General features: G+C 38.8%; 2 protein-coding genes and 2 long non-coding RNA genes across 4 annotated transcripts in view; all 4 read right to left on the bottom strand.

Moving 5' to 3' along the window:
- Positions 1 to 22,132, bottom strand: part of LOC139740323 (uncharacterized) — a 67,257-nt gene extending 45,125 nt beyond the window's left edge. Inside the window, exon 1 of the long non-coding RNA XR_011711555.1 lies at positions 21,555 to 22,132. This is a non-coding gene — a long non-coding RNA (uncharacterized lncRNA). The remainder of the gene's footprint in view (positions 1 to 21,554) is intronic.
- A 22,939-nt stretch (positions 22,133 to 45,071) lies between these two features.
- On the bottom strand, positions 45,072 to 106,610 carry LOC139740308 (endoplasmic reticulum aminopeptidase 1-like). The gene is made up of 17 exons (XM_071650894.1): positions 105,838 to 106,610; positions 81,702 to 81,993; positions 68,846 to 68,966; positions 61,894 to 62,048; positions 60,702 to 60,815; positions 58,995 to 59,129; positions 57,526 to 57,666; positions 56,344 to 56,528; positions 55,070 to 55,152; positions 54,365 to 54,554; positions 52,200 to 52,347; positions 51,664 to 51,737; positions 50,254 to 50,358; positions 49,532 to 49,702; positions 48,270 to 48,410; positions 46,857 to 46,938; positions 45,072 to 45,649 (listed from the first exon to the last, which is right to left on the bottom strand). Exons 1-17 carry the CDS (start codon positions 106,608 to 106,610, stop codon positions 45,485 to 45,487), a joined length of 3,075 nt encoding a protein of 1,024 aa, XP_071506995.1. The 3' UTR covers positions 45,072 to 45,484.
- LOC139740312 (uncharacterized) lies at positions 75,365 to 77,929 on the bottom strand. Its single transcript, XM_071650906.1, has one exon. The coding sequence runs from the start codon at positions 77,927 to 77,929 to the stop codon at positions 75,365 to 75,367; it is 2,565 nt and encodes an 854-aa protein (XP_071507007.1).
- Positions 106,611 to 127,345: 20,735 nt separating the features above from the next.
- On the bottom strand, positions 127,346 to 133,768 carry LOC139740322 (uncharacterized). Its single transcript, XR_011711553.1, has 5 exons — positions 133,730 to 133,768; positions 129,821 to 129,887; positions 128,625 to 128,658; positions 128,120 to 128,181; positions 127,346 to 127,451 (listed from the first exon to the last, which is right to left on the bottom strand). It is a non-coding gene; the product is annotated as an uncharacterized lncRNA (long non-coding RNA).
- Between the last annotated feature and the right edge of the window lie 10,411 nt (positions 133,769 to 144,179).

The following is a 144,179-nucleotide window of genomic DNA, read 5'->3' as shown; positions in this document are numbered from 1 at the left end:
GCTATGTACAAAGATGTAGTACCACAACAACATAATAAGAAAACAAATTGTAGCCAAGCAGAGGGGGGGGAGGGGGGTAGAGGAGAGGGGGGGGGGTTAGGAGGGAGAAGGGGGAGGGAGGAAGAGATCTGACACAATAGATCAACATAAACCAGCAGAGCTTGTATGGGATGAATACTTCCCATAGACTTGTGTGCATTGCGTGCATTCTCTATAGGGCTCACACGGGTAAATAATTCCCCATAGAGACGTGTGATAGAATTCGAATTTCAAAAAATTCTGTAAAATAGCTGGAAGAAATGAGATGTTTCAGCTTCACTAACCTGGATAAGTGAGATATACCCTTTCATCCATCAAATTTCCAGGGTGGGTTCTTCGGCTCAAATTCTGTCCAAGGGTCCGCAAAGCCAGACTACGAGTTCTTGTTCAAAAAATCACCTATTTTCCGTACACGTACCCAATGAAATATAGTCCCCTCAAATTCCATCAGAAAAGCTTTCATCTTCCAACCAAAATGCAGTTTGTAGAGGAATTCATACTTAATATCTACAGCTATTCAGTTTTTTGCCAAACTACACCATTGATTCTTAATTGATTTTTTCTTCATTTATTTTGGTATCTTTGGTACGAATTTGTGAAGGGGTCTGGGACATTCCATTTTATTTACAGGTGTGAGCCCTTGACTGATGAAGCCGTTCAACGTTACTGGTATAACAAGTGAATTTTTGAAATCAAACGAATGTTATATCGTCAGTGTCGGGAAGGGGGGGGGGGGCTTAATTAAGCAGATTCTAAGTCCTGAATCTGGCAAGTCAAGTACTATGAATACACCTACAGGAGTTTGGGAGCTAACGGTTTTGCAATCTAGACGAAGTAGTATGTTTTCTGGATGGAGATCAATATATAGATAGCAATATTAATTTACCGCAAGAAAATGATTTTAAAAAAGAGAGACAGAACAAATAACATCTGAAAGCTCCAACTTTACTCTGTTTCTCCCCCTGCACCAATTGTCAAAGTGACACATCGTCCGTAAATGCTGCTTAATTTCATCTAAGAGGAGACCACACAGCACTTCATCTCACATATTGCTGAAATAACCGAATATGTCAGTCGGGAGAAAGTACGAAGTCATAAACATCCTGGAATATATTGGTCATTGGGGCCCAAATAAACATGAAATTTATCGAAGCTCAGACCTGGAATATTCACAATTGTTCCTCTTTGATGAATCAAATCGAACGGGGGTTGCAAGCGTTTTGTAATGTTATCTCTTGCCAGAAAAGGGAAGTGGATGAACTTTCATTATGTGTGAAACGGCGAGGAGATTTGCACCATGTGAGTTTCCAGCTATCATATTAGGGAATGACGCCTCCCGATTCATCCTGGATTACTTCGTGCTGCTGGGGGACAAACAGGTCAGTCTTTCTCTGAACACGTCTCATCCAGTTTGACGTCTTCTCTCACGAAATACACTCAGGACACGGTGCATTAACTATGTTCTCCATAGAGGTTTTGCAACCTTCATGGTCTAAAACAGGAGTAAAAACAAGATCCAATGTTCGAAGCTTGTGAGAGTGAGAGGACTGTATGTTCTCTTAATGGGATGCAGGCGAATTAAAAGACAGGGAGAGTCGATACAAACATTGCCTCCGTTCTGTTAGATATTATATACAATACAATATCTCAATATGACACTAATGTGTCTACTTTGTTGCGAAAAGTACAACGATTTGAAATGTTCTATATTGAATTGCTAACTTGCATTAGTTTTTATCTACAAGCAAGGCATGCAGATCTGTGGTTCTGGGAAAATGATAGAGAAGAATCTCAAATACTTGTGAGCGTAGGCCTACAGGTTTAGTGGTTTGAATCACAAAATTAATGTAAGGATCTATGCATTCTTTGCAATAGCGGAATTCGCCGTCAGTGTGCAAAGAAAAAAAACAGTACTCAGGCTGAATATAATTCGTCTTGCAAACATTTTACGCACAGAGACGTGAGAGGGTAGAAATGGTTCATCTAAAGGCAATCGGAAGTCCACAATATCAATTTTAGGGGATATAAAAGGAAGAATGGATTCGTTCTCCTCATCATCAAGATCTGCTGATCTGAAATTGTAAATACATCATCTTTAAACAGTTTATCATAGAGATTGCATGTTGTGGAGATTAGGGAGGGTTTGCAAGAGACGGATAACTATTCGTTGTCGAAAAACAGCAATCAACTTTATATCTTCTACTTCTGTGAAAATGGATAGTATTGTGGATTCAATGGGCTTTTTGAAAACTGTAATAGGTCATGCCCCCTTGGTGAAAAAGAAAAATTAGTCTAGATGGTCAATAGATTCATGAAATCACTAGGAAGGCACGGTCAAATGACGACGCCAAACCTGCATGGTATCCGGGACGATATCTGGGAATGGCAGCGGATGAGTTAAACGGGCCGGAGAATGTTGACCCCTGCGAGGAGGAAGGGTCGATCCGGAGTGGTGAACTCTCCCGACAATGCTCGCCTAACGAGCCGAGTGAAGACGAAGAGACACAAAGCGTGGTTTATTCATTTCTCCGTCCTCGGGTACCTGACGGGGAGATCAGTCTACCTGTCGGTCCGCATAGATGAGAAGAGTCAGCGACAAAGTGTCTAGTCCTTCCTCCCCGATGTATGCGATTGCCCGGCGTCTGACACGCATGGACACCTGGAAATGAAGACTCCAATTTTGGCTCTTGCCGCACTGGGGACGAGATGAATGATGGAAGAGATTGTCTCGACATGTTCGTCCGATTAACATGCGACGGGATGCCATGCCGGGATGAGATGCTGTCCCAGCCATGGATGCGGCGAGACCTCACAGCATGTGGCTTTACAAGTATATACTCACCGTATAGCTTTCTCTTGTTTTGAACATCACATACACTCCAGTTGCCATCAGTTTCGACTCCGCTCAATTTGTGAAGATACCAACTACCAATAACAATTACACTCACCTGCCACCCTGATATCATGCACAATATCGTAACTTGATCCTGATCAGACTGGACACTGTTTCTGATGAATCATAATCACTGCTATTGCCAATTGAAGAATGGCGGATGAGGGAAATAATAAAGCTTTCACTTAGATGCCTCACGATCGCCTTACAAATTATCGTCAAAACGGCATCCTCGTTGTCATCTTGACAATTGTTAAAAAATGTCATAAAAGCATCCCAGAGAACGGACACTGTCTCATCTCCTCCCTTTGTACTAACTTTAGATGAACAGTTTTCTTGGAGTCTTATAAACCAAGTCCAATTGCCTATATATACTTCAATGTTGTGCCTTATTCTGTTTTCTATGACCCAGGCAGAGGTGAGGAGCATAATATCTCTCTCTTCCTTCAGTTTCTCGTATTTCGCGGGAAACTTGAACGAGACACGTCCAGAGAGTCGTAACAATTCCACCGCGATAAACGCTCTTCATCTCCCTTGACCAAAGAGGTAGCCATGATCTAGAGGGCTCGACCAATGACACCAGGGTGAACAGACAGGAAGCTGAGCTATGACCCGTGACGACAGTCTCCTCTTCCGCTCTATGTCACTGATGCCTTGATTTGGCGGACAAAATCTTGAAAATGAGTTCGGTTCAATTTTCGCGCCTTCTGTATAGAAAGTTTACCGTAGCTGCCATCGAGCGTGACGTCATTTTGAGTTTTCGTGGTCCAGTGAATATTGAACTCTGTCCTCAACGAAAAGCCTTGGGTTCGAACCTCTTTATGGCACTTGTGCCCATGAGCAGACTCTTTCTTTTTTTCTTCGCAAAGCTGAATGAGTGAAGAGCAGATGCAGTTCATGCTTATATTGACCTGGGTAATGATGATGTGTTAAAACGCAGGTCAACTTCAGGTCAATACATGTCATCAATTATACTACTGTTACTTGCAGTCTGTCACTTGCTTGCTTCATTCTCTCTTCATCAATATTTGAAAACCTAGAAATGCAGTGTTTTGCCCTGATACTGTGTTTTCGCAGAGCTGGTTGTAATAAAAAACAGCTATAGATCACTCTTTCGTCGAGATTAGCAGACAGTAATGGTACAAAGCAATGAGGACGACACGCAAAAAATAAAAGCAAACTAATATTCAAAGCCCCCTGACTCTAACGTGCCCTATTTTTCATTCCGATATAGACACGACAACACGACCTAAATTTCCGACATTACCCTAAATTTTACCCCAGAAACACCCAATCACGGTAATTTTGGTGGATTGATATCACATGCTTTCACCGACAACAAAAATCCAACAATCATAAGATGGGACTCCAGGCAGATTTGATTTCCTTTGATGAGAGACGAGAGGGGCTACCCCTTACCGCCATCCTTTGGATGTACTCTCGACATCAGTCTTGCCTTTAGAATCAAGTTAACAGCATCCTGAAAATGGAGCATCGGCGACACACACTTGTTTGTACAGAGAGCAGCCGAATTCCGGCGTCGAGTAAGAACACTGCGGCACAAATTTCACCTTACTTTATACGAGGGCATTTATTTGGTCCATGTCCCCGAAAATTGTATATATTACGACCAAAATGAAGGAGGGAGCTTTCCAATTGCTCCGATTGCATTCCTTTACACTCTTGTAGTGATATATTTGTCATCTTGTATTTAGTTTCAGCTTATTTTTATTATTCAGTTTATTTTTGTTATATTTCTAAAAAAAAATTATACCTTGTAAAGAGACAATATACATTATATACACAAAAAAAAATATTTAAAAAATCAGTGAAAAGTGTACATTGACCGTCATTATGCTGATATTGCAGATGCGAAACAGCAGAGAGAGAGAGAAAAAAAAGGAGAAGACCTACGAATAGCAAAGGCTGGGAGGAATTGCAGGTTTCCAAGGAAATATGAATTCTTAGAATATTATGTAGGCCAGAAATGATTTCAAACTTACCAAAAACGAATACTCATATATGAAAACAACAACAACAACAACAACAATAGCAATACACACACGCACGCACACACACAAAGTTGTATTTTAGGCATAACTATCTTTCAATATTTTTCATGAAATTTACATTGTATCTCAGAGTTCACAGTTTGTTTATGTGTATTCATAATGTCATAATTCTATTCTTTGGAAATGAAAGAAGCGAAATCAATGAAATGAATGAGGGGGAGGACGATCTGCAGAGATACATACTCCACACTGCATTTGACACAATTGATTAAAAGAGATTGACTGCAAGGTATTTCCGAGGGTTCAGAAATGAAGTCTCTGAAATTGTGGACGTGGGCTACTAGAAGAAGTATTCATTTGTTTTCGTTTTATGAGGGAAATGTAGCTTTCGTGTTTTTCTTTGGAGGTATACGCTCTCGAATTAAGATATCTTTTTTTACCTTACAATAACACAATATCACAACGCTAATTTTCCTTCTGGAAAAGCCAAACCTCGTTTACATTTTTTTTTGGTGGTATATTATAGAAAAAGATACCAAAGAAGAATACTTCTCAAGTTACAACATTATTCTATTTCTGTTCACCAGCCCCCGATTAGCCTACTGATCGCGTCCTGCACCCTCTGTACGTCATTCTGTACCTATGAATATTTCCTAACATTTTCAACACACAGCGCTTCAGACTCCAAAATTGGAAGGGTAATGAAAAGTAAGCCACTGAAGAAATTCAACTAGGTGGAGATCTCTTGCGTGCTTTCGTCATCTTTTTCCTGATTCCCAAACCCGGTGACATGACGCACCCAGCCATCTAACTCTTTCACGATCATCATTGTAAAATGGGATAGACATTGTGCATAAACGTGTATTCTCTTTGTTAATTTTGTAATCATCCTTAAAGGGGAAGGCTAGTAACTGATCAGTGGGAATCAGTGGAAATGCTGGGAGATGATTGTTCCAATCCTAATGGGATTCATTCAAGAGTTCATTGTATATCTGTTGTTGTGTGAAAATGATTTGCTTCAGAACGGTCACATATTCAAGTAATGTGCAGATTAATTCTCCGTCACTGACCAGGGACGCTAACCTGGAAGCATTAAACTGCACATTAGTTGAATATGAGACCATTCTGAAGCAAATCATTTTCACACAACAATAGAATAAATGAACTCTTGAATGAATCCCATAAGGATTGGAACAATCATCTCCCAGCATTTCCACTGATTCCCACTGATCAGTTACTAGCCTTCCCCTTTAACTAAGCGTCCCCTCCATTCTTAAACAGAGAACAACAATTGCTGAGCTCTCCCTCCCACCCCCCCCCCCTCTCTCTCGTTTTGTCAATGGGCGCCTCGAATACGATGCCTATTTTCTGTTTTGCCAAAGCAAGAGCCCCACGCATCAAAAATAGCTTTTCCTCTGAACGCTGAAAGAGCAGTCGAGCAACTGGCGAACACGGGGAAAAAAGCGGCCAGAAAACTTTGTACACAACACAGTCATTGCCGCCGTATTAATCAAGTTAATCTTTGTGAATCGCTTTCCATATCCTTTTGTGCTGCAACGATAGATCGTTTTAGAGCTCAATCACGTGGGAAGATTGTGCTCAAAGGAAGGAAAACATGAGGAGAATGGGGGGAAAGTGCAAGCCACCCTTACAGCACACACGTATGCCTGAGTCGTGCTTCGCCCCGGGTGAAGTTGTTCTCTTAATCAGACAAACAGTGGTGCCTTAGTCGCCGACCATTATGACTGTTCGCGAAACATTATTGCGGAATAATGCGATTACTGATAACACGCTTCATGTCATGTCTATTTCTAGGGCATGGTCACCAACTATACATCGCCAGCACGTTCCCTGTACCGCGCATCGCCGGTTCTTCCTAGCCAGTCTGGTACATACCAGGCCCCGATTACATACATCACATCTCGGCCTGAATGAAAGCTATGCAGGTTGTATTACTTGTAAGTGGCGCCCTTTTAGTACACAGTTACAAAGATGACTGGGGAAAATCAATAGACTTTCATCGTAATCTTCATCATGATACCGTAACATTACCACACAATGACGCCGACAATCTTACACCATAATATGGTTTTATGTTGTAAAACAATCGTTATCCCTATAGCTAGGTTCACACGAAAGTTACAAAGTTCCGTCTTTACCGTTCATACAGACGTCATCTCAGAAAAAGCTTTGTGTGAATGGTTCAATTTTGGATTCGTGTCACAATGGTTGAAGACCTGTTCTCTTTATTACACCTGCTTATGAGCTTACTAATATAGGGAAATGGGTTGGATAAGGCAGGAAGACATGCATCACTGCTTGCCAGTTGTCATGACCTTTATAAAGCTGAACGGATAGAAATCATGATATGCTGCAGGAACTGTTCTGCGTCTGCAATTTGGTATCACTTCCTCCTTCTCCTCTTTTGATTCCTTTTTAACATTTTATTACAAAAACAAAACATTTTATGATAGATTTGTACATGTAGGTCAATGGGAATCTTGTACGGTGATGACGTCATCAGCTCATCTGATTTGCATATAATCATGATTGTGAGAGTTATCACTTTGCCGGGAAAACATTTTAAACTTTGAAAATCCGTAGTGTCTCACTTCAAGTGTGATTCTTATATTTCTTCCATTAATTCAACTCGGTTATTGAGAGTACACGTACATACATTTGTTTTTTTCTTTCTTTGTTTGTTTGTTTGTTTTGTAAAGAATTCTAAGAGCTCAGTTGCATTAGTCGTGCGTGAATCCAGATCATCCCGCGAAACCGTGCACAGCAACTTTGGACATAACAGTAGACGAGATGACGGGACGATATTACACAATTACCAAATCCTGGTGTTTTGTCATTTTTTTATTATTATTTCTGCGTGAATTGTGGCGTGTTCCTTGGAGTCAAAGGCACGTAATAATGATAACAGATAATCGGAAGCTACAAAGGGTACTGATGGTAGCAAAATAAACCCATACATTGGGTGTGGAAAATAAGACTAGGTGGACTTATGATGTCATTTCGGGAGCGGATTTACGAGAGCTTCGGGCATGAAATTGGATTTTCATGTAATTTTTACAAATCATCTTCTGGGAAAATTTGAATTCATCCCATAATCCTGATTACAACTTTGTTGCGAGAAATAGTGTCATTATACTCTCCGCCCGCGGGTCGCAGGCATTAGTCTCTATAATCAGGAATCTAATCCCTCAAATTCTTCGTATATAGCATAGAGGACGTCACGGTATAGTCTGCACTATATGGCTAGGTATGAATGAACAGACTAATGATTACGGGACGTGCTTATTTACACTTGTTCGCCTTTTAACTGTATGAAAGATTCTCATATAGACCACAATACATCATTCAACAATAATCTGTTCTGTTTACTTAATGGGGAACCACACAATGTATAGGACACGAAAAGTAAGCAATACAACGCTCAATATTATTAGTTTTTGTTTTACTTTCTCTCATCTATGGAGTTACATCTTAAAATGAATTCATTTCGGGAGGTGCCTCTGTGGATGAAGCAATTGCATAAAAAAAGAAGCTGCCAAAAAGACTGGACTAGCATTTCAGGTCCTTCAAAAAACTCAAACGATTAGGGAAGAATATTTTTGTGATTCCTATAAACTTAGAACAATATACCAATGCATTTTTATTTAGCTGCAGAATTATAGGCACGCTAACTACAAGTACATTCAATTATTTCATACTACATCTGTACATTCCTCATGAAACTTGCCGTCTTCGTACCATAATATTACTACTGAAAGCTGACTACTCCCTTCATAGAAATGCAGGATCTTCGCCCACTATTTGTCGTTAACATTCAGAAAACCAACACAAGTCTCATGCCCTTTCCGACCCACATTAGCGTCGTCTAACGCACGTCACTCGGTGTGTCGTTTATCGAAGTAAAGGATGGGAGTCAGGTAGCAATGTCTTTTATTTGTAGTTTCGTATCGGTATCAACTGTCCTGTTATTGGTGAAACATCATCCGCAAATACTTGCAGGGCGGCTGAGGGTAAAGCCGAGAGCGCGATCCCGGGGATTTCGTCACAACTTCGATCTCTGAGCGGAATGGCAGACAGAACTCGGACGATAACGAGTCTTGTACGCGTCTAGGGTTGCGCCCATACCAGTGATGATATTTCTCTGATAGGTTTCGGAGCGCGGCACACACACACACACACACACACACACACACACACAATGGCATTCAGAGAGAAATGGAGACAAGACAGTCACAAATATATCACGAGAACGAGAGAAAAGAGCGAAAGCCGCGACACCTGCTCTTGAGTCAAAAAGTCACTTTCATTAGTAATTTCAGATGTACTCTATAACTGCTGGTTATGAGGAAATCTACACTCTCTTCCAGATTATAGGTCGTTGGTTTACGAGCGAGTCAGTGCTTATTTGCTACTCCAGATTGTCCTCATTCACATCTGAGATCTGACCCGGTATGAACAGGTGCTATACTTTCTGGTGACAAGATACGGGTACATTTTTTAATCTAATACGCGACTTGTGGGAGAACATAGTTCGTGAAAAAAAAAAGAAGTATAGACCTAATTGCAGAAATATTCAAAGCAAGGGTCAACAGATTGGCAAAAAAAAAAGCAACAACAACCACTCATCAGTCACATTGCAATTGGGAAAAATAAAGTCAGAATTAAGAAAATCCAAACAATAAGCGTGTAGGCAATTATCTCGGAGTGGCTGTCCCACGGGGCAGTCAGCCGGACAGGAGTAATTGTCCCGGGTAATATTTTTGTCTTAGAGAGGGTGTCCGGGGAGAATGTGCGGAGTAATTATCCGGTGGTTAATTATGGTGGGCAGGTGTCAAGGGGCTAGTTCTTCGGAAACAGACGTCAACGATGAAATTAATCGAAACACCCGGTACTGTTGTGGCGATCTGTTCGACTAATCCATTGTCACCGTGTGTATTATAATAAGTTATGAATCATCTTTGCGCCATCTACGTGTCTGGCCACGCCATTTTTTCACGCCGTTATAATAGAGTTGACATATTTGTTGTGAAATTTATATATTTTTTAACACTCTACTGGTCTACCCAGAAAACCATGACAGGTTATTCGTTCAACTTTTATGGTAGGCAAACATGACGACAGTATTGAGTCTGATTGATGGAAGACTAGACCACGAGTGGGGAAGGTGAGTGACCGCTACTCATGCTAGAAGTCACAAAGCTCAAATTAGTTATTCATGAAAACTTAACACGTGTTCTTCAATTATGCAGGAAATATGACAACATCATGCTATCTACACGGCAGTTTAATCCCCTTCGACGATAAAAGTAAGGGGAAAGGAGCGAAAACTGTCGTTTTCTTGTGGGTATAACGAGTCGATAATTATGGGACAGAATGATTGATAACTGTTTGTAGAGCGCTCCTGGCTTATAGATCCCATCATGGCAGACTCGGTTTCATATCAAACTTCAACATCGGAGAAGAGCAAAGACTGGGTCGTTTGCAAAGCAAGAGATACCCAGTGTAGTCGTTTGTCCATGATTAAAAAAAGAAATTATGATAATGATAAAAAAAAACCCAGCTCAGATCGCAGTCAAAACCTGGTAGATTACATACAGCAAGCCTTGTTTGAGTAACACTCCGTATAATAGTTTCATACTTCAAAACAGATGTCATCTGCTCCACGTTTGTAACATCTGGTATTTTCGTCATGAGTCTAATCAGCCAGCTTTACCGAGTGCATAGTCTTTTAATCATCCTCTTCGTCTAAACGCCGATGAAATCCATAAAAGTCTTCGTTCTCATTTTTGGCTATCCGAGTATGTATTTACTCAATGTATATCTCCAATGCAATAAAGCGAAATGGAATAGCGCGCTAGCGCTGAACGCTAGCGCAATTTATTGATGAATGAACTTGCGAGCGTGCGTGCGGCCTCCCTGCTGCGGCCTGTTAAAATGTCTTACAGGGAGGTGAGACTCACCTCCCTGCTATTATCGATACAGTGCATGGACCCGATCGTTTATTTTGGAAGGAATGAGCATTGAATGTATGCTAGCTCAAACTGACGAAATTCGCTCGCATAATCTATATAGTATGTAGGCCTACTTCATAAATTCCGTGTATGGGATTAATTATTCCATGATCTTCTCTTTACAGAAATTATAGTCATGCTATAGTAGACGAATGCTTTAAAAGCAGAACCAGATAAACAATACTCTTCCTTTGCCAAGAGGTCCCCTTTCTAGTGCATGTGTTGTTGTTTTTTTTCGCGGAAGTGTAAATAATTAATGATTGTGAATAAAATCAAAATGAAATAGAACAATCTGTGTCGGCCAGTCAACAAGTCTCCAAGTTAGTGCTACCCGATACCAAAAATATCATCTAAATGATAGAGCGAAGATCTGCATTTGTCGCTTTTAATGTTCCTCTGCGAGTTTTGGAGGTTCTAAAAAGCGCCAAAAGCTGCAGTAGAATTGGCATGGCAACAAACAGGAGCTGGATCACAAACAGCTACTTAAACCAGGAGCAATGAGTGCATTCGCATCATTGCTGAACTAGTCATCATGATCGAAACATATATAGTGAGATTTGTCCCGCCCTTGGAGCAAGGGGGACAAGGCGATTCCCTAATATGAACTATGTTCAGAACTGTTTACTCTGCATACTATTAGCAACTAATTTCCATACATCTGTTTATACTATTCTATGGCATTTTGGGGATGGTCGTTTTGAAAGGGTTCATGTGCCTCAGGGTTTAAAAGGTCATCATTCTAAATATAAATTATACAATCAATCAATAAATGTCAATGTCATACGCGGAGCACGTTGTTAAACCAGGGAGGTCACCTCCCCGGTCAAACTGTCTGTCAACTTTTGGTCAACTGCTGCATATTTAAAACTTGTTGGAGGAATTCAGCGACAGCTCGATTCGCTCATAGTACAGAATTAGAGTGCATCGTTGCGGAGTTATTGTTTTTGTTTTGTTTTGTTTTTTCCGTAGGTATCGTCTATTACTTTTTGTTATAATTGTGACCTTGATTATTAATTTTTACTTCAATTTGATATTCGTCAGTAGAATTTGTGCGCAATTTCTCATCGATTTTAAACTATCTAGTTCTTAATAGGAAGAGTGAAATCAAGCAAATGAAATGGTACAATTTTCGTAAAAATTGGGCCTAAAATAGGAAAGTTAAGGAAGTTTAAGCAGTTCCACATGTTTTTACGTACCAATGATGTCAATCTCAACCACATGATGGGACTCGGAGGAGCTGATAATGTCTTGACTTCGCAAGTCTCTATATTGACAGAAATATTAAATCTTTACTGAATTCCTCTTTTGACATGGAACAAAAAATTAATACTTGCATCAAAGTTTTGTTGCTGTGTTGCAACAATCTAATTGACAGAAATATTAAATCTTTACTGAATTCCTCTTTTGACATGGAATAAAAAATTAATACTTCCGTCAATGTTTTGTTGTTGTGTTGCAACAATCTATCAGTTTTTAGGGGGAAAGGGCTGTAGTTGTAGAATCATCGTAAACAAAATGATATTGTTTTGACAGTCGATGACGTGATCATCTTAGCTAATATGAATATGTTGTAATGATAAACTAATCAATAAAAACACGGAAAACTTTAAGGTTCCACAAATTTGTTTCAAGTCCGATTTTAATGAAACTTCCTCCATATACTGACTATAGTCACCTGATTATACTCTGGTTATGGAAGTCGACTCGAGGATGGCGTTGACTGGCAAAGTATGTCTTTTTCTGCAGCATCTGCTTCTTCAATCCACAAGTTACCCGAACAGTCGGTGCACATGAACGTGCTGCTTTACATGTTTTGACGGTATCTCCTTTGACCTTTGACCTTCCACATCCTTACACTGACAGCCATCTGTAAATCGGCAACTAATTTGACAGCGCTTTGCACGAAAAACATTAAGGGATCAGAGGCAGATGTACCGAGAATGTATAGGTTCCCCCCCCCCCCCCCCCCATCTCAAAGCTTCGGTAAAATTCATGAGATATAAAGGTCCCTGTCAAATAGAAGTCAACGATTCGTCGCTCATGTGATTCACTTTCAGCCATTCACCTGCCATTTGATGGGCATCTGGCCAGCATGTTGTCATGGTTACGAATCAAATACATGTTTTCCAAAGCGCACTCGAATTCGATAGAAACAGAACACAAGGAAGAATAATAACAGAAAAAAAAAGACAGGTGAAATAAAGAACGGCTGGAGGAGAGAAAGTTCAGCGTAAAAACTATCGACATCGCCTCCCATGCCAAAGAAGATAATTGAAACAAAAAACACTATTTGTAATTCCGAATTTATAATTTGCACGTTTAATATAATAAGAAACATGTAATATTAAGTAATATCATCAAATAACAAGTTAGTTATAATGTCTGTTCTAGCCGGTTGGAGAGTGGCTAGGCGATAACATGATCATCAGTCGTCTTCTGATTGGCTATATGTTTTTTACTAATATCACAACATCGAGAAACAATGTAAAACTTTGAAATACCATTACTTTTTTTTTTGGCTGAATATGTGCGAAGCTTTCACTGTTTTACATATGTGTCTGACTGAATTCTACTTCGTAAAGTTGACTTTACGAACATGGTGAGGAGTTTTCCTTCCCACCCAATCTCTCACAAACTCCCCTCAGCACACTTGAGTGATTTTCATGCTGATGCACGAACCCTCCTTCCGACTCTCACGTGTTTGAGTTCCCCATCGTATCACCAAGGTGTATGATGAGGCCCCCAAACTTCCAGGGATGAGGGAATCGAGGAGGGAATGACACGGGAGAGGTTCGGTGACCTGCGCCATTCGCAGAGATCCGAAATTTTCTAGTTAATAAAAGGCCAGGCACCGAGTTAGAATTGACTGGCTTCGACAGAAGAGGGTCACCTTCGAGAGAGCGTGGAAATCATTAAGTCGAAGAAAGCTAACGCCAAGGGAGACGGCTCTTCCACACCTCTTCAGACTTTCAAACAGAGCCCAAACTGTGAACATGATGATAACTTAATCATCCTCTTTAACTCAGCCCGCGGGATGCATGCACCTTCGTGCTCATATTTACTTGACATCTCTCCTTCATTGTCTCCTTGATTAGTGGCCAAAGATATGTTGATATAAAATACGCCCTTTTAGCTTCCACAGACAAGGAAAATGCTCATGCGCATACAACTTCGAATGGTGGACATTAATTTTGTCGAACCAAAGGGGCCAATATTACCAATTACGACTGTGGCTGCTGTCACTCTCATACGTTTTGCTACATAACACCTGTAACGTAAACCAGAAAGCGAGGCAATATTATTTCACAATGCAATAAAGAGATATCAGGTGTGTCATGGCGACAGCCGTCAGTATCATTTTCGCCCATCTCGACATAACTTCCTTCCTTTCTTTCATCGGATTTGGGGTCTGATTTCACAGTCGTAAATTAAGATATGTTTATTGTCACCCGGTGATACTGGTACGTCCACATCGCATATACCCTGATGTGACCATGGCAGTGGGTATGCCATTACAGCAAGAGAGAGGGGTGGGGAGGGCTTTAGTCAAGTTTGAATGAAGTCTTCTCCCTACATGCATTACTGGTACACGACTGGTAGTATAAAATTTTATAACTTCCTTACACTGAACAAAGAGCGGTGTTCGATTTAACACCATGGGTGTTAAATCTAACACCGGCCAAGTGCCAATAGAGGACCACACCGACAGATGTAGAAAGTAATGTTGTGATGGTGCTGAAAAGTGTTCACCTGGTCCTGGCACTTCGTGGTGTTAATTTGACATTGTATAGCTGGTGATATCTTGACACCGTGCTGGTGTTAATTCAACAATGACACTACATGGTGTTGATTTGATATTGAGTTAATTTCTTTGGTATAACACCCGCCCAGTGTCAATAGGAGACCACACCAACTGCTGTTACTGTGGTGTAAATGTGTTCACAACTTTTTTTTCCAAAAATGAAGTACTTTATCGGAAAGTTCTTGTTCGTCTTGTTGAACTTCAAAATCAACAAGAAGAATAGAAACTAATTACCTATCTAGAAATAAGTTTTATATTTTGAAGTGACACCCGGAGGTGTTAATTGAACACCACAAAATGAGAGCCGGGAATCTAACGCCAGCTCGGTGTTTATTTAACACCGAACTTTTTGCAGTGTATTATCCGAGTAAACGATAGTGAGTCCTCAGTGTCCGCTCTCACTGTCTGCCCGGACCAGGAGTGGTAAAGTCTGGACACGTGATAATGTCAAACTGCGATGTGATTTGGGAACGAAGATCTGCATGCGGGACATAATATTGGCCATGTTTCGTACTGAGTTGTATCACACGGCTATAATCTAATGGTATAGACTAAAGTGAACAAGTAAGGAAAAAAAATGTGTCCTGGAACACGTGCGTGAAAGATACAAACGTATATTTATGGATTATGAATTAGTACTTTACAATTATGTGTCGTTATAGTATCAGAGAACATCTTCAGATAAAAGACGACTGTCAAGATTTTTTCGAAACATTGTTTGCAAACATTTTCAGCATTTTGATGGATTTTTATGTATTCCGAAGGGAAGAATTCATCGAAACTTGGAGATTTCGGTTTTGTATTTTGTTTTGTTTTGTTTTTGTTTCGTTTTGTTTAGTTGTTGGTAGTGGGTTTTTTTTTTTTGTCTTTTGTCTTTTGTGTGTGTGTTTATTTGTCTAGTTTGCTTTTCTGGTAGCTACCCAAAGACAATACTTGGTCTTGAACGCCATGAAATAAAGACAAGTTAGTGTGCGTCACCGGAACAACATCACACATTAATGTCACAAGTGTAGCGCCATCACAGATCGCTGGGAATGAGCCACTAGCGCTGTGCCCAACATGTTGAATTATTTGTGAGCAGACATCAGGGTTGTTCGGCCGGGCTCGGCCGAGACAGACGGTCACAGCCACCCTACAAGAACAAAATAATAGAGCAATGGCCTCAGCTGGCCTCTCTTGCACTGTTTAACCCGCGAGGCAACATGAGGATGATACAAACATGCACTTCACAAAGTAAAAGAGGGAGGGGTGCGAGAAAAGAGAACATCTTTGAGTAAATTTGGTTACAAAGTACCAAATACGCTAATTTCACAGTCTGGCCTCTTGAAACTCTTGTGAAAAGTTTTAGTGTTTTACACCTTTCTGATAATACAATGTGCCTTCCGAACCTTATAACAAAAGCGTTAGACAAACAGTAAGATATGTCATCACGAACAAGGACTTTTACATGACGATAGTCCTATGTTAAAATCATATGGAACGGTTTTAATCAGCTCGTTCATTGATTCAATGAAAGATCTCTGAAAACAGGGAAAACAAAGTTATGACTGATTGAAATATGACACATTTTGTGTGATTAACGGCGCATTTAACTCGGAGCGCCTTATCCGCTACGTTGACAGACAGTGCAGGGACAATAGGAAGCTGCCATTCTTCACTTTTGCCACGGCTCCGGATTTCGAGTGAGGCACCTGGCATAGGCCGGGAGCGGTGAGTCCCCCCCCCCCCCCTTCTTTCTGTCTCTTTCTCTCCCTCCCTCTCTCTCATCCCTGGCGAAAGCTGTAATTGATCGATCACCACAAACAGGGTGTTCAAAAGGGATGTCACTTCTACCCTCACCTCACATGGAACAGCGGTTAAAGTGAGGATATGCTAACATTCGTCCGAATAACACGACAACTGTAAACAACATAAGTACACAATGAATGTAGAAATGCAACAACACTGGCTCTGTTCTCTGCTCGGTTGAAAGAGCTCGCTAGCTTAAGATAGGCAGCTCATTGCATGGGGAAGAGGAGGAAACCCCTGCCCCTGAGTGTGCTCTCATCTTGCTCATCATTTTCATTTTTATTTCATTTTCATCTTATTTCATTTCCAACAAAAGACACTACGACAGTTGCATGTACAATCGAAATCAAAGCAGCTCATTTTTTTTCTTTACAATATAACAAAACATAGTTTAAGGAAATGCATAGACAAACTGCACTCTTAAAACATCCGAATCAGAACTGACCCGGAACTGGGTCCGTTGGGGTCACACACCGTTCCAGGTAAAAAATGACTTGGAATTTGGTCATGAAGACCCCGAATGGGGTCACCCTGACCCAATTCATGACTCTGAATGGGTCATATCTGACCCCATTCCTTGTCATTTCTGACCCGGAACGGTGTGTGACCCCAATGGACCCAGTTCCGGGTCAGTTTTGACTCGGATGTTTTAAGAGTGTGTAACTGAGTCGTATCAAGGAAAAGTTGTCGGAAATGGAGGGAACTGCTTTCCAATTCTCAATCCTTTTATTTCTACCACATAGAGTTTGTCGCAAGTATTTTTTTTATTCATTATGAATTTCCAGCAATAGGGTGGATAGCCCTTTCAGCACGGCTGATTTTCAAAGGGGTCCACTTGACATACATATCAAAATTCACATAAAACAACTACAATAAATACACATTAAAAAGTATGATGCAGACCTTACAATATAAGAGTGCCTATATTTTACAAAGCAGTTATTGTGAAAAAAGAAGTAGAAAACAGCGCTTCTCTATCCCGTCGTGGGCTCTGACCGATTTATTCCTTCACTCTCTCTCGAGGGAGCGCACTAGACAGGTTGTCACATAATAATACAACGTACACGATATTAAATCCAACCAAACTGGTGTTCAGCTTCCTACCGTTTATCAATCCACCCATCATTACCGAAGCTTATAGAGAGGAACGTTGTGGTCGTAGTGTTTCGCTCAGGTGCCTTGGAAGGGGCTCGAACCCTCCCTCCTTCCCGCTAAAGGCGCAGCGCACAACGCGCTACAGACCGAGGTTTCTATAACTTACAGTAGCTAGCTCTACATGAGGTAATGTTAAAAGCTATAAAGTGCAAACACTTGCTTAATGTTTGTGATTGCATGGTCAGAACTCACTTCGTAGTCGTGCTCGAAAAAAAAAAATATCACGATGACCGTACTGGTGAGCGACGAGGATTTGAACCCTCAAGCATGTTAACAATGTCATGTTTGCGGACTAAAGCATTCGGCCATGATCTCAGCGAACATACGTAACCTCGCAAATAGCTAATTCGGTGAAAGTCCATTAGCACGCACATTGTGAATACAATAATATCGAAGTGTCCTCAGCGATATCACAATAACCATGACAGTTTTCCCGCGCGCGCTCTCAGTCACGTCGATACAAACACAAATATGTACGGATCTACACTCGGACACGTAATGAACTTTGCATTGCAGATAGCAGAATACTCTGAACTTGAAGGAGAAGAGAACGGGGTGATACTGAGTTACCAAGAGACGATAGCTTACACTGTGCTATCAGATTTCACTCCATGTCATGTAACGTGAGAGTCGCTTTTTGAAGGAGGGTGACATTGTGTCATTGACAATGTCAATGTAGACAGGTGAACGTAAATTGGTACTCTACACAAATTGGCCTCTCACAAACTTGCAGGTATCTCTTCCATAATTTTATAGAGAGAGAGATTGTGTGAATGCTTTATATCTGTATGTAATTTAACGCCTTCAAGCATTCATAGAGGGGTATAGCGCAATTATGATTATGAACAGGCTGAAGACAAAGAATGCTTCATTTGCCTTTTTTCTACAGCCGCAGAGATAGAGGGCTCGACATTACGGTGAAGCTAATGGACTACACTAGTCACGGATATTCTGTCCATCTATGACTGATTTGCTAACACCGTCCGACGATATCATTGCTGCTTTTGGGTATGTAGGAAATCCCACCCCCTGCTGATGTGTAGCACAGTATACATCATGAAAGATCTAAATTCACACATACACACAATACTAGTAAGTATACACACTTGCGCTCTCCTTTGCTCAAGAGTGATTTCTATTGGGCCTCCTAAACTTACCTTTGACAAGAATAAGGTTTTGATTTGGCGCCCAACTGTTCTTGCTGTGTCCATCTTGCGAGATCACATCAAGAAAAAAAAACCCGACCAATGTCACTGTGTGCATCAAGCCGGTCTGAAGGCACCTGTAACGTGCAGGGTATTTTGAGACCAGATACGCCTATAGCAATGGTTTACAGCAAGGGCGTCTATATCTCACGTCTCGAGTATCAGGGATCGCGAGGAGTAGTGCACCTCCCTGAGTGTTCAGTGGTGAAGTTAAAACAGTTTTCAACCGTAGACGATTAATCTGCAAAGGTTCGTCCGCCCTGTTGATCACTGGTGTATGGGGTATCTCCTACCTCGAAGTTGAGTGGCATTTCGCGATCAATGTTTTTAGGCTGATATACTATAATAGTTATATTTTTTTCTCGCACATCTTCTTCTGTTCAAGACTTCCCACGGGACTTCATCCTCTTTCACAACATCTACGATCATTGACAGAGAGTGGAATGTTTGAGAAGAAAATAATCATCAGGATTACCAACGCTCCTGAGAACATGGCGCCAGATAGCTTTTCGGGTTCATAGTATCACTCAAGCGTCTTCATTTCATGAAGTCGACTGTAAAGGACGGATCAAAAGCCGAAAACGTTTTGAAAAAAAAAAAATTCTTTCAGATTTCAACAGCAGACGGTCTCTGATTTGCAAGCGACCCCACCACTGCCAGCTGCACGAAGTATAATGAATACGAACCATTTGGAGTTCTGCGCATTAACCATGTCCAGGGCGCGGAGAAGCAGAATACAATGTGGTGGTATAGATGAAGATATGAAAGGAACTCTTTAGAAACGAATTGACCTTCAGATTGCCTGGGGCCCCGCGATAGGCCAATACTTTTACCACATGGACGAGAGTCGCTATGGCCATGGCGCGATCTTTGACCCCGGCTACGATCCGCGAGGGGCGTCGAAGACGAATGTTGGTCACGGCGTCATTAAAATTCAATCACCAGTACAACGTGTTGAGTTCTCGACGGAGAGGGCCTCGCTATCAAGATGAGTCGATAGGTCACTATGTCTTGTCTATTATGCGTGTGAGATGGATCCCAATCTTAACCAAGCGACAGATGCTACTGCTGATATGCGACTCCTTTAGGGGCAAAGACCGCTCCCATGGAGATAGAGGGTTGCAATTTCAATGACTGAAGAGTGATTATCTGTGGAACTTGAACGTTCCAACCATGGAGCTTGAAGCTCCATGTTCAAACTGAAATCCTTTACATAGTTCACTTCAGACTAGTATACATCATACCTATTATGTGTTAAGAGAGTAGATATATTTTAAGGGCACCATCCGGAACACATGCAGTTATAATATACGCAGGGGTTAGTAGGATGCGACTATCGACGGAAACCGGGTATAGATAAGATGCATTACTGTCTTGAACCATTGAAACCTTCATCATAATATAATTGGGTTTTTATTCGTTTTCCCGACCAGAATATTTTCAAAGTTGTGCAACTGTCCAGCGTGCATATCACAGCTTCCTCTTGTAAAATTTTTATCCCTAATGAGGGTACATAATCATAGAGCAATGCGACGTCTGCATGTTGAAGAAGACATTCCGTGAGATGAGGTACTCTGTGGCATAGCATTGTGTGGAGACTAAAATGATAGACTTTATAGTGACTACATTCTGAACACTGTCACTGGTAGTCGACGGGCCTGAAGTCGAGAAATTTCTCTCTCATCTGATATTTTGTATGACAGATACAATACACCGTTCAAGAATACATCACCCAACACTGAACTTTTTTCCATCAGATCAGAAACTGATCTGGTGGATCATAAACCGAAAATGATACAAGGACGATGTTTTCGTTTTGGTTTCCCTTTGTTATTAACACCACCCTGGAGCAGCTTGGTGTCGTGATTAGCGAACCTGCTTCTAACGTTGCAGGTGATCAGTGACGGGATTCGCTAAATATCTAACACTTTTTTTTCCTTCCCGGTTGACAATTGCATTGACTCCTTCGTACAATCAGGGAGGTTTCGTCTCACCTCCCTGGTACAATGGAGTAAATACTGCTGTGTAACGTAAAGAAAAAAAAAAAACCCGGCGCATTTTCTAATACCATTACAAGATAGAGGTTATTGGTCATTCGTATTGAACCATTTGAGATCCAAGATTCTGTTTCCTCCAACTAACCAAATATGAATTCATCCATCCAGTGGGAGGTTTTGTTGATCATGACAGGTGAAAGACCTTTGGGTTTTTGTGCTTTCTGGTTGTTGTTTCTTTTTATTCATGCTCGCTTTGACTTTCCCCATTTTAGGAAATCTCGCTGGCTTACGCTCTTAACGTGCTATAATCCTGAACGTGTTTGTATGCACGTGCATAATACACATGAACATTTTAAAGGCGTTCATAATTTGTAAAGCAAGATTCGTCTCATCAAGACTTCGTATTACCCAGCATGGCAGGAGTACTGGTTTCCTATTTTAATTATCTTTTTTTTTTAAAACAAAACTTTCGTACAAATTAGTAAAAGTGCAGTAAAAAGCTACGAAATGTTGAAATTTCACAAAGTTTCAACAAATTCGTGAGCGAATTAATAGTGGTAGCTAGCCATATTATGCGAATTTGATCAATAATTATTTCAAACTACAAGTATTAGTAAGAGAGCTTCCTCACCTTTTCACAGGGTGTCCAGTACTGGCGCCAGAACTATAGTCATCAATGGAAGCATTGCCATGGCGACGTAATTGAAGAGACAATAACCGTTGTCATTCTCCGTGACCTTCGATCCTCCGGTGACTCATGTCAACCTTTCAGTTCCGGAAACCTGGAGGTATGCAGTGGGTCGACCTGGCGATGATGATGATGATGATGGTGGTGGTGGTGGTGGTATGGTGGATGGCCACGCATTTCAACTTCAAATCTTTCCCTCACAGCTAAGAGTAATAACGCAATTCTCTTTTTTTATCGGCTGGGCAGACAGCGTGCTGAGCGGGATAACTTGTCGTCTGCCGCTTTGAACAGTCACAATTTTGTTTCGAGATTTCAAGGTAAATTAACGACACTGATAGTTGTGCGAATCACTCGCATCAGAGCTTCTCTGCCTTCGAATCGAATCGGAGGATGCCTGTTTTCATTTCGTTTTTCGCAACGCCATTAAAGCTACGAGACGAAAAATCGCAAACGTAAATATCAATTTCGGTCGACAGCACACGATCGCCCCCGTCAGCAGAAGAGAAAGATGTGGCGGCGGTTTGATGCCCGCCGCAAACCAATATTCTAATGGAGGAGACAAACACGCGCTTCCTTATTATACCAACATCAGCGAGCCGTGGATACGCGCGGGAAGGTTCAAAAACACTCGTAAACATTGCGTCGCTAGGTGAGCGGTGGCATGGCAGTTGATGTGAATGATTGGTTCACTTCCCCTCTAATCAACAGCGGACATTAGCAGCTCAGAGTTTTTCTCTAATTTCCGGATGTGTATGATAAATGTCTTTTCAAACAGAATGTCCAATATGAAGGCGCCGCTGTGGGATAATGTCGACAAAAGCGTGTATTACTCATTTTGACAATGTCCCACTCTTGTGTAGACGAAAATCATTTTTTAATTCGTAGGCCCTACCGAATGTTCTGATTTGCTTTGCTATGTTGTGTTTTTGCTGGAAAATTAATGTGATAAACAGTTGCTACTATCTTAGAAGCGTTTTATCCAAGATTCTGTTATGCAAATCTTGTGTGACATCCTAAACATTAAATAAAAGGTAGAAACAACAACGACAACAACAACAATAATAATAATAATTATAATAATAATAGTGATAACAACAACAACAAACACATATACGCTATCACATTCCAACATAGCATCACTAAAGTCCCTGATTTTTTTTTCTTTTAAATCTTTTCGAGGATATGACCTCGCTTGGCAGTTACGTCCATACAGTGCATGCATTGCGCTTGGCAACGTAATGCATAAACATAACATGATAATGGAAACAACATTATTGCACAATACATAACCGCAAGACGAAATAACATAAAAGAGACACACATGAAATGGACTGAGATATCAGTTATGTCTAATAACCTTCTTACATTCATTTGGTACACTAGTTTGGTCTGCCTACTCCTCCGCCCCCCCCCCCAAAAAAAAGTAAAAATAGAATAAAATAAAAAGAGAGAAAGAGAGAGAAAATGTGATCAAATGTTAATCCCCTCAATAATATCATTGTCAGGAAATGAAAAATACACATCATGTGCACACACACGCACACACACATAATGTACACCAATGCAACGCGCAAGTTCGAAACCACGTGACAGTTCGATGCTCCTCCCACACACGGGTAGAAGTGTGTGTTTGATAACCGCACCAGAATCGTTAGTGTCGACCAATATTTTGTGTGTGTTACCCTGTCGCCTAGGCACATAACACGCAATTACGTTCATGCATTGAGTGATTACTTCTGCTGTCAAAATGGAAAAAAAGAAGAATCGCATTCAGAATTTCTTCAATCTTTATTATAACGTGATACTCCATTGATGGATCTTACCCTCGCATCAGCTGGCAAATTTTTGATTTGGATTCTTTTTTTGTTTTTGTTTTACCACGATCTGTTGGTTTACAACCGTCCAAAACCTGTACTCATAGAAATGCCTCGTTTTTTTTTTTGTGTGTGTGTGTGTGTTTTTTTTTGTGTGTGTGTGTGTTTTTTTTTTTTGTATCATAATGACGTCCATAGAGCGGCGGCACAGCATTAACAAAGTGCGGTCAATCGAATGTGAAATGACAATTTTTTGCCTGGGTAATTAAGATAAGTGTAAATGTAAATGACCGGGACACGATCGGATAGAGTCTCACAAAAAAAAAGAAAAAAAAAGAAAGAAAGAACGATGCCCGGAACATTTATCTATCATTTGCGTACACTCTTGCTATACCTTTACAAATACATGAAGAAAAATAAATCTAAATGTAGGCCTATGCTTATGACTTTATGTAGTAAAACGTAATTATTTCTTACAAAATGCTAAAATTATACATGATTTGTTAAATGTGATGCCTTGGATAGCCTCTAATGCTTTACCCTTTTATTGGATGGAAATAAACTATGACTGAATTGAAATATCAACCGATAATTTTCATCGCAAATGCATTGCAATAGCAATAGATATTGGTTTGATTTGGTTTTATGTCTAGGCCTATATTTCTTGTTTCTTAAGTAGGGCCTACAGTAACAAATTGATACAATGTACGCAAAAAAGTAGCATTATGCAAATCAATATTGCAATTGTCAATATTCAGAAATAACATTGTCCCTGATATCTTATAGCATAATAGGAAAATATCGATATTGTATACTATACGTAAACAAATGAGAAACCAACACAGGAAACGGCGTTATCGTAAGGAGAGCTTGACTTGGATTGGGGCCCCATTGAGGTTACATTACTCTATGTCGTAACATACTAGTAAGCACTGTTTTACTATTCATGTAGGCTTATTCCTGAGGGAAGAGCGATAATTCGTGGAATGATGCAATGTCATCCTTACCTGTGTGTGCACTGTGCAGATAAGTTTTTAGCTGTCTACTGTAGATGAAGTCGCTTTTATACCATTAGACTTCATATGAGATGATGTGTGCATGTGAGTGACAATGCGATCCAGTGTGAATTCTGAATATGCGCGCTTTTTGCGCAGTTTACCCACTTTGACTTGTGGTGTGATATGCAAACATTTTCCCTTTATATTCATTGATAAGAAATGAAATGGTGGCGGCTCGCAATGGACTCGCATATAACGGCCGGCGGCGTGTTTTTTTTAGACGGCACAGATTGGGGAAACTAAAAATCTATCGGGGACCCTATCCCTAAACCTAACCCTAATCCTAATCCTAACCCTAACCATCAAACCCTAACCCTAACCCTAACCCTAACCCTAACCCTAACCCCAACCCTAACCCTAACCCTAACCATAACCATGGCATAACCAAAAACCCTAACCCAACGTTTTTCCCATAGGTTTAACACGCGCCATGCCCCAATCTCTGCCGTCTTAAAAAAAAAACGCCGGCCCGGCCCGGCCGGCGGTGGACTCGCGCGCACACAGCAATTGGATGGGAGCGAGCTCGCAGGTCGCGCGCTGTGTGTGCGCGTGTGCTGAAATTAAGAGCTGCCTTTGCAAAAGGCTAGAATAGAATGACGAGCTTCTGTCAAATTAGACAACATTGCTATCATAGGTTATGGGGAGTGACCAAAATGTATAGAAAAAAAAAGCCTTATCTAAGAATATTAATGTTAACTGCCTTGGTACATAATTTCAATATCAAATAGGTCTACTTTCTTAGATATGCCTGAAAAGAAAAACGGAGAAGTACACTGAGTTACTATTGTCTTGATCGGGTATGCTATACGCAAGAAGTCGGGTACCTTATGTCTGATTGATTTCCGCGCTGGAACAGTTTTGGGGTTCACAAGGTGATAGTCTGTCAAACGACGAGTTAAATATAATTGTTAAATCTTCTTTCACAGGCATTAGATTGCTCTCACAGATGTCATGTGTCGACCTATATAATGAATATCAGACATTATTTTCTTCTTATTACGTTATACTTATTACCCACTATAAAGGGATAAACATAAAAACAAAGCACAGGAGACCAGAGGAGAGAGGGATATATATATATATATATATATATATATATATATATATATATTTCCCGTGTTAATTTAACACAAAGTTATCAAAAAATTATCTAATTATTTTTTGATAACTTTGTGTTAAATTAACACGGGAAATCTTTCCATTTTTTTTCAAGTTATGCTATAATATGGATTATTTCATAATACAAATACAGGAATCATTTTGATATGGTAGGACAGTTAAACGCTGATACATTTTTTCTTTTTTTAAACGAGGTCATAAAAGGTCGTCACGACTTTCATAATGTTGGTTCACTTCAGGGTGCTTACAGGGAAAGACATGAAAGCAAGGTGTGAAAGAAGCTCCTTTAAGAAAGAATCAGCAAGATATTCTGCTTTGATAAAGATTGTTTCAACGAATGGTCACAGTCCCAATGGTAGCAATAGTGGTATCTATTTGTGTTCAAAATTTGTCATAACTGATGACCCATGTTCCGACTCGGCTCGCGTCGGCCTTGTCGGCAATAAAGATTTTGGCTGGATCGTACCGGAGGCTAATTCCCAGCAGATAAAGACGACGGGGCTGACAAGAAGACCACTATCCGCCAGCCATGATGGATTGGATAGACCGCCATTGCGAATAACACGACTCTCATCTGCCGACACGCCTCGACACGCATCACGTGACACGGCTATCGTGGATTACCGCTCGGCCAATCGGAGGCGCGCAAATTCATCCTCACGCAGAGTCGCTTGATTAGCTTTTATATGACGAGAACCTAATCAGTTAATTCACTCTGCTGGCTTTTTCCACGGTATGTTTGATATCGTGGTATTTCCCCCCATCTCTCCGTCATTCGATGTCATAATATGCCCACTCAGTCAGTCGTGGAGAAATTCGAAAATTACAGGGACTATTCAAGCGATGACATTATGTCGTATGATACTTGATTAAGAAAAGATGGCGTCGATTTGTGACCATTGGAGATGTTTTGTTTAGCGTGTGCAGTCGTTTCGTGATTCAAATGACATGGCGGCGGCACAAACGAAAAACCCTTTGGGGCCCCCTGTGTAAGGCCTCCGAATAAAACGAGTTAGTTTTCTGAATTCAGTGTTTCACCCTATTGCCCAGCGGTATTCAATAACTATATAGGACCTGCTCAACATATTACAGGTGCATCATAATGAAAAGGTTTTGACTCTGTTAGTCAGCGGTTATTGACAATGGTACTGTGATTAGCATCATTATTGGACATCGAACGCAGTGTCATGCGTCAAGAATGAGAGATTTTCTGTACAGACGGATTCTCCACTATGATACAGGGATCAATTATCTATCCATTCAGACACCTTTTAAGCATCTCATCATAATCTTCATACAGTCAATCATTCTACTGAAGGCCAAAAGCGTTGTAGAAATCAGGCCAGTTGTCCCTTCTTCCGTTCTCAATATAATATGTTCACCTTAGAGGGCGTTTGATCAATCATTAACCTCGTTACATCTTGTGTATATTGTGAGCATGGGTGTGTGTATTTAGGGGTGTCTATTTATTTGTGTACGCACTTCTACTGGTGTGCGCTCACACAATGAATGATGAATGAACCAGTGAGAGTAAATCAGCAGATCAGAGAACGTTCAGCCTAAATCTTTGTTCACATTGACAAGGCAGTGACCATTTCAATATTATTAAATCATCCAAAATAGTGTGGTCCTCTGAGTATACCTCATAACAGTTATAGCGCTCGTGTTGTGGAAGCATATTACGCTGTACTCCCAATGTGCTTTTCCAAACACACACACACACACACACACACACACACACACACACGCACGCACACACGCACACACGCACACACAAACAAACACACAAACAAACACAAACACATACACTCTCACAAATTCAAAGCAATGCAATCTGATAGACATTTTCTAAGTTCCTCACTTGGGAGGTACAAAAGAACTGAATGTGAATGGTATGCTGAACAGATTCTCATGAACACTCTCCCATAGAAGAAAATTGAAGAAAAAAAAAGAGATTAGAGCTATATCTGACTATCAAGAACACAGTCACAGGAACAAGGCAGTAGGTCGTTGGCATGGTTGGCAACCTTAGCTCCTCCTTAGGTGCAGTAACTCATATGAATACAAGGATATTTCTGTCTCTGTCCAGTATCACTCACACTGTCACTAACTTCTCTGTAGCTGTTTCCCTTTAAACATCTTTCTATAATTAATCCAATATAGGTATTAATTTGAACAAACAATTTCCCCAAGCGTCGTTATCTCTTGCTTCACAGCCATTGGCATGTTCAGTCATGGCTTGTGTTGTTATGGTCATTTGTCATTTTAAGGCATTAACGATTCAAGGCTCACGGCCTAATTAGCCTAATGACATTGTGTTCCATGAGTACACTCTGTAACGGATGTATAACAATGATCACACCCGCTCATGTATGATGAAAATTAGATGTTAAAGGGGTTCTCAAACCTTTTGTCAAACAACGGTTCGTTGGCTTGAGTTTAGTTAATTACATTATGAAAGGAAGGAAAGTACAGCTAGTTAAACAGAGAGTGACCAAAATAACAGAATATTGTCTATGTGCATCGAAAGTTGAAAAGACTTGCTATGTATGTTTATATCACCATAATTCAAAATTCCGTGTGAAACGTCATTGTGACACCATTGATCTTTCCAATGCTACTCGTGCCTAACAATATTCCTTTACTTACTTTGTTTGACGGACAACCTTTTATCATTATAGTTGCATTAGCCTGTATAGTTGCATGGTAATGTTCCATTCACTCTTATGCCTCCCTCTGTCCCTTCATGTTTCGAGTTTTTAAACAGTTTATGACGTACATAATTATATTTATATATATGTATATGAAATTATGTATGTATGTACTGCTAATATATATAATACGTGTGTGTGTGTGTGTGTGTGTGTGTGTGTGTGTGTGGGCATGTGCATGTGTGTTATGTCGTGCTGAGCATTTGATAAAGCTGCTCATAGTTGATAGTGAAATGGCGGTGGTTTTAGTCCGTCGAATCCCAGCGAGGTCACTTTTCTGGCCCACCGCCAGCTCGCCATGTTTCAATCTTCAGTAGATCAAAGTGACCGTGACAGTGACAGATACTGCGTCCGCCTGGATTTGTCAAATGTACACGTACCATAATTGCGGTAATGACCATGCCATGTGTTGTTGGTGTATACACTGTCAATGAGGCTTGACCTCTCTATGATTGCTTCTTTGTTAACTCAGCGGTGAAAAATTGTTGTGATTTGTATAACAGTACATGTGGGTTTCAGGACGTAAGGCTCTCTGGCAGTCAGTCGACCCTCTTGACCGCAACGTGATTTTCATGAATCTTATTCTAATGCCATATGACTTCTAGCCGATAGGAGATAATCATCATTACAACATGTTTTTATCATCATCATCATCACTTTCAATGGTATTAATCATCTTCACTATAAACTCCACATTCACTCTTTTTATCTCCATTTGGTTGTCCATGTATTCGTCGTTAAGAACATATATCTCCCTGACAGGTCTACCAACACCTCCCAATGGAACGTTGTGTAAAAGATCCAAAGTAGGGCATCTTCAATCTCAAATTCAGCCCAAGCTATATCGAGGCAATGTCTTTTATTCATGAAGGAGGGTTTAACGAAACACATTTCGTCATATTCGGCATGGCCGCTATATATACCCAGTATCACTGCGTATCATTCGCAGCCATCAGCGACGGATGTACTTTGAATCAGATAAGGCCGTCGCTGTTTCTGGCTATTTTTGTTCGACATTGTTTGAACTCACTTTTACGCGGGAAGTGATACGGATATAAATATCAAAAATATCAATACAGATCACGTGTTATCCGATTCACTCTCTTGTCTCCTAACCTTATGGCTTTAATACAATTAGAGGTGAAAATATGAGTGTGAAGCGAAAGCCATCCGGTCGTTTTAAATGTATTTCGGACACATAATGGACATTAGGTCGGTCAAGCACTCATAAAATATATACAACAAAAAGTGACCGGGGTTGGTATTAAGTATTATACCTGTAGATGTAAACCGCCTTTATTATCCATGTTTTTATTCTGTGTGTTGTAAACGACCCACTATACGCTCATTTCTGCAACTCCCAAACGCCACACCACTAACACCAAATGGAAATATGCAACTCTCGCGAGCCTGTTTTTTCGTTACCATGGTGAGCAACAGCCCAACCTGACGTCACAGAGGTCCATTTGCGACGAGAATTATGGTAGCGCTTGGTGTGTGTGAAGGCTTGTTGGTGTATACATATTTCATTTTTGTCTGAAATACATTAATATCTCTTTTTTTTATCTGGGCATCATTTTTATTTGTTGTTTCTTTCTCCTCCGTATCCCCACTGTGCATTCCATATCAAGATTTCATCTAATGTAAGCACTAAGCTGGATGGGATGTCTCGGGCGAGACGGGGATATCCATAAAATATGCACATACTGTTTGTCGCAGATTTCAGATCGGAACCATAAAAAAGTGTAATGGCAAACACCGTATTATGCACCTGGAGCTTTACAATATCCATGGGATAAGAAGAAGAGGAAAAATTATATGTATATATACAGTGGGTATAAAAAAAGGTAATCCAACTTTGGAGGGCTACTATTTTATAATTGTCAGCTATGGAGAGCACAATATTACTTGTGACGTAAGAGGAACTCTTCCTCTTTCCATTGATACCTAATTATGTTGACAAATGTCATGCATGAGTGAGCACGTGAAATTTAAAGACAACAATGACAAATTGCACTTTTTCCAAGTTTGCGTGTTATTGTGAAGGAGCAATGCATGTATCAATGCATGGATGAGATCTGTCATTGAAAGTGGCCAAATCATCAGGACAGCCTGCATGACTGCAGATTCGTGTTTAGGGTTTCTTCTAACGTTTTATGGTTCATAATCATCAGCATGGCCATGTTGTCGATAACTTGGTCCTTCCCATTAAGGTAAAACCATTATCCATTTTACTCCCTTCGTATTCAAGACATGGTTGTCACTGGGAGCTATGTGTCGAATATGAACAGAGAAAAATGGATTTGGGAGCGACCAAGTTATCGGACAAAAGGCCATGTTAAGGGTTATGGACCATAAAATGTTAGGAGAAAGCTAAAGACATACTTTAAACACAAACCTGCATTCGTACACGCTGGCCTATTTGACTACAGATCTCATCCATGCAGTGAGACATGCATTGTTCCTTCACAAGAACGTGCAAACTTGGAAAAGTGCAATTTGTCATTGTTGTCTTTACAGTTCATGTGCTCAGTCATGCATGAAGATTGTCAACATAATTAGGTATCAATGGAAAGAGGAAGAGTTCCCCTTTCCTCACAACCAACACTGTGCTCTCCATAGCTGATAATTATGAAATGGTAGCCCTCCAAAATTATATATATATATATATACATATATATATATATATATATATATATATATATATATATGTATATATACATGTATAGATTATATATATATATATATATATATATGTATATATATATATATATATATATATATATATATATATATATATATATGTGTGTGTGTGTGTGTGTTTGTGTGTGTGTGTGTGAGTGTGTGCATGTGTATGTAATACGTGTGTATACGCATGTATATATTGCTTGGTACAATTATAGTCATGATGTATTTTATCGTTTATTATTTCATTTCCACATACCAACTGAAAAGAATTAAATCGGAGAAGCCCACCATAACACTGATTTCAGAACTAGTAAACAACTAGCCCACGCTTAACAGGCTGGCTACGGAAGCTGGTACCAAAGTAGATTGGTAGACATGATGATGGAATATAAAAGCTAGAGCAGGGTGCAGAGTTATTAGCTCAATCAACAAGGTCTTGCCTGACACGAAGCGCCTTCGCAACTTCCATGACAATTATAGAACACTCCATTAGAATTGAGGTACTTTGACATTATTTTATGACTAGAGAGATAATTTTTACTCGGTTTTGAACCAACTCTACCATCTGAATAATAATGATAATAAAATTCAGATCTAGCATGATCGCATCACATTTTTAAGGAGATAACAATCGTCTGTGATGCCGATACATCTCGCTTACCAGTGACGGTAAACTGCAAGCGACTGCAGCTTCAAAGATTGTGCATGCACAATTAGCTAGTAAGTGATAGATTTTGTGTTCCACCACGACCATAGAGGGTGCTATTCAGTAACGGCAAACCGGGGCGCTGTGTGTATGTGTGTGCGTGTGTGTGTGTGTGCGTCGGTTGTATGTGACTGAGTATGTGTATGTATGTATGTATGTATGTGTATGTACCAAAATACAGTGAAATGTACTCTGTGCGTGTGTGAAGACTGCATAATGCATCATGCTTGCTTACGTGTGGATTTCTATAGAAGTGCGACTCTGGTTGGAAAATGTGCCTGTAATACACCCCCCCCCCCAAAAAAAAACAAAACAAAACAAAACAAAACAAAACAAAACAAAACAAAACAAAACAAAAAAACACCAAAAAAACAACAACAACAAACAAACAAACACAAACAAACAACAACAACAATACACAAAAAACCACAAACGGACAAACACAAACAAACGAACGAACAAACAAACAAATAAAGCAAAGCAAAAGTGCAAAACACACAACACAAAGGAGATTCCCATGAACCTATCTCCTGTGTCATACAGCACCAGATTTGACGAAACCTAGTGGCAACAAAGATATCTTATAATATGAACCAACATGAGACAACATATCTAGGTGAAAGTCAAAATAAAAAAGGGCAAGATTCAAGGTACTAGTATCTTAATTGGTAATGAACATATTGATGCTGTTTTCCTGAGCCAAATCAGGCGGAAATGATTTAATATGCATGCATTGGTTTGGTCATTGAGAGATGCTTGTCGTTACTATGGCAAACAACAGAGAAAACACGTCACTAGAGTTCTTTCGATTGTCCCTTGACTCGCATGGACCTCGGACAAACTGGGGCAGGTTTTTATCTCACGGCGGTATCAGTTACGACCAAGTGCACTACCACATTTTGTTTGTTGAAAGGGTAGACAAAGGACTTCTGGCCCCTCTCATCAAACCCTGATAAATAATCAAAATAGACAAGTAAGGTTGGAGAATCATTAAAAAAACCCTCACACAATGTTTTGCGACAATGTAGCTTCGAACACTGATGATGGGTTTACCGTGATTGAATATCAACAATATAGGGAGGATATTGACAACATAAGTGATAGTAAAAATTAAACTATAATGCGAGCGATTACACAGGTGGACTATTAACAACAACAAACTACGTTCCCCAGAAATAGAGAACAAAAAAACAACCAAGCAAGCAAGCAAGCAAACAAACAAGCAAACAAAAACTAACAAACTAACAGACGCTATAATAGGCGTTTTTGAAAACATTATACCGGCACAATCGGGGAAAAGAAAAAGTGTGCAATTTCAATAACAAATCAAGACAGCCTTGTACTTTAGATTAACCTGGTAAAGTGCATTTGACTTCACATCTCTCATGTGGTTAGACAAAGAGAAGACACTCTTATCTCTTCTGTGTTATTTTCATGGTTTCTGGTTTTCTGGTTTTAAGTGCAACTGCATATTCAATATATGACATTAGGAACTAGGCAGTATCCGTTTAGAACGACAAAAGTGCACTTGCCACGGCAGAAGTAAACGTATTCTACTGTAAGATAATACCGAACCATTGCGCTTGATTCACTGCGTCAAGTCGTCCCATTTACCTGGCGTGGATGAAAAGGCGGGTTAGTGATGTTACAGAAATCCTAACAATTAACCACTTCAGCAAAAATAAAGGAGAACGCACTCAAGAAAATTGATCAATTTACTATTACTGATAAAGATAAATTCACTGAGCGATGACAAAAATCTTATAGAGAAATGGGGGAAAATTTTCAGTTGAAAGTCATGGACAATGATAATGATATCATCCTAGGAGGATTACACACAAAAAGTCTATACTCCGCTCAATGTCTGCATTTTCCGCTATGCTACGTGAAAGGAATGTCATAGAAATCCCATTTCCCGGAATGAGATATGCCTTCCATGATTACAGTTATATATCTGGAACATTACGGTTTCATGGATCACGAAATACAAATGAAGTTGAATTAGAAGAATATACAGTATTGGATTCTCCCATCAACAAAATCGATAAAGATGGCCTCCCTTGAGACTTCACTCTGACGTGATCAAAATTGGTTATTTTGAATTGACCGTATAGGGCTCTACATTAGATAATTTACCTCATCCAAAAGTTCATAAGTTTCTTATCATTCACCGTTCGCTCAAATTTACCCCTATCTGTTGCTTTTATGTAGCTGCATTCCCTCCGGGGCGAAGTCACCTTTCCCGCCGAAAGAGCTTATTGTGACGTTCCCCAAAGATCAAAATTTGATTGAATATTATTGCTTTCTTCCTGACCAGCGAGACCGGGTGGATGACGGCATGTTGCGGAGGGGGCACCCGGGCAGGGCATCCTCTCCGCTTAGCTCTGAATTTCTTTGTTTACAGGCGTATCGATGAAGTTCTTCCCATATTTCCTGCTTCCATTATGTAATGAAATACCTATAGCCCTCTCACGGCGTTTATTATTCGCGTCATGGCACCAGCAGTCATGGGAAGAGAATGCGAGAGCGCTGCCAGAGATTTTTTTTTTTCATCGGCTTTGCGACAAAAATACATCCGCCTCATGTTTAGGCTGATTTCCCCAGCGACGGTTTGCCTAGAAGAATTAGTTGGTGGCCCTTGATAGTCAGGTAAGAGATGAACGAGAGAGAAGAGAGATATAGAGATAGAAAGACAGCTAGAGAGAGAAAGAGAAGGAGAGAGAGAGAGAGAGAGGAAGGGAGAGAGGGGGAGTTGCAGAGGCGCCATTTGGAGAAGATGTAAAAGCCTTTGATGACAATAATACGGCGTCCCTAGAAATTGTTTTGGATTATTTGTGAAGCCTCGTGCTTCGATTCCCTGAAGACTACTAAAAGAGAATATATCACCATTCTGGTGTAGACAAAGTGATTTGCTTGACTTGGTCCAAAAACCTCCCAGCAATTGTTATTTTCAAAACATATTCCATGAATGATGAATTACACAATGCTTAAAAAAGTTATGACATTATTTTTCAGGATGCATTTCTTTTTTTAAATGAACGTTAAAGTTTTGTTTTCTGCCTTAATATTGACGTTGTTTTTCTTTAACATATGCTCTCTCGCCTTGTATTTATCATTATTCTGTCAAACAATACATGCGAATCAACCAAGACGATATTTCCCATATTCCGTTTTCATATGTTTTTCAAGAACGCCAAAACGCGAGACAAAGTTCACAAAACTATTACATCAGGAACAGGGCATGTAAATAAGTGACTCAAGCAAATCATGTCATGATTTAATGCCAAAGACGGGTGCTCTCATTCACGTATTTTATGCCCCTTTCAGTCGTCTCTTTCATCGTTTTGTACACGTAGCATACATCATATTCTGCTTTATGTTGCGAGGAATCCAAGTAGAGCGTCATGAAAAAAAAAAAGACACCAAAGAGTTAGATCCTGTTACAGTTCACCATCGAGGAACATTACCCTTCAAACTCACAAGAATTATCCTTCTAGCAGCACAAAGGAAGAGAATCTGCAATTCTGATTTGACTTTGAACAGTCCCGTAAAACCTAATCCATCTAAAAACCTTTGCTCCCTTTCTTATAGGAAACTCTCGGAATCAATTCGTGAATAATGGTTTCCTTGAGGGCTGTCATACCCGGTCACAGTCCAATAGACCCATCGGTATGATATCTGCTAACATTCTCCCAAATGAGATACACGTTACAGGTGTAGGTCCACATGGTCCACTGTGATGGTCATTGCCTGTTGCTCCTTGTGAAGACAAACATTTTGTCCGGGAATCACAGAACAAATTGTGATGCGCCCTTGGGATTATAATCTTTTTGGGAATGACTTGGTGAGAATGTCTCATCTTCACGTACATCCACAATAATTCTGATAGTAATTGCTTTGAAAAGTGACATGACAGTCGTACTGACAGAACTAACCAGTGTTTGTTTAGGCTTATATCTATCGTGTGTCATGTGCAGGACATTACTACAAGTGTACTTGCTAAATGTCACTTTATTCATTTTTATATGTTCATTTTTATTGTCATTTTTGACGTTAAAGGAGACCTCCGGATGATTTTCCAATTTTTGCATTTGAATAACTATAAATTAGTTATACTGAGGATAGAGTTTCAGAATTTGTGATAATTGGGATGAAGAATACGAATATTTTCAAAACTTCGAACAAATTGCAATGAACAAGGATGATGACATGGCAGAGTCACCATGAGAATGCATGAGTTGGGGCTCAAGGAAGCAGAACAAAAGAAGAAGGCACGCATAGATTATATACACAGGTGAACTTGCAAGCAAGCGGTATTGTAATGGAATTACACTGCTACATTTCTGAAATATGTGAACCTCCTATGTCATCATCCTTGTTCAGTGTAATTTGTTTAAGGTTTTTCAAAGTAATTTTTCTCTGCTCAATAACCACAATAAATTCCACAAATCTATGGATGGAGTTGTTAATTTATGTACTACATGATGTGAAATTATAAAAATCGTCTGGAATATCACTTTAAGCTAGTTCAGAAGTGTGCTATGACTGAGAATAGTATTATTCCTTATGTAACAGTGTGACTTACGGGGGATATTCAAAAACACACATGCACAATGCACCCAAACCACAAAATAGGCCATCACCCTTTAAATACCGTATGCCCCCTACCCACCCCCAAAAAGTAGTAATAAATAAATAGATAAATAAATAAATAAAATAAATAAATAAATAAATGAATAATACAACGATACACATTACAAGTGCAGGCTCACATGCCCGCAACGATAACTTTAAAAATAGTAAATCAATCCCAATACAATTTCAGGGTACGAAACTATAACCTATTAAGCACTGTACTGGGGAGTCATTACGTAAGCTAACTTATCTCCTATAAAATCAATCAAACCAGCAAAAATCTGTTCCCCGACACCCGCATTTTACTTATATCCCCATCCAATTTGCTTCAGTGGTCAAAGAGAAATTACGATCTTTGTAGAGCAAGTCAGGAATCCCTTCTCTCCAAGTTCTGTCCATTGTGTTCACATATTGATATGCAGTTCGAAGAGCATCCAAGTGCTAAACTTGGAAGAAACAAACTCATGACATGTTTCATAATGATCCACATTTCTCTGTGACCACCTATGTAAATTGAATGGATTTTTCTGCAAAATATAGGTTAAGATATTATATTTTCAGATCCTGAAGTAAAATTCATATTGAAAGTTATTAATGCGGAAATCCAATGATATTCTTTGACATTTTGTATAACCTTTTATTACATTACTAAATCATGCAAAACTAATCTGTGCTACAACGTATACTATACTATACTATACTATGCTATACCATACTATACTATACTACACTATGCTATACTATACTAAGCTATACTATGCTTTACTATATTATACTATACTATACTACATTACGCAAGACTATACTATACTACACTAGTATAGACTATACTATTATATGCTTATACTTCATTTTTACATTTCTTATACTAAACGATTGGTTGAAAGAGCTTCATGTGATTATAACTATTTGCGAATGTTGGCATGTTCGACACTCCCGTGATATATTATCTGGGAAATGACCTTGCTCAGTACTTTTTATGGCGACATTTTCCAGATACAAACGTGTAGTACACTATTTGTGCGAAAATATGTCACAAAGCACTTGTGACATCACACAAAACAGTTGTGACATCGCCCGCTGCTTCGTACGGTCACCTGTAAAATGTCATAAAGCAATTGTGACATCACAACGCAATTGTGACATCGCGCGCCGCTTCGTATGGTCACTTTGTGAAATGTCACAAAACAATTGTGACATCGCGCTTTGCTTCGTCTTATACGTGCACGGTGGGATTCCTCCACAGCATCGCATCCATCACACGACTTCTCGCTTCATTTTCCCTTTCTTTTGTTTACATTTTTGATCCCAAATATAAAACAAATACCGCTTACTCTCTCTGCTCTGCCATGGACGTCACTCCCCGTTGACGATCGCTGATGCAGTAAGCCTCCTCCAGCTCCCTCTGTCATCGCACGAGTGCAGCAATAAGTATATTTCATGGATGCTCTTTCGCCAGTTATCCCAGCCATTGTGGACAGGAAAGTGAGACGTTAAAAAAACAAAAACCAAAACCAAATACACTCTGCCTAATTTCGAGTTTCTGGTTAAAATAAGGGGTCTCACCATTGGTGCCTGGGCCAATGATACTAATTCGGAATCACCTCTGTTCAACGTTTTAACCACAAACTCTCATGGCAAAGTATATTGTATACTGAACTATATAGTGCTGCTTCATGGACTAATACTATAATGTACCAGTGTCATCCAGATCATCGTCATCATTAACATTGTCATTATCTTTATGTTCATCAGTATCAGCAGACGCAATGGCATCACTATCACTGCCATTATTCTCTCAATAAGAGCAAACGCCATCATAGGGCGCCTTATCAGGTGTTGCATGATGGGAAATTGGCGACACAAATCTTCTACACAAATTTACCAGTTCTTGTTCACTTGTTCACTTGCTGTTGTTGTTGTTGTGGTAATAAGAGTAGCTCTTTAACATCATATTCCCGGTTCTGTTGACTCGTAGATATCCATCGTCCGACGTAGAAATGAAGAAAACAGGATGAAATTAATTCTTGAAGAAATGAATGAATACGGAGTATTCGAGTTTCTATTCATCCGTCGAGATGGTCATCTTAGTTACCTGCACTACATGTTAGTGGAAACGACACACTGTCAAGAGAGCTGAATTCATGAATGTCTATGAGTTCAGAGACATAATATTGGAGGGCATAATCTGTACCTTCAATCGCATTATCTTTGTTTTATTTAATGTTTTCAAATAAAGACTTTTAGCACACCGTGTTGACAAAATATTCAAGAATCCGAGGAGTTCGTTACACCGATGACGGTACCGAAAGCGCCGACTTCCATCACCATCTCGCATCTAATATGCTGCGATGCCTAGGTAACTGAAGAAGGTGCTACGTTCAGACTAATTAGTCTTCTTGTCTCATTGATAGGTTTAAATAACGAGGAACGCGGTGACCTGACGGATATTTATGGGACCCTACGGGACCATAGTCGTGATATACAATCCTGACATGGAAATGGACTATCAATCATGTATGGCGCTTTAAAATCCATCGGTTACCTCCATTGCCATCGTCAGTAATAGCTCAATCTCTCCCTCTCTCTCTCTCCATCCATCCATCCATCTAATTATCTATCCATCTATCTCTCACCTACTTATCAAATTTATCAATTTTTGTCAATCTATATTCACTCATCAATCTACAAAATACTTTCCCCCTCGCATTATTGAAAAAAAAAATGCTACTTGTATAATCCTTGCATTTGATACCAGTTTTTCGCTGTGTCGTCTTATCTTTCTGGCCACGATAATGCAAAAGTTTGGTAAATCATGTTCATCGAGGGATTGTACCCTTCATGACATCGTAATAAAAACTGTGAGAAGTGTCCAAATCACACAATACTCCATCATACAAAGAAATATTTTGTTACAACATAAAATCACTTTATTCATTTTCTCGATTGTGACAAATGCAAATTTTCATATTCAACGCTTCACTTCAAATAAGAAAATGTTCTTTTCCATGCAATTTATAGGCACAATGCCAGTAATTTGCAGGATGAAAAATAAAGACATTAAATTAGAAGTTGCATCAAAATATAAATTGGTATGTATAAAAGGATCAGAGTGCTTAATCTGCCTACATCATATTACTTTCAAACCATAAAATAATATCAAGTATAGAACAGTATTTTGTTCATTGGAACATATCAAGTGCTTTGCATTCATATATACATTACTCTACCACATAGTCAAACTACAATAGACTACAACTAGCATCTATAAATCAATATTTTGCGCCATTAAATGACTGCAAAAGATATAGCAAAACAAAACAAATTAGAATGGCAAGATAATGGATTGCGTTGCCTTCCCTATTTAAACAGAACAAAAATTAGAGTCTTTCCAAATGCTCTTTTCAGTTGCTTTCCCTCAGTTCAATCATCACCTATGCACGTAATGTGTTAGCAAAGTTGACTCCTTACACCAAAACTGATCTATGATATATGGAGCATCAAGGCAGAATATAGAATAGAGTGAGATGTATTTTTGTCAAATGCATTCGGTATTGCAAAACATAACTCCATGACGGGACTAATCATGATTATCTCTTATTCTCTCTTCTTATGAAGGATGTGGGTTTGTTGTTTTGCTGACTCTAATTTGACCAGAAACCATCTTTTTCCCGGGTCCACAAGGAGCTGCCCAAACTTCAACATAACTTTTAGTATAGCTATTAAATTTGTAATGATAGTAGTGACCAGCAAAGGGAGCTAAGCTTATGTTTGTGCAGAACAGTATAGTCAGCAGCCCATGTGAATGAAGGTATCACTGAGCTCTTGATTAAGCCAGACTCCTGATAGGGCTGAATAACTGCCAGTGACTAAACACCTTGAATTGCTCATGCACTATAGCCAGAGAGGTTCTGTACTAAAGCTCAGTATGCATGAAATGGGGGACTCTGCATGCTGCACACTACACTTCCAGATTTCATGATCGTTATCTTCGATGATAATCATAATGTGAACATGACTAATAATTGGTAGCATTTTTGCATATTATGGAGAAAGTGACTGTGTGAACATGGCCTCTGTTTTAATCACTTTCTTACAGCACATGTTTTTAGGTTAACTGAGACTAATATGTACATTTGATATTGTCTTACATGACACAAACTACCAATCTGGCATACTGTGTTTATCATTAAAGGTCTGAAATTCTGGAGTAAGCTGTTATTGCTCAGTATTGTACAAGTAAGCGATAAACTTGTTTCTGTAGGGTAGATACAGTGCTCTCCAGTTGTATAACGAACATGGTTGTAACAAATTCCGGTTACAGCAAAGTAAAAATTCAGGCCGAACTTTATCCTCTCTATGTATTTCTATTCTTTATTTGTTCAGTTATAACGAAATTTCGATGTCACGAAAAAAAACTGCCGGCCCCGAGGACTTTATTATGGGAGTCTACTGTAATCTCATTGGCTTGTTCTATTCCAACCAGGACTATGATTCAGTTGTCAAATTTTCAGAATTTCTCCCAGATGAGGCAATGAATTCTCTCCTACCTATTGCTCTTTGCATCAATAAATTTCTTTAATCCAATCTTCATCTGATTCATCTCCCTGTGTTGGACAACTCGCAGTACTCATAAGTCACTTATTTTCCACTCCTTGCTCCTACAAGCATCAGAAACCGTCACTCGCTACATGAGACACCAGGATTGCACAAAGCGGTATATCACTCCTCGTAAAATAACACCGTTTAACCAGCACGACAGAATGAACAAAAATAAACATAGAAAAATATTATATACATGATGAATTCCAAGTCTCTGGGTGTGCAAAGATTACCACACTTTGATGACGGCTGCACTACAAATGTTAATCTAGTGAATACCTAATGCCACGATATTACCTGTATGCAGTATGTCAAATATGGCACAGTGAATCTTTATGTTCGAAATTTGGGATATCAAAAATGCCACAAACTTAAGCACACCCTTTCTTGGCAAGCATAGCTCCCACTCACTCAGCCAAAACAAAATGATATCTTTATGCCTTTTCAGCCTAAATATGGTTTCATTTTGCAATACAAATGCCCTTTGAGTGTATTAAATATCTACATGCCTCAGATACAAACAGCTTATGTAACATTTGCAAGCAGACAAGTACAGTTCCAAAACACTACATACCTTCAAAGTAGGTATACCTGCTACATTTTACAAGCCTTCAAAGCCATAGTGCAAACGAAACGCACACACTCTTGTCATCCACAGTTTTGCGGATTATAAATCTGTTTGTGCTACATGACCAGGGCCCCGTTTTATCAAAAGATATAATCGATTGTAAATTTCCTTACCACACAGGCTGCCATAGACTTATGATAGAAATCAACTATACAATCAATTATAACTCTTCATAAAACAGGACCTAGCTATTACTGTACAAGCAACAAATATCATTGTTCATAAAATGTAAATCAAAATGTAAAGAAATACACTTACACCTCCTCATATCCTACTGTCCCAGGCCAAACCTGTCTGAAATGTCTGTGTACAATGCTCTCCATATTGCTTCCAGCTCACATTAAATTCTCCTCCACATCTCACTCCTGCTTTTTAAGATTGCAGACAAAAAAAATATTTTGATGAATTTCTTCGCCATGATCAATCATTTCCTATTTGATCGACTCATATTTCTCTTCTGGAGATATAAAATGTCTCAACATGACCTTTGACTCCTGACCTTAATATCATATCCATGAAGAGGTCAATCACAGTCCATACATACATATACTTTGATTTGAATTCTATCATATGAATAGTTAGATTTGCAAATCGACATGTTGAAATATCAGACGAGAAGCCTGAACTTTGACCTTTATATTTCACATGGTATATTCACAATTATTACCCATATCAGACATCTGAGCTGTGGTTCTGCATAATCTTACTCCCCTCGTTTTACGTGCCAGCAGGGAAAAGAGGGGTATATTTCCTTATCCCTCTCTTTTACAAAGGTATATAGGATTTAAGAGGGGAATACAGCATCCGGGCACTTGCTGTTGCTAAAGCGTTTTGCGACAGGAGTCCTATATATGTTTTTACATAAGAATAGAGGACGATCGCTGCAGCTGCCTTCTGTGTGTAAGCGCCTGTGTGACTGTGTGCACTGGCTGTAACGCTTGCTTCAGCTGTGCATTTGTGCATGCACAGTATGGATGCAATATAGAGGTGGAGAGCTGGACAGGACATTTGTTACTGGGAAGTTGGAAAAAGTTTACATTGTGATAATTTCCACTACCGCTCAAGATGCCTGAAATGGGTGATCATAATGATATGGACGGGCTACTTTTGGGGCTACAACATTAATTGCCCTCACTAGAATTGTATTGCCCTTAACTTCGACTCGGGCAGTACATTCTATATCACGTAATAAATGTTGTATTCCCCCTCAAGGCCAGTCCATATCATATTGATATTACCAGTGAATAGTCTTCTTCCGAGCACATCTATGTGTAAATTCTTACTACAGTTAATAAAATGTTTCTTGAATTAAACCGTGCCCTGCCAATGCAATTTGACCTATAAGCCCTAATGATTTTTGATCAATTGTCTTCAACACAATATTCATACGTCTTTAGAAAAAATAAAATAAACTGGGATACCTGTACAAGAACTAATCAGGCACGGGCATGATATACATGATATGTACAGATAAACTTACATCATGGAGAGAAAAGTCACAGATACATAATGCACCCAACACCACCATCTAGTACAGGCATGAATGAAATTAATTACTGGAAAAATATGATACGATGACTCATACAAACACAACATCACAATTTAATGTACCAAGTATTTACAGCACTCTCTAGCTTCATATATGTGTTCTTATTTTACACAAAAACTCTTGTGTACCAACGGTTGGGATGAAAAGTGGAAGTTAAGCATTACTTTGAGATATATAAACATTTCGATTTTGACTCGACGGCATACGTAAGTCTGTTTGAATCATCAATAGATTTCTGAATAACAGAATTTCATGCGAGTCAGCTGCGTGCTGTGATAACTCCAAAATATGTGAAAGTCAATTTACTGTTTAGTGGAAGGTTGCAATATTAGTTAGATTTTGATCAAGTGGTATTTTCATTCACAAATATAAAAGAAATTCAGAGTACTGGAAATACTTTGATGTTATTTTGGAGAAATTAATCACAAGAAATGTGAAAACTCTGAGACAAAATATGATCTTGGAAAAAATGTAGCTAGAGAACCTACTTTTCTTTACTGCAAGTAAAAAACAAAACAAAAACAAAAGAGTCTATGCTTGTCAGAAAACCTGTAACTATATCAGTTTGACAAGAGGAGACACATATTCATAGCTGACACAAACTTTAGTCAGTTCTACTCATAGCTATGATTTTACATGACAATCATATTCAAGGTTACATTTACTTCTCATATACATCATTCTTCTTCACATATAACCAGCTAAAAACATGAGAACATGAAATTGGAGGAATGTCAGCCTTTATGAACTTTCTCTGCAAGCACACACTAATTCTTACAAAAAATCCAGTCCTCTTAGTTTTGTTTTCTTTCTTTTTTTGGTCAGCCAGGCCATCAATTGTATAGCAGGCTGTGAAGGTGAAATGTTTGACATACTTTGAAAATTTGCTATACAAACCTGCCTGATGGACAGACTTCTCCTGCTACATCACAATCCATGAAAGAACAGAGGACATTTATCAAAAGGAAAAAGATATTGACCTCCAAGTTAGCATTCATAATTTTCTTAACTAGATAATGTTCAGCTGACATTCAGCCCATATTTATGCCAAGGTTGGCTAACTGGCCACAAGATGATACATATCACAGGATTATGACCATTTCACAAGTTTTCATACAGTAAAAGGAATGTACTGCTTACTGACACTTGGCAGAAACCTAAAATTATCAAGAGTCACTAATGCCGTTCACCCATATGTGAATTACCAGGATACAAATCTGGAGATTTGAATCGCGATCGCAATCTTGAGATTTTTGCATGTGTGGACAGAAAAATCCCACAAATTAGCGCGATCAGCATCGCAATGCCAATCCCAAGAAATCTTGCACTTATTCTAAATCAGCATGCTAATTTAGCCCACGGTGACTGTGTGTACGCTGGACCATATTATCTTGAGATTTTATATCCCATCATTCAAAGCGCACATCACAGCAGTGTGTGCACCACACCACTGTGAGGCACAAAAACAACAGATTTATCGTTTAGCGGTCTATTTCTGTACATGTGAACGCTTGCAAGAAATCTTGAGATTAAGAGCGCAATCGCCATCCCGCTATCTTATATGTGTGAATGCGGCTATTGTTTTCACAACTTCCACGAACTGTATTACTCGCTCCCCACATTTCCAGTGTCACAGTGCCAGCAACATTTAATCTCTGTTTTTTCTCAAAGTCTATATAAAAAGAGAGAGAAAAAAAGAAGAATGGACTATGACAGGAATGTTTTGAAGGGAATACAAAGCATCTGCTCTCTGTCGGTCGTTGAAGGTCACGACTCAGAAATACTAGTAATTATTTACATGTCTACATTAAAAAGTTGTGTTCTTTTTAGCCATTTCTGAACTATTTTAACCCATTTTATTGAAGGTAAGAGTTTAAAAAAAAAAAAGAAGAAAAAAGATGATTACTAAAAGGTATAAGCTGTGAAGTGACTCTGACACTGCGTTCCTGGTAATTCTCAGCTCAATGAGTTAAAGTGCCATCTGAAGGAGGTATTTAATGACTACATCAACGCACTCCTCTCCCAGTCATACACCTGTACAAAGCTTTTCAGTCATGGTGGAGCAAAAGGCCACATCTACGAGCCTGAACCTTTTCCAATGCTTCTGTTAACCTACTTTGCATTCTCAATACAGTTCTAGTAATCACCATCCCCTAGTTCTCCAACATGACAGGATCTTGCTTTCTCTGGCTCTAAACGAAGTCACTCCCTTCTGACCTATGATTTCTGCTAAACACCGGCTGACCACCACACAACTGGATGTCATCCACCTTTTGATAACGGAATGTCATGATACGGCAATATCCTGCAGGTTTATAAAGCAACTGGAGGGAAATGTGATTGGTAACCATAGCAACAAATCACTACGAGGAGGAGGAGGCTGCTGTGGCTGCCTTGAGCAACTGGGTAACCTTCTCCTCATTGGTCTCCAACCAGGCGATCCTCATCTGGATGTCCTGCAGAGCTTGTCTCAGGGCCCGTGTCCCTTGCTTGGCATCGTCCTTGTGCTGGTCAAAGAACTGCTTCACCTAGTCATGGTATGAACAGCAAACGAATGGTGACAATGTAATTACTTCTGATTGCTCTGGTACTCATACTTGCGAATGAACTATACAAGGGGTTTATATACATGGCATGCTAGGGTATTTCTTGAGCTTCAGCGACTAAAAGCATGATATATTTCGAGCAATATGTGATGACAAAAAGGAAGCCAATAGTAGTATCAAAATGTCTTGTCAAACTTTATGCAGTTTGTTGAGGCTCTAAAAAATGATGTTCGCCAAAGATCTTAGGGAGGTGATTTGGGCACATGTATTGCTTTATTACCTTTATACTCATACTACAAATTCAATGTTTTAAAAGTGATACAAAACAGAGTCCTTTCAATAAGGGTGTTGGCTTCTTTGCTTGTCCCAATAATACTTCAACAGTAATACTGTTTTTTTAAAACACTGTATTGAATTTACCCATAATGGTACATGCTGATCCCCAAAATCATCAAATATTCAAATAAAATTACACACTTGCAGCCTCTAACAGCTACTAACAATGCTACCGCAAACATGGTGAGGTAAGGGGAGAATTAAGAACATAAATACAGTGCACTCCCGTGATAACGAACATGGTTATAACGAAATTCCAGTTACAACGAAGTAACGTTCTGGCTGCAACATTCTCGGCGCTATATTTTTTATTGTTTATTTGTTCGGTAATAACGAAATTTCAATATATGAGGAAAGAAAAGTGCTGGTCCCGAGAACTTTGTAATCATGGGAGTGACAGTCCACTGTATATTTTTCATTTGTTTACATACAGGAATCAAGCAGTGACTTGATTAACATCTAGATTTCCTTTCATTTCATTTCGTTTATTTCCACATCCTGATAAAAAGCATTTACAAAGAAAACAAGAACTATACATAGAACATTGGAACAATACAGGAAAACTACAACTTATATAACAATTTGACAAGAGACCAACACAACATAAAAACAGTTATTTCAGTTTGTGGTGGGGGGAACAACATAGATCTTCCAGTAATCTTGGTCACGGCATGCTATTCATGGAAGTGCTCAAGGATGACTTCTTTGAGCTCTTTTGCCAATTGGAGGAATGTTGTGGTTGTTTTGTTTTGGCCTTGTTTTTGGTGTGGGAGGGTGGATTTCCTAAAGTTACCATATTTGGTAAGAAGCCTTCACTTATTAGGAAATGAGCAGGGTGAGAACAGTGACTCACAATCTGGTATTCAAACTGAGATGAGATCCAACTCGTAGTCCCTGTGATGAGGTTTGTCATGACGAAAGGCTGATCACCAATCCTGGGCGGCGAGGACAAACATAGACAAGAAACATTAAACCATCAAGTCCAAAAAGTCATATTTCTGTAGTTTGGTGCCAAATTGTTGATCATGATTTTTGACAACTGTGAGCGGTTCATATAAAAGAGGAAATAAATTCTTTCATTTCATTTCATTTCATTTCAAGAAAGAATATCAGTATATCATGCAAGTCCTTTGCTGTTAATATTATACTTGTTGCTGTTGCAGAATTTTCACAAAGCTTCTTAACTGCTAGACTTATAAATAATATAAATAATGTTTCTTTTTTATATTGTGCAGATCTCGTAAATTTGACTGGTACCATCTAATCTTTCTTTGATATCAGATATGCAGTGAAATTCAGAGTTGCCAATTTAATAAGATGATGATTTCTGCAGTAAAATTCCCCCCAGCGCTTGATGGGTCAATAGTGATGACTGCAACTCATACTATGCAGGGAAAAAAATAAAAAATTGAATGATACATCATTAGCCACTCTGAAGTATAATGTTGGGATTTCAGGTATATGCTGATACACATTTCACATGCAAACTGATATGGCACTGCTGATGGTACCTTCCAGTACAACTACATTTCTTTGAACCCTGTGCCTCCATGAACCAGGTGGTGCTGCCTTTGCTGGATGAGAAGACTACTACAGTTCATGATGTCGCATATGGAAAGTATTACAAAGAATATATAAAGAAAAATCAACGCATTTTCACTTTTCTAGCACAATGACCACAGAGCGCTTGACTGGCCTCTCTCAGAAAGCAGAGAGAATAATATTACCCTTACCATTTGTCAGTAAACATACCAAGTTGAGGAAGTGTGTACTTTTCATTTTAAAACAAATGAAATTTTGTGGAATTTTAGTTTTATTTTCTTTATATTGTTTCTATATATGACATCATGCACCAAAGTAGACTTTTCATCCAGTAATGGCAGCACCAAAACTTTAGAAATTCAAAACTTCTGAACTGATTGTCCATTTTTCCTCAAACTTTCACTGATGTGTTCTACTAAAATAGCGATCCACATGTATTCTTGGGCTCCACCACCCCTTCAACAGCAAAAGGTGGAAGAGTGCAATTTCATCCTACTTTCCCAGGGTAGCATTACAAGTGGAAGACTGGTACAGTGCATTCCCATTATAACGAACATGGTTATAACGAAATTCCGCTTACAACGAGGGAAAATTATAGGCCACAACATCATCCATTCTTTCACGGTCTAATTGGTTTGGTTATAACAAAATTTCGATATAACGAAAGAAAACTGCCGGTCCCGAGGACTTTGTTATAACGGGAGTCCACTGTACTGGCACCTACTTTTCCTTGATGATCTCCCAGTTCTCCACCACAAAGCTGAAGGCCATGTACGAGCCGGCCCTATTGCGTGCCACACTGCCGATGACCATGTCCGAATCCTGCTGCCGAATCTTGTCGCTGTCCAGAGCCCAGTGGAGGTACCTGGATGATGCAAGTTGATGAGAAGAATATGAGGCATCTTAAGACATCTCGTACGACATCTTCATACTCTACCTGGTGGAGAGCAGTGGGCAATGCCTTGGAGCTTTGACAGCATCAATGCCACATGAAACATGATTTGACAATCCCTATGAAAACTTCAACAAAGAGCCCTGCAATTTAGAACATTCCTAGGGTTTCATTCATGGCATGCAAAATCATTCAGTCATGTAAATACAAATACATTTTTCCAGCAAATATTATAATCGATGGCGACTTTTTCAAATTTTTTCACGATGCACATGGGCAAAATTGTTGATTCTATTTTGGAGACACATCCATTATACAGTTATGTAAATCAAATTTAAGTTACGAATTTTACCCCGAGGCCTTGATCCATGTCAAGCTGCTGCTTATGATTGCGGTCTCCTGCTTTTCTGTAATTGTAATAGCTAAAAATGCTCAATTTTAAAATCAATTCATTCAAATCCCCCCTTTATTTCTTTTTTCTGAAATTCGTTTAGTGTAACGACATGACATATTCTGAATGAATAATCAATCATTATTTACATAATTTACAACTGTTAATTCCACGATTCCCTTCAGAACATTTTTTGTGAGGGATATTACGCTATACGTCTCATACATCGAATACTGTCATGTTCATAGTGTATGTATATATGTACTTTGAATTAATTTGTAAGACAGTATGTTGGCTTATACGTCGTGTAATGTTAATTTCTAAATATATGTATTCTTTTGTTATGTGTGATTTGGAAAAGGCAGAAATAAAACCAAACCAAACCAAACCAAACCAAAAGAACTTGTCTTTAATTTCTTGTCTGAAACTTGGTGAGAAAGCTCTTAAGAAACCTAACAGAACATGCTGTTAAACACAAATTTGATCATTTCCACTCAAATTTACCTGACGATATGTTTGTAGGTCACTGCAGAGATCCTACAAAGAGTGGAATGATCTAAACTACACTGAAACATCAAGAGAAGAGGACTAAGACTTGAAGGCCAGTGAGCACAGCCAAAATGAGACGGTCACTGGTCAGCTGCTCTCTGCAGCCAAGTATGGACCAAGAGCAATATCGGTCATCAAAGGTGGAATCACTGACCTGTTGAGGAGCACTTGGTCATTTGTGCAGGCCAGGTCGTAAAGGAGAGAGGCCTTTTCTGTGGGAGCGTCGGTGGTCAGGTACTTGTTCCAGGCAAAATTCCACTCATCTTCGTGGCCATATTGGAGACCTCCGCATCGCACGGTGCTCCGGAGGTTGACCCCAACATCCCTGTGTGGAGGACATGGGGGAGCAGAGCCAATTTGCAGCTTACACTTGTATTGTGGACGGACTGACTACCCCTGCCTTGCATGCAATGAAACATATGTCTAAAAATGTTCTGAGCTTTATTTTAGTATTTTTAAACTCTTCTAGTTGCTGCATGACAAAGATGGCATTTTCATTTTCTTTGTGTAGACAGTGAAACAAGTTGTTTTTTTTCACAGAAAATAAGGGAAGAGGGACTAATGCAAATACCTCAATTCACTTTAGCAAATATATCAAATATTAAATTGGTTCCATGACAGATATAAGGGGCACATCGGGGCAATTACCCCCCAAGGGCAATTACCCCCTGGCTAAATGCTGGTTAGTGATAAGGTTAGAGTAAAGATTAGGGTTAGGGTTAGGTTTAGGTTTAGGGTATAGAGTTTGGGTTAGGGTTAGGATTAGGTTAGGATTAGGTTCAGGATTAGGATTAGGGTTAGGGTCAAGGGAAGGGTTCGGGGTAATTGCCCAGGGGGTAACTGCCCTAATCCCACAAAGGGTTATGAGAGACTCACAACTTGCCGGTTGACATCCAGTCCTTGTATTTACCACTGGCCCACTCCAGCGTATCCTGATGCCCCAGTTCACTGAGGTATCTTAGAAGTCTTAGACGGAGCAATCTGGGTCAGTCCAAAAGTGGAAAGAAAGTCAGGAGTATGTGAAACTGAAAAAAACTAACAAACAAACAAACAACCATATACCGGTATTAAACATCATTTATGCAAGACATATAGAGGTTTGTGACTGTATTGTAGTTTCCTATTATGATACCATACATGTATGTATAACATGACAATCCAATCAATACATCCAAACCACCGGAAAGCATTTCAAGAGGGCAGTGTTACTGTATTTACATAGCATCAATATCATGTTTCATCTTATCTGGTAATTCTTAACATAGATCTGTATACTGTAAACATGGAAATTTTCTTGCATTTTGCGCAACCAGAAACTAGTGCGAAAATAAAAGCACGCGAATATTTTTTGCTTGCCATATGTTCCAGTAGTTGATGTCTTGATTACGCAGAATAAAAAAATGCAAAACTGCCAAGCGTGAAAAATTAGTTGAGCGAAAATATCCACTCTTACAGTACCACGTGATAATCGATGGATACTATGAACACATGATGCACAATCTCTTTATAGATGCAATATGGGAACTGAATCAGTTTTCATTGGTTTCATTGCTTCTTCACAATGACACTCCCAAAGTCACTGGCTACATTACCTTTTTATTTTGTTTTTGTTTTTGTCAATGCATTTCACATGCACCACCCCCCACTCCCACATGACCACACCCTAACTGGCTGCAAGGCATCATATCCCTTAATATCCACTTCTTGTATGTTCAATGTGGCGGTGAAGATGATTGTTTGCGTCTCCACACTTAAAACTACGCTTGCTTGAGCCGGAGGTGAAAACTCCCAGCCACACGACTGCAATTCCTCCAACAGACACCTTTTCTTGGCCATCTTCCAAGTCATCAATTCAAAGATCACACGCTCATGATGGGCAGACTAATTATAATACCAATGCAAAAAACAATGTACAATTGAAGAGTTTGTTCGCAAAAACCGATAAGTCCATATTTGCCAAATGGAGATATTTGCGATTAAAGGTCAAGAAAAATATAGAGAATAATAAGAAAATTTTTGCTTCTTTGACCATAACTTCAAAAATGTAACTTTATATGTAGTGAACAATATATCATTTAAAAGGTATCATTTTGAACTTTATGACAGAGACCGTACTTCAAAATCTTCAAAAATGGACTTATCGGTTTTTGCGAACAAAGTCTTCAATTGGCACAATATCTCTCCCATCAAAAGCAGAGAAACAAATTTTCACAGCCTCTTGACCACATTGCATAAGTCTAATTTTCTTTTTTGTTTTAAAGAGAGTCAAGCAACACTGCTCTGTACCTGTTCAGATGTGATCCTGTATCCTCCCGACCTAGCCTCTGAATAATTCCATCGAAGAGCTGGATGACATAGTCCTAGGAGAGATAACACCAGGAAAAAAAAAAATCACAGAGTATCAAAGAAATTCCATCCTCCAGCTTTTTCAGTGTTACAAGCTCAACTACCTCTTCTCCAACCACTGAATTTACAAATGTTTTGAATGCGGAACTATTCTGTTTCAATACAGTATAAATTATTACTTTTTTAAAAAAAATTTCAAATATACTCTATATGTTTGAATGTCAAAATCTTTCCTGCCTGCTTGACTGAATCTAAACTTCAAGGCAAAACTACAGTATTTTAACTTAGAAGCCACCTTTCTCACCATGTGTGCTGGAGGCTTTTGATAATAAAATGGGACAACTTAGATACCACTGGAATGTGTAGAATCTTGACAATTCAAAAGTAACAAAATCAGATGCTAGGGGCGATGGGTCACATTGTGTGGGACGACACATTGAAGATGAGGATAAGAAGCTATTTAATCGTGTACGCACCTTGAAGTAAGAATAACCCTCTCTTCCGTACAGCACATCTCCGATCATACCGAGGTTACCCAGGGCTGTGACGAGGGGAACATACTCCACCTCATGTTCCATATACCCCATCAAGTCCAGTGGTACAGAGTAGTCAACATACCCTGCCCTTCAGGGGGAATAAACCAGGCAATCATCAGTCTACACGTAATGCACATTGTATTACAATAAACAGGCTTTAGTCTGATTTGTCTTTTTTTTCTCTGTCACTAAACTAGAAATTCCTGGACTTAAAGCCCTTCTGCTGAGACAATCTTATACGAACATGGCATGGCTTTGCAAATCTGAGCATCTCAATTTCACAGAGTATACCTTGTAAAATGAAATAATCTGATTTCTAACACACGCAGTTTTAGCTGTCACTGCAAAGATAATGACTCACAGAATAATAAAGTCCGAACTCTCCTATCAGGACATGTCGGGCCCTGTGCTCATCGCGATAAGGGATTTGGCAGGATACATCTCATTTCATTTTTCATTTATTTCCATCATTCCACAAGGATAAAAAACACATGACATACAAATCAAAACAACGTTAACACAAGGTATTGTTACATTCATATGCTATACAAATCAGCACAAAGTACACAACTGTAATGATGAAAAATGGAATGCACATGAGAAAGCCTTTAAATGGCTTGTAAGACTGTGCATACAATGTACCTAATAATGTATAGAAACAGATATGAACTGAGAGAACAAACAAGCAAACAATACAGAAACAAACAAACAAACAAATTGACATGGTCAAGATACATAAGGATATCACCCAAAATCTAAAACTGATACTTTCACATGGACTTCAGTATAAACTCAGAAGCACAGGAGACTCAATGTTTAATATTTGCAGCTGTGTACCCAGTGGTAATGAATCGATTTTGTGTTAACATGTCACATCCTTGTCAGCTGGTCTGCATTCACAATTTTCTGATAATTTGCTCAATGAATGGTCACATGTACCGTGCCCTGATTTAATGAAAAGCTTTCTGGCCATGTTCTTGCTGTGATTTGAGGGTAGTGAATGTCTGAATGCATGTTATTTAGATGAAATTGGATGTGAATGTATCTTAATTATGTTGGGAAAGATAAGTAATTCATGTGAGTTTGTGCAGGAATTTTGTCTGAGTTTGGAATCCCCCTTTTCCCCATAATTTTTACATTGAAAAACAAAAAAATCGACGAGGAGATCGCCTCCGCATAATAGAGAGATCGGGATAAAGGTAGGTTGTATAGAAGAGGTTGTATAGAAGAGGTGTAGTGATATTATTGCTGTGTAGATGGATATTTCTATTAGAAAAATACTACAATATCAATGATAATCTCACACTGACTGCAAGAAACATCCAGCCTCTCCCTGTTGTTGTTTGCAATTCTTGTGAAATCATAATTAAGTTAAAAAGAAAGGTGTCATATATATATCCTACTCTTTTTAACAGCTCAAATATAAAGTGTGTCTGAGCTGTGAATATTGTTGGGACATTATTAGGACAGGGACTTATGGAGGGGTGTGGCTTAGAGTAGAGGAGGGGATGACATTTGGTAAGGGATGGGAGGAAATGGTGTAGGAACTTTGGGTTTTAGACGGTGAGGGGCAGATGTGGCTAACTGATGGGGAGAAGGATCAGTTTAAGGACAGAGAAGGGGACTAAAGCTATGACCAGGGAAAGGGTGAGGGATCTGGGATGAAATTTAACAAAAGAAATGAAAAGAAAAAAAATAAAAGGGGTGCCCCCCTTTAATTTTTGAAGAAATCGTCATTGCCAGGTGATTGTAGTGGCAGCAGAAATTGCCTTTTATTGTTTGTTTGTTTTTTCATTTTTGTCAGCCGATGAATCCCAGAAGTGGCACCAGAAATATTTTTGGTGCCCCCTCTTTTTGGAATTCCTGGATCTGCCCCTGAACATGTCTGAGTCAGAGATGAGGAATAGAGATGATTCCCAGGGTGCAGGGCAAGGATGAGGGAAGGCCTGTGACATGCAATGATGATGGAGATTTTGGAGGGTCTAGTTTAGGAAGGAGGAGGAGTGGAGGAGGAGGAGGAGCATGGGAGGGATGAGGAGAGATTGTATGCCCACGAGGAGGCATGGTTAAGGTGTGTGTTAGTGGGGGGGGGGGGATGTACACACCACGCCAAATGGAATGCATCATCGATGAGACTGGCCCGGTCGGCCGGTTTGGGGATATCCTCACGATGTTCCAGCAGCACACTGATGAGAGTCCTCCATGAAGCATCATCGTAATTGACACGGTACATGCCCGACTGTTCCGAGTTGGCCTTGAACCACTTCTCATCACCAATGTTTAAGACAGTCGAAGCTGCATTGAACAGAAATAAAGAGGACAATGGTGACATCTCTAATCAATTCAAATGTAATGATAATATTTTCCTTAACCTCTCCATAACCAGGGCTCAACATTAGTGGTGGTCCCTTGGCAAGGGGCCACTAAATATTTGTGTCGGGCCACCAAATCTATCTTATGGTGACCCGATTGGGCAACTAAGGTTTCAAATGGATTGTTACTTTGCTCTCATTTTGGGCCGCTACATATCTTTTTCAGGTCACCAAAATTTCACATTTAAAGATTTCAGTGGCCCAAAAGTGTCACCAGACAAAAAGTTAGTGTCGAGCCCTGCCGAGACTGACATAACTTGATCAGCTTTTCATCTTGCAACAAAGTTTTTGGAGACAAGTCATTACAGTTATTGTAACTTCACTCTGTTTGTGATTGTATTTTCATACAGTGATCAAGAAAATACTTTACAGTGGCTAGGTCCATCATATTCATCATTCATGGCATTAAACATAATCTTAGCTTTAATTGAATCATACCCTGGTCTGTATGGAGAATCTCTGTCCGTACATTGGAGACATTGGAAGCTGTGAAGTAGGTTAAAGGAACAATCCACTTATATCTGAAAGAGAAAATGCAAGTGATGTCATGAGGAACAGACAGGATAATAATTTAGCAGCATACGCTACAGGTAGAAGCGGAATGTGTTCGTGTTCAAATCCAGCTCATTTTTTTAAACCTCAACTTGGTTCTCTTGATGTTTCAGTAAGCATATTCTTACCATTTTCAAGAGAAAAGGGTAAGAACATGCTTACCTTAATGTTGGGAGTTGTTAGGTCCTTTTCAGGGCCACATGCATACCCAAGAAAAAATATATGGTGCACCGTTAAGCCTTTTACTACTAACTGTTCTACCGCTACGGAAACCTTCCCAGATTTTATTGGTTCTCTTGGTTTCTGGATAACGCTGGTTAGAAGACATGAAGATGGTGGAAATGATGGATATCAACTCAAAAGTAGATATTTTACTGGTATTCTTCTGGAGTGAGGATCACTTACTTAGAGGAGAATAATATTGCATTGTGCTTATTTCCATACATTGCATCCAACAATGAGTACCGAGACACGGCTATACTGAATCTACACATATAAATCTTTATTTCTTCAGTAACTGATACCTCGGGTAATTGAAACACACTCCACTGGGGTTTTTAGGTTAGTCCCTTATTCTCATTACAATTACAGGAAAGGTGTCAACTAAAATGGCAAATATCCTACCCACCTATGGACATTAGAACTATATTACTATCATCATCATCATCATCACTCCTTGTTCTGTATTCAATCAGGTCTGGAGTTAAAGCAACACTGACTAGAAAAGCACTCGAAGAGCACAGACCTTCTTCAACCAGCTCATTTCCACCCACACACGCATGCAGAAAATCGACCAAATTCCCGATATAAAGCCTTTTGTATATGTCATCAGCTTCCATCTACATCTCGCCTGAGCAGCACACATGCTTAGAACCTCAAACCTCAAATACACGCAGCTTGAACTCTTCCACTAAGTTCATTGACCCTGTCTGCAATACGATTAAAAAAATCCCTCAAAAATTTCTCGGATCACTACCAAAAGTCAATCATCTGTTCCTCGTGTCATTATCAACTTTTCCTGCAAGTTTCATTCAAATGCATTCTCAACTTTTTGAGTTATTTTGCAAACAGACAAACCAACACAAATGAAAACATAAACTCCAGCCTTGACAGAGGTAAAAATGCACCCACTATGCATGGAGTCACAGGTGGGAGCTCACCCATAGGTTGAATTAAACTCCGGAGACGGCTCGCCTCTGGGGTAGATCAGAAACCGCTGCTGGGTGACGGTGACCTTTGACCCCCTATGTGTCATGTTGATGATGGGGAAGCCCATCTGGAGTGTCCACGTGTCCATCATTTCTGCCACATCCACGCCTTTGCCGCTCTGCGCCCTGCTCGCCACCTAGCATGGAAGAGGAGGGGAATTCATGATCCACATTGAATGGAAATCACTGTCTGTGGCATGATGGCAATAACCAGTAGAGAATTGTGACATAGAGGGCAGCATTCAGTTTTGACAATGAATTTGACTATGTTTGGTGGACCACCCTACTTTGTTAGAAAAAATTCACAATTGAGTGTGTTTGGTGGATCGTTGTAATTTGTTGAAATAGTCAGGATTTTGTTTTTTGACATTGTTTAGTGTCTTTTGCTCACTTGTGCAAGTGCTACTATTTGGTGAAAATAAAGTTGGGAGATATTTCTGGTTTGGAGTGGTAGCTACCATGTGCAAATAAATGAATGTCATGAAAAAGGAAAACAATGATATCTGATGTCAGAATAAAGGGTCACACATAAAAGTACTAACATAACATTACTCATAAATATTTGCTGGAAAAGAAATTTGAAATAATAAGTTTGAATTATTCTCCTCAAACCCCTATCCAACCTCTAACACCCACCCACTCCCATCCAACACAAACACATTTAGAGCTTCTGAAAAAAAAGGCAACTATTCAATAGAATATTTCTCATTATAACATTCAATTATACCTAGGGATATTTTGGGTCTCTGAAAATTTATCACATCATTGTATACTTCATATAAACACAGTTTATGAGAGAGACTATGCCTGAACAGTGCGTGAAATTGTCATGTTTCCTTAAAACACATCTAAAACCTGTCCACATCGAAATGTTGTGATGGTGCACCTCACATCCATTTCCGATACATATTTCCGTAGGAAGAAAAAAAAAGTGTCATCAATATCTTGTTAGACTCTAGCAGATGGATCTACCATGAGAGGAAAGTGATTTCCTTCAAACTCTTTACTACCTGGCATGTCCCAATTTCATTCTCATTTTGCCACTAATTTAGAACGGAATCCATCTCTCAGAAAGGCACCCCGCTCTCTTCGACCAACGTCAATTTAAAAAAAAGCTGACAAAAGTGCAGTCACCTCTGAGATGGAGGCCCAGAGGTCCGCGGTCTTGGCGTTGCTGAACTTGTATTTCTTGAGGTAGGCCTGGATGCCCTGCATCATGATGTCCTGGGATCCTTTCATCAGGAAGCTCTGCAGCATCTTCAGAATGGTGGCTCCCTGAACTCCAGACGAGGCAACGTGTCAAAAACTTGGTCAGAGACACAAATTGGTCTGTCAGTGTCTACTATGTCATTTCTCCTGTGCTTCTAATCCTTGTCTGTGCTGTATTGTGTGTTATGCAAGACTGTAGAGGGTTTTGTACACACTGTCATCTACTACTACTGTGAAAGTGGACATTTTTGCCTGAGTAATTTCTTATTTTATATATATATTTTTTTTGGTGCTCTGCCCGATAAGATGAATTTCAAGTTTTTAATCCCGCAGAATCAAAACAGTAAATACTGTTAGAAATAGCAAGCAGGAATATGCAAGTACTTTTATTTTTGTGCTCATTTCTGGTCGCACAAAATGTATGAAAATTTCTACATCACACAAATTTCCACTTTTAGAGTATATTATCTATCACTGGTGATGTCATGCATCCCATGTAGCATGCCGTTCGTTTACAACTAGAAGTCATCTATATCCACTCAGAAGTATGCCACATGCCGTTAAATTGCTGTATATTACCAGGGAGGTGGGATATGACGACACAATCCCTCTTGCAGCCTTTCTATCACCAGAGAATCATATAACCATAAATGTCTTACAGACATGACCATTTTGGCTGCAAATTGACTCTGGTGATCAATTGAAAATCAGGACCTGTCTGGAAGTCTGCTACACGGTGACTGGCATAACTAAGTAGAGGCACCTATCCATGTAGAGATATTGTTTAGTTGCTATTCTTGTAACATTCAATGTTATGCATCTATATCATGACTGTATCATTGGGAATTCAACTCTTTTCTCTCCAAACAACAACAACAACAACAACAACAACAAAATAGCTTCCCCAATGATGAAGACAAATTACTCTTTATTTGGTTTATTACTATGAAATTATGTGATTTTTTTTTTTAACGTTCTTGTTTCTAAACAAGTACATTGTACAACATACAAAGATCAATGCATTATATAATGAATTGCCCCTTCAAGTCAGCAGCTGAAACTAATTTAGAAACTGAAATATATGTTGCAGGTGAAAGTACTGTACCCTATCAGGCACATCTCTCCATCTATCTTCAATCTGTTTCAAATATTAAACTGCTAGTTTTCTCTCTTAACTTCATAAACTCAAGTAACTGGCAGAATGAATAAAAGTCTACTTACTGAAACATTTTCAAACAACAAACAAACAAACAAACAAACAAAAAACAAAAACAAAATAAGAAGAAAGAAGGGGGGGGGGGACTACCAACAGATGACTGATGAAAAAGAAGTTTACATTGACTCCACCAATGACAAGAGAGTCATGAGACCGGTATGTGTATTCCTTGACTCACCTTACTGTAAGAAATGGCATCAAAGATTTCACTGATCTCATCTGGGTTGTTCACAGGGACTGAGATGGGGTGTGAGTTGGCAAGCTGGTCCTCTCCCATTGCTGCGTGGGTGGAATCCAGTATAAACATGTCCATCTATACATAAGGAGGATAAAGATTAAGAACACAACTGATTCATCAGACAATATCTGGGTGCATGAGTTACGAACGACAATGGAAATATTAATATTTATGATACTGTATAAGTTCTTATTTTCGTGAGGGTTTTATTTTCACAAATTTTGCGATACACTGTTGGACTGCGAATTTTATCAACACGCGAAAATGTTGCCATACTGACTGCACCATTACCTATTATAGAATGGGTAGCGAGAATCCTGCGATCTAATTGGTCGAGAGCTATGTGTTTATTTATACTGGCCGCACGCTGAGTCACAGTGGTAAACATGTTATCGCGCACTTGTAGCAAGAGTACGCGCACTTGTAACAAAGGTTCTTGCATAAAGCAAGCATTCGCGCACTCAGTATGAGACGCCTATTGGCTAAAACAACCATGCATCAGTTTTTACTGATGCATGGTTCTGAAGAGAAACCATGCGTCCAGTAAAAACTGATGCATGATTTTCGGGCTCTCATCTATGGCAAGCCAAAAGGAAATGCATCCAGTAAATTTGTCATCGGGTAACACGATAGAAAAATGGGTTTTTGGCAAGAAAATCACCCATTCTATAAAACAGATGACGCACATGTCTTTTCGTGCGTCAGTCGGAATATAGTGTGCATGCGGTAACTATGGAATTTAGCCTAAACCCACTCGGCTTCGCCTCGTGTGTTAAGCATTCCATAGTTACCTTATGCACACAATTCCGACTGACGCTCTCAGACCTGTGCGTCATTTGTATACTGTCACAGCACATCCCATCCCAGTTTAGTTCCGAAAGAGCTGCTTCTGGGATCATCTTGTTAAAGTTTCAAGTCCCTTTACATATTATTACAACGAGGAAAGAAATCATGAATGTTAACCAATCAAGAATGGGATATTGTCAATGATATTATCAAGGGAGTCTTCATAAGCTTTGCAGTTAGGTTGGGAGGAGTAGCTTTTTAAAATTTGGCAAAGCAATAGATATAAAGCAAGGACACTACAAAGAGCTTAACAGATAGAGATTTTGCTTATTAAAAGGTGGGATCCACCTTTTATTAGGATTGCTTCCTTTAACTGTTTTGGATATTACAGCCATTTCAAAACTGATTTTCGTCAACTAAACTTTGAATTCCTTTTAGAATTGTATGCTCTTTAATATGTCATAAGTGGTTTCTAATTATCTTGCAAAACGTTAAAGCTGAATCCCCATCACAACCACAACTATACCATCCTTTTATAAGAAAGCGTAGTCTCTATCTCTATTCTCCATTTAGCACCTAACACCTCTGGGTAATTAGAATAATGCAATTAGTGCTCACACTAACTATCATGAGACAATTAGGAGGTTAATCAGCATAAGGCAATTATCCTGTTTGAACTGAAGATTTGTCAATGGGAAAAGAGTCTGTGCAATGATATCAATACAAATGCCAGTTACACACTCATCTTCAAGATTGCTAGTCAGCAACAGCCACAAGCTGCCTTATCTTACTCTGCAAAAAGTTGTCCACTTAAGTTGTCGTAAAAGAAGATGACCACATAAAGAAGATGAAAGCTCTCACCATATGCCATTCTGGCTGAAAATGATTAGCCCCGATGTACTCGACAAATGTTGCAAAGCCTTCATTTAGCCATAGATCATTCCACCACTCCATGGTGACCAGATTACCAAACCACTGCAGTCAGAGAAAGAAAATAATGAGAACAAAACTAATCATAATGACAGTCACATCGAGAACATGGACAAATGATTGACATTATTGCTTTCAAAACTCAACCCAACTTCCAAAATAGCCACAATAGAACATAAATTACAGAAGAATAAGTCTCCAATGCCTTATCTTATTTTGCAAAGTTTTTTCTTGTCAACACACAAACTGTAGACTATTCAAATTCATGAAATTCTTCTATCGAGATGTCACGTACGCTCATGATTTCTTTTATCATGGTTACTACCAAAAGAAAAAAACACTGATCAATTCATTGCTTATTTATGTCAATGTGGGGCAATTTGTCAATCAGTTGCAAACTGTAGAGCAAAGGTTAATCAGCAATCATGTATGGGATGAATACAACACATCTCTAGCTTTATGTCAATGATTATAGTAACCAAAGCCATGACTTCATAAACACAGTGTAACATTTATTAGTTATTTGATACCAGACAGCTAGTACGTTTGTGTGATTTTGTTTTCCGTGGTTCCTCATTTTGATCACACAAGAAAATGCATGACTAGTTTGTCTTATACAATTCACTGACAAGACTGTCTAGTCATACAATACAGCGGTCCAGAAGTAATGTCATAAACCCACAATTTGACTCTAAATACTGATAGACACAGACAGAAATGGAGGAGAACAGAGGAGCTACAGCTTAAGCATAAGTTTGATAGCTTACTACCAGTGCATATAAACTAAAACTACTGGGCACTTTTTATCAAACAAGAGTGTCAAAATCATCAAAGTGTTTGCTAGAAGAGTAGATACGCATATGAACATGGGGGATGGGGGAGGGAGGGAGGGGGAGGACAGAAATAGACAACAGAGAGGGAGGGAAGAAAGAGAGATAGATAGGGAAAAACGGAGAAGGGAAGGGGCAGAGAGGGAGGCCTGAGGGGAAGAGAGAGACAGAAAGGGAAGGAAGAGAAAGATATAGAGAGAGATAGATATATATGTAGAGAGAGGAAGGTGGGGGTCAGTGTATATATACACCTGCCAGCATTATTCAACACATCTCATCCGAGGAATAAATACCTGGTGAGCAAGTTCGTGGGTGATGGTGACAACGATCCAGGATTCTCGTCCCGCCGACGTCACGTTGGGTTTGTAGAGCACGGAGGCTTCTCGGTAAGTTATGAGTCCCCAGTTTTCCATGGCTCCAGCCGAGAAGTCTGGGATTGCTATCATGTCTTGAGCATGAGATAAAAAATACATGAAGAAAATTTGTATTTAAGAACACATCATAACTCATGACCAGAATTATACCACTTTACAAATATCGGTGTCATTATCAATCAGTACTATCATTATTACCATCATCATTGTCATCATGATAAAACTTCGCATTATATTCATTAGTATATCTTTTCATTAAATGCATGTCCTTGAATTCTTGTGTCCTCCATATTTGGCAATATATTACCGTACACACCCACTGAACATTTGACAATAAAACTTCATAATAAATGAATTTGAATGCTTCTTGATCACACACAGATAAATGTTGCCTGTGTTTTCTCAAGTAATTTACTTACACTGAACATGTAATTATAAGTTTTGACTGAAATTTGATTTGCCATCAGCTTCTATCAAGAAATTTTAAAGACATATCTGTCAAAGCATTAAAAAGAAATGCCAAAATAAAAACAACAACCTCTTTTGTTCCTTTTACTTTTGGTCATTTCACTTCAGTGAAGGTTGTTTTGTTGATAGGTCCATTACACCAAAGTGCACATGAAGATCATCTACACTCTCTTTCATATATGATGGAAAATTACTAGTAAATTGTAACTGAAACTTTTATATCAGATACATGTTATTTCTCAGCAGGCATTTTGGCATTGTTGTCCCTACACATCATGCCATTGGAAAATGAATATTTATTGCAACAGTTGCACGATTCCCTGCTAGGAATCCCTTCAGCCTTCAATCTCTTAACTTGTTACAAGGATAGTGACATGACGTAAATGATTGACCATTTCTCTTACAACAGGAATAGTGACCATCTCACTTAATTGAAACACTACTAGGGCGAACCCCCAGTCGACTGATGATTTGCAATGCTGTCGGTTCAGGAGAGAAGATGCCAGGTCGCTAAAATTGAATTACGTAACACTCTCATTTAAATTTTCTTCCCACTGCTTTCTCTTTACTAGGATAAATGATTGACCGTTCTCTTAGGACATGTTTTTGTTGTCAGCAAAAGTGACCATCTTACTATACTTCGATGAAACACTACTACCGTGAATCCCGCCGACTGATGAATTACAATGCTACCGGATCAAGGAGCTAAGATGCCTGGTTGCTGAAATTAGATTACGTAACACTCTCACTTGAATTAGCTGGATATTCACTTGTCAGGTCATTGACATTGTACACAGTAGTGGTTATCTACTGGCTGTGTACAAAGTGAGTGCAGAGTGTATCTCTATACATAAAGTCGGCACAATGTCATTCAAAGGTGATAAAATATTCATTGGAGAGACCACAGCAAGAAACAATGGGAAGTAGTCGCTGTAAAAACTTTCATTACCACTAGTTTTATTGGCAAGAACAATTAAACAAAAATTTTTTTCTTAATGTGATGTCACTATCAAAGTGGTGCACACAAAAAGGTGACAAGTGACTATGATGAAATATGTTTCATGTAAAATTTGTACACACACACACATACACAGACACACAACATTTACAATGCAAATACCGGTATGGTAGAAAGTACCTTGATTTTGACACAATTAACAGTATTCAATAAAATGTCTCATCGAAAGTATCCTGAACAAAATACTAGCTTCCTCAGAATCAGAATAGCATTATCTACCATAAATGTAAAAGCTAAATGTTAAGACATCTTTCTCTATACTCTGTTCAGGTGCATCATATCATGAGGTATTGGACTATTGCCTGTGAAGATGCTCTACATACCTACATTCTCAATGCCCGTATTATTTTTTCAACCCGTGTTGAATGTTACAGGTACACCTACTTTGAGAGGGACTCCTATTTTGATATGGTTACCACTACAAATAGAAAGAAATGTGTGATCCTTCAAATGTATCGCATTCACCATTTACTAAATTGCCCCAAGCCTGCTGGAAATGTCCCCTCTCTAAAAGGCTGTTTGAACAAACATCTCAAAGTCTGCATCTCACAGTTTTCCAGCACCTCTTCCCCCCACTTACCTCCTCCCACATTTACTGCCTCCCTCCCTTCCACCCCACCCCCATTCCCACCCCCACCCCACCCCCTATTTTGTCATCTAAGCTTCTCTACCCTTTCAAGCCTTTCAAGCATTCTTTCAGCAGGTAGTGGCCCTACTACTTTCCTGGAAAACTCTTGCCAACCGGTATATTTGAGGGAGCCTGAGAGCTATCCACATCACACTCCTTCTAACTGATCGTGTTGGATGCATGCTAATGAAGATTGCTCTTAATCTCTAGGTGTCCAAACAACACTGGCCCACACAAAATTGATCATGTTCTGGGCACTTTTCTGAGTCTGTGGGGTTTTTTTGGAGTAGAAGTTGCACAGCTCAGCATAAGAAATTTCACATTGGAACATATCAGATGTAATAGCAATTACCCTTGAATGTGATGCCTTATCTCAGATTCTTCCTAGTCTGGTTACACTGTCATTTTAACTTGAATTGGACACTAAACAAACTGACAGGGTAACACGATACTCTTGATTGGTATGTAAATAACATACTAGATTTTGCAACAACACCACTTTCTCATTCCATTCCTGGTTGATAGCATTAGAGCATCAACAAACACTATTTAGACAAGCAGAATACCACAAAAGTGAAAATTTTCCATACTTTGCATGACCAGAAACTATTGCAAAAATAAAAGCACAGATATACATTGTACTTTGTGCTGGTTATATGTACCACTATAATGTCTTGATTCCTTGGAATAAATTCACACAAATTAATTTTATTTGGCAGAGCATGAAAAAATTACTCAAGCAAATATTTTCACTTCTACAGTATCATATATGGAAAATTGTAGCAAATCTTTCATTAAGTTTGTGAAGCTGATTACTTAATCATCTATTACACATGGAATGCCATCAATGGTATGTGTTTGCAATGACTTTTAATAAACCAAGCATATAAACAATCTTAACAGACTTGTAATCCTTTATTCTTTTAGGATTTAGCCATGTTTGAATAAAATGGTTGAAGTGTACACTAGTCATCCCCTTTTACTGCCTACCAGGCATATAAAATATGACCATTTTTTGAAATCAGATGACGCTATTACACTACCACATGAATTTCCAGCATGTCCCTCTAACTTCTTTTCTGCTCCTTTAAACTGTGATGCTGGTGATGAGAATAAATGGAAACATAATCAAATAAGTGCATCAAAGTGGCTTAAAATATTATCACGCAGCCTCCTCAACTGCCTTGCCACTCAAATTGCCTACCCCTTGAAGTGCTCATGCACTTAGCTGTAACTTGCAAAAGATACATCAACATTGGCATAATGTGGGGTATACTTCCCCCTTTCTCCTTCTGTTATTGAGTGCAGAAAACTGCAAAAAGAAAAAAAAAAGTGTTCTCTTGGCAAAGATATCAGGTGTTGAACTCCACCTTTGTTTTCATGAAATAGCATGCTGTGTATGGACATGTACTGGACTATTTCACAACTTACTCCTCCACATCTTCGATGCTACATTCACATCTTACTCTGATAATACACAAAACACACACACAACACCTTTCTCGTTCACACCACTCTTCCTTTCCACACACAGCATTACTGGCTTACCGCAGTCATGCTGTGCTACAATGGGCAAAATGGTTTACATGTACAGTTGAACCTCTCGTATCCGGACAAGTCGGGACCGGGGCTCATCCGGATAAGGAATTTGGCCGGATACGGGAGACTCAATGCTTTATACATGTACATATACATACACATGTACTGATGTAGCCCATTGTAGTACCACATGTAGTAATGTGTATACTGCAACCTTTTCATTGTTACATTTGGGGATGTTTGGGGATGTTAAAATGTCTGAGGGTAAGCAATTTGGAAGGAAATTTGATGTAACGTATGTTAATCATGTTGGAAGTAATATGTAATTCATGTGTGTTTGTGTAGGAGTTCTCAAGGAGTTGGGAATCCCCCTTTCCTCCCGTAATTATAAAAAAAAAAAAAAATCACGGCGAGATTGCGTCCGTGTAATAGAGAGATCCGGATAAAGGGAGGCCGGATAATAGAGGTTCAACTGTATATGAGAAAAAAAAAAGTCAGGATGAATAGGAAACAGGCGATATTCTATCTGACCTTCAGGATTCATACCAAGATGAAATTAACTTAATGATCATCCATACCTGAAACGACAGAGGTGTTGTCATGCATACTGACCAAATAATTAATTGCTTTATTCTTTCTCACATAGGGCATCTTCAAGCAACCTACTTAATTCATGATGGCACGGGGTAATGATTGTCCTACGGTCAAATCCTGGTCCCAACTGGCATTCACCTAAATGCCATAGGTTCATCACTTACAAGTAAGAGGTATCAATCTTAAACTATGCTTTAAGATACGAGTCTCGGAATTGGTTGCATTATGGCAGAGCGAAAAGCAATTGAGAGCCGGCGCAAGGAGAGAAAGGATTGCAATGTGTCTCGTCTTACACAAACATGGTCTTTCAAGCAAAGCATTCCGGCCGGGCTCAAAAAGGGATTGTCTGCGGCGATGTTATGACAGCGTGGGTAATGTGGACACACTCGCTCGCAATGTAATGACTGCCCAACGGGGGGCCCTCGGGGTTGACTTCTTGATCAGTGCTCTCAGGCAGCCAAGCAGTAGCTTTGAAATCAAATCTAGGAGTCACTTTGATGTGGTATACTAGTTTGCAAAAATGGATACATTCACTCGGCGTACATGAAAACAAAGTACTGTGAAATATTGCTTTAAAAAAATGGACTTCGTTATATCTACATTTGGTGATGACTCACTGTCAAAAACATACTAGCTAAACCTGGATTATTGGAGAGTGTGTCCTCCATCCTGCATCTCCTCACATGCTTCATGTCAAAATGTGATGTTCAGTTTTGAGACATGCCAGACATTTTCACAACATTTTCTAGAAGGAAAGGTATTTCCCTTACCTTCAAAGAACTACCCCCACCCCCATCACATACCCTCTTGCATTAAAACAAAGGAAAAAATGGGAGCAGTGTAAGAGAAAGGATCCTCAAGTAGAATTCTGGGTCTTCGGCGTAATCGGAGATGATCAGCAGACGGGAGGGGATGAGTAATAACGTCATGCATTATTCGCAGTATAAATCAAGTCCAAGGCACGACCGGCACACATACTCCGACACCTAATCTCGCAACAGCGATGGGAGACAAATGGATGGGGCAGGCATCGCTTTCACTTAAAACGAGTATACTCGGGTTAGATTCACTTTAATCCAATAACAGCTGCAGGAACAGAAATTTGGGCACTCAAACAGAAATGCAGCTGCAATTGCACGGGTCATGAAATATGCAATGGCCAAGTTCGCCAGCAAAATAATACAGATTCAAGCCAAATGCGCATTCTCGCAGGAAATATTGGACATGAAAATCAAGTCAACGAAACTTGAGCTGACAGTTTGGGGTTACACTCTGCTTCGCGAGCAACAATCAGGACCTCGCACACGGCTAGCAGTGACTGCCACACTGACACTAGACAAAGGAATCGGTTTCTAGCATTGCTTACATCCGTTGCGAGAGGAGGGACCCTAATCATTTTTTGACACAAGATTCTCTCACACCCAATACATCACTGCAGGATGACTTTAGAAACTCTTCATTAATTAAGAAGAAGAAATACTGTCACTGTTGCAGTATGCTGTCTGTCTAGTCTTAAAGGGCTTATTTGATAACAGACAGTCAACTTGTCTGAAACATTCAGCCTCCAGACCTGTTTGTTTCTTCCTTCTTTGAGAACTCAGTCAAGAGAACACATCAATGACAGACTTTAGAGGGATGGTATAGTTTTGGTGGAGACCAAACTTCAGGTTTCTAACAATTTTGGGTGAGATAATGAAAAGCCTCTTTTGAAATATGAGAGAGCATGTAATTCCAAGAGGAATTCAATGTTTATTTGATGAAAATTGGTTTTGATGTGGCTGAGATATCCAAAACGAAGCAATCCTAAAAAAACGGTGGGACCTAACTTTTGTTAGGATCGTTTTGTTTTACTTTGGATTTGGATATCTCAGCCATTTCAAAACCGATTTTCATCGAATGGACTTTGAATTCCTCTTAGAATTGTATGCTCTTTAACATTTCATAAAGTAGTTTCACAGCATCTTGCAAAAAATTAAAGGCTGAATCCTCATCTCAACCAATACTATACCACCCCTTTAATCCAATCATTTCACCAATTCAAAACCAACCTCAAAACAATACAACACGGTGCTGGTGATATCTGAAACAAATCTACAGCCTTAAAAAAAAATAAAGTCGAAGGGAGAATGTTGCCACAGAAAAAAAAAAAGAATAAATAAATACAAAAAATAATAATGAAATAATCTCCCTATCAATTTGGCAACTTTAAATACTGCATCTGCATTCTACTGGAGAAAATTTAGATAAAATTGGTAAAGTTCATTACATCTGCACAAATTAGGAAAAGAACCCACAAAAATATGACAAAAAATATGATTAATCCAATCTTCTACAATATGTTGCCAATTTAGGAATTAGTTATACCTTTAGCAATTTAGAGGAAATGAAAATCCTGAAATAGAAATGAATAATAATACATGTCCACCACTGGGCTCAAATGGTAAATTATCTTTATTGCACCTTATGAAAATACTCCCAATACATACAAATCAAAATCAAAAGATAGAGTGTAAATCACAAAATATGGCTTCTTGGACTGTATGGGTGAAATGATGACGAAACTGTGTAGTTCTTATTTTCTGGACTCCATGTATCTTTGAGATAGTAAAGCTGGCAGGCAATACCTTGTTTTGGGAGAGGGTAGTCGATGTCAAAGAGGGTCTCGTAGAATGGAATGGTTTTGTTGACAACTTCCAGGGCCAACTGAGCTTGGCTAATTTGTTCCGCTGGAGCATAAACAGCGACCTGCAATCCAAAAGAGAAAACAAAATACATAGAGTTTGTGAGGATGGGAAATGGTTCCTTTAACATTAACTGTCTGCATATCTTAACACACAAATAAGCATTACATACCGTCCTAATGTAAAAAATACATTTTGTAGCAATTCATTAATAAAACAAGCAAACAGGAAAGACACAAAAATAAGCAAACAAAGATATTCTGTAAAACTCACAGATACCAGGACTCTTCCAAGCAGGAAAAAAGGAGCTAGATTTCTGAATCATTAAGCCTCAGCAAAGTGCACACATCAGTCTCCTTGCATTCTTAAAGGAGACCTCCGGATGATTTTCAAATTTTTACATTTGAGCAACTATAAATTAGTTATACTGAGGACAGAGTTTCAGAATTAGCGATAATTGGGATGAAGAATAAGAATATTTTCAAAATTTAGAACAAATTGCAATGAACAAGGATGATAACATGGCAGAGTCACCATAAGAATGCATGAGTTGGGGCTCAAGGAAGAAGAACAAAAGAAGACATGCATAGATTATACACAGGTGAACTCGCAAGCAAGCTGTATTGTAACGGAATTACACTGCTACATTTCTGAAATATATGTGAACCTCCTATGTCATCATTCTTGTTCAGTGTAACTTGTTTAAGATTTTTTCAAAGTATTGTTTCTCTGCTCAAGAACCACAACAGATTCCACAAATCTATACACGGAGTTGTCGATTTATGTACTACATGATGAGAAATTATGAAAATCGCCTGGAATGTCCCTTTAATAACAATGCTGATCATTTATGGTAGAACACAGTAGATGATATCCCTTTGAGGTATTGTGATCTGGAAACCACACACTTTTGTTTGAAAATAGGTGCGCGGTCAGACGAGCAACAGATCAAGAAGTTTAAGATCGCGAATTCTTCATGTTCTTTTGTCATGTGGCAACACTGGCAGCTGAACTTCTCAATCTTTGGATCAAGAAGTTTGGGTCATTAGTGCGCGTGCGCCCAAGAAAGAGGAAAGAGCGTGCTGTCTGATGGCTCGTGATTGTGATGTAACAATGCACACCTGAATATGACAATGGCCTCGCGCTTCGGAAACACCGCCCACAAACAGGTGGTGGACTGGTCGCCTAAAAAAGATCGCAAAATTCAGTTGCCAGTGGTGACACTTGCAAGAGATCGAGAAGTTTGGAGGGGTAGGGGAAATATCCCTAGTTAGAGTGGGAAGTTTTGCGGGGAGTTTGCGGTCACACTGGCAAAACTTTGAGATCTTAAAGATTGCAATCTTAAACATCTCGATCTTTTGCCAGTCTGACCGTGAATAATGTGTACCCTCTGCCAATAACATCTGATACTTGAACGCTTTGCCATATCTATAATATGAGGATATGTGATGTCAGCAACACAGTTAGTGATCCTTGGTAAGAAAACAGAAAAATCAAACAGATTCAGCCTAGGATAATGGTAAGCACAAAAATACTATTAACAATGCACTGGTAATGATTCTTTTAACTTCCTTGAATGATGCATCCCCAATTTGCTCAGCATAAGACATTTTCCTTTCTCATCTCAAGGGCTACATTAAAATTATTAATCTAATATCGTGATGTATTCAACACTAAAATTTTGTTCCAAGATCAACCAGCCAAATTCTATTTCAAGCCAAGGCACAACTTTCTAAATTCAGCTCTCGGATACCAGCACCTTCTTCCATCTAAATCATATTCAAGAAGACATGGTATATCAAGTAGGCAAGGAAAGTTTTTGAAAAGATTATCGCTTACAAGACCGTCTTCACAAACAGTTTGTGCAAAATACTCTATTCCTGAAAATCAAGTTATCAAAGTATGATGCCACTCATATCCATATTTGATCTGGACAACACTACATGGTCTTCAGAAATTTTTTGTCACTCTGTTTCATTGAATGGTATCAAATTGGAAGTCAGAACGTTTTTCATAATTTCATATCATATAGTGTACATAAATCGACAGCTCCATGTATAGACTTATGGAATTTATCATGGTCCTTGAGCAGATAAACGAATACTCTGAAAAAACTAAAACAAATTACACTGAACAAGGATGATGACGTAGGAGGCTCCCATATTCCAGTAATGTAGCAATGTAATTCCCATTACCATACCACTTGCTGAACTAGTTCACCTAGAATTTATGCGTGCTTTCTTCTTTTGTTCAGCTTCCTTGAGCATCCAATCATGCATTGTTACATGAAGCTGCTATGTCATCATCCTTGTTTATTGTGATTTTTTATGATTTTATGAAAACATTCTTACTCCTCATCGCAATCACTACAATCATTCTGAAACTCTGTACCAAGTATAACCAATATATAGATGTTCAAATGCTTAAGTCTGAAAATCATCTGGAGGTCTCCTTTAAAGGAGAAGTCCGGGCGATTTTGAAAAAAAATTAATCAAAATCTACATAAATAAAGGACCATAATGACTAAGTTTCATTGAAAAAGACCCTCCCAACTCGCCACAATCGATTTTTTAGCATCACTAATTTTGAATCGTAACCGTTCGATTTCTGTACGCCGGCGAGAAAGATCACGTGACAGCGTGACGTATCATCCTCACATTGCTTTTTGCTTGGAGCGTCAGCTGGCTCGGGGGAGCCCTGCTTGAGCAACGGTGATACGGGCCAAGCAAGCGGTAGTAGCGTACCGCTCAACAGTCTCTGACCACACAGCGGATGCACGCGGCATGATCTATTGCTTCATTAAAAAAATGCCGATGTGTCAAGTGTTAGGGTGTTGTCAATACTTCAACTTTACTAGTAAGTCTTCAAATTGAAGAAATATTTCGATTTTAAATTGATATTTATCCACGATACTACCTTTACATGATCCTGAATGCTACAACACGCAGCCCGATTACGCTGTGTGTATTGGGCTGCTGGTCGTAGTTACCGGCGCGGCGCGGCGGCGGTACCAAGCTGGCGCTGGCGTTTCTTCCGCGGTTCAAGTTACATGTATACTGTCGTATTTTATCACCGTCAGACACACTTTTCAACAGTCTCGGACAACAAAAGAGGCAATAATTCTGACATTGACAGACTGATTTCAGATTGTTCACACTCAGAAGTCGAAAAAACGATCGCGGATTGTGATAGCACTTGGCAGCAGCAGACGTAAATGTATGCCTGCACAGCCCGACAACAGCTAATGCATTGTAAGTGATGGGGTGGACACTAATAAGTACGGCAGTATTATAATACATACATATTTCAATTTAAACGAAAATGTTATAGCATTGCAATTATTTTACATTAATCTTTGAAGATTTTATATAGATATATAACGAAGATTATTTGAATAAAGGAATACAGCGTTTGGCAACAGCACTCCTAAATCGGTGTACGGTCTCCTGCAGTAGCGCCGACAAGGCACACCTATGCAGGCATGCAGATACTGCCCGCAGTCAGCAGTGCAATGGGAGATCGATGCGTAGCTGGGCTTCGCTCGCGGTGCTCTCAGCTGAGGAAACTGCGCCCGATACGTCACGCGCGATGCATCCTGGGACAGATAGTACGAAGGGCAGCTCGCGACGGATTCGAACATGAAGAATTACCTTATTTTTAAAAAAATCATAGTAAATGTATCTGACGGTCTTTTCTCGTCAGGAAAAGGGTAATAGGTTCATTAAATATTGTTCTTTACACATGAAACGGCTGATAATCGTCCGGACTTCCCCTTTAATATAACTTGAGACCAGTGATGCACTTTAGAGAAGGTATTACTGACACCTAGCACTGCCTAGCAGCTAGGTGTAAGCAAAGAACTACCACTTTGAGATATCTACCCAACTACACCACATAGAATCTCACCTAGTCTACACACAATCAGACCAAAACACTGTTTTGCAATCCACTGATAAAAACTACCAGCTGACAAACTCACAAGATAGTCACGAAATTTAGTACCACTGGTTCTAAACTGATGAAATTTGAACGGTTACTGTTGACTGTACATTTATTATAATGTACGTCATTGGGTTTCAATTTGAATCAATCTCTGAATAGACTGGAACATCAAAGTTCAAGGTAAATGAGACCAGTATTATCACAACAATAACACTCGAATTGTCCTGAGGTCTTCTACAACTATGTTCTATGGGAGCCTCAAATTAGATGCCTCAGCTATGCTACTGTGTTGTCATCTGTTTTTCAAACAAAAAATGTATTAAGGGGAATAAAATACAAATCTTCTATGAATTTGTGGACAGAAATCAAAGTCCTCTATCTGACAAAGGAATTTCAACACATTTTCTTTCTTTTTTTCTTTTCTTTTTTACATAAGACCTGAATGACTTATGTTTCATGACACACGAGTTAAGCCCTCATTACATCCATTAAATTAATTCCTGGATCATACATAAATGCCACATTATATGACCTTTCAACTTACAAATGGTTGTAACTTCCTGAATTCTTCTCACATTTTCCTAAACAATCAGTGCAGCTTTAAATGCAACACAGGGGTAGATTCTCCCCGAGTCTTGACATTCCGTTTCTCAATACCTATGGCTGTATTCTGTGACTAGTGTTTTCTAGATCACATGTCACATATGACTCCACATAAACCACATAGTATCAATACATGGGCCTCATTAAAAACAGAGCTTTGAGTGCCCTTTCTCCATCTTCTGCCGTAAATGAAGCCCATATCTGCCCCTTAAGTGCATTCCTCATGCATGAATTCACTGGTAAAAGGGTCCATTATTTGAACTGCATCCTAAACTCTACGCTGCACACACGTAAAAGCAGAGGTTTCCTGTACCTTAAAAGATGAAAAACAAAGTGAGTGGTTATTTTAACACTACACATGAAACAAAATAAGGGGAAATCAATCTTGTGAGGCTAGTCAAAGCATAATTTTGCCTAGCGCTTTCTTTTTCAAAGTTATAACCTGCATCGATCTGCAGATTTTGGTTAGTATATATATGAATTTCTAATAATCATACATGCTCTGGCCTGTCCAAGAAATAAACACTAACCTACCAAGAATGGATATGCGTGCAAGGTCTTCATTCATGACTGTATCCACAGACTACATGTACATGTACAGCATTGCCTTGGAGTCGGAGGCCACGCCGCCAACAGAGGAAACTCACAGCACTTAAATGCATGTATGTAATTGAACCTGCAGGCGCCGCAGAATGGCCTGTAGAAGGTACAGGTGGTGGCCATAATTTAACCCTTTAATAACCAACTAGCAGCCAAAAACCCTATGATCTACTCTACCACACTGAGGTACATTCACAACGGAAAAGGTATCCTCCTACTAGACAGTCTGCAGACTATAGATATTCCACAAGGCAGGTGATATGACCTCTGTGGACTGTTGGGGGCTTGCACCTGTCTTGTAATGCAATTTACATTAACCTCCTATGACTGCCTTCCTCTACAGGTGCATCGAGTATAACTGTTAACTTCTTTTGACTGCCATTTGATGTTGTTGTTTAGAAGTGTTGCTCGAGGAGGGAATAGACTGGATATAAATGGCACAACCCATCAGTGAGTGCACACTTAAGTTTTCTAGAGCAAGATGATGGTATCCATCATCTCTTACTGGGCAAGAATTTAAAGGCACATAGATCCGGTGGTTGCAGGGGCGCTGTTGGATGATACTGCCGATCACCGTTAGCAATGATACGAAGATTGCTGAAATTGAGCTGTCATGAGTAAAGCGCGTAGGTGTTGCTAGGTAACGTTGCCTTCATTGTCTTCTGCGCATCACGCAATCTGTAGTGATGCCAGGGTGCATGCTTCTTAGTATGATGTCACAGAAGAAGTTTGCTAAAGCTGTCATCATCAGCTGAATCGTGAGCCGAACTGTGATCGGACTACAGACTACAGTTGATCGGAATTTTTCGGCTCGTGGAAATGGGAGTCGATAGCATAGGTCTCTGTAGGAAACTTGCGCCGTGCGTCCACGTACGCATTCGACCAAACCACCGGGTCTATGTGCCTTTAAGAAATCATCTCATGTCAACTTAACTTCAATGCATTGTGGCATGACCACAATTACAGGTAATATTAATATACAGAGATGCCAACTTTTGGAAATCAGAATTAGGGAGGATTTGCAACTGACACCAAATAATGTGCGCGAAGCGCACATCTCGAGCGCGGAGCGCTCGACCCTTGCGGCGGGGTCCAGGGCCCGCCTTAGGGCCCTGGAAGCTCTGGGGTTCTAGACGCTCTCTAGTGCTCTCTGAGCCCTATTTTGGAGCATTTAACATGTTAAAAATTCCCATTTTTTTAAACAAAAAAAAGGGGAAAATTGTGCACTTTTCAATGTTACATGTATGTTAATATTAGTAAGTTAGGGGACAATCAAAGATTAACAAAAAGCAAAAAAGCAGCAATATTTTTCTTACCTTACTGGCTGGTACTACTGCTGCTTGCTTTTTCCATGGCAGCTTTGCTGAGTGATAGCTGTGTGGCTTTTTTAGCCCTTCGGATAATGTCTTTGCTGTATTCTCTCTGGTAGCAAGGGGTGCTATGAGCTAGTTTTTCAATTAAGAGTGCTTCCAGGGTTTTGACGCTCAAATTGGGACGAAATTCAGTATGATTCTTCCGTACAAGACTGAATGCCCGCTCACATGATGCGTTCGAATGAGGAATGACCAAGATTCCCTTCATCACTTTGCTCAAATTAGGATACTTCTTGGCACCAGTGCAGGGATCTGTGAGCTGTGAAATCCGATGCCACTGCTCATCCACTCTCACTATCTCAGTAGCAATTGTAGGTATGGAGGCGTCTGCCTGGTAGTGAGCAAATTCACTCTCAAGACTGTCTACAATGTCACTATCACCGTCACTGAACAGACAGGGGAATTTCTTGATGAAAAACTCCACACAGTCAAACCCCACTTCTTGGTGTAGCTTAACATCCAGCACCTGAGCATGCTTGGCTAATTCATCATCTAGCGGCCAGGTTTTGAAGATGTAATTGCAGGCTTTCACATAATATGAGCGAACTGCACTGAAGAAACCTTGGATGTCTGACTCACTCAGAGTGAAGGTGGATTTCTTGAGCCTCCTTTGTTCCCTTATATACAGTTTGGCATCGTTCCCAATCATGAGGTCCTCATCATTCTTCTGATGATTTCTGTCAGAGAAGGGTACATTTACCAGAGCAACCGATGACACTGATGATGGTTTCAAAAACCGTACGAAGATATCTTTCAGAAGACCATTCAGTTCTCTGTGCAGGAGATGAATACAGGGTTCGTCTCTTTGGAGCAGAAGATTCCCCTTCTCAAAAAGCTTGTTAGCATATCGAAGGAAGAAACAATAGAGTTTTGTTTGTGGAGACAAGAACATCCTGTTGACACGTTTTTCTCTAGATTCCTGCACAGTGTTTGAGGAAGATGCGTTTTTAGTTGTAGAACTCGTAGTACACTTAGCCGCAGGGCGATCACACTTGCGTTTACTGCCAGCAGAAGAGGTCAGACTCGTAGTACCAGATTCAATTTTACGTTTGAGGAGAGAGCTTGAGGTAGGTGCAGCCAAGGAAGAAGGCCTCTGATTCGAAGGTTTTGCTGAGCCTGAGCTTCTATCAAGTGATTTGGCAAAAGCAGAACTTAACTTGGGTCCTTCTTTGCCTGTAGATGGGACTACAGTCTTTCTCGACTCTGAAGGGATCTGCTTTGTAGATGAACGTGATGAAGGGCCGGTGATGCTACCTGCTCTAAGCATTGGTTTTGGTGCTGTCCCTGCTGTCTTCTTCGCAGCAGATACTGCAGTGGTAGTGGTGAATGCTGCTCCACTAGTGCTTGATCCTGCAGTGCCAGTACTGGCAGTAGATACAGTGCCGTCCTTCTTGCTCGTTGTTAGAGTCTTGGCTACAGTTGGTTGCATTTTTCTTCGTACTTCCTCTTTGAAGAAGAGGCGAAGTGGCTCCCACTGTTCAATCAGCCTGTCTATGCACTGGCCAAGGGACAGCCACCTTGTTGCGACATGCTTTAGAATCTTGTGTGTCGGGGCATCACAGAGCTCTTGCAGTGCTTTCACTCCTTTGACGCGTTTACTACTTTTGTCCAAGTAGTAGTAAATATCGATGAGAAAGTCATCTAATTCAATGGGTAAGGCCTGAGCCGCCTTCTTGGCCGTATTGTGCATCATATGGCAAGGGCATCCCATGATATAGCACTCTGGATTTTGTTTGTGGATATAAGCAGCGACTCCTTTGTGCTTGCCCACCATGACAGAGGCATTATCAGCACAAAAGGAAACACAATTTCCCCACGGAATTTTCCTGTCACTGAACTCATGATCAAGCAGTTTGAAAATGTTTTCTCCAGTGGAATCTTGTTTGCACGCAGGCAAACTTAGCAAACCTTGCTTCACAATCCCAGCACTGTTGTCATAGTACGAAATCAGGACAGGATATAGCTGGGCCTCACCACTGTCATTGCTACCGTCTGTAGCTAGGCTAAATGGAGCTAGTCTAGCAATATCTGCAATAGATGAAGCAGTAACATTTGACAACTCACCAATTATTGCTGAAGTTTTTGTTCTTGCACATCCATACTTTGAAGCAACTTTTGAATCTGGAAACATCTTTTGAAATAGAGGTCCAGCATGATCCGAGACTGATATGGGCAAGTTATGTTCCACAATAAATCCACTAAAGAGAAGTTCCGCTCGGGTAACATCCTCTTCCTCGCTTGTCCCTTGTTTGGTGAAATAATTCAGAAGTGTACCGGTACTCGTGCTCGAAGATCTCTCCTTCGCAATGTCCGTGTGCCGTTTGCTTCCAACGTGCTTCCGAATATCATCGCGACCTCCGTGCTCAACTGAAATATCAACGCTGCACACTGTACAATACGCATGATGAATTCCTCTTTCAGACTTTCGAATACACGGGTATTGGAGACTGTATTCGGTCTTGTACTTCTGAGACCATTTCTTGGTCTTCGCATGCTTCTTTTCCGCCATTTCGTAACCAACATCGAAGGCTTGAAGCATCGGTAACTTCGAAGTCGATGTTCCACAGCTGCGGCGCGACTCGTAGAACTCTAGCGGCTGTTATACACGGCACGGTGGTCGCGACCGCCGGGCTGGTACGGGGCCCAGCTGCATGCAGTGAGCGTATCGCATGCATATACACTGTGCATACATGGGATGCCGCATGCACTGTACTGTACACATAAAGCATGCACTAAATATCAGTGAATGATCGCATAAGCGAGATCCAGACCCAATGTTTCGCTGCTCCTCATTTGAATTTGCAATTTTTTACGTACAATTTGGTAGCAGCGAACATTATGGAGTTACCACATGCTATACGTAGCAGACGATGTTTTTCATTCAATTCTCATACTAGTACATTCTGATTAGTGAACAGTGCAAAAATATCGAAATTTCGGGAGGATAAGGATAGTGATCGTAAGGGCGGGAGTTTGGGTGAATTTTCGGGAGCCTCCCGATGAAATCGGGAGGGTTGGCATCTCTGAATATATAGTGGTCCTTCTGGCTGTAAATTTCTTTCTGCAGACAATATGCATGCTCTACCAGTTTCATCGTACATCTACCTGGTTATACCTGCATTATGATGCCTTTGCCCTTCACTGTATATAAGATCCCACATGTTACTTTACCAGCTTTCCATTGACAATCTTACCACTCTTCCTTCCTTTTTTTTTTTTTTTCAATTTGCCTGTTTCTGCGTGTGGCTTTTTATCATGGGGAGGCAGTGTGGGTCATAGACGAGATGGCCTTTTTTAACATCCAGACAGCCTCCTCGCACATATCAAACTCTTGTTAATCTCCAAGTAATACACTGTCATGCTTCATGCTAACATACATGTATACTGTATTATGTCCCTTGTTGAAATGCTAAACATTACATTTCTATTTCTCACAGAGTTTCATTTACCCTGGTATTAGTTACATAAATTTGTACACACAGAGATGGTGATAGATAGACAGGGAGAAATTTAGAAAGAAAGAGAGAGAGAGAGAAGGAGAGCTGACATCCATATGTGGAAATGCTATTTGGCGAAGTACAATTCACGAGCTCTGTTTACCATGGCAACCATCCTCGCTCTTCCAGGCTTTTCCAGCTTTCGGGATTGATGAGGGCATTGCTGTGACATTAAGCCTCAAATTCAACAGCGGAGGGACTCTGTCTTCCCCAGACACGGCAGCTCCCCTTCCCTCGCTTGGCAGCTGAAAGTTCTTTTTTTGTCGCGTTCGTTATAAAATGCACTTCTAATCAGAAACGCTGGTGGCATTTACAATAGCACGTATGATGGGAGTCCATTGAGAGTGGATAAAAGGTGGGCAATGCCGATCTTAACACACAGCAATTACTGGCTGCAGGAAACAGAACTACTTTGAAATTGTACTCTGTGTACCCTGCAGATATGAATGAGTCACTGGCATGAGTTTGCATGGAAGCATAAAGAATCCTTGGAGAGGAGAAAAAAAAAAGTCTCGACATATAATTGATATTTCAATCTGAGAGGGGAAAATTTTCAGCAAACGTGGCTCATCTTACCCACAACATGGGCAGCGCCTATCTGGTACATATCATGTCTTAAATGTGGTACATTGCAGCCCTCAATTCTCTACACTATACAGGTTTTGAAAAAATTTACTGTGCAATACCATTTGCATCATATTATCAGACTGCTGAATGTGACAGCTTTGATGAGATATAAAATATGTTCTATGACTACTATCTGTACTATATGTATGCCTTTTGGCCCATGAATTATCAGTTTTCTTTCTTTCTAGGAACTAAAGCAAATTTTACATACAATACATGATAAAAGCTTGCATGTGAAGTCTTGTCTGACAAATGGGTTTGCAATTTAAGTTAAAATAAGCCAATATCTGTTCCAACCATGTTTCTTTTTCCTACAACCTTCTCATCCACATCTATATTATGAATGGCAGCAACTGCCACTAATATGCCAGTCATGCCCTATAGGATATGTAAGTAATACATTTCTACACACCTGCTCAATGGTCAGCTTTTATGGTTTTTAATAAAATTTCAACAATTTTTAATGCCAAGGCTCCAAAATGAGCTTTGTACAATGAATGTACGGGTAGATTTCAGGTATGTTTCACTCAAGACTGACATTACCTTGTCTGTTTCATGGGGGGAAAAAAATGGCATCACATCCTTTAATGCATTGCACATTTTTCTGATGTGTGGTGCCATAGAGACGAAATCAATCTACAGTCTCCAGAGTGAATCTCAGATTTCACTGAGTATCCACATGCAACCGTTATCAATATTTGTGGAGATAATGCATGTCTGTGTGGAGAGGGCTTCTCCTGGGTATCACACTTTATATTCTGCATACATTTCTTTGTCTTCTCCTGCTGGCTGCATATCATTGGGGAGCCACGGATGGAGAGAAAAAAGTGCTACAGTCTTTCATTTTTTGAAGAAAAAAAATGGTAGAAAAAAAAAGACTAGTATTGTGAAATCAATGAAGTTAATCTAACCGACTGATGATGAATCAGAAACTCACTAAACCATTGCAGTGTACAACGGTAATGAAATACCAAATGTTTAGTAACTGTCCATCTGTGAAAAGTCTGGATATGACCAAGGAGGTATGAATTCTCTCATACCTCCTTGATATGACAATCTTTGAATCCTGTTTTCATAGCAACATACACTGTTTGTAAAATTCATAAATGTTACTATCTAGACAGTACAACACATAATAAATTCGTTCGATATTCTACACCTGTGACCTTTCATGGATTTAATTTCTTATTGAATTGACAACATATTAAATTGGTTCGTTCGTTTGGTTGAATCTTTGATACCAAGAGCAAAACAGAAGACCACATCCCAAACTTGTCTAACCTTTTATATGTGCCCAGACATTAACTCAACTTCCCAAACATTTTCATCAGCATTTAGCATTAAAGGGACATTCCAGACGATTTTCATAATTTCACATCATGTAGTACATAAATTGACAACTCCATGTATTGGTTTGTGGGAATTCATTGTGGTTCTAGAGCAGAGAAACAATACTTTGAAAAATCTTAACAAATTACACTGAACAAGGATGATGACATAGGAGGTTCACATATTTCAGAAATGTAGCAGTGTAATTTTATTACAATACTGCTTGCTTGTGAGTTCACCTGTGGTATAATCTATGCATGCCTTCTTCTTTTGTTCTGCTTCCTTGAGCCCCAACTCATGCATTCTTATGGTGACTCTGCCATGTCATCATCCTTGTTCATTGCAATATGTTTTAAATTTTGAAAATATTCTTATTCTTCATTCCAATTATCACAAATTCTGAAACTCTGTCCTCAGTATAACTAATTCATAGTTGTTCAAATGTAAAAATCTGAAAATCATGCGGAGGTCTCCTTTAATACATCCAAACTTAACCTAGTTGTAAAGTTAGCAAGCCCATTCAGATGTAGTACTGTGTCTCAGTCCAACAGGAAAGTCATGGTAATGCGAGGGATTAGGGGACAAGGTAATCTGAGCTACTCATTTGATAGCACCCAGTTTCCAGACAAACATTGAATGTGCCAATCAGCAATGGAGAGCACCCCAGTACGTATGCCAAAAAGTAAACTAAGCAGTTACTATTTGAAAACACAAACAAACCTGACAAACACAGCAAAATTAAGATATCAACCGTGATGATAAACTGTAAACAAACCACTGGCACTGATTATCATCTACACATGTCTCTTTGGTCCCATGTATTCCTACCTGTGTACCACTGCTGGTGACATCACTGATGTTCTGAAAGTCACAAACGACAAACGCCACAAGATAGGTGCTCATCGGAACGGTGGGCTGGTAGATGTCATGGACCAAGTTTTGGTCTCCTCCTCCTTCGTGATGGGGGACTCCCCTTTCTGAAGCCGGTGTGTTGAAAAGTGTTAAGTACTGTGGGTTCCGTATCATCGTCATTGAGAAATTGGCCTTCAGAGCCGGTTCGTCGAAACACGGGAACGCTTTGCGGGCTGCCGTGGCCTCAAACTGAGTGGTCGCGATGTTTCTGTGTAAACAATGCAAATAAGGAAAATTTCATTAGTTCACAGCCAAACTGAAAACTGAGTTTAAGTTCAAAAGGATACCAGCAATAAGTCATAGATTGGATTGCACTAACACAACGCACAGTGTATATTATTTGTGAATGAACACAGATGCAATGTAATACCCAAGTTGTTTAAATCTTATGGTAATAAATTTTTTCACTAAAAAACAAAAACAACAACAAAAACAAAATGTCAGTCAACCTCTTAGCAATTTTCAAATGAAGTGGATTATGATAGCTTTAAATCCAAACAGATTTAAATATTAAACTCCAAATTTCATCATTCATTTCTCTCTTCATTCTTATAATGACCAATAAGAATTTGGTAGAGTGTCTTCCATCCCAATGCTACATACTGGAAAAGGTTTCAGTTGCAGGACTAATAAACCCATCAACTGCAAAAATTCTGATGTGAAATAATCATGAATTAATGTAGAATAGTACGTCAGGTTAAAAATTCTTCCTACATCATAGAATATCGTAATACCTTTTAGAAGGCTGACCTATAAATTGTCCTTGTAAGGTATGGCAGAATCTGTGTGTCAAACACGTACTGTCAAGCATATCCACTCGCACATGTTCACATGGTAAATGGAATGTACAGAAATACAATAGGTAGTGAAAGGGCAAGTAAAGGGAAATTCCAAGCTGGGTAAAAGTTTGTCTGGAAAGAAAAAGTAAAATCGTACAAGCATAATAGCATTTTTTTGGGGGGTCAAAATTGGGTAAAAATGAGGAAAGTTTGAAATTGAAAAGTTTTGCTAACTTCTGCAAAACAGTTCTTTCACAAATTATATGAATATTTATACGCACATGATGAGCTGATGATGTAAATCATCTTAAATTTTTCAGGGATTGTGTAAAAAAAATTGAAAATTATTCAATTTTCTGCAAACAATTAAGAGTAAAACATAATGTTACTCTTGGCTGAATAACTTCAAAATAACGATCAGGCAGATATATATCAGGATTTGATTGATACTGAGGCATAGTCGCATTTGAACCTCACAAAATAAAAAAATGGAAATTTCAATGTTTTTTTAACAAACTATATATGGCAAGTTGTGAGGTAATGACATCATCAGCTCTGACACTCATTTGCATATTCATATGGACTGTTCAAGAGGCGTTTTGTGAAAATTAGCAAAACTTAACAATTTTACAATTTCCTTAATTTTCATCCGATTTTGGTCAAATTTTCACTTTTTTTTATTTGACTAACATTAAAATGGTTTAGAATTCCCCTTTAAATGTCAGTGTGTCTGCTCATAGTCTCATCAGCAGTCAGTCAGTTGTTCATGGTGAGCATACTGCGCAAGAAATTCACATGTATTTGTATGCCTTCCCAGCCACATCATTTTATGTAAGCATGCCCCCAAGCCTAACCCTTTTTGAATGCATGCATTGAATAACCATTTGGGTCATGAAATCGATTTGAGAACCAATTACGTGATACATGTGACCCAGATGTGGATGCCTAATTGAGAATTAATCTGCAGGCCACTAGCCTCATCAAATCACTCCAGTATCCAAAAGGCATACCTTGCAAGTAAACATAAAATCTACATTTAATACTGCAGAATGTAAGCTTTGCCATATGCCATATCCTGCATACACATTTTTACTTGCAAGCCAAATCTATTCAGCATTCATGAATGTGGTTATAAGATTGGCAATTACAGTCAAATAATCAGGTTGGAGATGCCAATCAGATGACAAATAAAGCAAAGAATCTGATGACTATTTTCCAATTATCTTCAGGCTAATGTTCACACCTCTTGCTTTCTTAGAGACAGAAATTTGTAATGAGACCTACACACCATTCGTTCTGCACAATTCCCGTTATAGCTGTACATTACGGAATACTCATACACTGTATGTAAAATGGCACAGGAAGCAGTATCATCGAATCCCATCTCTCTCTCTCAGTTCTCTTAATAAACAATTTATCTTGAATGATTAATGCCTGCTGGGAGACCGTCTGAAAATCATCTGCTCTGGTTTGTAATTCAAGCAGGCACAAAGAGGATCTTCTCAACAAAAAGATGTTGTTTGTTTGATCTGTCTGAGAGGCTGTCTAGTCGTTTTTATCTTTTTCAATCCCTTCCTTCATATCCACTGCAAAAATAAATAAGTTAAGGAACAGAAGAAAAAACACACACTTACAAGTCAAGGGTGTATTGTATGTGAGTAATGCAGGACTGCACACATTCATTATCACAATCAGGAGGTTTTGAAAGCTTTTGTTAAATGTACATTGCAATAGGTGGTATTAACCCGTTTCACACTGAATTCTGAAATGCTCATAGACTTTAATACAATGGCCACCAGGTTCCCGTACGGAACAGGTTAATTCAGGAAATGAAGGAGGCAGTCACATTATTTGCCAGGACGTAAAAAGATAATTAACTTTTGGGAAGCTTCTTGCAATATCAAGGGAGACTTGGCAAGCCTGGTTAGGTTGCAGTAGAAGGTAAATGGGTCATAGAGCTCTAGCTCTTCAAACCCGAGTAATCTGAGTTTTCACACCCTATTTGCAAGGTGCAGAGGGAACAGAGAGATGAATACACTGTACTGTATACGCCATATATTTCGCGAGTCTAAATTTTCGCGATCGTGGAGTCCTGTACTGAATGGAGAAATGTACCATCATACATCATATTCACATTGGGATCAGAGTCAATATTTTCGCGTGTCTTTAATTTCGCTAATAGCACCTAACTCGCGAAATTCGCGAAAATAAAAACCTCGTGACATATTCGGCATATACAGTACATTTCTTGTGAATGAATTTTCAATTACCACTTAATGAATTATTCCCAGATTTCAATGCTCATGCCAATAATTTTTAATACTATAATCAGCACAATTAAGTTTTTTTCTGGTGATAATGTAATTACAAGTACTGTATATGCTGAATATTTTGTGAGGTTTTTATTTTTGTGAACTTCGCGAGTTGATTACTAGTTGCAAATCTGAAAATACGCAAAAATATTAACTCAGATCATGACATGAATATGACATGACGCATGCATTTCTTTGTTCACATTTGACTTCACATTGGCAAATTTAACCACTCACAAAATTGTTGGAAAGTCTTGATTCACACAAAATTAGATTTGCTGAACATACATGATGTATTTACAGGTATATTGCCTATTCAACAACTGATGTTGTCAGAGTTTTAACTACCAAGTCACTGAAATGGCATCTCTGAATTTTATTTTGTAGAAAGACATATTGAATTGGTTAGGTTTATTTGATTAACACGATATCTGAAAAAAATATCCTCCAAATTACAGATCTGAGAGGAATATTTATTTTCATCATCTTCAAAACTGTGTTGCCAATTAAAGGATTAGTTATAAACATAGTGATTTTGAGGGTTTTGATATTTCCACAATTACATAAACAGTGGTATATGATAACTGTTACACATTGTATAGGACCCATATGAAAGAAAAAATTTCATTCTAATTTATGAGACACTAATGCTAAAAATGAAAAAAAAAATCTTGAAATAGACAACAGCATCAAACTATGGAAATATGATTTCTAGGAATGAATGGGTTGATGAAATAATAATATACATAATATATGCCATAAATTTTGCAAAGGCTTTTATTTTCACAAATTTAGCACGTCGGGTGCTATTTGCAATGTTAAATATTAAATCTGCTCCCTACATGAATGCAATGTGCACATATACACTTTTTTGTTCATTTCTGTACTCAATGATCACAAATTTCACTCCTCACAAAATTGTCAGGTGGTTCCGATTCGCGAAAAATTAGGCTCACTAAATAATGGCATATTTATATGCGAAGTCTAGGGAACGAGATCACATTGCATTACACCCAGATGCATCTTATTCCTTCATAGGTGACTGGCGTATTTCAAAGAAATAAACAAAAATATACACATACATGTGCAAATGTGTGTCTGTCAAAAGTATTCGCAATACCATAGCAGCAAACAATATGAAGACAGAATCCAGACACAATAGACGAGTTGAAATTAGCATGGAGCCGGTATGCACCTGAGGTGTTTTGCTGAAGCAAGATATCCTCATCAGCACAAAAACATTTCATGGAAAATTTCAGGGTTTGGAAAATTAGGGAAAGTACCTCGACAGCAAATTATAGCAGTGGCATCTCATCAAAATTCACTCATATATTCCATCACCCATGTCTCCCCTTACCCTGTGGAATAATATCTCTTACACAACCATGGTACAGTCCGCCCACAAAAAAAAAAAAAAAAAAAATTAGCTATCTGAAGTCCAGGCAAGACATCAAAAACAAATCCTGTTTCTTCACACCACCATTCTTCACAAAAGCATTATATTTCTCTATTTATAGCCCGTTCGGGTGAAATGATGAAATAATATCAGAACATAACGTAGGGTGGCCTAAGATGGGACCAACTCGACTATAACGGCATACAGATGAAGCAAGAGGCTATGCACTCAGTGACACACCTGTTCAAAATATACCCCTACAATAACATTTTTGAATTTGACATCATAAACTTAATATATTTTTACTCATGCTCAGTTACCAGGCAACAGAACAAAGATGCACCTGTGTGTAATTTGTCACAATCTTTGTCTTCCTTCATTACTGAAAAGAAGTATTGACGACTGCCTACCTCATCAATTTATTTGAGTAACGGGAGTAACTTTGTAAACATACACTTGAATATAAATGTATGGTCTGCAGTTTCAATGTATATGTATATAAAGTAAGGGCACTATTAACCATTTGCAGATGAAACAAAAAACCCAGTTTAGTGCTTCAAAATCGTTCTGAGTTTAAGTTTTTCTGATTTCAGGATAGAAACAACCAATGTAAACATTTGAATCAGTATAATCAATGTTGAGTATTGTTAATGTGAACAATAGTTATAATAAAAATGCTTACAGACTAAACCATATCTACAGTTGCATTTTATTGAGAAAAACGGTAGTATCTCTTTATATTTCAGGCTTCATTGCAAATTTTTTATATTGCATGATGTTTTGTGATACAACTGACCTACACATATGCATCAAATGTGATAACTCACAATTTTTGAAATCACTCCCAATGGTAAACTATACATTAAACATGATTTACACTACTGATCTGATTGGAAGAGTTTCCACTATGCTCACCGATGAAATTACTGTCACATACTCCTTAAAGGACAAGTTCACCTTCATAAACATAAGGATTGAGAGAATGCAACAATATTAGTAGAACACATCAGTGAAAGTTTGAGGAAAATTGGACAATCGATGCAAAAGTTATGAATTTTTAAAATTTTTGTGTTGGAACCGCTGGATGAGGAGACTACTACAGCTTGTGAGTCATATGCGTACAACAGTATAAAGAAAATGTAAAAGAAAATTTAACATATTTTCACTTTTTTCGCATAATAAAAGAGCTCTTGACTTGCCTCTTTCTAAAGGCAGGGGGAATAGTATTGCCCATAACATTTGTCGGTAACGAGTCAGGGGAATGTGTACTTTTTTCAAAAGATGGAATTTTGTGAAATTCTCTTTATATTTTCCTTATATTGTTGTACGCAAGTTATTCATACACTGCAGTAGTCTTCTCATCCAGCGGTTGCTGCACAAAAATTTTAAAAATTCATAACTTTTGAACGGATTGTCTGATTTTCCTCAAACTTTCAATGATGTGTTCTACTAATATTGCTACATTCTCTCAATCCTTATGTTTATAAAGGTGAACTTGTCCTTTAAGTATTACTATGCATACCGAGAGCCAAATCTCCTATCATAAGGGAGAATGAATAAATGTACTTAACTCAATACTCTACAACCTCATCATCTAGTACCATCACATTATAAACCATGAGAACGAACTGTGATGACTGTAAAGGGTCTGATCATTTTCTTGAGACGGGCTGTACTGCCTACAATGTGTGAGCGTGTATGATGCCTAATGAGGTAGTCTATTGGAATTGCTCTGACTGTGGATGCATTAAAATTCAATTTTAAAGAGGTTGGGAATGGTGGCCCCCTTCTGGCCCCCCTAGGTCATCCTATCGGGACAGCTCATGACTCTGCCACAGTGACCCCCACACCCATCACAAGAGCATTGGAATAGGCAGGAGAAAAACAAGGTGAGGATGTTGATGTTGTCGTTACGGCAGGCGAGAGGTGGCTGAAAAACTCACAAAACCCTTTTAGTACTTTGCGACACTCCTCTATTCCACAGAATACTCCTGAATTATAAAAGCACGATCTACTCCGTTAGAAAGAAATGGAGTTTTATGAACAAATGTCATGCCAAAATGCAGCCAACACAACTTTTGTTTCTACATGCACATACAATGGATACAAAGATTTCCAGCTTTAAAAATCTGAGTAGTATGGTCCTACGTCTGGTATTGTGTGAAAATGAAGCTACACGAAATACCTACCTGCTGAAAATCATGAAGACTTGGTTTGTTCGTCGTTTTTTTTTTTTTTTTCCTGGAGAAGTAATCTGACAATAACAAGGAATTTTTGTTTACGAGGACCAACATCCAGTACATTTTGGCATAAAATGAGGTATACGGTATCAATTCAGGCTGCATACAGTTAAAGGCATACAGACCCGGTGGTTTAGTTGAATGAGTGCGCGGAAAGAAGGCGCAAGCTTCCTACAGACACCTACGCAAGGACTCGTCTTTTGCGCTTGCGCTTAGACCCATTTCCACGAGTCCGCTGAACTGGGTCTATGCAATTTAAATCATCACATGGTGGTATTGAATATTCATGAAATTCTGAAGTGATTATAGGGTCATTCCTAGGATATTGCTGTATAATGTAACATCACTCCATCACATCACATCACATCTGATACGGAAGTAGAGGACTGGTCCTGTAGTATTCCGGTCTCATCATCTTCAACTTTGTTGCTTTATGTGCGTTGAGGAGCAGAGGCTTTGAATTTTTCCCCCCTCCAATGTCTGTCTAATAAATCTTTGAAATTATTAATCGAGGAAGCTTCAACAACATTAGCAGGCAATCTGTTCCAGTCGGCAACTACTCTCTGGCTGAAAAATGTACTTCTCAGTTCTAATCTTGAACGTTTGGTGAAGAGCTTGTATCTATGACCTCTTGTTGATGAGTGGATGGCTGGTTCGAAAAACATGTCACCAGAAATCCCCAACTTTCCATTGAGCAATTTATAAACAGTAATCATGTCGCCTCTTCGTCTCCTGTAGTATAATGAGTGTAGGTTGAGTTTTTCCAGGCGTTGTTCATATGACAAACATTTGAGTTCAGGAATCATACGAGTGGCTCTTCTCTGCACTCTTTCAACTTTGTCAGAGTCCATTTTATATCTCAAGTGCCATAAAATGTTGCCATACTCCAAATGAGGTCGAACCAAAGATACGAACAAAATAGGAAGTATTTCCGTTGTCCTTTGTGAGAATGTCCTGTGTATAATCCCAAGTGTTTGATTTGCCTTTTGGACAGCTGCTGAGACATGTTGATGGAAATTTAATTCTTCATCTATTATAACGCCAAGGTCCTTTTCCTGCTTGGTTGCTTCCAACTCTACACTATTCATTCTGTAGTTTTCCCTTGGGTTATTTTTTCCAATATGAAGAATCTTGCATTTACTAACGTTGAAATCAAGTTGCCATCTTTTACTCCATTCATCAGCATGAGTTAGGTCAGTTTGAAGTGATTCCTGTTTTGAGGCTGTACTGACATCACCGATGATTTTGGTGTCGTCGGCAAACATAAATACTGAGTTATTCATTATATTTGGCAAATCATTTATAAAAATAACAAAAAGGACCGGTCCGAGTACACTTCCTTGCGGAATTCCACTGCTAACTTGACTCCAGTCTGAACTTTCACCATTTATCACGACTCTTTGTTCCCTTCCAGTTGTGAATGCTTTGATCCATGAATACAGTTTTCCATCAATGCCATAAGATATCAATTTTTTCAAAAGCCTCTCATGAGGAACAGAGTCGAAGGCTTTACAAAAGTCTAAATATACTATATCAATAGGAAACCCAGTATCAAGTTTCTGAGTTATTTCCTCCATTGCACAAAGGAGCTGAGTCATACAGGACCGTTTTGGAGTGAATCCATGTTGACAGTCTGAAAGCAAGTTATACTTCAAAAGATGCTGCATGACCGCATCTCGGACTAGACTCTCCATCACCTTTCCAACAACAGAAGTTAAACTTATTGGCCGATAATTCTCAACACATTTTTTACTTCCCTTTTTATGTATAGGAGTTATGTTGCCTAGTTTCCAGTCTCTGGGAAGAAAGCCTTCGTCCAGCGACTTGTGGAAGACAATTTGTAATGGAACAGAAATAGACCGTGCCGTCTCCTTTAACAATCTTGGATGCATTTCATCTGGGCCTGGAGATTTACTTGCGTTCAAATTTAACAGTTTCTTCTCCACCCTTTCTTCTGTGATAATCAAACTATCTAAAATAGGTCCAGCATGCTGCCAGTCAATGTCAGGCATATTAGTCAAATCTTCTTTCACAAATACACTTGTGAAAAAATTGTTCAATAATTTTGCCTTTTCACTATCACTGCTATGACAGTTTCCTTCTTTACTGACTAAATCACTAATTCCAGATCTTTTCTTTATTTTTCTATTTGCATATTTCCAGAATTTCTTTGGATTTGTAGCCACCTCTTTTGCTAATGATTGTTCATACTCTCTGCACTCCACTACAGAACAGTGGAGTGCAGTTGAATATCAGTGCAATTGAAACATGTATTGTTCATATACTACATCCATTTCTTCAGAGGTCAAATAAATAGATTTTTTTTTTTTGGGGGGGGGAATGAAAGAGTAGCTAATGTCAAGGTAATTTACTCTCCCTATCACCACAATTGATATTAAGTGTAAAATGCAAAGGATCATGACACAACAATCTTTTAAGATTTCTCTTTTTACTCTGTACAATTCACTGTCCTCTAAAACCTTTTCAGGAACAAAGCACTTCCACAACAGCTATGAATACTTTTTTTCCAAATTTGTATGATATCATATATCTTTTGTGCCATTACTAAGTACTTCTTTCTACCCTGATCAACGATAACTACATAAAAGAAAGATTCCATATTCCCGGGAAGTTGCTCTATACTGTTCTTTTGGCTTCACTAAAATCTAAGCAGGTTTTTGCTAAAAATAGCGGACAATCAATCTTTTGCAAAGTGGCACGGGAATAGAATTAAACAACGGACAATAGAGCAATATCATTAACAGTCTACAGAGGATAAAAACTGGCATGGTAAGTAATGCCATCATGAGGCACATGCTTCAGATCTTCTTTGTATTTCCCTCCAGTGCCACATTGAAAGGCTTCACTCATTTATCTCAGCAATTAAACTGATATTCATTTGCAGGTTTTGCATTACTCTGTGGCTTTAGTGCATGCCAAGCGATGAATTTCACAACATCCAAATACAGAACTCAGGATGCTGTCTGTTTATTTCTTTCATTCTATTCACCTTTTTTTTTTTTTTGGAAGGGGGGGAGTGGGTGGAGGGGGAGGATGAGATGTGACATTTTAAAGCATCCTCAGTTATATGAATAGGAGGAAACGGGTTGTGTCGCCTCTCCTTACAAAACTAAATAAGGAACGAAATCAATACGATGCCACATGTTTATATGAAACACAGAAGTTCGACATGATTTGGTAGATTTACAGATTGAGCAATGAATAACTCACACCAAAGCAAAGAAATTCCTTAGTTACCATTAAAGGAGTGACAAATAAAGAAACTGCATTATTAAGTGTAATACAATTTTTATGTTATTGTGATGGAAAAAAAAAAAAAACGAAAAAGAACTGACAATTTTCAAACCCGATCTCAAACTCGGAAGCAAGATCCAATCTGTTAGAGGGCAATGCACTGTCACCTAATGCTACAATGGCTGACGATACGAAATTCCACAAGATTGGTAACAGAGCACCAAGGGGGTGATCTGCCCTACAGCCAGCGGAGTGCCATATCCAAAAACACATTTCATGAATATTTAATTCCCTGGCAGGGTAGACTTGAATGATCTGACGATTCAGAGGGTGATGAGTCACCCCAGTGGAAAGTGGATTGTGAAATCCAAGAAACATTATGGCTCAATCTTATGACACATCAAATATGTGGACATTCTCGACAAGGTCTCTTGGTATATTCCCTGTGGCTATATGAATAGTTATAATATGTTAATGCGAAGAAGAGTGTAAAGAAGACCTAGGGACAGATTTTGAGGGAGAATATTTGATGATAATGTTCACAGTATTCAAAATATGATACAATTAACTTGTCAGCAGCTGCTTTAAATTCAAGTTGTCTTACTGGAGAATTACAAAGACTGCAATTAATCATGCTGTAGTATCAATACATTGTGAATGAGTACAAATGGGCTATTGTACAAATATATCAGATGATATGAAAAATAACATATTTGACATTTATGAAAAGATAGTAAAAAAATACTACAGAAGTCCAAAATGTGTAAAAGCAAGAGAAAAAAAGTCATATTTGAACTAAATGTACCAATGTTTCATCAAATAGTAAAAGACCCCGAACTTAAGAAACAAACAGAAAATTGCCTTGAGCGTTGTCACATTTTCTACTCCTATACAGATAAACAGAGTATTTGAATTTGTATTTCTTTTTCTTCTATTTCTCCAAAACTGTCAACAGATCCCACTCTCAGCTCTAAAAGCAGTCACTTCTGATTCCACTCGCATCAGCTTTGAGTATATAACTTCTTGCACTTTTCCAGGGACACTGAAAATGCATCCATAAAACATACAGTCATGATGATGGAAATGTAAAAGTATGATGAAGATTTGATAAACCTATGCTTCTGATTATTCTGCACATATTTTTACATTTATCTCATCAGACCCGTCTAGTTTTGCCCTCCCTAACATTTCATAAAGCTCTCTGATGCAGTTCTGAAAATAAAAGGTGCCTTTGTTTCTCCTTTTCAAAGTAAAACAAAAACAAAAAACCCTACAGCTATACAACCTTTGAAAGTCAAATGCCCGAACTTATATTAACTCTGCCTTGTTTTACACAGCATGTAATCTCTCCACCCTAATGCCGTCTGGCACTGAGATAGAAAGCAATATGGCTACAATAACTTTAGCTGCAATAGAACTTTGCCGAACACAGGGTGTGGATTGCCATCATCCTGACTAGAAATGTCATGTTTATTGCAAAGAAAAAAAAAATCACATAAAGATATTGCCATGAGCTTGCCTATCACTGACTGTTAACAAAGGAAAAGAGAGACCCCAAAACCAAAATCAAATATTTTGTTCCGGTATGCCTGCAATCAAAGTCAACAAACTGATCAAGAGACCCTGTGGATTAAAGGCTCACCCTAGTATAACTAATATCCCTTGCAAAGCACTGGCATGGACGGTGAGTTTTACACAGCTCCATCAGTTCTGAATTTAGATGATATTTTTTGAAATCAGAATAAACCTTTTTCATTATTGCCCAACCCCTTGGCACTCCTGAAATCCACATCGGCTCAAAAAAGGGGAGATGTCCGAAGATCAAATTCTAACCAAGTTTGGTTGAAATCTACCATTCAAGAAGATCAAATTCTAACCAAGTTTGGTTGAAATCTACCATTCCATTTTCAAGACTGTGAATTTTTTATTTTTTTTTTATTTTTAAAATCAGAATAAACCTTCTTCATGATTGCCTAACCCCTTGGCACTCCTGAAGTCCACATCGACTCACTTTAAAGGGGAGATGTCCAAAGATCAAATTCTAACCAAGTTTGGTTGAAATCTACCATTCCATTTTCAAGACTGTGAAAACATAGAAAAGTCAAAGACTCAAAACAGATAACATGCAATGCTATCAAAATTAATTCTGCTCTGGTGAGTGAAAAAGACCTACATCATAGTTTCTTTGGCAAACGTTTGAAACAAAAATTCCACCCTGATAATATGTTGCTTTGTATGAAAACAGGGAAAAAAAATCAGGGAAGTAGATCATTGGGAATTTAGGAAAAGAACAGACACAAACACAAAGTTATGAACTGTTAGTGTTCAGAAAGTATAGACAAATTGGCAACTCTGTGTAATGTCTGTGTTTAGCAGCTCTTCATTTGTTTTGAACACACAATTTCACTAATACAATAATTTCTTTAAAATATTTGGACACAGACAGAATTCATCCACAGAGAATGACATTAAAAATGGTATTTTGTACCAAGAAAGGTCTGAAGAAAATTTCTCTTGGGATAAAAATAAAACCAGCTGACTTTTTATAAACAGTCCAAATGGAGAATTGTCTTACTCTCTAAACTATATCAGTTCAAAACTTTTTTTGTGTGCATCTGATTTATTTCTGAAGTTTTCACTGATTTCCCAACTCTGTTTTTGTTTTCATATAAAGCAACATCAGGCATGTATGGAATTTTCCCTTAAAAGGTTAAAATTCTCATTTAATGAGAATTTAATGAGACAAAAGACAATTCACATACCCACTGCCACAAACCTTCATGAAATTATCTCGGGAGTGGAACGATATATACCTTTGGCCATGGGGAAACTATTGGAAATCATTGGTTATAGACCAACCAGGGTACCAGCACAGTTCATATCTACTGAAGAAAAGACTGTAGGAATTATGTGCACTGTACTTGGCATGGAAGCAAAGATGCAATATTCTCTGAGGACATGCATAAACCTCCCCTAAACCTTGGTGATCACCCGATGCTTGATGTAAGGTATCAATATATCAAGCAAGCACAGCATCATGCCATCTTGGAAATCCATCACCTACACACTTTCAAATCAGTTGATACAGGTAATTAACACTCTTGACTCGTACAGGGAGCACATACATGGTAGCATGTGAACATGAAATGGATAGTACAGGCGCCACCACTTTAGCCAGGACAACGCAGGAGCGAGACCCTTGTCCTGATTACAACTGTAATGATTACAAGAGATCAGAAATTTAATGGGCTCTATACATGGGTTTTCACATCACACAGTAATTCACACACACGAGTATATGATTAAAAAGATAATACAGAAAAATTACTATAACTTTATTGTGAAGTAAGAGCAGCATATGGTTTAGGCTGGGCTCAGCATACCATGTGGACTCTGTGATGCATTGTCTAAAAAGAAATCTTACATTACAGTTGAATATGCCTGAATTCCAGTAGATTCCACGACTTCAGAAAGGTTGTTCTAATACCCAGGGTTGCATTACATTTCTTGAATTTCCTCCTCCAGTAAGATAACCTTAATATTAAGTTTCTTTGTCAAAAAATTCGAAGGAAAATGTATCCTGTTTAAATGTATTGTCCTATTACTCAGTAAAACTTAATGTACCTTCGGCATGCTACGGTGTAAAGATAATCGATCTTAGTCCATTTTAACAATGTCGACTGTAACAGCAAATGCACCACACACGGCCATAAAAAGTGTGTATAAGAACATACTGCAATCTGCAGTCTACGTGTTTCTCGTATTTCTGCTGTCACAAACTGTTGCCCTATCAAGGGTCAGCGGAACAAAGTGTCATGATACAGAATGAATGAACAAATAAAATGTATGTCCATTATGTGGATGCTGTAAATTAAAGGCATTAATAAGCATGACAGATACAGGTCTGAATACATGATAACAACACTATAGTCTTATCTACCAAGGGAAGATTCTTTAGTATTTTCACTGCTCTTCCAGAGTGTCCTGTCATATATCTCTCCTCCAACAAAGCCACATACCCATTTAAAAATAAAATAAAATAAGAATAGAAATGACTAACCCCATATCTATATTTTGATGTTGAAGCAACCTCTGTATACAGTGCTCTCATTGCGGGTGTGTACCACACTTTTATAAGTTCATCACATTTTGCCATTTTAAACTGTAATGTGTGCATGAAACCATCCTACAAATTTTCATCTATCTATCTATCTATCTATCTATCTATCTATCTATCTGTCTGTCTGTCTGTCTGTCTATTTATCAGATACAGTTCAACAATGCTTTTCATCGATATGACAGGTGCAATGTCCCATTCTGATAGATTTTTCTACCAACTATGATGAACTTCTCAACTTTTTCTTGAATCATTGCAACAAGAAACACTAAAAGATATACTTTTTTTAATGAAACAGAATAAAGTTCAAGTTCAAATCTGGACATTTGGCCCAAGAATATCCCGTATAATTTGGCAGGAAATCCAAAAAAGGGACAGATAACAGTCAAAGATGTTGAGCGATATTATGTTCCACTATCACTGTTCTCCTGTTATTTTAATCATAATTACATTTATCGACATACAAGAGAAATATGCCCATTAACAATTTGACCTTTTCAAGTGCAGTAATCACCGTCACACATGGAATGCTCTGTTGTGAAAAGTTATGGTGAAATTTGTCTCTACAAGACATGGTGTTTACATGACACAGCCTCGAGTAGGGATCTAGATTGCACTTGGTGATCAAGAGGCGACCCTGCTGTCGCATTCAGTGGTGATGAATTGTAATCACGGCATGAAGACGCTTCGCCGAAACAGACAATGACAGTCAATTTGAGAAGCCAATTGAAGGCACATTTAAAGGTCAGTTCAGCTCTTAGTGCCAATGACCATCTGCGGTACACAAACTGAGATATTGGCTCATGGCACACGACTAAAGGAGCAATTTACCTCTTGCTCATATCAAAAGTAATGAGAACTGAACTTCAATTAATTACCAATTTGAGGAGCGGTACAGTGATGATAGGACATTTTCATTATATCTATTAATCATTAGAAATCCTTCTCTGGGTGACGCTGAATTTCATTAACCGACTCCTCTTTTGACTGTTTCGCTATAATATCGATAATAATACATTCCACTGTAACTAAGGTTAAAGTGAAAACTAAGTTTCGGTAAGTGCTTGAGAACCCGTCTAGCACCATTTCATTTTTGCTTGCAATATATCGAAAGAGTCCACTAAGAAACTTACCTGGCTGACGCGGTTTGCCGGAATGATGAGTCGGTTTGGAGTATTTTGAGAAAAATAATAATAGTAGGAAAACCGACTTTTATTCCAGAAGGCTCCAGACTAACTCGGTCTCGGGAAAAATTCGACCCTACTTCAGACAATTCACACGCAGTAAGTGATCGCCACATTCTACTGGCCACTGCATAATACCAAATGAGGCCTAACTGAATGGACAGGAAAGTGCGTGCTAACGTAATCCTGTACAAAACAAAACAAAAATGACAGCGCGCGGTCCTCAGTTGCTGAGACGCGCGGTCTTTGGAGCTTTTGTTGTTGTTTATCAAGCGCCTTTGATTGTTTTAGAGGTGCTTGATAGGCACACTAATTTTGCATGCGCGCAAAAGAGGTTTTTGATGCGCGTGTTGTAACAACTCGGACCATTACTGCGAGTAGCCAGAACACGAAGCGCTAGTTTATACAGGCCGCTCCCATTGGACAACACTGTACAATCAGAGGGACAACCATTACAACTCATCCCCCGCCGTCAAAGCGAAGCCGAGTTATCCCCGAGTCCGAGTTTAGCCTGACCCCGTTCGGGTAAGTTCTGAGACTGAACCTTTTTGGTTAATATTTCGTATTTTCGTCGTTACCCATCGAATATCTTGTAATAACATCGTTATCCTGCACATTTCCTAAGCATACGTTCACATTTGGGAGCGAAATTTGACAACTTTTGCAGGCGTACCAGAACTTTGTTTGGGCTTTAAATACTAGCCATGCTTTATTATGTTTTACAATTGTCATCATAGAAGAATCATCAGGAATTATCTTGAGGTGTTTTATCTTTAAATGAAATACAGTAATTTTTCACAGTAATCAACATCCTATGCTAACTTCTATACTGGTTTCGTAGCAAATTCAAATTTCAAGCATGCCTTTCTGACAATGATTCTTCTTAACCTAAAAGCTTGCCTGAGGTTTGTCTACCACAGCAACAACTAATGTATGCAAACTGCATTCCAAGTATTGGAAAGTGTTTTTGAGGTACAGGTTAAGGGTCGCAGTGTAAAAGCGTCACACATACTGTCCTGAAAGATGACAATACGAATGTGCAAGATCAATTTTTTTTTTTGGCTTGCAAAAGATTTTGCCGCCGCTCACCAAGTTTCTGCCGGAGCCTGAAAAACTCAACATGAGGTCACACCATAGAGCCAGTACATTTAGCTCCATGGCCATACATTGGCTAAAGTGCCATCACAAATGACCCATTGTTTGAATAATCAGAGATGAATTTGAACATTTCCTTTATCATTTGTCTATCTTTGCTCAATTTCGGGGCAGAGTAACACCTGCACAATAGAATGGCTCATTTTAAGTATACATCAAGAGCGAAGTAATGTCCATAAATTTGAATATACCATATATGTTTCTCATAGTGAGCTGGCATATTCCAAGGTCTGTGGCTTGGTTCTGTTTCACCATGGACCTGTTTCTGTCAAAAGCGTCACAAAAACATTTTGGACATACTTTCCTGCTTTGATCCAGTGTTGTCCACCGACAGCCAGCCTGGATAAAAACAAGATGGCGCTTTGAGAAATCTAAAAACTACGTGCGCAGAAGATAGTAATAACTCACTTAAATCAAGAAAAATGCATGTGCAGTTGTAGTGTATATTGCGAAATCATTGCTAAAGCAATTTTATTTGCGAAATGCAAGTACTTTACAAGAAAAAGTAAATAATTAAGCAGATTGACTGTGAATTGTAATCTATTTTTCCCCATTTGTCACACATTGTTTCAGAGTAAACATGGGCAGTGACAGTAGACGACATGCTTGTCTTGCCATTCAGGGATGTTACATGCATGGCCGCAAGTGGCCGCTTCACTAATTACCAATTTTGTGATGCAAAATTTGTCCTTGTTTCAGGTTTGGTGCTCCCCATCATTGGTGTTTATTCAAAGGCAGTTGAGTCTGAAAAGGCACCTCAGCCAAATAGGACCGAAATGAGGGAAACCGGGTTCTTTTGTCAATGATGATGCACGATTACACAATCGTCATTGTCCAAACGTCTGAATGTACTCATTAAGATGCACATAATCAGGTGGCGGTGGTGAACATTGGATCAAAGAAAGACCTCCGTTCATGGTCCATATGTGTAGTAGGTACATGGTTTCACAAATAAATCAGTTGATGAAGCTGCATGCAATCAAAGCTCGACATTGTGAGTACATGTACTTCCTCCTCCCTCTCTTCAATCAAAGCCACAGAAACCATGTCTGAAGTTTGGTATTTGATGTAATTCACGGTTACACGCACAGACATCTGGTTTATTCAAATCCGCACAACTGAAGCAGAAAACAATTTCCACTTCTTGCAGGTGATGGCTGACGGTGGCAGGGGGCGCCGTTACTTTGCCGCAATATCTCGAAAACTAATCAATGCTGGATGTTCAGTGCAAAGAGGAAATGAGATATCCTAAAAAACAACTGCATGTATAGTTGTCTTTGTTGTTGCTATTTTTACTTCAAAGAGGCAGCAAGGACAATTGATAGTCAACAAAATTCAAGATTCTTTCTCATATTACGTTACTTGCTTACATGCAAACAAGTTCCAAGGAAGGTATACAAGTAATAAAAATCCTGGCATATATATGTCAAGGAAAAATATTCTGAAAGAAAAAAAAACGACATGCCTTGCATATTGATAGAAAGCTACAGTGTATACAGATTATATCAAATACGAGAGAGTGTCATCAGTAACACTTCCAAGGTCATTGTTACACTTTCTGTGAAGTAAATGTGTACATATGTATGAATAATGCCACACTTGAATTGTCAACAAACTGTGGAAGTCACTGACAGCTTCTTGTAACATCAGAAGGAGGTCCCCAGGTAAGAAATAGCACAGCGTACACTCATTCCGAGACGAAAACCATGCAGACAGCAAAACAGCAGTAATTGCTCGACGATGCCTGTTGCAGGATATTGGGTGACATTTTCAAGTGACTGTCAGGGACATTGATGTTGCAACAATTTGCTAATGTTCTACACGACAAATACAGTGTATAGATATGAACTTCAGTATGTGTCCATGAGACAGCAAAATATATCCTAATGAGATAGGCCTTCAGTGTTACCTGATGCAAAAGGAACTGAATTCAAAAGATTTACATGTCTTTGTTGCAATGAAAGTGTTAATAAGGCTGTCATGGCCGTCTGGGTCTTCGTTAGTGGCTATTCACACTTGTAACATTTACCCCGGCATACTTTTGTGTTTCATTAGCAGAGTAGCTTTATGCTCTCGAATGATTGACAGTTGCATATTTGTTTCCGTTATCATTCCATCAGACAGAAGCAGGGCATGTTACAGGCATAAAATCCGGCTTTGTAACTGGATATGGCAGTCCTTTTCTAAACCTTGTTTAAGATAGCTAACACTTACACAGAAGTCTCCACTTCACAGAGAAGTCTACATGGCGAAAGGACCATTCACACCTATGGTGAAAAATTGCAACAGCATACAAATTGTGACATGAAGTTGAAAAGCAACCAGGTGCCTGTACCAACAGTGATTAAAAACATTGCCATATCAAAGAAAAGAATTTTTTTTTTTTCAAAAAATCATTATTTTTTCAAGCACTATTTTCTAACTTGTATTTCCATAAAGACAGGGAGAGAGAGAGGGGTTCTAAGAATTACAATTTCTATGGACAAAGTCTATTTAGGATTCTTCATCTACTATACAGGCCAATTCTCAGTAATACTGGGAAATACCACTGCATTAAAAATTGATAAATATTTGAGCTTTCCATTCAAACTGGAACAAAGGAGAGAAGAAGTAAAGTTAGACATTTTGTGAATTTTTGTCTGTGCAGTGTCCATGAGAAATCAACTTGGCAGTAAACTGCACATCTAGTTGCAGGAATGCAAAATTAGAACAATGACAAATACACTAGTCATTCATTTCACTGTTCAAATTACTGGTGAACACTTGGACAGAAAATGAAACAAGTTCCTCTTTCTGTAAATGGACTCTATGCAGCACCAACTGCATTAAATCAACTACATGATTCATTAATAAAACACTTTTTGGTATCAGTTTAAAGAATGAGCATTTATAATTACAAAAACAAAAAAAGGCATAAATGATGCACTTGACTTGTTACAGTATGTTCTATTTGTGTTTTATTTTTGTGTTTCTAAAGTCTGTTATTAAGTTTGTATCATCACTTCACAGTCAGTCTCCCTTTTTCATCCAAACCTAACTCAGAAAAAACTAGAAATGTCGCTAAGGTGACTGCTATGCCTCCGCCATAATGCATGATTCTCCTAATAGGTCTATAGTACATGTGGACAATGCATAATTACATTTTCACAATATTGGCAAAATATTGAAATTTCATGTTTGTCACAAATGTGTTGAATGTTCACCTTCCTTTACCTAGGTTTAATTAGATGAATAGGAGAGCATGTATTTGGGGATTCAAGGACTTTAACTTGACTTTGACCCATTCATAAGTGTATGAATACTGTAATTTTCAAGGTATGGAGAAAAAGTGTAATTTCTGTATTGAAAAGTACACTGTTACCATTTTCTTTTGGCCTTTGACCCTAAAATTCATAGGATAATCACTGTCAGGCAGAACATGCATAAATATGTAGTAAGTTTCAAGATAACTTGAGCCACTTCTGAGATATGGAAGAAAAAGTTAGTTCAGCACTTTCCCTTGATCTTTGACCTTTTGACCTTTGAGGCAAACCCCTGCCCCCCCCCCCCAAAAAAAAAAAAAAAAGAGAAAAAGAAACTTTCCAGATAATCTAGGTTATACATGCATACACCAAGTGTAAAAAAAAAAAAAAAAATTGCTGGCATTACATAAATATGAGGGAAATAGTAACAATTTGAAGTGTTGCACTTGACCTTTGACCCCTGACCTTTGACCCTATGAACCCTAGATTCTCTAGATAATAACTGCCAGTCAGTACATGTTTATATACTATGTTCCATGAAGATACCTTGAACAATTTCCAAGGTACGGAGAAAAAAAGCGAAGTTTTGATATTTGAACTTGACCTTCTGACCTTTGACCTTTGACCTCATGACCCAAAACTTTCACCAGAGAATCTTAATTGGGTAATACATGTATACACTAAGTTTCAAGAAAATATCTTCAGGCATTGCATAGATATGGAGGAAATAGTGAAATTTTACGTATTTGACCTTGACCTTTTGACCTTTGACCTTGACCATGTGCACCCAAAAGTTGATAGGCACAACTTCACCCCCTAATACACATACATGCCAAGTTTCATTAGGATACCTTAAAAGGTTTTGATAGTTACCCTGTCCACAAAATTTATTACGGACGGACGGAAGGACGGACGGAAGGACGGACGGACGGACGGACGGAAGGACGGACGGACGGACGGACGGACAACCCGAAAACATAATGCCTCCGGCACCACTTCGTGGCGGAGGCATAAAAAGGGGAAAAAAAAAGGAAAAAAGATGGAGGGTTCTTTGTTTTGCCTTCAGGGCCCCAAATAAAGCACCCTAAAAACAGCACACTCTATGCATTATGTGCATCTTGTTTTTCACACTGCAAATAACAGCACAGTGCAGTGCACTATCAGCACTGACACATTTGCAATTTGAAGATATTGTATCTAAGAGAGCAAATGTTTACTTTCAGGCAAATACACTGCCACAAAACAATTCTACAATGTTTGCTGTTTATCTGTAAAAACAGATGTATCCAGAGAGCTTTCAACACTGTTACAAGAACACAAAAAGATACTTAATGTGCGTGCATGTGTACCATTACAATATTGGGAAAAATACAAATCTTGCCCTTTTGGAAGATAACGGTCTATATGGAAGTGATACCAAAATTACATGTACATAAAGTATTGAAAACTTTAAGGCAGATGGTTTTTGAAATTTGATTCAAATGCTAATGTAGTCATCTGATTTGCCAGATATCAAGGGACCTATAACAGAAATTCACTCAAATTACCTCGCAATTAGGACTAAAAATAACAAGTCACAATGATACTATGAAAAACATATTCCCACACCTAGAAAAAAAAAAAATCCTCACTTTTGTGGCAAGGCAACATTAAACGGGGAAAAATGAGAACTTAATTCATCAGCAGCACGAATAAGAGATGACATAGCTTTTGTTGCTGATCGCAATTTACACATAATTTTGACAATCATAGATGCTTGGGACACAGGGCTACTACTTCCTTTAAAGGACAAGTTCACCTTCATAAACATAAGGATTGAGAAAATGCAACAATATTAGTAGAATACATCAGTGAAAGTTTGAGGAAAATTGGACAATCGATGCAAAAGTTATGAATTTTTGGAATTTTTGTGTTGGAACCGCTGGATGAGGAGACTACTACAGCTTGTGAGTCATATGCGTACAACAGTATAAAGAAAATGTATAAGAAAATTCAACATATTTTCACTTTTTTCGCATAATAAAAGAGCACTTGACTTGCCTCTTTCTAAAGGCAGGGGGAATGATATTACCCATAACACTTGTCGGTAACGAGTCAGGGGAATGTGTACATTTTTCAAAAGATGGAATTTTGTGAAATTTTCTTTATATTTTCCTTATATTGTTGTACGCATGTGACATCTAAGTTATTCATACACTGCAGTATAGTCTTCTCATCCAGCGGGTACTGCACAAAAACTTCAAAAATTCATAACTTTTGAACGGATTGTCTGATTTTCCTCAAACTTTCAATGATGTGTTCTACTAATATTGCTACATTTTCTCAATCCTTATGTTTATGAAGGTGAACTTGTCCTTTAAAGTTCAGCAGATGCTCAGAGCTGCTGTGAAGCTGCTCATGCATGCCCCAAGGCACAGACTGCAGCAACAAGTAACAGCATGTTTCCTTGAATTTCCTCCACTTCTTCTCTTCTCCATCTCTTTTCATTATGTAAGGAGTGATGTACAATGCCTCTGGCATCACTGAAGGCATTCGGGCATAAATAGCATCACCGATATCTATCACACACAGAGACACAAACACAGAGACATATGGACAGATGGACACACCAACAGACACAGTAACAAAGATAAAAGGAAATATGAACATAATTATGCAGACACAGAAACATACAGAGATAGCCAACAGACACACAGATGCACAGACACATAAACAGACACACAATACACACACAGACATACATACCTACATATACAGTACTCACCCCTTAATCAGGACGAGTCGGGAGACAAGTTATTCTCCCATTTAAGCGATGATCCCGCTTAAGCGGTGACTGATATTGGCCTGTGCATACAACACAACATGAAGCCCAGTATGTGGGCATTACACTAAACCATGCACAGTCGTCAAACCCGCTGATAACCACAGCAACAAGTACACTTGTGCTACGACACACAAACACAAAATGGCGGTAAGAAAAGACACAGCAGTCTCATAATTTTGGCAAATGCTTCATCGGAACAAACCTTCATTCACTTGACCTTCAAACTAACCCTTTTTTACGTTGTTGTAACATGTTAACAACATGCACATTTTTAAAGATGACACTGATTGCGACCATCGTACGAACACATTTTCTCATATCTATGCCCCCTTGTCACACACAAGCACACACACTGCATGCATACTATGCATGAACAGGGAGAGTGTGGGCCCCACGCGGGGAAGGTGACTCTCTGCATCGCACTGAAGGGGTACAGTGTACAATTGTAAGTGCATGAGTAGAAGCTGACGCTCAATAAGATGACCGTCTATGCACTACATCTCACTGCCTAATGGCAAATGTTTAGATTACAGTCGGCATTTAATCTATTGGGAACTGGTAAGAAAATAATCTTTCTGGCAAGGAAATGGAATCCCTACAATTATTTCTAAGGATTTACTTACCATTTATTAGACATTAATGGTGAAAAATGGGAGAGTTTTAACCAGATTTGACCCAATAAAGGGGTTCATGGTTCTGGTAAAGCTGTGGAAATAACAGGTGAAAAATTTGTCACATGAAGTTTTGTTGCACTTAAGCGGGTTCCCACTAAAGCGGTTCCCGATTAACAGGTGAGTACTGTACAACAAATTCGGCTCAGGGATACAGTTGAATCTATGATTTACCAAAACATCAGAGAATTAAACTATGCAAAACATATTAGCATGAAGTGAAATTCATAGCAATGCACAAAATTATGTTTGTAGGTGATCAATTTATGACCGCAGCTTATCGTAAACATCCTGCAAGAGCTCCCTAGATGGTTTGGTTTCAGTTCCATTTCCTGTGTGTACGTGCATACATGGAAATAAGCACTTCCCTGTCCGTCTTGCCATTATCATCTATACAAGACCTAGTTGATAATAAATGATATAAAGTGGGTTGAAAGTACTGTAAAGCAAGATATTTTCGCGACATGAAATTTTTGCAAATTGGAGCTGACTGCCTTTAAACGCGGCATGAAATTTTCATGAATTGCCACTGGCATTCAATGCATATTGTGTAAACAAGAACTATCGAGTGCATTTTGATTACGCAAATCAATGCACAGTTCACTCAATTCCATATAACAAAGTTCAAATAAAAAATTACACATGCAAAAACACAAAGTAAGCTTAGAACTTTTAAAGAATCCTTCAAATATTTGATGTGCTTATCACTGATAGAGTCTTTCACGCAAAATGAACTAAGCATTGTCTGTGATTAGTTCAACTCTATGCTGTGATGAACCTGTCTTCATGGTTAGAAAAATGTCGGAGAAATACCATGTTTTACATGGTCAATGGGTAGGGTTACTTTAAGTGCTGTAAATGTGAGAAGTGTAATTACCGTGTAACTCCGTCCACCTTGTAGGAGCTGCGGTAGAAGCCATCTAGGCCACTCTCAAGCCCGTAGGAGAACTCCAGTGTCAATTTGCAGGAAGTCTGGGCAGGCAGTGGACGGGCAAAGTGCACCGATATCTGGTCATTCTGGGTGTAAAACAACAGCTTGGTCACCTTAATTGTAGAAGTCTCCTGGCCAGCAAGCTCGACCTCCTCTGGCTTTTGGACGGTCATTCCTTTGGCATGGAGGACAATGAACTCCACTGCCTCCTCCGTCCGGAAATTGATCTCCACCCGACCCGAAACGTTAAAGGTTGTCAGGTTTGGATGCAGAAAGATGTTGTAGGAGCTGGGCGTGGCCGTCTCGGGGAGACGGATGTTGCTCCATGGAAACGGTTCTCCATTTGTGGCCGTCGCCTCTGTGGGGGTGACTGGAGCTACTGTGGATGCCTTGGTTGTTGGTGTCTGTGTGGTGGTGATGACTGGAGTGGTTGCTCTTGGAGTCTGTTTTGTCTCCTCACCTTCTCCTCCATGCTTCTCCAGTTCATAGATTGTCAACACTGAAATAAGCAGTAGCACTAATAGCATGACAACCAGAACCACAATTACTTTGTTCTTTGTGCAATATGTGTTTGGGAGTCGCACCCGCGACTTAGTCCTCGCCCGCGAGGGTTCGATCTGAACCTCCACCTCCTCCCGTGGCTGGAAGCTGTCCGGCTGGGAGTCCAGGTCGAAGGTGTCGCTGGCATCATCACTCTGCAGCTGTCTGTATGATGTCATGGTGAAAGGCCACCCTGAGGGGGATCTACATAAACCATGAAGAGAATATGCAAGAATCAAGCTGTGTATATAAAGAAAGAGTGAAAGTGTAGAAGACGATGCACCCTACACTGTTTGTCCAGACAATGCAATCAAAGTTGATATGCCCAGCTGTTCTAATAAATAATGAGTACTTTCTGCTTACATTGTGATCATTCTTGTCTCCAAAAAGTCCACTGTACATACAAACTTGAAATTCAAATTTCATGCATACTTTTGATAATAAAGGTTGACAAGCAACAACTTGCAATCCTGCCTGATTGTCCATGGGCCAAGACTCGAAAAATGTGTTATTGGTACCACCTGAGGTGGCAAAACCTTTTTGGTGTCATTTTGTTTGTTGGGCATAGATATGCTTATCAAGCTATGATAGCATTTCCAAATGAGTAGCTTAGTCATAATAAATGAATTTTTAACCAATTTGGTCTCGTTTTTATATCCCTGTACTTCTGAATCGAAACTAACCGCTATACAAAGAAGAGCACTGTCTTCTGTATGTCCACAGGTGTTCTGTTGTAAACGCGGTGCGCTTAGTCTTAATTCAAGGCAGCGAAGGGAATATCCAAAGGGTTATGACGTCCACAGCTGTCACGCGGTGCGCTTAGTCTTTATCTAGAACAATGCACCGTTATCGTATCTAACGTTCCTAATAGAAGGGATTATCTATACTGTTTTTATACTACCCTCTCAACAAATACCTCAGTTTTAAACAAAAATCACTCTGTTCATTTACAATATTATTCATTATCATGTATTGTAGTGTACAGGTACATTGTTTTTGCATTATCTTTCATTGTTGGATAGAAATAAAGCGACATACGTAAAGTAAAGTACGTAAGTAAAGTAAAGTGTTTCAGTGCCCTGAAATGCATTTTCAACAGAGAAGGTAAATTTGCAGCTCACTCCTTCAGTACATCAGAAGGGGAAAACATTAAGATTTCATAAATTTGAATATCGGATAGGAGTATTAGCAAAGAGGCCTATTTCATGCCCTTTCGGGATGGGTTATTTGACACACTTGAGGGCTAAACACATATTTCCTGAGCATCAAGGCCCTTGAATCTTGGCTAACATTTCACATAAACTGACAAGAAATAAGTTAATACTGTTTTCCATAGATGAAACCTATTACCTTCATCTCATGTAATGAAAGGTCACACTTTAGGGTGCTACAAACCACCTCCCCTCCTGGCACAAGGTGCCCACGACTTGAGTCAGGCAATAAAGTGAATGGGCATTTGCCTGAGCACTAGAAGCATGGCGCTCTTCCACAAATGCCCATTTGCAGAAGTATGAGGAACATATTTTTGTAATGGACGACATACTGTAGAAGTATGATTTTTTTTCTTCTTTTTTTTTGGGGGGGGGGGTGGGGCAAATCCGAGCTGACAGCCTTTTTCATAGCATAAAACTCTCATGAATTGCCACTGGCATTCAATGCTTTGTGTAGACACAAATTTTGCATGCATTTTACTTTTGCGAATTTTGGCTGCTCAGAAAATTCACGAAAGTTTCTTGAACATGAAAAATTATTATTTTTTTGTCTGCAAAAGTGATGAGTACTTTTGGAGGAGTTCTCACTGTCACATGACAAAATTTTGGAATTATCATAAAACAAGTGACAAGAAATGTGATGTTTTGACAGCCATTGTAGGCCCCCCCCCCCTTTTTTGATAGATATCATTCACCAAATTTAGCTAAAAATATCACTGATCTGATGTTTAAATGTTAGATTCTACTCACAGAACATACAATGTGCATGTACAGGCCTGTTATTGCAGATTTCAGTGAGTCATCACCCTTGATGATTCCATTTGGCCAAACATACTGTATTAAGAGATTATGAGTAGTCTATGGAACAAGCCTCAAATTGGCAACTTTTCAACTCATTTTACAGAAAATGCTGTTAAAATAACATACATGTATCTGTTTATAGCAAACAAAGGAATATCATACATAGTGGCACATCGTAATACTCCAAAACAAATCAGCATGTAACTTGAAAAATAAAACTGCCACATATCGTTAGAGTGCATTCGAAGCACGCACTACGCAAGTAATTTATGCACATCATGTTCTTTTCTTGGTTCAGGTCTTCAATAGGTGAAGAGAAAGTACATTAAAACAAGTTCATTCTCTTAATCACCATCAGCTCTAGACTTTTCACGCCACTTACAGCTGCAGATCTTTGATGCTGCTCACACACTTTATGATGCTCTTTGAAATGGCATAACCACTTTCACTCACAAAAGGGAGAAACTACACTGGAGAGCCAGACGATTTAAAGGTCTACTGTAAGTTTACTGCTATTAAAGGGATCGTATAGTTTTGGTTGAGACCTAATTTCAGGTTTTTAACATTTTTTTGGTGAGATAATGAGAAAGCTCTTATGAAGTATGAAAGAGTATGTACTTCTAAGAAGGATTCAATGTTTATTTGATGAAAATTGGTTTTGAAATGGCTGAGATAATCCAAAACAGAGCAAACCTGATAAAAGTTGGGACCCACCATTTATTAAAATCGCTTTGTTTACCTTTAAGAATGGTATGCTCTGTATTATTTCATAAGTGGTCTCTTGATGTCTCACACACACAAAAAAAAGTTAAAAGGCCAATCCTCATCCCTACCAGTACTATACCATCCCTTTAATCTATACTGTATAATTACTGTAATTCTTTAGGTTTTATCTAAATGTGTCCTTTCAGCATCAGTTCTTTTACAGTCTGGCATCATGCTACAACCTTACTCCCCCAAATCCAAGGAATTACCGTACCTATGTAGTTTCTCCTGAAATCCTATGGCAGATGGCACTCCAGCCATAGACCTTCCTTAACCCATAGAGGACGAACTGATTTTGCTACAACACGCATTTCCCATAGACACCTGCCTGAGTATACTCGGGGACTTGTCCTCAACGGGTTAAAGGGACTGTACAGTACTGGTTGAGGTGGGGATTCATGTTTTGAACATTTGTAAGTGAGATAATGAGAAACCTCTAATGAAATATGAAAGAGCATGTGATTTTAAGAAGGATTTAACGTTTATTTGATGAAAATTGGTATTAAAATGGCTGAGATATCCCCCAAAAGTGATAATAATAAAAGGCAACAGGCCACGCCTTTTATCAGGATCTCTTTGTTTCACCTTGTTTTTGGATATCTCAGCCATTTCGAAACTGATTTTCATCAAATAATTTTTTGATACCCCTTAGAATTGCATGCTCTTTGACATCTCATAGAGTGGTTTCTGAATATCACGCAAAACGTTAAAAGCTATTAAATCCTCACCTCAACCAGAACTGTACACACCCTTTTAGACATATTACAATACATGGGCCCAAAGCAGCATAGCAGGTACCATTGTACAAGAGCACTGTATGCATCAATGCCATGCAAACCCCATGACCTATCTCTGATTGGCAGTACTCCAACATGTCTGACAAAGCACCAACTATTCCAACACGTTCTACACAGTATTCACATGAATGCATGTTTCTTCCTGATATTCACAAAAAAAAAAAAAAAACTAGTTGCTCAAGCCAAGCCGAACGTCGAGTAAAATGTACCAGTACTTTAAAGTTCTCCAGTGTAAAATGTTTTGCAACATACATATGGCATGCATAGTTACCGGTATTATAGTTTTCAGTATAAACTGGTAGATCAGGCACTACATAGGTGTGTTGCCCTTGTCAGAGGATTTGAATAAAAGACAGTATGACCAGCAACCAACAGCAAGTCTGTTACACAGTCTTTGTGACAGAAATTTCTAATGACTATATGTAATAGAGCATTCCAATCCTGCATGGCCATTGTTTACCACACCTCCCATACACACCAATTGACCCCTGTGCAAAATTAAAATTTTGTACAGAGGGTTGAAAACAGAGCAAAATCTGAAACCAAACTTAAAAATAAATCTTGAATTTAATGAAACTGATTTATGCTATCATTTTTCAATTACCTCTAACAAAATTGTACACTATTCAGCTATTGCTCATATCAATGTCAGTGTTATCTGATATATAGTTTTTGAACTACAGTTTGTATTAAGGATCAAAAAGTGGGAAATGTTTTTTTGTAACATCTAGCATATTGACAGGTACAGTACACTTTTTGATCTCTTGACACTTTGATTCATGATAGACAATTGCATATATCTTTTTGAAACCCACAGACATTAATATTTTGAGCGAATCATGAGTCAACTTGAATAATTGACATCACCCACAGACGCATTCTTTTTGAGGTGCAAACAATCTATATTCACAGACACTGCACAGGAAAGCATTAACCAGTACACTGATATTAATGCAACATACAAATCTATATAACTGGCTACTCTTACATGTGAACAGAATTGTTGTGACAATATCTAACAGATCTACAGCAGGTACAGAACAACACACTTCAATCTGAAGAAATGTTTTCATCATCTTTCTTGCCAAGTAGTCTTAAACTGAACAATGATTATGCCAAGATTACCTCAACAGCCGCTTCTTAGAACTCATGCTGGTTTCACCACATTCAGCATAAGCCGCATCCAGACCAGCTATCAATAATATCGTGACCCCGACGCTGCACGCAATAGTTTCATCTACAAGCACTGTACTCCTCCTATATATATGCAAGTACCATGCGCATGTAATCTGGACAGAATTATGTGTACACTGAAATGGCAAAAACTGATTCTAATTCTGGACTAATAATTGATTTCATACTTTTTTGCTTGCCATTGTTGCCAATTTGTACTACAAGCAAGCAGCTGTCGCTTAACATATCATACAGTAGCAGCTGTCTTTCTCACAGGTTTGTTGGGTTTTTTCCCCCCGTATAGTTTCATAATATCTCCTGTACGTGGTACACTATTGTATGTTTGTAGCACTGCTCCATTACCTTTAACAAGCTGTAGTATTAAATCACAGTGTTCATATGCATGTGTATGAATTTCTATTCATAATAATAAAATCAGAAATGTTTATAGTGTGACATTTATAAGGACTTATTTGTATGCGACCTCTCTCTGTTCCTGAGACCATCACCATGAGAATTCAATGAAACCTTCAATTGTATATAGGAATTATATACATACTGTAAAACCATAAATTTTTGCATGCATTATAATTTCATGAATTTTATGAAAGCCAAGATTGCAAAATTAAATTGCATGCAAAAGTTCTTGACTACACTAAAATGTATTGGATGCCAGTCGTAATTCACCAAAATTTCATGCTGCGAAAAATTTGTGAAAATTTCATGCTGTGATTATACTTGCTTTACAGTGCAACCTTATTACCCATGTGACAAAATTCTGGGACCTAGACCCCGTTTACAGTTCGGGGCTGGGCCGAGCCGCGGCCGAGCCGCAGCCGAGCCCTACCTCAATTGCGAGGCCGAGCCCCGCAATTTTGTCCGTTTACACTGGTGGGCTCGGCCGCGCTTTTGATTCAAACCTTTCAATATTTTGTCGTAGTGGTGCTCTGCTTGTAAACAAACGCAATTTGGTATAGCCTGGATTTCAGACCCTTTGCCAACTGGATTCCGTGGCGACTTTGTCGCCGTTCGGGCAAAGGCCTTTGCCGAAGGAAAAATTCTTTGCAGGACAAAACTAACTTAAACTATACTAGTTTTCGACGTTGAGGGGGTTAATATCGTGAATAGCGAAATAGTATGGGCAGAGGGTCTGGAAGCCAGACTAAAATTGGCCGCGCATTTGGCCCAGTTTGCGTTTACACCAAGAAGAGGCCAGGCTCGGCCGCGGCTCGGCCGAGACCACCTCCAGAGCGTGGCCAAATGCGCGGCCAATTTTGGCCTCGCATTTGGCCTTTTGCGCGTTTACACTGAAATGAAGGAGGGCTCGGCCGCGGCCAAGCCTCACACTGTAAACAGGGTCCTATATTCTTATCACGCAAGAAAGTTTTCCTACAAGAGACTTATATATCAAATGAGCAATAGAAGTGAATCAGAATAAATTCTCTTAAGGTGTAATTGAGAATTGACAGAACAATCGTATATGAGGTATATCTGTAGTTAAGTAGACTTAATACTAACGAAAATTTGAAGCTATTTTAAACTGAAATATCTATGCCATTAAGTAAATTTAATGTAAATTTGATATTTTTTTCCTCACATGTATGATGATTAAACAAACCTTGATTTAAACCCTTGGCCCTGAATGGTCTAGATACCAAATACTTGTTTTTTGCCAACAAAGAGCACAACTGAATACAATTCAACAGCATACAATGTGAAGCCAGCCATACTAGGTCATACATTGTACTCAGGCCTTGCAAATTCAAAGACAAACAACAGGCATTCCAATGCTGCACTAAGTACTACAGTGTATTTGACATGCCTGCGGATGGTCTCTGTTGGCAAAGCTGCTAAATCAATTCAAGAAGATTGAAATGTGAACAAAATGATCTGAAGATATCATATTAGGGTTTGTTCTACTTACCTAAAAAGAGTGAATTGTCACCAAATTCAAGCATTTAGCATTTTGTGCGAGGGAGTAGAAAGTTGATTTGACTTGGCACGTTCCACTTCCACAGCATACCCTACAAATATGCCACTGGGGCCCAACTCAGCATGAGCGATGGCTTTGCAAATTGATGAGTATGTCCTTCTTGAAATGCAGGCCAGCACTATTTATCATCAAATAATTGATGGATTGATCAGACATATTTAAGGTGGGACAACCTTTAAGACGGTATATTGTGTGTCACTTCATGAAATGTGTGCCTTGTTGTAATAAAAAACCACATCCTGATACTGGCAAACGATCATGACCCAGTTAAAAAATAACAATAACAAGAAGAAAAGAAAAAAATGTTAGTTTCTCTTTCAGTATCGATATTGTCTGTCTGCTTTCACAGCATCTAGAGTTTCTACTAAAAAAAAGATTTGAACTGGTTTTGCAAAACTGCCCCCTCGTTAGTGAATGGTGAGTAGTCAAGTCAATAAACACCCATACAAAAGTCAGAAGTGGCATTGAGCACTAAGAAGCCACTTTGCAAGGGAGGATTTCATACCCTGTACATGTGTCGATATAAATAGATATGCGTTTTTGTAAAAATATTGATTTTCAGCTGTTATTGCTACATTTATTTTTAAATGGTTGCATATTCCAATTCCCATAAAATTTTGACCTGACATGTTTAACAACCACCCCCCCCCCCCCAATGCAATTTCATGATTGTCAACAAAGGCTAAAATATACAATTTTGTATTTAAGACTGTTTCGACCTTTCAGGGTTTGTTGCTTTATAGATGAAACAAAATCTACACACTGTCTTTGCCCATATGAGTAATTTTATTATTTCTTTGCCCATATGAGTAATTTCATTCTGTCTTTTTCTTTTTTGCTAAACATTTATAATAACTCGTAGTTATACCTTGCTTGCTCATCACATAATGAATAAAATACTTCACATCTGTCATAAATACCTTTGGATCATAAACTTATAAATTATCTATCAAAATTTCACTGTACCACTGCTTTGATTGCTTATCATCCGAATTATACTTAAGCATCTATGGTCAAAATATTTGACTATCAAGGTAAAAAGGACCGCATTAGGTTAGAAATCACTGTTTATCAGGCCCGGCAATACGGTGCATTTAACTCTGTGATAAGAGGTGAAAGCTTTTCAATTCATAACGGTCATTGAAGCACTGTGCAAAGCGAAGGACAAAAAATCGCGAAAGTTCACCTCCTCGTATCTCCCTTATTTTACCACCAAATCTCTTAAAACTTCACATATAATATATCTAGTATCTGGACATATCATCCCCATATGAATTTGGGGCAAAAATGCTAATAATGTATCTTTTGAAATATTTGTATGTTTCTGTTTGAGTCAATCATGGGAAATAGTTAGGATTATTTCCCAACACAAGTCTGCAACAGCGTGAATATGCATTTGATTGACATTGATATTGCTAGTCTGTAAATGGCGCATACCCCATACTCACTATCTGTGAAGTTTCATGTTTGCGCAATTAGTAGTTACATTGTAGGTCAAAATCAGAGCAAATAGACAACAAAGTTCATGAGAAAATACTGGACATGAACAACTAGATCATTCTTCTGCACATGTGTTATCTACTGGTCAGTATATGCCTAGCCAATCAGCGGTGTTAGGTTCAGCGACATGGTTCGGTCTCACTGTTCGGTTGACAGGGCAGACAGCACAAATCCTGCAATGTGCTTCAACAGTTGGATGCAGCACGGAAACCAATGCATCGGACTGCATAACGCTTACGCTATAGATTTTATGATGGGCCACAAATGACGGTGGTCTTCATTTTTCCCCGACATAACCGTGCGACAAATATTACAAAAAAGATATTTGGAACAGGGTATGGAAATACTGTACTACCAAAAGCCATATCCTGAAGTTTCATTCTTTGGCAATAAAAAATAGGTGAGAAATAATGCTTTTTCAAAGACCAAATATTCTTTTTCGGAAGTAGAGTTTCACTGCTATTTTCACAGGTTTGTCCTCAATAAAACCCAAAATAAGTAACATAGCAAGTTAGAGAATAGTTTCTCCTTCAATTTGCTGTACATGGATTTGACCATTTGATGGCTTCTACGGCAAGATATTGTGAATGTCCTGCAACATTTCCCCAGCGGTTTTGCATGAACACTTTGTTTACTTTATAAATGCAAATTAGGCAGCAGGGGAAAGCTTTTGGCGAGTTAATTGCACCATATCGCCGAGCCTGTTATAGCACAAAGCGATTTGGTATACAATGTATATGATTCTCTTGCCACACTGAAATTCAGGGATTATTTTAATCCATGTCAAGTAATTGAATAGCAAATGATACACACTGTACTAAATACATACATGTACAAGTTTAACTAAACAGAGGACTCGTACTTTCCATGATTTTCTGGCACCTACTACCAAAGTTTAAATTTGAGCTGAAAAATTCACTATGTTTCACACTTCTGAGCAGAGTAGACCTGTCTACAATGACTGCTCACAAGAAACAGGAAATGTGGTCTATAGAGACAGGTGGTTGTAGTAGACATGTTTGATGTCATTACGATTGCGATAGACATTTTCAATGTTCCACATGATTACATCTAGATGCCACAATGTGTGCATCTATTCAATATATTCACTTGAATTCCCTAATCAACCCATCCCATCAAAAATTCACTGATTGCCTAAATAGCAGTAAACAAGTTTCAGCAGCACTTGTTTGATGCAAGAGTCAACAATGCTACCAAACTAGTCACTCTAGTAAACTGGTCGCTCCTGCCACCATGAGCTGCTGAGCAGTCATTGTGCACATTTCATCCAGCGATTATTAAAACCAAATCTGTGGTCGCTAGTCACTTTCTAAAGGCATGTGGTTGCTACGCAAAGATTCTCCACAATTTCTCCACAATTTCTTTGCAGGGGACAATTTTTTTTTTTCCAGACAGCTGCTACGATAACATGTGCAGGTGGACGTTACAGACAAATGGTTGCTAGAGTGCTACAGCAGGTTTGACTGACTATTGTACCGATGATATCCAGTGAAATAGGAATCTCAATATGGCAGATGTACTTGGGTGTTATGTTTATTCAAACAATCCAGCAGAAGTTGAATTTCATCCACAATGGCACTATACAGAGTACCATAAAACACGATTATCTTTTTTTTTTCATTAGCTTTTTTAACACCTTTTTCCATAAAAATGCAACACAAGTTTAGTCTTATAAAATACCGGAGGTACATTGTACATTATATGACAACACTTTTGATTCTGCTTACCGCTAACGATGGGCCTACGATGGCTAATACACTCTCAGCTTAGAGGTCACATCAACAAATACAGTAATATCATTTAGAATATAAGATTTCCACTATCACAGTGACATAATTGATTAAAATGTTATGACAATGATTTGAATGTCAGTGAATCACACTACTATACCAGAGACTCCAACCCAAAGCACCTTCTGATCCGGAGATTCTCCCGCCTGAAACCCCTAGCAAACGGGAGACTCCAAGTTGATGTGTGCGAATGGCGAAGTTCCTATAGGGTTCTAGATGCTCTCTGGTACTATCTAAGGCTTATTTTGTCAACATACAATAGCAATACCGTAAGTAAGAAATCCTTTCCAACGGGAGACACAGAGCCAGTGCGGGAGAAATTAAATCTCAAGCGGGAGAACGGGAGATTTTGCAAAAATGGGTTTTCGGCGGGAGATCTCCCGTCGAAAACGGGAGAGTTGGAGTCTCTGCTATACCTCTGTGACTGTGAGTCCTTGCCACATGGACGATGCTAATTGATACTACTTGGCACCAAGCTCTTCTAGTAACTTCTAAAGCAACATATGGGGACTTTTACCCCCAATTTGTATGAGAGATAGCCTTGATGTATATTAAAACAACATCTTGTAGAACTATGTGGGGGGGGGGGGTGAAAATATTCAATAATGACATCTTACACCGATCCAAGGACTAGGATTAGTACAGTACTCTCCGCTTAATCGGGTACTCCGCTTTTATTGATTTAGAAGCTGAAAGGCAGTTTCCAATTTGTTAATTTGCTGGATAATTGGATTGGCATTCTGGATTTAAAAACAGACCATAGGAATTTTCCACATTAACCTGATTTATTTCCATAGTTTATGGCAGAAAGCCTGTAATTTTTTTGTAAACATAAATTATGAAGAAACTATGAGGTGCTGAAAGTCATTACAGAGCTTAGGTTGACATCTTAACGTGTTAAATGTGCAATGTATGACCAATATCACTGGTACAAGTACATGCATTTACATGTCATGTACGAACCCTTGCATTAGCACCACACACTACCAGTATACAATTATACTATCAACACACACACACAGTGATGCACTAATCAGTACCGGTATACAATTGTCTTTGTAGAGCTAGCTCTCAAGAAAAACTAATAAATTATAAACTCCACTGAGATTCTAACTTGTCTTCAGGCCGTTGATTGAAAACTAACCTTTAAAGTCATCATGAAACACATGGACACAGCAGAATTTGTTCCAGCATTTGGCTGCAATGCATAACATACCGGGGCGGTATATGAATAGCTTCAAGTGACACACGTTTAGGACTAATGAATAGAAGATTGCGTACGTGTATTGATGAGGACTTGGAACTGCATGCAGACTGTTTGCAAAATTATGCTTCAGACGATAACTTTTATATAGGCTGTTGTGGGAAAAGATGAGCTGTGGCTGTATTATAAAAGCGACATGTGTACCATGCTGTGCTGTGTGTGTCTGATGCAGAGCGGTGTGTGATTGGTATCTATGGACGATCTGTGTTACTTTGAATGAATTCAAATCAATAAAAATAAAATGCTTTTGGGTTAAACAGGTACTCCGCTTTATCGGGTATGAAATGCTCTGCCAGACAATACCCGATCAAGTGGTGATTACTGTAACGTTACTACAGTAGGAAGTAAATGACTACGGTACGGCTATGCATAATTTATTTTAATATACCAAGTATATCCATTCATTCAATTTTACAGAAATTATCAGGATTTGATGTCATTAAACATCAGATCATGTTCAGACAATGTATATTTTGATCCGAGTCTGAGATAAACATTCATACAACGTTACAATGAAATCCTTGCTAGCAGATCACAGGATCGGCATACCTCTCCTCTACGCAGATGATGATGATTGTGTAGCCAAGGCAAGGGTAAGGCCAAGGCAAGGCCAAGGCCAAGGGGGTAATCCGCAAACATTGTGTGAACGAGAGATCAACCCACCATGCACCATCGACCCAACCCTTTATACGGGAGCCCAAGCAAGCCTGCGCCGAATCTTCCGGGGGCTCTGCATGGCCAAGGATGGTCAGTCGCGTTAGATGATCACGGGAAAATAACCACCACTTGTGCTGGCAAGAAGAGCGCGGCTCAAAACTTGCACTCTTAAAATTCATAAAAATTATCTGAAAAGTACGTACCAAATGTACAAAATGTAAGTAACTGTGCTTACCTGATGTAATTAACGATGAACGCTGAAACAACAATCGCAACAGCTACGACCGGTCACAGCTCCTGCGTATGTAAAACATAACCACCCACGCGACGTCGACGCGAGAGCGCAACCTGTCTGTCGTATGTATTTAGGGAGCATTTTTGTGCGTGTGTGTCAGCTCACCCAGCTCAGACTTCCGCCCCCTTTTGTGCGAGAAGTGCGCATCATGTGGTGAAAGTTGTCAGGCAGTGGGGTGGTGATGACTGAAACATAACCCAGGCTCTTTTGTAAACATTTTCCTGTGTGAATGTGCTACAATTATTTACAAACAAGAGATCATTCCCGTGATTACAGTTTGATAGCATGATTCATACCCTAAAACACAGGGGTATGCAAAAACATAAATAATACCCATATTAATGTTACGCCCTGTGAGTTTATAGCATCTTTCATTCAGCCTGAATATGTATTAATGAACAATTCATTTGGCAATTGTTTTCATTTGTTTTATACATATTAAGAAGTTCATTGAGGTAGGAGTTTTCTTCAACTTGTCGGCCCTCTGTACAAATGAAATTTGTAAGATCGCGACTGCTGATCTATTTTTTAACAAACTTGACGGGAAAAAAAAGGAACCAACATTTTTTCCTTTAAAAAAAAAATGTAGATCAGCACTTGCAATCTTACTAATTTCATTGTACAGAGGAAGACAAATTGAAGAAAACTCATACCACCCCTCTGCTTAATAATCTTACTTTCAATCTTACTAATTTCATTGTACAGAGGAAGACAAATTGAAGAAAACTCATACCACCCCTCTGCTTAATAATCTCTTGCTTTCAAGAAGTTCATTACTTTGATAACTGTATGAGAGCATCATTTTGAGATAGCCTTGGAAATTAAACTGCTGGCCACAGGAGCCCATCAATATAACAGGTATGTTATACATTAATTATGACTTGCCTGCACCAGGATATAATCCAGTCAATTAGAAGATCAACTTAACTCGAGATGAAATGCCTGCAATTACTTTCTACCAAAAGTACCCAGATGCATTTTAGACAAATTCAGTGCAGTATCAATACAATATTGAAAGTGAACTAATTCATTTAGAAAAAAAAGAAACACGAACGGAGAATGATAATCCTTGCGAGAAAAAAAAAAATCTTTGGAGATCCCCAAAAGTTATCTATTATTCTTGTTATGTCGGGCAAGTTATCCTCTTCTATACACCCTGGTAGGGCGCTGAACTATGTATACTTCGTAGTTGTTTTTTACTGCTCTTCTATTCTTAATTCAATGTAACTTTTATTCGACAATAGCAACACTGTATCATGTCTATGTGTGCATGAAATGTGAATACATCACTGTAATTTATAATCATGTACACCTGTATGTATTTACTGTGAGTTTGATCTGGCAAGCCTGGTATTCGGAAGGTTTCTATCACCCTCTTTTTCCTGCTCTTTCTGTCTCTCCTATTATCCCCCTAACCCACGAGCATCATGTTGGACCCCCTTCTTTTATTGCATTAATGTCTTGTATCATCGGTTGCCAATGGGTCAAGCTTATAGCTTATTATTGGCGACCGTTCTGTATAGTAATTCATAACACATGTATTGTAATTTTGTCTAATATGTATTTGTAATCAAAATTGTTGAAAACTAGCTATAATGAGTTTCATATTTGTATATCATTATGTTTATGTTGAAAAAAGAAAAAAATGATGCCATACGGAGAATGAATAAATCAAATCAAATAAAATTAAAAGTTTTACAGTGCATTTCAAGTAGCCTTACCATATTCATGGAAAATGGATGATTTTCATGAAATCTTTATTTCTTCTCACCACACAGAAACAGAAACACACACCACACGCATACACAGACACATGCACACACATCATAGCTATAGCACCACACAGTAAATCAGAAGAAAAAAATTACGTAAACATCAGGGAAAATCATATTTAGTACGTAACATCTTGTATTTTTTGCCAAGATGGCTCAGAAAACCGAACACCAAATAAGTCTTTAAAAAAGAGTAACACTACTCGTCTACATGTTCTTTTTCTTTACAAATTACCCTTTTATAGAAGCCTAATAGTGTCAGTCTTTTACTTTGTTTGAAGATAACTTCACAATTATTCCTTGATGAACATTTTTTTCATAGCAAGTTTAGCATCATCTATTCTAATTGCCTCATGGCAAAATATCAAATTTCCGAGCACCATGTCCCTTTACGAGAACTAAAATGAAAGCTCACGAGATGTATCGGAATTGTAAATGGCGTGATGAGTCATAATATTTCATACCCCGAGGATGTGCGACTACTAATGGCTACCATCTCCATGTATTTCATCGAGTATCTTTTGCATAAAATATCACTTCCTTCGGTCCTCTTATTGCAATTACAAAACCGAGTTTGTGTGAAGGATGTAAAGATCAGAATCTTGTTGCCATGAGCACGTGGCTAAAATATTTGATGTCCAACTACAGTGCATTGATATTGTCTTTTCCAGGCATTAATGTTTCTAGTTAGAAAAACCAGGGCCCCATTTCATAAAAGATGTTAGGATGGCAACTCTTGCTGGAATGGCAACTTCCAATAGCAACAGCCAATCAGGAAGCCGGATTCTTGTCGTTATTACGACAATTGCCATTCCAGCAAGAGTTGCTATCATATCAACTTGTTTTATAAAATGGGGCCCTGCATGACCGCACATGCTACCAGTCTCCTGATAATTGTGTGAAAATAGAGCTCTGAAAAATTTGCAGTCAATATAAAAATGCAAGAAGAAAAAAAAAGAAAAAAATATTTGAGTAACCAGATTTACAATATTCTAATTTGTTCAACAGACAGCAATGCCATTATACACCATTTCAGAAATATTTTGGTATCACTAAACTCATGTATTATCTTCAAATAAAACAGATGAAACACAAACATACACAATTATGTAAACACAATCATTCATCTTCAAACACAGCAGCACATATGTATTAGTCCAGCGAGTAAACTTACAGACACTGAACAATGAAATACACGGACACATCTATGCTTGTTTCTTGAGGACGACTGGATTATGTCATATGTACAACACTACACATAGGCACCTACAAGTTTGACAAGTCATCTTTCTATAGTACCATGCCTTGAACACAATCCAACTGGAAAGGGGCAATACTTATATCCTGGTTATTGAAGACTGCTTCAACAGAGAAATAACAAGTTGTACAATTTGGTACCTTCAGAACAACTTCAATAGCAAATTTATTACAGCTGCTGTCCACTACTGCCGGTATTTTTTTGTTCTGTATGTTCGTAAACTGGGGTCAGCTCATGAAAAAGTCAACAAAATCAAGACATGAAATCTTGACATACCAAAACAAATGAGGAGCAAGCTTCACAATTATCAGTAGTACATAAGCAGCTAATCACATGACTTAATGAGCATCTACATCAATTAAATGAAACACTGCTTGAAAAGGTTTCCCATATTACCAGTCTCCCTTACTTGACAATGCAAGGCCATTTCACTCCTTTGTCTTACAAAATGTGCAGGAAAACGTGGTTACATCAGCATACGGCATCTTGGTACATGATCTCTCCCAAGCTACCCACACAATGCCATGATGGATTTAGTGACAGTTTATGGCCATATTGTCCTTGATATGTCTTGGTTGCTCAAATACCAATTGATCACAGGGGAAGTTTTATGTCTCTTTTCAGCTGGGTAAGAATAAATCCTGCAGTATAAGCCTGTGTGTGTGTGTGTGTGTGTGGGTGTGTGTGTGTGTGTTTTATCAATGAATCAAAACACAATACAATCATCACAGGCAGATACAAACTGATAGGTATGATCAGTGGGAAAAAAGAAAAAGGAAAAGGCAGAATAGATGTAACTTTGGTGCTATATACATGATTATTTCTTGAACTCTTCTTTTTCAATATTCTTTGCAATAAAAGGAATAAATAAAATTCTATTGCCAATGGAAATATTTCCTGGGTCAACAATCAATCATTTCTTAACAGACATTCAGAATTTCACACTTTCTGTGGAAATAAATAAAAAAGAGCTGAAAATGCTCAAGTCATAAAAGCTCCAACATTTCTGTACAGTGCACTCCCATTACAACGAACACGGTTATAACGAAGTAAAACTTTTGGTCCCAAATTGCCATTAAAGTCTATGGTACAAAAACCTTATTATCGTCTGAAGATAACCGAACTTTCGAAATAACTAACCTTTCTCATTTTTTTTTTTGTTGGATCAACAAATCTTCTTCGGAATAAAGAACCTTATTTCATTTCCGGATTAAAAAACCTTCGGAACAACGAACATTCTGAATAGTGAACCTTTCTCATTTTATGATTTACAAACCTTTGGACAGACGAACCTCATTTCATTTTCCGATCAACGAACCTTCAGAAAACGAACAATATATTTATATCTAAATTATGAACTTTTGGAATAATGAATCTTCGGAAGAGCATAGCTTCAAATGAAGAAACCTTCGGAATCCCGGGAATGGCGAAACTTCAGAATAAGAAGCTTTCAGAGTAACGGACTTTAGTAAGAAACGAACCTTTGGCATAGCGAACTGTAACCGAATCCTAAACCGTCATTTTCTATACATGTGGGACAATACAAACAACTTTATGCTCTCTTTTAAATGTAATATTCAAACGAAATTAAAAAGGTACCATCCAATTTCAGATAGCTTTCCAGTGTATGATGAGTATTCAACAAACAGAATATGATATATGCGTGGTTTCCTTGTTTTCGTTATTGTATTTGGAAAGAAAACTGCCGGTCCCGAGCATTTCGTTTTAACAGGAGTGCACTGTACAAAGGAAGTGCACACAAAGCTAAAAAATAAGCTGTAAGGACAAAACCAAAAAGAAGGGGGGGGGGGGAGCTGAAATAAGCTTTAATCAACTCTCACACCCCTGTATAAACTATGTGTCACAATGACATACACTGCATTTCTCTCACAACTTTGCCAAAATCAGTATTGGTCTTGCTCTTTCCATCCTACACCGTCAAATTGTGCACATCACCACACCCAGTTTGGGGCGGAGGACAACTGCTTATATGGTTAATGCATTTCTTTTTCTCATAACAGATGAACATTTATTATGAATTTATCACAGTATACCAAACAGGATAATCATGATACATACTGGACACCTTTGAGTCCAGCTACTTCTGCACTGTGCTTCCCATCAGGACCAGAATGTTTTACATATATTGGTGCGACACTGCAACTTACATTTCAATGGTCTCTGTTCAAATATATATATATATATATATATATCTATATATACAAACATGATATTGAAATACATGTACTTCAATATCTACAATAAATTTGTTCATTCAGTTCAATTAATCTAAATTCACTATGGTAAGGCTTTGTCTTGCAGAAATTTTTGGAAAAAATGTTTTAGATAACAATGCTGGTAAGTATGGCCTTCATTTCCTTTGCCTACTGGAAATGGATGTTTAGCAAATAGTCCAAATATAACAAGAAATTATGAAGTCAGGTGGTGAGAAAAGGACAATTTTAGCCCTTGTGGTGTCATACATTTGCCTGTAGAGAATTTTGAACTTTCTCTAACTGGCCAAATTTCATCAGAAGATGACAGCAGGCAGGGCTACAATCTCTGGCCAAAGAGACATGTGTTGTTGGGCAAGATATTTTGCTCATGGTCCAGAGAGTTATGCCTCTTCAGATGTATTCATTCACATTTTACAGTTGCATTTGCTAGACAGATGGCACACAAGGATATTTTCTTCAATGCCTTGTCTTCATATTCATTCATAGTTTGAGGGAATATTTTCCTTTATTGTAACTCCATATGGATATCACTCTTGCTGATCAAGAAATATGCATTTTTGCAATTATGTGCACAATTGCTCTCTAGTGCAACCAAGATCATCACGCTGAAATTAATGGAAAAGGATGGACTTACTTGATATTTAACATTCATAACACATGATGTACAAAGAAAATTAAACAGAACGTACCCCTCCCTCAAATTTGCATGTCATGACCACCTGTGCATGGCACTAACTAAATTTTCTTGGCAGAATTTTCTGCCCCAATTCCTTCTCTTTAAACTTAGTTGTTTTCCAGTTGGTTCCATCGGTGGGGAATTGAGTCCTGTTTCACCGAAGCTTTTGCAGTAAAGTCAGGTAGGGTTCACTGCCAGGTTTGAAGCTGTTCACGAAGAATGAGTAGAATAGAATAAAACACAAAATGAAAATAGACCTGTTTCATGGCCTGCTGTGAAAATAAACAAAGCTTGATAAAGCAATGCTCTATTTCCAATTAATAAATGCTTGGAAAAGCACATGACTAGAATTACAGGAGTCTTTTTCCACATCTCACTCCTCCAGCAAGGTTCATTTCAAAGTTTTGGCAAAACAAGTTATTGGGACTGTGGTTCTGAGTCAGATACTATCTAGCAAGTGGGTAGGAATTCATTGGGGAGATCTTTTCCCCTCTCCAAACCCCAAAAGTGTATGCATCATTCTCAGAACCACAGGTACTGTATGTTTAGCATGCCCTAAAAGCTTTTCTTCTCCTACATCCTAATTGAAAGAGGTTTAAAGGTATTAGCCAACATTTGCAAACCCACGAAAATCAAAACTGCATAAAACAGGTCCAATATGACTTCAAGTACAAGTTATAACAGTAACATACCTCATCTGTTGCTCTTTGTCTATACCATTTGATAAAAGAGGGAAAATCATCGTTTTAAAATCAATTTTCAAACCGGGTCAACCCGACCCAAAATCGAATTACGAGCGCGGACTAGCTACGTACACACTGTACATGTAACTTACACATGTATCGCATGCATGTAGTACGTATGTGGACCGGAGCTAGCGAGCGTTATACGCATGCATACGGTGCATTTTCATTTATTTTTATGAAAGTAATGGACTAATTGGAACGAAATTTTGCACAGGTGTTACTGCAATCATACCCAAACTCCATGCTAACTATGAGACCAATTGCTGCAGGTTTACAAATGTGGGCTAGTACCTTTAAGATAATTTTAAGCAAAAGCATACATCGAGCTGCCCTACCCTGCCCTACACACACACAAACAAACAAAATCAATAACAAATACATTGAAATAATAGCCAATATGATTCATGTATTGTGAGGATGGCATTTTCAAGGTATCATATTTTTCTGCTCTCTCACTTTTTTCATGAGGAAAATCTCACAAGGTGCTTTGTTGTATATTTCATGAAATTGTATCACCATATTACAGTTCGCTCCTGTTATAATGAAGTCTTTGGGATTGGCGGCTTTATTTCGTTACATCGATATTTCATTTTAATCAAACAGTGGAGCATATAAAGATACATAGATAATTTTGGGACCTTATTTTTACTTCTTAGTAATGAGAATTTCGTTACTTATGTGTTTGTTACACAAGAGTGCACTGTAGTTCGATAGATCCCTCACTGCATGTATGGCAAAGTGATCAGATATATGAAGTTACCTTCAGCCAAACTTTGTGTTGACTTTCACTGGTGGGTCATCTGCCAGAGTTTGTCTTGGGATGATCTCTGATATGAACACATGGACACACAAGTACATAAGGTTTAACATCCAAGTCAGAGGAGACAATAAAGTCTTTAAATACTGGTTCAGATACTGGTTATTATGAGATAAAGTCGCCAGCCTCTGCAACCTTGCTTTCACAGCATTTCCCTGTACTACAATTCCCAGTATGAATACAACTGATGACTTTTGGAGTAGGTCTCAATAAATCTGAACTCCATAGAGGGATACTGCGATAGGTGAAGATGAATTTCTTTTTGGAGCATGCAAATGCACTGTAGAAAGATTTCGGGTTGTTGTGAGAACTGAAAATGATATCTTACAAGACTATGACATTCATAGCTTCTCTGGCTGAAAGTATGGAGATCCTTTCTACTACATAAAGCAACTTACCCTCTCTCCTGCTTGATTCTTAACTTTTCTGTTCAGCTCTAATGAATTTCAAAACATTATCAATTATTATCTAATCCCCCAAACACAAAGTGCATGATCAATTTGATAAACACTCTCATCTGTATCTGAAGAAAATTATTGTTGTATTCGTGTAATTTGTTTCATGGACTTTCATTACCAGCAGAGTGAAATGACTTTTGATGAAATGACAAAAGTTTTATTTACTCCGAGGTGAGCGAAAGTCACTCTGGAAACTGAAAAAAAATAAAAATAAAAATAAAATGATGGAATACTGAATTTGTTCATAAGAGCATATTTAAATACACAGAGATTACTAAAAACCTACATCTACAAACGCCCAGGTCAGAATAATGATGACATCACAATATCAAGATGCCTCAGAGTCTAAGGGAAAACAATGATCATCATTCACTGGGCTTGTTAAACTATAAATTACATCTCTGGTACCCATTGGGGATAGAGGCAAAGGAGAGGAGCTGATACACCTGCCTATTGTCACATCATCTCCTCATGGTAGGGTATCAGTGTCATCACTAGCACACCGACAACAAATCCTAATGTGGCAAGATGAAATGACATCGATGAAATGATATCGATAATAGCAAAAAAGTTCTTCATGCCCTAGCTTTGTCAAGCACTGCATTACACTCACAGATAAGACATAATTTACCTCACTTCAAATCATGCTGCAGACCCGCCTACTGCAGCACCCGAACTTCAGTCTCTTCTTGCATCTGTGATGTCGCAGCCATTCCTCATCTCCACTGCAAAGGCAGGAGATAGTTTGTGCAGCCTCATGGAGTGTTTGCTTACAAGAGGATCAGGTGACTGAAAAACAATAGAAAAAAGGTCAACAGAAAAAGTTAAATGCAGGTCTATACACTCGACTGTATTCTGAATGCAGGTCTGTACACTCGACTATATTCTGACAGCCATAGCAAAACACTTCTTATACAGTCCACAGGTCAGATTCAATTATGACCACATTGTATTTTCAGACCAATAGGGAAACATATGGATCATCATTCCATAGACTGTAAGTCACAGAAGTGTGCGGTGTTTTGTATTGTTCACTGTAATTTCTTGCAATCCATTATGCACTGAAACAGTCAACATTTTGATGGCACATTAAAATTGCATTTGTAACACAAACTTGCAGTTGAGGCCGAGTTATCATTCACATCAAAACTAATGTCAGACAAATGTGACTTTTGCCTGCATTATGACCGTCTTCCCTCCATAACTTGACTTGATATCATTCTTAATCCGTGCATTAAAATAAATTTTATAAAGTATGTTGAAAGGGTGAAAAACACAAAGTTATCTCAACAATCCTTGAATACATCCATGTAGATGACTTGATAATGAATTCTATGTCTACACAATAGTTGTCTACATTTATCCATTACTTTATTTACAGGATTAAAACATGAATCAAAGTGGATTCACATTACAGAAACATAGCTAGAAGATTAAGAAGTGCTTTGGAAACTTACCTTCTTTTACAAGTGTAGGATTTCTCTTCCTTCTTTTTGTTAAACTCCCACAGTATGCAGTTCTGTAAAAAAATGTATGGATAGATTCTTTTAAAACAAATTGATTAAAATAACACTTCTTTGGAACAATATGCATTCCCATCATCACATTTTTCAGAGATTTAACCTAAAAAGATTGATTTCATGAAATATTTGTGGAAAGTTAGTCCTCGGTGCAAGACGGTAATATTTCTATCAGTCAACCTCTAACAAGTGAAGTGCTCTTCTATTAAGTGGCAGAGTTAAGACAGTCTCATTTGCGCTTGGACTCCAATCTCAACATTGCATGAAAATTTAGTTAATGTAGTATTAAGTCAAAGAATTTGCTTCCATGCAAACAAAGCCAAAGGTGACGCTAAATGAGACTAGCTCAGCCGACTTTTCTTTTCGTTGTATGCCTTTCATAAACCAGCAGTCAATAGAGTACACGGACTTATCTATTTGTGGCATCCTAAACTCTACTTACCTCAAGATGTCAAGGACTGCTTCATGCTTTATTTCTTAGGATCAACGGGAGAGAGCGAGAGAGAGAGAAAGAAAATTAAATACTACTAATATTGTCCCAAGTTATACTAGCATGTCATGGAATATACATACTATTGGAAATTAATTACCATAGTATTGGAATGTTGGTTTTCAATACTGCATATCTCTTTGCGTCATAACCTCTGGTAAACTTATAACTTTCCCTGGCACAATAAATTCATATTCCTTGTTATATTGTCATTACAATTTCTTTTTTAACTGTATTTCCCTTTGCTGAAGTTTACCAAAAGGGGAGGAAAACCAACATCTGCCCTTGTTCAGCTTCAGGCAAGAGTTTCCGCATGATTTGTGAGGCAATGTTTGGACCAAACCTCCTCAGCGTCTAACGGATTAATCATCATCGGCTGAACATCAAGCATTTTTCTTTTCTTTTTTTTTAAAAATTTATATACAACAAACCCTACCCTTTTCAACGTCTAATACTGAGTGCTTTCCTATGAACTGTGACTCATACATGTATTATACATTTAATTTAATAACACAAAATACCATGATCTGCTTTAAAATTCAGATACATCCACCCATTCTGAGCTATCATCTGTACTGCAATGGTGGAAATATGGTACATTTATTGAAAAGCTCTAAACTTCAATCATCTAGATTTAACTTCTACCTCAGACATCTGCTGCCACTTCACTTTCAAGAACAGGTACATTTTTATTGATAAACTGTTATGTTGATTATTATTAGGTACTCTAAGCATGTTAGGAGTTCATAAGCTTCTTGACTGATAATCATCAGGACTCATTCCACACCAAGACTGAAAATAACATCTATTCCTAATTGTCAGAATAAATGTGGGTCCTCTATCTGCATGGACATGGAAATCAAAATTTGTGTCTGGATGCAAGTAACAAATATAACTGTGCGTCTTCAAATGCTGTCTCAATGACCAATTATTTGTCTACTCATTGTATTTGTAACAACATACTGGGAAGTCTCCATGATTAGCTTCATAGGATTGAATAAAGCTTCATATGCCCACGTAACTCCATCTTAACTTTTCCATAAATGCTAAATTACTCCCATAGCTCATGGCATTGCTGCAATTACATAATCTAATCATACTCTTTCATACAACACTATTTTGATTTTAAAACATGCCTATTGATTTACCTTTGACAGCCATGGTGATGAAATACCTTTCTTGAAATGGAATACAGTCAGCTTCCGTCAGCAAGAACTAAAGAAAGAGACCAGAGACAAAGCAAAATAGTTCTAGGTCAGTAATCACTGTTAAATCAGATGGCCAACACAATAGGCCTATAACATATTTTCAAACAATGGAAGACACATGGTAGAACTGGATTAGCCCCATCAAGGAAATGAGCTTGACCACTGCAAGTATCAATTACACAAGGGGGATAACTGCAGCCACATCTGCCCACCTTCAGATTAATATTTCCGCACGATGAATGAGGCAAAATTTTGGACCAACCTCCTCAGCGTCTAACGGATTAATCATCATTGGCTTCAATGTCAGATGTTTCTACAGTGCAGCCGACTGATTTCCTCCAGAACTGACACCAATCGTGTCATTTGAAACAATAGTAGGCCTTAGACCAATAGTAGATCTCTGTAATGCCAATAAGTCAGCATCAATCTTGACCATCTACCTAAGATATATAGATTCTAAATTCAATTTCAAGCAAGGCTCTCATATCTTTTTTTAACAAACAAAGGGAAGAGGATTTTCTCAGATGCAGAATTTCTTTGTAATTTTCACTATGAGATGAGGTGATATTCTTCATATCTTACATTGATGCCATCATATTAGAGGCATTATGTGATGGAAAAAAAAGTGATTCATAAACTATGTTCCATATATAGGCATGCTATTATAATTTAAACTACGTTCCATATATAGGCATGCTATTATAATTTAAACTACGTTAGTGTCTACAATAATATTGACAGTACAGTGCACTGATCCCGTTCCATTGTATTAACGAACACGGTTATAACGAAATTCTGGTTACAACGAAGTAAAAATTCAGGCCGCAACATTATCCACTCTATGTATTTCTATCGTTTGTTTGGTTAGTACGAAATTTCTAGATCTATATAACGAAAGAAAACTGTTGGTCCCGAGGAGTTCGTTATAATGGCAGTCCACCGACACCGTGATCTCAACTGATCTGTATGCTGTAACGTTGACGTTAGTGTATTCACATGCCCTGCTCAATTAGTACTTCAAATTAGGGTAATATTGTGTAGAGCAAGGTTTTTATCGATAATACAGACTCACATATTGTCACAAGTCCCTTAAGTACATTATTGCCGAAATCTTTTCCTAAATCTCTGCTTTCCTCTAGTGTTACAAGCTATGGTGGCGAGCACATGGTCATTGTAATAGATCTATACATAGGGTGTCTGATCGCGCACTGCCAACCTTCGGACAAAACACGCCCCTATCTTACAACACGCAAGCCCCGTAGAACACAATGGAGTCGCGCGCCTACGCTGTTTTGACCCCGCGTTTTGTGCTAAAAAATCACATTTATTGCAAAATCCCCGGTCCATGCCGCTATCGAATCCTAACAAATTTGGTATCATATGAAAGAAGAAGTTTTGCTCCATAATCTATCAAAGCGCTGGTACATGACTCCGACGATAAATTGGTGTAAATGTCGTTAGAATCACACCTATCTCGATATCTCGGCGTCTGCTTCGCTACTTGTACCAGCGTGTGGCATGCGAGTAGTTTAGGACGTGCTGAATCCGATGGTGAGGTCGGTTTTTCGCTAGCTCCACGTCTTGGACCGGGGATATTGCCTAGAAGATACCCCTTGCAATAACTTTTTGATCTCAGCGAACGTGTTAGGCGTGGCTTCGTATGCAACAACCATAGTAACGTCCGAGCAAATACGCTCATACATATGTAAATCTACACGCATTCGCCGCCACATGGCGCACATGCAGCTAGCTCGCGCGCTGTGTGTGTGTGTGTGTGTGTGTGTGTATCTCACGGACCTGCACGTGTAGGTCAGTGTGTCTACCGTCGCAAGGTAGCTACGTAGCTACATACAATGTAGTTCGCTAGATCGCTGTGTGTGTGTCTACTTACGAGTACGTGCGCGCGCGCACACCCGTGCCACTGAAAACAGACTGAGCTAGCTAGCTAGCTGTCACGTCGCTTCGCTTGCGATAGTTCTACAGCACTGAGTTCTATGGGGTGCTGGTTACGATTGCCCAGCATTCATAATGTGCATGTATGTATTAAACACGCTCGTAAACCACCTGGCGCATCAGTTTCAACGTAGTCAAAGTACATGTACTATTACTGGATTGGTAATGATCATAACAGGCCTACAATGTATGAGTTAGCAATCCAAACGAATGACCATGTAGAGTCATATTTATTTTTTTAATACTTCAATAGAAAAGTGCACTAACGATGCACGTGTTACAGTCTTTCTCGCGATCTTATGCAGCACAACAGATAGGCCTAGGCTACACAACGCACCATATCAGGCAGGTCAATTGTGAAGCGGTACCGTGGTGGAAGGTAGGTACAAATACCGATTTTTACGACTGAACTTCCAATCGACAAAAAAGGGCAAGCAACGATTTTGGAAGCTGTACTCTTCAGCCACGAATGGTGGCAAAGTGGCATTCATGGCTAAATAGCCATATAACATTTTCACATGAACTGCCATAGATCTCGACAGCATCGACGTGTTATGTAGTCGTCGCATTCAGTAGCCAGCTAACGTGCTAGCTGTGTACGTGTGTACACACGTACGTAGTGTAGCGCATATAGCGTGTGTGTACAGTGTGTAGGTAGTACAATAATACACTCAAATGCACGCTCGCTAGCTCGTCCGCCGATGTTGGCTGGGCCGGAATGCATACGCTACGTATTCATTCACAACGCTGAGCACTGTATACGTACGCACAACATGTATTATGACGACACGAGGGGGAGTGGCTTCTGCGCTGGTTACGCGTTTTAGCAATCCGCTGTATGCTCATTAACCGGTCGCTGGCGATCTGCAAGCGAATGCTACTTACCGGCCTTGTTTGCAAACATGATTTGGACACATTTTCGTGCGTGCTCGTCAAAAAAAAGTTGTAATATTGCAGAGATAGAATAATTATTTTGCCATGAAATTTGAAATATATGCTAATGACATATTTTTCTTTCATATGAAATAGTTTATAATTCACCTTTTATAGAATTTCAAAAGTTGCAAAAATGCTACAGACACCCCTTTCTACTCAGTTCGGGAAACCCACTCACAAGGGGGGCCCCTCCTTATAAGTAATCCGTCCCCCTTATAAGTAACCCCGTGCCCCTTATAAGTAACCCCCTGGGCACCCCTTATAAGGAGTCTCCACGCTTTTTTGCAATGCAACGCGAAAATGAAAGGACTGCGGCAATTCGCTTGATTATGTCCGTGGCGACATGTGGCGACGTGGCGACCGAGTACGGAACTCAGTAGCCACGTCTGCACTCAAGCATTGCCACGCCGCCGCGCCTGGCGACACTCACGCCAGTAATCGCTCGCATTTCAGCATTCGCATGGGTCGTTTGACATCGCATTTAAATCCATGATTTTAGATATGATGCCTCAAATCGATTTTGCTCAAATTTCGTGAGTAACTAGGAAACTTGTGAAGCTTTAAGCCTTTATGGACATAATCAAGCGAATTGCCGCAGTCCTTTCATTTTCGCGTTGCATTGCAAAAAAGCGTGGAGACTCCTCATAAGGGGTGCCCCGGGGGTTACTTATAAGGGGGACGGGGTTACTTATAAGGGGGACGGGTTACTTATAAGGAGGGGCCCCCCTTGTGAGTGGGTTTCCCGAACTGTACTATACACACAGGTGGAGAAGCGCCATTTTGAACACACCACACCACCGGGAAAGATCAATCACTCCGTGACTCAGTCCGAGGCCTAAATAAACGCAAATATTCGTAATAAGCATACATTTCACTTTCTGAAACTCATAGGGAAAGTGCACGATTCTGAAAACATAAACACTAATGTCAAATAGAGGCCCCTGCAACATAATCACTTACATTCTGGGTACGTGTACCTTCCAACATCCTCTCTCGATGGTACACGCGTCGCAAAAGGAACCTTCTTTGTCGTGCACCCACCCACGCTGTCCATGCCTGTACCACGTGCCTGGGTGCAACCATGTGGGTGCCAGTGCACAACGTTAGAAGCGTTGGACACGCGGAATAAGAGCGTCATTTTCGTCCCCTTAGACACGAGATGGCGTTTTACTTCCGGGACGCGACTCTATCACGGGAGCTGAGGATTCACTGTTCAGCTTTTAACTTTTTGCGAGATGCTTAAAAACCACTTTATGAAATGAAAAAGAGAATGCAATTCTAAAAGGAATTCAGACTTTATTTGATGAAATTTGGTATCAAAATGTCTGAGGTATCTACAAGCAGAGTAAAGCAAAGCAATCTTAAAGAATTATAGAAAGCCCATGTATTTGCATATCTCATGAATTTAATGCTCATGTCTGGGTACATTTTTTTTTTCATTTTCTTTTCTTTTTCTTTAGCTACCGGTATCTATTTGTAAAGTTTTGACACAGATGAGTCTGGAATCATAGCAACTGTTTCTCTTTATGCTGTTATTTGTATCACCTTATTTATGCAGTACTAAAAAAACAACAACAACAAACAAACACCACCACCATGTCATCTTCAGTTGTCTTTCGGATCCAAATTCCTACAATCAATCCATTTCCTAAATTAGTGGTACTTCTTTCACATTTCATTTTCATTTGCTTTAATCCATGTAACCATCTTACAGTATTCTTTCTTTTGCTGTCTCTCTCTCTCTCTCTCTCTCTCTTCTACATGTCAATCCTCACGTACAAACACACACATACACAAGAGTATAAATGGTTCCATGACATTTGCTCCTGTGAAAATATCATTGCTCCCATCAAATATCGCTGCATGCTATGAGCCTAAGCTGAACAAATTCTACCCATAAACATAACCCTAACCTTAATCCTAATCCTCATATCAAACTGAATTTAAACCCTATCACAACCCTAACCCAAAGTCCTTTGAAGTAAATATCACCAAAGCACTTGTCGCAGCAAATGTGTGGAATTTATGCGTGCATTTCCCAACAAATGACTATGATATAAGGGGGTTTGAAATGTTTGTCGAAATGTAATCACTCTGGATATGAAAATAAGAAAGAAACCATCATATTTTGATTTAATTTTCAATGTTAGCCAGGCCACAGAATGGATGCATTTAGGAAATGCATGATTCAAAGATAAAAGCTAAAAGAATGACATGCATTCCTTTAAAAGAAAGCATGTAAAGGCATACCGGTAATTAGGTGATCCGAGTATCCTCTCGGATCACCTTCTGTATCTGTACGGATTCTTTCTTCTTTATTTCTTTATTTCTCCGCAAAAGTTGTCCTCTGCCTATCAATATCAAACTCATACCATGTATGCATCATGTCCCAAAGACGACAAATCTAATGTATCATTGTGATCAGTCGACCGTGACGTCACTATGACGTCATTATATGAAAACACATTCTCAATCATATCTCATTAATGGAATGGAATTTTTCAATGAAATTTACGTCACATTCTACTCATGTTCTCAAAATTCATATGTTTTCTTAAAACGTGCGCGTACGCGCGCGTTGAAATATTTGTATGCTCCATGCAATCGAGCTCAAATTTTTTTTTGGACACGTTTCAGACCATTTGGAGCATTTTTTGAAAAATTGAAAAAATCGGACGGACGCGTACGCGCGCGCGCATATACGCACGCACAGCTCATATGCAATAGAAATTTCCCGTTTTTTCACACGGATCGGATGTCTGAAATGTCAAGGAATATTTCTACCAAGTTTCAAGTTAATCCGACTCAATATGACGTCATACGGGCCCGTCAAAGTTGAAATTCCGCGCGCGCGTCAATGGCGATATACAGTGCAACTATGCCAAAAAACTGCCAATTTTAAATCCAATTTTACTCGTCAGGATGGACGGTGACCCCCCATTTTCTTTACATTTTTTGAAAGCTTATGAATTGTACATGTCATTTCATGGGGTGGCAATGCTGACAAAATGATTAAAAGATATCAAATGTCTTAATAAAGTAAAAAAAGTAAATCTTCAAAATGACGTCATCAAATATCAAGTTCATTCGAGCGTTTCTCACTAGTCCTTTGTTAATTTTCACCCAGATTTCAGTATGTTGTAGCTTATTTAATGTTCTTTCAAACATAAAATTACAACATTTTGATTGGATAACGGTATCAACTCGTAAAAATGGATTGAAAGTAATCCTGTCAAATTTGACCAGTTTACGTGTTATCTCTATGGGAGTGCAGTTTTTCTGGAAATGAAAATTGACATGACTATCTTTATCGAGCACTAGCTCACTTACCCTTCGGTAAATTTCTCCCAGATTTTAATATGTTGTATCATAGCTGAGACTTTACGCTACCGTTAGTGTGCCCTTAGTTTTTTCATAAGATGTCGGAATCACGTCAAAAATTTTGGTTGAAATTCAGACTTATCTTCGATGTATTGAGATATTTCTTTCTTTCTGCAACTTTCTATGCAATAACTCAAGAAAAACGGCCTCTATCACTTCCATATTTTGCACATGTTTAGTTCATGTCACGTAAATTATTTCATAAAATAACAACTACTTGATCGGACTCCATCTTGGGTATGTAAATTAGGGTCAAAGGTCATAAGTGTTTCATCATGTATCTTAGTGAATACATGTCCTATCTTTCCCATATTTTGCACGAGCAAAGACCATGTTACAAGGATCATTTCACAAAATAACTACTTTTTACTCAGATGCCATCTTGTCTGTGCAAATTGAGGTCAAAGGTCATATGTACAAGCTGTACTTCTTTTTGTATCTTCGTGATGACGTGTTATCTCTGGGAGGGAATTTTTTTAAATGTGAAAATTGACATGGTTGTCTTTATCGAGCACTAGCTCACTTACCCTTCGGTGAATTTCCCCCAGATTTTAATATGTTGTAGCTGAGACTTTGCGCTATCGTGATGTTGCCCTTCATTTTTTCATACGATGTCGGGATCACGATAAAAAACTTGGTTGAAATTAAAGCTTATCTTCTGTGTATTGAGATTTTTTTTTCTGCAACTTTCTTTGCAATAACTCAAGAAAAACAGCCCCTAACACCCCCATATTTTGCACATGTTTAGTTCATGTCAGGTACATTATTTCATAAAATAACAACTACTAGATCAGACAACATCTTGGGTATGTAAATTAGGGTCAAAGGTCATAAATGTTTCATCTTGTATCTTGGTGAATACCTGTCCTATCTTTCCCATATTTTTCACACGTATAGACGATGTCGCGAGAATCATTTCACAAAATAACCACTATTTCATCAGATGGTATCTTGGGAGTGCAAAGGTGGGTCAAAGGTCATATGTACTTGTTGCTGTTTCTTCGTTATAGTGTATACAGAATTTGGTACCAAACATGGCAGATATGACTCCCTTTGCTAAATGAGAATCCAAACATAACACGGCTAATGTCTCTAAACACAGATGAAACTTGTATGGTCATGCCTATTGCGATCAGGACTCGAATCATTGATAAAAAAAAAATCGGATCACCTTAATTTGTCGGTGATGACAAATTACAATCTCTAGTTTACCATTTGCAAATGAAACAAAAAACCAGCATTAGTGCTTTAAAATAGTTCTAAATGTGAATTAGGGATAGAAACAACCACTGTATAAATTTGAATCCGTATAATCGATGTTAGGTATTGTTACCCTTACGAAAAAGTCCTGTGGTACTCCTGTGGTAATTACCACAGGACGGTACCACAGGACAGTACCACAGGACAGTACCACAGGACAGTACCACAGGAATTGTCCTGTGGTATTTTGGGACATACCACAGGACAGTACCACAGGAATTCCTGTGGTATTTTGGGACGTACCACAGGGCAGTACCACAGGAAAGTACCACAGGACCGGTACCACAGAACAGTACCACAGGACAGTACCACAGGAATTCCTGTGGTATTTTGGGACGTACCACAGGGCAGTACCACAGGAAATCCTGTGGTATTTTGGGACGTACCACAGGGCAGTACCACAGGACTAGTACCACAGAACAGTATCACAGGAACTGTCCTGTGGTATTTTGGGACAGTACCACAGGACAGTACCACAGGTCGATCATTACCACAGGGCAGTACTACACAGCATTGCCATGGTACCACAGGAGAGTACCACACAGGATAGATCGAAAAAAAAAAATCTGGGAGAATTTTAGTCACATATCAAGGAATATTCCTGATAGGTGAGTGATGGATTTCAGGACAAACATGGCCCTACTTAATAACCTGTCCTACTCCTAAGATATAATCTCAAACGAGAGTCTAATGGCCAAGTGCCAATCTAGTTCTATAATAGATCTATATAGTCATATTCTATTCCTAGGTAGCCATCGACCGTATCAGTACATATATATATGGCCGACTATCCGTAAAGCATTAAGGCATGGTTACTAACTCGATTATATTTTATTATCAAGATATGAAATTACACTTTCATAACAATATCTATGATATTGGGAGTAATATAACATAATTAGACAATCTTTCATAAAGTTCAAAGTAAGTTCCATCATTAATACTTTGACTTTTTAAGTCATATATGTATTTCCTAAAATCTAGAGTGCTTTTTATGAATATTCATGAGCTATGTAAAAAATTGTACCACAGGAGTACCACAGGAGTACCACAGGAGTACCACAGGAGTACCGTACCACAGAAGTCCGTATGAAATTTTTCATGCTTTACATCAGCACTTTCACTAAATAGGTAATACTGAAGGAGTATAGGACAGGATAAGTAATGGCAAATCAATTGCTATAAATACAGCATAACTCATCTATCAATTAATTGAGGAATATTAATATGTGCTTTTCTGTTTACATTTTTATAATAAATTTCAGTAGATTCTGCCTTACAATTTTCCTGTGTGGTACTCCTGTGTGGTACTGCTGTTTGATATTCTCCTGGTGTGATAGTCCTCTGGTATAAAATGTTAAGAAAAAAAAAGAATATCCTGTAGCATTTTTCTGTGGTACTTACGAATTTAATTTGCTGTGTTGTACTTCTGTGTGGAATAGCACCATATTGATTTTCCTGTGGGATTTTGGACAGTTCCTGTGGTACTCTCCTGTGGTATACATCGAAAATTACTACAGGTATTCCTGTCGTACTGTCCTGTGGTACGTCCCAAAATTCCACAGGACAATTCGTGTGGTACTGTCCTGTGGTACGTCCCAAAATACCACAGGACAAGTCATGTGGTACTGTCCTGTGGTACTATCCTGTGGTACTTTCCTGTGGTACTGTCCTGTGGTACGTCCCAAAATACCACAGGACAAGTCGTGTGGTACTGTCCTGTGGTACTATCCTGTGGTACTGTCCTGTAGTACTGCCCTATGGTACTGTCCTGTGGTACGTCCCAAAATACCACAGGACAATTCCTGTGGTACTGTCCTGTGGTATGTCCCAAAATACCACAGGACAAGTCGTGTGGTACTGTCCTGTGGTACTGCCCTGTGGTACGTCCCAAAATACCACAGGACAAGTCGTGTGGTACTGTCCTGTGGTACTATCCTGTGGTACTATCCTGTGGTACTTTCCTGTGGTACTGTCCTGTGGTACTGTCCTGTGGTACTGCCCTGTGGTACTGCCCTGTGGTACGTCCCAAAATACCACAGGACAAGTCGTGAGGTACTGTCCTGTGGTAATATCCTGTGGTACTGTCCTGTGGTACTGTCCTGTGGTATGTCCAAAAATACCACAGGACAAGTCGTGTGGTACTGTCCTGTGGTACTATCCTGTGGTACTTTCCTGTGGTACTGTCCTGTGGTATGTCCCAAAATACCACAGGACAAGTCGTGTGGTACTGTCCTGTGGTACTATCCTGTGGTACTTTCCTGTGGTACTGTCCTGTGGTAATGCCCTGTGGTACGTCCCAAAATACCACAGGACAAGTCGTGTGGTACTGTCCTGTGGTACTATCCTGTGGTACTTTCCTGTGGTACTGCTCTGTGGTACTGTCCTGTGGTACTGCCCTGTGGTACTGCCCTGTGGTACTGTCCTGTGGTATGTCCCAAAATACCACAGGACAAGTCGTGAGGTACTGTCCTGTGGTACTATCCTGTGGTACTGTCCTGTGGTATGTCCCAAAATACCACAGGACAAGTCGTGTGGTACTGTCCTGTGGTACTATCCTGTGGTACTTTCCTGTTGTACTCTCCTGTGGTACGTCCCAAAATACCATAGGACAATTCATGCGGTACTGTCCTGTGGTACTGTCATGTGGTATACGTCCCAAAATACCACAGGACAATTTGTGTGTATACTGTCTTGTGGTACTGTCCTGTGGTACTTTCCTGTGGTAATGTCCTGTGGTACTGCCCTGTGGTACATCCCAGAGTACCACACGAGCCTGTGACACAGTACCACACAGTTCCTGTGTTAACATATATTTGTGTGGTACATTGTGTGGTACCAGCCAGTACCACAGGGAGTACCACATGAGCCTGTAAAACAGTACTACACAGTTCCTGTGGTAACATTTATTTATGTGGTACATTGTGTGGTACTGACAAGTACTACAGGGAGTACCCTACAAGCCTGTGGTACAGTACCACACAGTTCCTGTGGTAACATTACAAGTGTGTGGTACATTGTGTGGTACCGACAAGTACCACAGGGAGTACCACAGGACTTTTTTGTTAGGGTAAATACACAAAATGTGAACAATAGTTATGATAAAAATGTTTCCAGACTAAACCGTCTACAGTTATGGTTTATTGAGAAAAATACAGATATCTTCTTATATTTTAGGCTTTATTGCAAAAATTTGATATGGCAGGATGTCTTGTGATACAACAGATTTACACATATGCATCAAATGTGATATCTTGAAAATTTTTAAATCACTGCTCCCAAAGGTAAACAGGACCTTTAATCCTGAATGAATCCAAGGAGACGAATTCTTCAATAGATGTTTGCTTGTTATTGGAAAAAAAAATAATTATGTTCATGGAGCCTTGTTCATTGTTGACATTACGGCTAATCGAAAAAATGACCTTAGCAGGTTACAAATACCAAGAATAATTAGTTGATATCGATCTTTAAACTCACAATCTTTTGATAGCTACGTACTACGTTTATCCCATGTTCCTGTTTTGTTTATGTACCATGTACCAACATACTAAAGTGTGTGAATGTATGATTTATTTGATGTACCAGTTTGTAGGTGTTGTATAGACCTATGTTAAACATATTTTCTTTTGTAACAATTAAAATACTCTTGTAGTTTGTAGATTTGGGGACTCATGTTACATCTGCATGTATCTATTATATTATTTTTATGAGTGAAATGAGTACTGTCACAAATGTACACACTAGTAGTTATGTACATATGTATGATGTACTGTATGCATGGCTGTTTTAATGTGTATGTACACAGGTTGACCAGATTCATGGAGAACATTCTTCATGGTATAGATATAGTACATACAGGCTGACCAGATCAGTGGAGGATTTTCTAGGTGGTATATAATGTGGCTATGCAGTACATGCATGTAGCAGGAAATACATTATAGCTCACTCAATCTAGAATGATTTCACCCATTCCAGAATGTTCTGGGAAGTGCTTACATGTTTGGCTGAGTGAGGCACTGTCCCTGTAGCCCAATGTGATTGGTAGTTATTCTTGGTAATGATGTTTTGTACATAGTTAGGCAGTGAGTCATCCAGGTTTCCTGGAACTTGGACTGGCTAGTAGGTTGGAGAGAGTTATAGAATGTGCTAGAAGGGGGTGAATGGATAGTATATAAGCCAGAGAAATTCTGCAGTAGGCAGAGTACCCAACACCTCTGCTCTGAGAGTTACGTCACTTCTGGCTCTGAAGCGACTTGTTATAGTCAGTCCTGTGTTACCTGCTGACCTGTTATGTTTGTGGAGATAAGGCCTGGGAGACATTTTGCCTGCAGAGAATGAATTTGCCTACATTGGAGATAGACTCCATATTTTTCTGTCAGTGGACATTGCTACGGCAAAGCTGTGATGGGCTGGATTCTTAGCTGAACATTATTAAGTGAATCATCATTCAACGCATCAACTGGACGTGGTCGTCATAACGATTGGACTCTGCACGTTTCGCCGTGAACATATATCGTGGATTTTTCCCCGGATTTATACCGTGGACTATCGTAACCTGCACCTCTGGAGTTACGTCGGAGGAATCATTCATCGGTGCGTCAAGGAGCATTCGTCTGTGCATCGAACATCGTATCTGGACACTTTCAAAGGATTACTTAATACGTGTAAGTGATTCCACTACCGATTTATAACTGTTTCTATTGATCATTGTTGTACTGATGTGACGCCGATTACCAGTCTGTACCAACAATATCACTGTTAATAAACCGCCTGAACATCAGTTGATTGTTTCTTTTGTGCGATCATTCTCAGAGTGATTTTGGTCGTAACAGTACTTTCTCAATGGCTTATCACAATAATTTGTTGTACACTTTATTTTCACATCTAACAAAAATGACAAAGTATGCAAACGCAAGGGGTTTGAATTAAAGTTATTAACTTTATATTATACAAATATGCATACAAATGAATGACAGAAAGTTATTGTGGTCACATTTTCCATAGCAACAGAGTATCACAAGAAGGTCTTGTTCTATACATTTTACAATCATTAATTTAGTATGCTTGCTCCATTCAAGGTTAGCCATCAATTTTTATTTGGTATCAACCTAAAAATCTGATACAACTTTGAGCCATGAAACTGTCTTTCTTCTAAAGCATGTAGAAACACCTCTAAGCCATCCTATGATCCATCAATGATTTCATCATAAGAATCAGCATGACAAATGTTCACTTATATATCAATGTTCCATCTAGCATAGACTAATTATGTAGACTCAAGACATCAGCATTGAAATTTGTCAGGTAATGCCCGCAAACTGAGCACAAGGAAATCCAAGTAGCTTTGCAATTTACCACTACAGTTTAGGCCACATTACACCATGTAGTCAGACAAGTATTCTCATTTCCCTTCAAATGGACAGTAATTATAGTACAAATATATGCAACACTGAGGAAAAAAAAGTTTTCAAGATTAGCGTACATCAAAATCTTCCTGCACCATAAGAAAGAGTTCTGGCAAAATGCAACACTAGCATCATGTCTAACTCATATGTCATCACCATAGCAACATCAGGCAGTAACAGTGATTTGTTGTACAACATACCTTCATCATAGGTTTCTTGGTAGTTAGAGAAATACATCCTTGGTAGTAATTTCATTAAAGTCTCTCATTTTTCTTGAAACTCGGAATACAGCGTACTAACTGTCATCTACTATCTCCTGGCGCAAACGCAAGATTAACAGGTATTCAAACACAAACACACGTGCACACACACGTGCACACACACACACACACACACACTTACACACAAACACAAACACATACACACATACAAACTGATTTTTAAAAATCACACAATGTTCTTGGAGATTTATCAAGTAGTAACCAAACTCAACTCACTGGTAATGGGTGGGGATGTTTGGAATCATTTGGTCTACATAACAGTGATCACCTCTCTAAAACCTGAATCTTTGTGAAGGAATCACTCCTTCAATAGAAGCTGCCTCTACACTTTCACGTGATTACAACAGACCACTGTCATAAACTCCTATATAATGAATAAAACAGATACACAGCTACCCGTTTTATCCTTTAAAATTGCATGGATGAAATAAAAACAGCCACAATACATGAAGGAACCTGACCTTTGTAGTGTTGAAATATTACATTTACTAATATATTCAAATTCATGCAACAAGCATTCAGTTCATCTGTAAATCCTCAATGCATTCCAATATTCTGCATGTAGTTTGCACATACATGTATTACTTGTTGCTATGCCATGCAAGCCATATACAAGTTTTCTGGATGTCAGGAACTACCTTTGTTATAAGGGTACGCACTGAATTTGAATACATTGTACATGTACTGTATACCAATATACCAGTCTCTAGTCATTCTTATGTCATGGCTATGTTATGGCTATTTCTGCATGACATAGCTTTTTCTTGATGTTATTGTTCTCCTCTTTTCCCCCTTTTTAAAAAATGCTATCATGCATATTCGCTGGTAAGCACTGAGACTAAAACACAAGTAGAAAAGTTTACCATCCAATTCAAATATCATGTACCATACACTGATCAACTAAGTTGTTTTCTGACAGTCACAAAACTTGCCTGGGACTTGCTGGGACTTGTCCATCAGAGGAACAGCTAATGCAAGCAAACTGGATTCAAAGAAACGGAATATATTCTACATGGACAGCTGAGTTTAACAGCTATTATCTTATCCTCAGATGACATCTATCCACAAATTTGAAGTTCTTGG

Source organism: Diadema antillarum, unplaced genomic scaffold, assembly GCF_040938485.1.
Source record: "Diadema antillarum isolate AM-2024a unplaced genomic scaffold, OU_Dant_1.0 seq00000847_RagTag, whole genome shotgun sequence".
Lineage (NCBI taxonomy): Eukaryota > Metazoa > Echinodermata > Echinoidea > Diadematoida > Diadematidae > Diadema > Diadema antillarum.
The sequence above is the reverse complement of the archived record's forward strand: the minus strand, read 5'-3'. Positions and strand labels throughout refer to the sequence as shown.

Bases quoted from the DNA above. Each gene is read 5' to 3' on its own strand.
- LOC139740312 (XM_071650906.1), bottom strand. From the start codon at position 77,929: ATGGCGGAAAAGAAGCATGCGAAGACCAAGAAATGGTCTCAGAAGTAC.
- LOC139740308 (XM_071650894.1), bottom strand. From the start codon at position 106,610: ATGACATCATACAGACAGCTGCAGAGTGATGATGCCAGCGACACCTTC. The intron at 59,130-60,701 runs GTGAGAGCTTTC...CCTTATGTATAG, and splicing joins TTCAGCCAGAATGGCATATG to ATGGACATGTTTATACTGGA. The intron at 46,939-48,269 runs GTAGGTGCCAGT...CTCGCCGCCCAG, and splicing joins TGGGAGATCATCAAGGAAAA to GATTGGTGATCAGCCTTTCG.